Below are 134198 nucleotides of genomic sequence, written 5' to 3' on the forward strand. Positions count from 1 at the left end.
TAATATATATTCATATAATTATTTACTTTATTATTATGTAAATAATATCAAATAAGATAACAATAATATCAACAGAGAATTTTGGTAGTTTTCAACATTTTTAAACTACTTATTTTTCTTTAATTAGTTTAATTAAATTTTAATCTAAACAAACGTTCTAATCAATATAAATCATCGATTTATTCGTTTTTTCATAAAAACAATACTTAATTCATTTTTACCTTTTAATTCTCTAAATAAAGTTTAAGATGAAATGAACTATATATACCAAATTAATATTCATGTGAATCCAGATAAAGAGGAGTTATAGACCATATGTTAATTACCTTTGTTTTTGTCAAATCTTGAATGTGTTTTATTTACCAAACCATACTTGGACTAAATTATGACATAATTCTTATCTGATTTTCAAATAGTATCCGTTCAACTTCATTTTTGTTTAGTATCAATAAATTTAATTTAAATAATATTTTTATCTTTATAAAATATTTTGGTATTTATGTTGGTTAAAGTAAATTAGAATTGGATAAATGAAATAAATCTAATATATAAATATATTATAATAAAAACATAATAAAAGCGATAATATTATATTAATTTCGTGCAATTGCGCGGGTTTACGACTAGTATATTACAATTCTCGGTCAAATAAAGGTAGAGCATAATTGCTATTTCATATAGTTTAGAAGTCTTCATAAATTACAATTCTCTTTATTATATATTAATAAAATTGAAATTAAAATAAGTAGTTGTAAAAAGGTGGAAATTCATGAAAATGCTTTATTTGATAAGAATGAATGAGAGGACTCTGTTAGTCCTTTTAATTATACTAGTTTCGTATTACGTGCTATGCACGTGACTCGTAACGTAACTCGTCAATGAATATATTAGTAACTTTAATATAATTATATCAATTTTTTATTTATAATTAATATTAAATTAGTTAAGAATTTTTGTAAAAGTAAATATAATATATTCGGTTATAAAATATTTTTCTATACTGAATAATAAGATAGAAATTTAAATAATAATATATTGACCAAATATAGTATTTTAATTTTGTAGTTCAATCAAACTAAAAGATAGGTATTCCTACTAATTTGGAGACAATTTAGTTATTTTTTACATACTAAAAACTAAATTGGAGATAATTTAACTACCTATTCTAATTAGAACTTTAATTACAATAGTGATTAATTAAATAACTAATTAGTTAATGACTATAAAACCTTTATTTAGTAGTAAATTGAAAAGGATTATTCAGTAAATTTGCCTGTTCCCCCCCCATCTGTGCTTTTATATATAGTATATATAAAGGCCTAATCACTCAAAAACCCTCCACCTTTAGATTTTTTTTCAATTGCACCCCGACGTTTAAAAACTCTCTCAAAACCCTCTCACCTTTAAATTTCATTCCAATTGCACCCTGACGTAGAAAAATCCTCTCAAAATCCCCCCACCTTTAGATTGTTTTTCAATTGTATTCTAAATTGGAAATTTTTATGTTTTAATTTTAAAAAGTTATTAGATATAATTTTAGGAAGAATGAATTTTACATTATTAATAATATTAGTGTTTAATTAGAATATAGATTAAAAATAAAAGATTATTTTAAAAAAAATTTCATGTGAAAAGAGGTTAATTTAATACTTTGAGGTACAATTAAAAAAGAATCTACAGGTGGGGGAGTTTTGAGAGAATTTTTCTACGTCAAAGTGCAATTAAAAAAAAGTAAAGGTGGAGGGCTTTTGAGTGATTAAGCCTTATATAAATATATAGACTTTTGATGTTAAAAATGAAATATAACAAATGGTCTTTTTTTTACCAACAATGGGAACATACAAAATATTCCACATGATTAGTTATTAAAAGATATGAGCCAATCCAACTAAAAACCCTTGCTTTTCCTTGTCTCTATAAAATTTTTTTCTCATCTTCATCCTTTAAAGAATGGGAGGAGGTGGTTATACGGTTTCGATCGAAAATCACCTCCTCTCCGCCCATAAATATTAAATAATTTATAGATCTATTTTTTATTTCAATAAAAGCCGCTAAGTAGTTTTTCGAGATGGATCTTATCGTTTCTTAATTGAAATTTTATGATTTTTTTATTTATTTATGGTTTGTCTTTTTAGATCTATCAAGAATCTATAGCGATTGTTCGGATTTTATAGTCAATTTTTTGTAGATCTAAAATCTTGAAGGGTTATTTATCATATTTTATATTTCTTTTTTTTTTCTCTCTCTCTCTCTCTCTCTCTCTCCTCTCTCCTCCTCTTTTTCTTTCTTCTTCTTCTTCTCCTACGTTTTTTTTTTCGTCAATTTTTTTCTTCTTCTTATTTCTTTTCCATTTTTCTTTCTTCCCCGTTCCTTCGCTTTGCGACCGTTTCTTCATTACTCCACCGTCGCTGCATTGTTCATTCATATTATATTTTTTCTTTAATTCATGGTGATTATTGCAATTTTTTAACATCCAGATATAAATAAATTACTCTTGTTTTTTTTTCAATTTTAGATCTAAAAATCTGTATGAAGAAACGATAGTATGATGAAAAAAAATGATTTTCTGCACAAAAATCGATTTTCTGCAAAAAAAAACAGCATTTGATTATCATATGATTATCATAACACTGCAGAAAAAAATGATTTTTTATAAAAAAAAAAAAAAACAGTCTCTGATTATCATATGAGTATCACTGTATTATCATGTTGTTATCATAACACTGCATAAAGAAAGGTTTTCTACAAAAAAATTGATTATCATGTTGTTATAACTGTATTATCATCTCGTTATCATAATATAATCATATGATACCGAGATGATAATGTATAGTTGTACCTAAATGATAATGTTATGACGATGACATAATAATAAAATTATGATAACAGTATGATAATATGATACCTATATGGAAAAAATTTACATAAAAATTATGATAACGAGATGATAATGTGAAGAAAATAGTATGGTAATGAAGTATAATAAGGTCATATTATCATACTACTATCTTCACCTTATCATCTTATTATCATAATTTTTTTATAATTGTTTATTTCATACATGTATCATATTATCTTCATATTATCATCTCATTATATAATTTTTTTGTAATTATTTTTTTCATACAGGGATCATATTATTACACTACTATCTTTATATGATCATCTCATTATCATAATTTTTCTGTAATATTTTTACATATAGGTATCATATTATCATACAATTATCATAACTTTATTATTTTATTATCATCTGGTTATCATACTAGTGTCATGAATCTTTTTGTAATTCTATTTTCACGTACGTTATCATCCAGTTATCATAACCTTATCATAATTCATTATCATCTAATTATCATACTCCAGTGTTATGATAACGACATGATAATCAGACACTATTTTATCATAGATATTATCATATATGTACCATAAATATTATCATCTCATTATCATATGATAAAACATTATCATATGACACTATTTCTATAATTTTTTCTCCATGTAAGTATCATATTATCATACTGTTATAAAGCTTATCATTATATTATCATAAAAACATGGGTTAATTACATATAAAATCACCACCTTTACACGAAATTGCAAAAATAACACGACTTTAAAACGTGGCAATTCAGGACACCACCTTTCATTTCTTTTCAAAAACAACATGAGCACATTTTTAGTGGCATTTTTGCATACGTGGCATGACACGTGGCGCTCCCATTGGTTGTCCAAGTCAGCAAAATTTTATCTAAAAACACGCCCATGTTGTTTTTGAAAAAAAAAAAGAAAGGTGATGCCCTGAATTGACACGTTTTAAAGGTCGTGTTATTTTTGAGAATTCGTGTAAAGGTGGTGATTTTATATGTAATTAACCCTAAAAACATTATCATACTATTATCATTATCGTACATTTGTATTACCATAACCTTATCATAATCATATAATGTTATGATAACGATATTGTTGGCTAAAGGTTACCCCTAATTTTGATGATTCACAACTTTGATTAAGTACATTTAATATTCTTCTTCTTAGTGTTCTTGAGAATTGCAGAAGCTAATCTGGAAGATAGCAGAGTCAGTTTCTAATCAGAAGGCTTTGGAATTAAAGAACCCAATCCAAAAGATGAACCAAGTTGGGCCATTAGTTAATACTGAATAGGCCTTTTTGTAAGGGTATGTGGGTTTAATAAATTCCAAAGTTTGAAGCCCAAAATGTTTTACATGCATCTATAACATTCTTGTTTAAATTCTGTGTGAGGGCATTTTTGTAAAACCTGCTGACATCAGCTTGATTGTCTTGTAGTCTGCACATGCGCAGAAAAGGACAAGCTGATTGTACTGGAGAGAGAAACTATTTTTAGCAAAAATTAAATTACGGTTTTCTCACATGATTTCTTTTCCTTTACTCTTTCTAATTGTTTTTAGAAGGTTTTGACTTGTCTTATAGCCCAACAAATTTGGATAGAAAGGAATCTTTTTGAGAAAATATCTTAGGGCCATTTTGGACCATTTGTTTTATAAATAGTACATCTTCTTCTCCATCATTTTTCAAGAGAGATTTTTCTGAGAAAAACTCCTTCTAGTGAGAGAAAGCTTTTCATGCATTACTCCATCTTTTAATCACTATATTTCTGAGCTTCATTCGTTGGTGTTTCTTAAACTCAAATACCTATTAGCTTATATGTATTTTTGAGGGTTTTTATACACCGAAAAGAACAAACTGTTGTTGAAAGGTTTTGTAAACGCCTAGGTGATAAGTTTACTGGTTGTAGAGTTTCTGGATCTTGGGAAAACCAGGGGAGGGAAATCAGGCTGAAAAGGGTAGTTTTTAGTGCTGTATTTTCAAGGCTTTTGTTTCTAGCCCGGAATAGAAACTGATAGTGGAATACTCAAGGTGGGGATACCTTGGGGAGTGGATGTAAGCGGGTGCTGAACCACTATAAATCTCCGTGTCATTTATTTTTCAGCACTTTACTTATTCTTCCGATTAGCTTATACTTTGTTAGTATTAGCTTCACATTTCTGGAATATGTTAAAGTAATTTTTATTAGTGTATTTTTCGAAAAGCTCAATTCACCCCCCTCTTGAGCTGTAATAACCCGGAAATTTAAGGATTTAAAATATAGCCACGTGTCTAATATTTTATTAGACGGGAGTAGGTAAATTAAATTTAAAGATAAATTTAATTTACAAGTGTCCCTAAATTTTTATTATGGCTATAGGATTGCAAATTTAAATTTTTAGAATTTAAATTTGAATAGTTATATAGTTAACGGAGACAATATGGATTTATGAATTGGGTGCAGAATAATTCATAAGTCCCTAGCGAATATTTTTGGTACTAATATTCGCAAAATATTTTAAAAAGGTTATCGTGAAAATTTGATAAAATTTGGAAGCAGAAATTTTATCAAGCGCAGTCAATGCGGACTTAATAAATCGAAAATGATTTATTAAGAATAAAATATAAGTCGGATGGGAATAAAAATAATATTTTTATTCTTTCTATATTTTATTAGATTTTTGGTAAAATTTTCACGAAATTTGAAAATCGTTTCCGTTTAGGCTACGGACGACTAGTTTAGAAGTTGGTTTAAAGTGCATGATTGAGCTAGTACTAAAGTGCACTTTAACCAATACTATATATATACCTAATTGTTATCAAAAAGAAGGCAACAACTTCATTTCTTCATCTGAAGAAATAAAAGTGAGCTGCTTCCTTTGAAACACAGTGCGACGATTAGGGTTCCGCGCCGCTTCGTCCGTTTCTCGATTCTAACTCCATTTCTTCAACGATTACTCAAGTAATCGAGGTAGTATACCCGTATTAAATGTTTATTTTGATATATATCGATATATTTCGAATATAAACTCGTTTATAAACGGTTACCGTATCGAATCGAACGTAAACGTATTAGTTTTACGTTTCGAACGTGAATATGGATAGATTGGGATGTGTATACGTGTTAGGGGCGGAAAAATGGAGTTAAAGCACGTCGGAAAGCCCGGGAAATCAACTTTCCCGGGGCTGTGCACTCGGGTGCACGAACGTGCTTGTTGTTTATTATTTTCAGGTACCTAGCTACCGGGTCTGGTCGAGCTTCCATCCTTTTCCATCAGGGAAGCTTATTCTGTTGTTATGTAAATAACACTTTAAACTCTTAGATGCTGCAATAGTGTATATAGGTTTGATATGCCTGTAGCCACGTCATGGTTCCTCTGTCTATATACTTTGATAGGAACCTGACTTTGTCTAGCTCTAATAAGTGGCTACTCAATAGGCATATGGTGTTTTATGGTGTCCCCTACGGGTGGCCAAGCTTCGTGTCTTTGGTCTGCAAAGACACTGTGTGTAGTTTTAGCTGGCCTTACGTTTGTGTGCCTGCTGTGCATGTTTTTAAATATGTTTGATACAACGCTTTGAAAAGGAAAGTGTTCGATATATTTTATTAAACATATTGTTCGGGTGCGCGGTTTGAGACAGGGCTGCCTGCGAGGCAAGGCACGTGAGCTAAGTCCCTGTACCACCGCACCGGTTTTCAGAAATGCGCGTGGGTCAGAATAACTAGGGTTATTCAACCAGCATTTCTGAAAGCGCGATATCGCCTATATGAATATTTTCAGAATGTGTTTTCCACGTTAAACGGAAAAATGTTTTAACGGTGTTTTCTGAAAACGGGTCGTACGCGATGTACGACCTATATTTATATTTAAGAGGCGAAAAATTTATAGAGGTTTTAGGCTTGCTACGGGTTTCGGAACAACCATTCCCATTCCCTAGCGCCGGTCTCGGCTCGAGTTTCGAGGTGGAAATCGGGTCGTGACAAATGTTGGTATCAGAGCAATGTTTTAGGACTTGAATGTCTGAAGTATTGTTACTGATATATGTTAAGTAGAGGTACTAGAAGTCATAAGAGTTCCTAGTGAACTATTGCAGCAACATAGGATTCGAGTCATGTCTTGATCAGTTGTCAGTTATTGAATACATTCAGCTATAGATAGCAACTATACATGTGTGTAGTATGTATTGATGTTTTGATCAGGAACACATGAGTTGTTCTTGTGTTCGAGACACGTTACAACTGATGAAACATGTGAGATGTTTCTAAGTTGGAAACACATTACAAACATGGAGCGGAATGGTCAGAACAGATGACCAGTATTTGAGGAGAATGGTTCTGTTTGAACACAGGACAAAGCGAAGATTTCCTCTGAATTTTTGTTTGAGAAAATAGTTAGATTTTCTCTGAATTGTATGTGATTGTTATATGTTTTGCTTATATGGGTTTAATAGTTGATACATGTTATATGAAAATGTGATTTTTCTATAACTATTACATACGGTACTTACGCTGAAAATTTCATGTGTTTCAGTATGTCTGGGCCTAGTAGAGCTCATACGCATGTGGGGTCTGATCCACATAATGTACCAGGTTTGCCTGTTATACCTGATACATCTGTTCCCATAGAGGCTGTTGACTCAACATCAGCGTGTGACATGGACATATGGGAGGATGCTATTGGAGTAGAGGAATTAGAGAGAATGTTGAATGAAGACATACACAGTACTGGAAATAGCCATAGCTCTGTGTCTGAATCGACTGCTACATCAGCTTATCTGGGATTTAAGGTAAAAGAGTTCTTAGCTGAGGTGGACCATCTAAGGAGGGTTCAACAGCAAATAAGACACTCGCCAAATCAGTCGTGGGAATACGTGAGTGAGTGGGAGGTGCAAGAGAACCAAAGTTTGGATAGGTTAAGGGATTATATGGATAAGTATACTAGGGAAGACTTGAATGTGGAGGCATATACTGTTGAGTTTATGCGTTTATGCGAAGAAGTACCTGAGTTAGTTCGTGATGGTGAGGAAGTTGCAAGTAGGTACGTCAAAGGTTTAGGGCCTGAGTTCGAGGAACTTATGGCGGTAAAGTCAGATTCTGTGGCGCATCTGGCTGGGCGCGCGAAGCAGATAGAGAGTAAGTTGAGGAGGAATGATATACCCCTCCAGCCGTACTATTACACCAAACCTGAAGAACCTACTGCTACATTTCCTGGAATAGGAAATTCTGGACCCGCGAAGCACTACAACCCCTACTTTGTTCCGCGAGGGGGAAAGGATAAGGGAAAACTGAAATTCCGCGGAGGGCGAGGTAAAGGCCCGATGATTCGTGAGGCGTTTCCGTCTTCGCGATCATCGTCAGGTAATGTTTAGTTATGTGTTTAATGTTTAAGTTAGTCTGTTTATGTGTTTTCAATATTCGCGTTAGAATTAGAAAACATAAACTACAGATATAAATTATATTCTTAAACAAAAAGAAATACACATACAAGTAAACATTAAAAGATAAATGAGAAATGAGAATTGATAAGTTAAGGATGTTAGAAACGTGCATCCTTAAATAGAAATCAATAATTATTGATAAACAACCAAATGATGTGAAGTAATAATAATCCTAATGTGAGGATAAATTATTAGGATTAAGAAACTTGAAATGTTACGGAGAAGTAGTTTGAAAGAAGCTTACAAGTGAGTATTGCAGTTTTGTTTTAAAAGAATGTATTATTGTGCTCAGATGCATCATGAATGCATATTGCAACAATCACTATAGAAAAAGGAATACTTGAATTCCATATACTTATACAAAATGATTTTGTTAGGACATGCATCATGTATATTGCATATCAAAGCGAAAGTGGATTATATAGCAACTCTTTGGGGATGAGAGATGTCATCACCCTGAGCCACAATTGTACAAAAGTTTTAAAATGTGAATTGTTAGATTCACAGTTTTGAAGAGATAAATTTAAAGAAAATCCAGCTGGTACACACATATATTTGTATATGTGAGTGAATATGTGTAAATGCACATATGTTTGAAATTATTGATTTGAGAAACCATTTGTTTATAAAACAAAATTTTGTGAAATAAATTGTTGAGAAACAATTTGTTTACAAAACAAACTGTATTTGTTTTAAAATGTAAGCATACTCAAACGAAAACTCTGTAATAATGTCAAGATAGGATACAAGATAGCGAAAATAAGATGTTATGATTTTTATTGTTCATAATAAACAATAAAGATCTGGATTCTAATGTTTCATTCCGAAACATCAGAAATTATTAAGGATTGAGAAGAGTAGGAAGTAAGAATTTACATTCTTACTCTGAGTTAGACTAAGAGGTAAGTCTAGTGATGGACTTTTATGATAAATAGAAGTTCAAGAATAGATAATAGAAGATAATTGCGATTAAGATAAGAGAGAGTAGGATCTAATTAAACACAACTCGGTTAGTTTGACTTCAAGTAACTGTCGGTGAACAAAGTCATACGCATGTGTTTAATTAAAATGGATCTGAGATTGGTCTTACAGACAGAGCAGATGTCAGTAATAGACATATCTCTTGAATCCAAACGAGTGGTTAGATAAACCAAAACTCATAAGTCTGAGAGGAGTAAACCTCAGCACTTAACCAACAAATAACAACAAATCAACTAAAAGACAGATGATAAAAAAAAAAGGAAAATAATACTCAGAACCAAGTAGTTACACTACTAGTTCTGATCTGAATAAAGAGAGTCGTTGATTATGTTAACGACAGACAGACTTTGTGAAGTCGTGTCAAATAAAGTATTCATTAATAAATAATTATTAATTGTCTAATGAATACATAATATACTTAAACAGTAAAATAAACCTTGGATTAACATAAGATGGAAATGTTATCAAGGTGAGAAAGAGATAAAAATAGTGAACTAAAGGAATAAGTTTCAGATGTTATCTGAAAACTAACAAAGTGTAGTAAAACCCCATTAACTAGTAATCGAACCGTTAGATCGGTTTGATTTTGGGATAGGATAATCCCAGGACGGTTATCTAAGTTTTAACCGTTGCGATCGACGAATGAAGAGGTATATGATGCTTGAAGAGGGAGGTGATGTTGTGACACTTACGTGAATTTTGGCAGTGAGCCAAAAACGCAAGTAATCACGATAATAAGTGTAAACTTTAGTTAACTTGGAATTATCAACATAAGCTCCATATATGTATAAAAAGAATTTGAAAACTGTAGTGAGACAGTAATTTCGAAAGATAAATTCCGAGAACCGGGCCATATGACTATGAAGTCTAGGCTGACTGGTAACGGAATATACATGTAGCGTACATGTATTTTGAGTGTCGGGCCAGAAATGCGTAAAGCATGGCCGACTAAAAATTGAAAAATATTTAATAAACATTTTGTTTAAATGTGAAAATGTTTTGAAAAAAAAATGGAGCTACAGTTGATAGTCAGTTAATTAAACATGATAGTAACAGCTATAGCACAGTTATGAAAACTGTTAGCTGTGAACAAGGAAGATATGTATATGGAGAAGAAGTTAAGAAGTCTAATTAACATTGGATATCCCGAAAACTAGTAATGGAAGTATAGTTTTGCGATGATTATAAAGGAAGTTACAAGGTGCTCTATAGTGAGATAGTTAGATTATAACCACACCTACACCTACACAACCACATTTAGGCAAGAGAGAAGATCAGTTACCCAATCTGTAACAGGAAGTTACTATAGATTGAGGAGTAAATAAAAGGACATTCTATACAAGGTATAGAAACGTAAGGAAACTAAAAGATGAGTGGTTAGTTATGAAACAGTAATCATAAAACATACTAAAAGTCATCTCAATAATAAGATGAGCCATAAACAAACAACTAAGATTGAAAAGAAAAGTTAAAGAAAGAAAAATAATAAAGTAAATAAAGATGTGCGACAAAGGTGGTATACTAAGAGTGTAGTTATCAGAAACTAGCAAAGGTAACCTAGTTTTATGGTAACCCTGGAATAAGTTAAACGATATTAACTTATACCTACACACTTGGATCGCTTAGCAAGAAAGACTAGAGATTAGTCCTTGGAATGCGTTGCAAGACGCTAAGCTAAGGAGTAAAAGATACTCCATACGAGTTATAGGATCAAGAGAAGTATAAAAGTGGATAATCTGTTGCGGAATGAAAGTTCAAACAGATGATATGAACAATAACGAGGAATAGGGATATGATTGAGAATGCCAGTCAAGATGGTGCTATGCTTTCCGAAGCATGAAGTGAGATTAAGTATGAGTAAAGTTTGGATTATAAGTGAAAAGTAAGTATATGTAAATTCGAGGACGAATTTATATAAGGGGGAGAGAATGTAATAACCCGGAAATTTAAGGATTTAAAATATAGCCACGTGTCTAATATTTTATTAGACGGGAGTAGGTAAATTAAATTTAAAGATAAATTTAATTTACAAGTGTCCCTAAATTTTTATTATGGCTATAGGATTGCAAATTTAAATTTTTAGAATTTAAATTTGAATAGTTATATAGTTAACGGAGACAATATGGATTTATGAATTGGGTGCAGAATAATTCATAAGTCCCTAGCGAATATTTTTGGTACTAATATTCGCAAAATATTTTAAAAAGGTTATCGTGAAAATTTGATAAAATTTGGAAGCAGAAATTTTATCAAGCGCAGTCAATGCGGACTTAATAAATCGAAAATGATTTATTAAGAATAAAATATAAGTCGGATGGGAATAAAAATAATATTTTTATTCTTTCTATATTTTATTAGATTTTTGGTAAAATTTTCACGAAATTTGGAAATCGTTTCCGTTTAGGCTACGGACGACTAGTTTAGAAGTTGGTTTAAAGTGCATGATTGAGCTAGTACTAAAGTGCACTTTAACCAATACTATATATATACCTAATTGTTATCAAAAAGAAGGCAAGCTGCTTCCTTTGAAACACAGTGCGACGATTAGGGTTCCGCGCCGCTTCGTCCGTTTCTCGATTCTAACTCCATTTCTTCAACGATTACTCAAGTAATCGAGGTAGTATACCCGTATTAAATGTTTATTTTGATATATATCGATATATTTCGAATATAAACTCGTTTATAAACGGTTACCGTATCGAATCGAACGTAAACGTATTAGTTTTACGTTTCGAACGTGAATATGGATAGATTGGGATGTGTATACGTGTTAGGGGCGGAAAAATGGAGTTAAAGCACGTCGGAAAGCCCGGGAAATCAACTTTCCCGGGGCTGTGCACTCGGGTGCACGAACGTGCACCATTTGGTGCACGAACGTGCACCATGAGAGGGTGCACGAACGTGCACCCAAGGTGCACGAACGTGCACCATCTGGGGTGCACGAACGTGCACCAATTGTGCACGATCGTGCACTGCCCTGGGGTGCACGATCATGCACCCAAGGTGCACGATCGTGCACCGTGCCGAGACGCTGACGGATAGGGATTTGTTTTTGGGCTTTTTGCCCTAAGAACTTGACGTAGTTTCGTTGATTCGAAAACGTTTTAAAACGATAACTTGTGTTAGAAGAAATTGAAAAGGTTTTATATACTAAACCTAAAGACTTTTAAAAGGAGATTTTAAAAGTAAAATTAAACGTTTATAATGGACTTTAAAAGAGTTAAAGTCAACGTTTAAACGGTTTTGAAGATTTAGCAATCGGTTTTGCTAAATGCTTAGTATATGACCGAGAATTGTTTTGACAATTAGGTCTATACTATAAATGGTTTTCTTTAGGTATTGTGATACCTAAAATAACTTCCAGAGTGAAGTTAGAACGTTTTCTCAAAACGAGAATTTATAATATGGTTTTAAAAACAGACCATAAGTGCTATATGTTTGAATGATTATATGTTTGACCTAGATCTGGGTTTAAGGACCTAGAAGTTTTATAGGAAACATATATTGATGTGTTTTATCCTGTTTGCTTTGTGTGTTTAGTCCGACCAGCTAGCCAGCAGTCTGACCACAACCACAGGATTAAGTTCCAGACCTAGCGGTGTTTGTGAGTTCATTTGTTTACTTTTGAATATTAGTATTCAATTGTTTTTAAATCATAAATCGCACTAAGTATGAAACTTAGCCAAGGAAGATCCACTGAAACGAGCTATCTATTGGGCAACAATAGGACTGTGTGATCACCGGTGTTAATGAACTAGATGAGAGGTAAATATTATAAGCATACATATTGAGATTAGGTTTTAAGCCAGATGCTTATAAAGCGGCTTAAACCTAATGGGTAGTCCTGAGGTGGCAGTGATTTAAGTTCCGGCCCAGCAACCCAATACAGAGTCAAGATGGCTGTGATACATATGTATACAACACATCCTGTATTAAACAAGAGTTGTGCATATGCATTATATATATGATAGCACTATAACGTAATCAGGATTAGGGTTTCATTTGGATCGAGGACTGGTAATATTTTTATATACCGATATTTTGTATATATGCGATTTTGGTATTTAACTGTAAACCTATCTACTCACTCAGAAATATTTTATATTTCTGACCCCGTTGTTGTTTATTATTTTCAGGTACCTAGCTACCGGGTCTGGTCGAGCTTCCATCCTTTTCCATCAGGGAAGCTTATTCTGTTGTTATGTAAATAACACTTTAAACTCTTAGATGCTGCAATAGTGTATATAGGTTTGATATGCCTGTAGCCACGTCATGGTTCCTCTGTCTATATACTTTGATAGGAACCTGACTTTGTCTAGCTCTAATAAGTGGCTACTCAATAGGCATATGGTGTTTTATGGTGTCCCCTACGGGTGGCCAAGCTTCGTGTCTTTGGTCTGCAAAGACACTGTGTGTAGTTTTAGCTGGCCTTACGTTTGTGTGCCTGCTGTGCATGTTTTTAAATATGTTTGATACAACGCTTTGAAAAGGAAAGTGTTCGATATATTTTATTAAACATATTGTTCGGGTGCGCGGTTTGAGACAGGGCTGCCTGCGAGGCAAGGCACGTGAGCTAAGTCCCTGTACCACCGCACCGGTTTTCAGAAATGCGCGTGGGTCAGAATAACTAGGGTTATTCAACCAGCATTTCTGAAAGCGCGATATCGCCTATATGAATATTTTCAGAATGTGTTTTCCACGTTAAACGGAAAAATGTTTTAACGGTGTTTTCTGAAAACGGGTCGTACGCGATGTACGACCTATATTTATATTTAAGAGGCGAAAAATTTATAGAGGTTTTAGGCTTGCTACGGGTTTCGGAACAACCATTCCCATTCCCTAGCGCCGGTCTCGGCTCGAGTTTCGAGGTGGAAATCGGGTCGTGACATGAGCAGCCTTACAGGACCAACAATTGGTATCGGAGCAGGCTCTGCTTGCTTCTTGTTATTTTTTAGCACTTTTTCAGAGTTGATCTATGGCTACTCATGGTGGAGCTTATTTCGGTGTCTCAAGCTTACCGGAAGGAAACTCTATTACAAGGCCTCCTTTGTTCAATGGGTCTAACTATGATTATTGGAAGAATAGGATGAAGAACTTCATTCAGTCTCAAGATATTGAATGCTGGAAAATCATCCTCAACGGAGTTAATCCTCCAACTAGACTCAATGATGATGGAACTGAAGTTAGGAAGACTGAAGCTGAATACAGTGAAGCTGATTGGAGAGTTGTTCAGACTAATGCTAAGGCAATCACTATAATTCATTGCTCACTCGACATTAGTGAGTACAACCGAGTTAGAAACTGCACGACAGCAAAGCTTGTATGGGATAAGCTTCAGGTTACATATGAAGGAACGGATCAAGTAAGAGAGACGAAGGTCAATATGCTTCAAAGAGACTATGAGCTATTTCAAATGAAACCCGATGAAAGCATTTCAGAATTTAGCTCCAGGTTCTCTGATATTCTGAATGGGCTTAAGAGTCTTGGTGAAAGTTTCACGAATGAGATGTTGGTGAAGAAAATCTTGAGATCTCTCTCGGATAAATGGGAAAGTAAAGTCACGGCTATTATTGAGGCAAAAGATCTGAAGAAATATGGTTTTGATGATCTCATTGGATCTCTCATGACACATGAGATGGTCAAGTACAAAGGAAAAGAACTCTCTCAAGAAAGAAGGGAGAAATCAGATCTGGCTTTACGAATCAGCTCAAAAAGTGATGAAAACAGCTCAAATGAAGAATTAGCTTTGGTGACAAGGAAGTTCCAAAAGATGTACAGAAAAGGTGATCAAAGGTGTCGGAAGTGTAATACCCCGTAAAATTAAAGGATTAAATTATTCCACGTAAGGAATAATTTATAGGACCGGGAGAACGTAAATTAAATTTAAGGATAAATTTAATTTATAGTATCTCCGGAAATATAAAATAGTTATAGAAGTTAAAATATAAAAATTGGATATTTATATTTTAACTAACGGGAAATAAGAAATGCTTATAAATTAAAATAGGGTAATTTATAAGTCCCGTGTGAATATTTTTGGAGTCAATATTCACGAAATATTTTTAGAAAGTTACCCCTAAAATTTTATAGAATTTGGAGATAGAAATTTTATTAAGTGGGTCTAATTTAGCCCTAATAAATCTTTAATGATTTATTAAAAATAAAATATAAGTCCCGTGAGAATAAGAATTATGTTTTTATTCTAATTACGAATTATGGAATTCGTGGTTAAAATTTCATAAAATTTGGAGTTCGTTGTCCGTTTTAGTTACGGACGAATATTTAAGAATTTGGGTTAAAGTAACGCGTGAATACCTAGGGACTAGTTTGGCTTTTAGCCAAACTATATATATCAATATGAATTCAATTGAATTCATTAGCTACAGAAAACCTAAAACTTAGGTTTAGGCACAGAAAGCTTCGGCGATTGCGACGGCGACGGTAGGTTCGACGGTTTCGATCCAATTTCTCGTTTCTAACTCAAATTTCTTCGGTAATCCATTAATAATCGAAGTTATAACCGTTATTTTGAATTTGGTTATATAGAAAATGGATTATATTCGAATATATAACGGTTACCGTATCGAATCGAACGTATACGTAATGATTTTACGTTCCGATAGCGGAAATGGATAGATTGGTGTTTGTATATGTGTTTAGGATCGAAAAGTGGCGTTCTAGCACGTCGGAAAGCCCGGGAAATCGAGTTTCCCGGGGCTGTGCACGACTGGTGCACGAACGTGCACTTATAGTGCACGAACGTGCACCAGCCATGGTGCACGACCGTGCACCAAGTGCACGATCGTGCACTAGCCTGGGTGCACGAACGTGCACCCAAGGTGCACGAACGTGCACCAGGCAGCACGACCGTGCACAGGGTTGCACGATCGTGCTGCCATGGCTCGAAGGGGGGAGTGTTTTGGGGCTTTTTGCCCTAACTTTCGACGGAAGTAATCGTCGAACTATGGATGATTTAAATGGACTTTAAACCTTAAACCTGGACGTTTAAAGGATTAAAAGAACTAGGACAATTAAGGGAGTTCGATTAATTAAAACATAGAGATGTTTTAATTGGGTCCTTTATTAATCAAAGTGATTAATAGTTAGAGGCCTATGAGTTGATATCGAATATGAGTATAGAATAGATATGTTACATGTTAGTAATGTCAATAGAAAGTCTACTCTTTAGAGTTAGAATTCTTGTTTCAATTGTATTTAACAATTGTTTTCTAACTAGATCCAACGAGCAAGCAAGCTACTGGACCAGGAGAGTAGAGGGTGAACGAGAACTGTTTTGTGGATAACGGTTTTGTGAGTTCGCATATTTACTTTTGAATATTGATGCCAAAACATTTATAACTAAAAATGTGTTTGAAATTGCATTGCATAGAGTCGATTTGAAACCAATATATAGATCCACTGGAACGTGCTATCTATTGGGCAACAATAGAACTGTGTGATCACCGGTATTAATAAAACATTGCATTGCATACTAGTTGGGCTCTTTGGCCAGATGCTTGCAAAGCGGCCAAGACCTAACAGGTTATCCTGGGGAGCCAGTAATTTAATTTACGGCCCAGCAAACCTTACACAGAGATAAGATGATTGTGACAATGTGAGTTCACATTTCATCCTGTGTTAAACAAGAGAGCACGAACTGTGACATTAATCACAGTTAACCAAATGGGGTTTCTCTTAGGGTTTCATTTGGATCGGTTATTTGGCTGCACAAAGTGTGTTTACATGCGATTTCTGCTTTTATTAATATGCTTGAGTAACTATGTGAATTCACTCATATTTGACCCCCGTTGATTTCCCTTTTCACAGGTAAATGATATTTTGACGTGACAAGACTTCCAATTCTTTCTCTGGAAGTTGTAACTAAATAAAGGTCACTCTAGAGCTGCAGAGTAGTTCTAGCTCCGAACAGTAGTTCAATTGTAAATGCTTAAACTCTGATATGAAACTACTGTGAGTATCATTTTGGGACAAAGGCATGTTTTTATAAAAAGGGCTTTTGCCAGTTGTTTATAAGAAACCTGGTTTTAATAAAAGCCTTGTGATTAATTAAGTGGCATGCTTAAACCAGTTACTTGACAGGATAACTGGTTTGCACCGCTGGCATTGTTTTTGGGCAGGGTTGTGTCAAGGTGTGTGCAGTATACATGTATTACCCTGAGTCCAAAAATGCGATGGCATGGTTTTGATTACACGTTTAATTGAAGGTTTTCAAATACTTGCGAAAAGAAATTGAAACCTTTTATGTTTTCAAAACGCGAAAAGTTTTTACTGTTTTTCCTAGGCTTGCTACGGGTTTCGGAACAACCATTCCCATTCCCTAGCGCCGGTCTCGACACGAGTTTCTAAGCGGAAATCGGGTCGTGACAGGAAGAACATGAAGAATTTCATCAAAGGGAAAACAGAAAACATTATGGAGAATGTCGAAGGGTTGCGCTTTGGTTGCAATAGGTCGAGTCACTTCAAAGCTAGTTGTCCCAAGCTAAAGAGGACTACCAAAAGTGACAAGAAAAAGAAAGCCATGGTTGACACATGGAGCGAATCAGACAAATCCAATTCATGTGATGAGGATAATGCTAGTGAAAAGGCAAACCTCTGTTTGATGGTTCTAGAAAATGGTGGATCAAGTGGTCAAGCTAAAATTGACAAAACAGAAGCTGATGCATCTGACAATAAGGTAAGCATCCATAAATCTCAATATCATGATGAACTTCAAAATGCTTATAATGATATGTTTGATGAATTCACAAAGGTTTCAAAGAAATATGTTAAACTGAAATCTAAATATTCTAAAACTGTTATTTCTGAAACTAAGTTGAATGTCCCTCAAACTAATTTTCTTGAAAAAGAAAATAAAATGAAAAAAGACTTTGATCAGCAATCTGAGAGATTGTTGAAAGCTGAAACTGAGATTTCATTTCTGAAAAAGGAATTGGAAACCTCAAAAAGTCTTAGAATCATTCTCTTGCAACAAAATGATGATTTGCAAAAGAAGATTGAATTTCTTGTCAAGGACCTTTCAAGTTTTACTAAAGGTAAACATAACCTTGACATGCTTTTGGGAAATCAGCACCCTTATGGAGAAATAAGTGGTATTGAATTTTCAGGTTTCACAAAACCTAAAAAGCTTAAGGCATTTTTTGAAACAAGAATGATAAAAAATTGTCAAGCTATCTCTAAGAAAGTGTTTACTCCTTGTATGGCTCATGCTACTTGTTTTTATTGCAATACTAAGGGTCACGTGACCAAGTTCTGCAGATTTAAAAATGGAACCTCTCAATCTAAACATATCTGGGTTATCAAAGGAGCTAAAGAGAGCACTACTACTAACCCAAAAGGACCCAAATTAGTTTGGGTACCAAAATCTGCTTAGTCTTTACAGGTTTGCCTAAAGAGCAAGGATGATCATGATAAATGGTTTATGGACAGCGCTTGCCCTAGGCACAAGACAGGTGATAAATCAAAATTCACCCGTGTCAAGCTAAAATGTAAAGGATCAATTAGCTTCGGAGTCAACAGTAAGCTAAAATCTTTAGGATTGAAGATGTTGGAAGGAGCTAGTTAAAGGTATGTGATGCTTGTTTTAAAGGTAAGCATGCTAGATTTTCTTTTAAGTCTACTGGTCTAATCTTTGCTTTCGAGCCTTTAAAATTGTTGCATCTTGATCTCTTTGGACCAATAACCCCCTCTAGCTTAAGAGGGAAGTCCCATGTTCTTGTTGTTGTGAATGACTTCTCTAGGTAAACTTGGACTCGGTTCCTTGCACATAATGATGAATCATTTAAGAAGTTTGAGACCTTGTGCAAAACGTTTCATAATAAAAAAGGATACAATATGGTCTCAACCCGGGATGATCATGGAAAAGAGTTTGAAAACAAGTGCTTTGGAGAATATTGTAATGAATATGGAATATCTCATAACTTCTCAGCTCCAAGGATCCCTCAACAAAATGGTGCGGTAGAAAGGAGAAATATAACCTTGCAAGAAATGGTAAGAACAATGTCAAGTGAAGCTAATTTTCCAAAATACTTTTGGGCAGAAGCTATTACCTCCTCAAGCTATATTAAGAACAGGGCGTTGGTAATAAAAACCCACCAGCAAATGATCAACAACAAAGGAGCAAATGAACAAACGGGAGACCCAGAAGCTAATGATAATCAAGGTAACGATCTGGAAAATTAGCTCCAAGATACTGCAGATCAAGCTGATCAGTTATTTGAATCAATTCAAGGGAGTAATGATAATCTACCAAGAGAATGGAGATTCCACAAGCATCACTCTCAGGAAAATCTTCTCACTAGCCCTTCTAAGAAGATGATGACTAGGAGTGAGCTAAAGAAAATGGTTGTAAAATGTAGCTCATATGGCCTATGTTTTAAAAAGATTGAACCCAAGGACTATGAGGACACATTGAATAATGAAAATTGGCTTCTGAAAATGCAAGAGGAACTCAATCAGTTTGAGAAGAATGAAGTTTGGCATTTGGTTCCACAACCCCGAAACAAGACTATTATTGGAACTAAATTGGTGTTCAGAAACAAACTTGATGATCAAGGCAATGTTGTGAGGAACAAAAGCAAGGCTTGTGGCTAAAGGTCACAATCAAGTTGAAGGAATTGTTTTTGATGAAACTTTTGCTCTCATAGCAAGACTTGAATCGATTAGAATGCTTTTTGCCCATGCAAGTTATATGAACTTCAAGCTGTAGCAAATGGATGTCAAGAGTGTCTTTCTGAATAAGTATCTGAATGAGCAAGTCTATGTGGAACAATTGCCGGCCTTGAAGAGAATGAACACCCTGATCATATTTCAAGCTAAAAGCGGCTATGTATGAGCTAAAACAGGCGCCAAGAGCTCTGTGCGAAAGATTGAGCAACTTCATGCTCAGGAATGGTTTTACCAGGGGTAGAGTGAACAAAACTCTTTTTATCAAGAAGAAACTCAGAGACATACTCTTTGTGCAGATCTATGTTGATGACATTATTGTTTGGTTCAACCAAAATTAGCCTCTGCAAAGAGTTTTCTGATATGAAAAAAAATGAGTTTGAGATGAGCATGATGGGTGAGCTAAATTTCTTTTTGGGGCTCCAAAATAAGCAATGCCAAGATGGGATCTTCATAAATCAATCAAAGTCGAACTAATAGCAAAAGTACCTTGGGAGCATGCAAATTTCTTGGACATTCACTAATTCTTAGTTCAGCACAAAGCCAACTTCAGTAGCTCTATCAACGGCTAAAGCTGAATACATTGCGACTGAAAATTGTGTGGCTCAAATTATTGAGATGAAACAAGAGCTAGAGGATTACAACTTAAGGTACACAAAAATTCCTATCATATGTGATAACACAAGTGCTATTATTTTGATCAAGAACCTTGTCATGCATTGTAGGCTAAAGCATATTGAGATCATGCATCATTTCATTAGAGATCTTGTTCAAGCTAATAATATTGAGCTAATTTTTGTTCCTACTGAAAAACAGCTTGCATACTTTTTCACAAAGTTACTCAATGAGGGAACATTCTGTAGAATCTGAAAAAGAATAGGACTCATGTATTTAGAACAATAAATGTCATGCATTACATCGTTCTTTTATTTTTATGCATGTCTTTTTGTTTTTTGTTCAAATTAGCTTCTCCCTGGACTTTTGAAAATTGATATTGGTTTATTTGATCTTATCTTGTGCTTGATTTGCTGTTTATTTGATTCATGATTATCTGTATCTTTTGCAACCGAAATACTTGTGTACTTAATTTTTTTTTAAGATTTCAATTCGGTGCAAAACTTTATTCAAGTGTTTATCTTTCTTGCAAAAATAAAACAAGGTTAGTCTAATATGTTAACTTTCAGGTGGTATTAAAATTGATTCATGGTCAGACTCTTAATAATAAATAAGCTTTAAAGACTTTAAAACTAATTTCATGACTTTATAAGCTAAACATATTTTTTCATTTAAAGAAAAAGAAAACAACTGAAGATAATTTTTGAGTACTCTCTTTTCCTTGTGTCAGCCTTACTTGTTTTATTATACATTTTGTTGACTTGTGCATGGATCAACTTCTTACCATGACATTATGATAAGATTTTCTTTTGATTCAAACCTTGAAAACTTCCTAAAAATCCTACGCATCACATTCTCATATTCTCTCTCTAGTAACCCCAATTCAAACCCTAAATCTTCTCTGGAAATCTGAAAGCTCTCTAACAATGGTTGAAAAGAGAAGGAAGCTAGTTGAAATTAGCTCGGATGAATCAGGCTCAAAGAAGAGGAAAAATGATATATATATAAAAAAAATTAAAAAAAAAGGAAAAAGAAAAGAAAAGAGAAAGGATACCGAGAAGAGAGCAATTGAGGCTGGAAATAATAGAGATTTTTGAAGTCAAAACAAAGCCCGGTTGGGGCTAATCTTAAGCAAGAAGATGAGATCACTCAGAAAAAGACCTGAACTGAAACGTTTACATAAAAGAAGACTCGATATGAGTAAAAGAAGAACTTGTAAAAGAAAATGCATAAAGTGTTGATGAATCTACCAATGTTATTCGAGGATCAAAACTGGAGCTAATATGGAGGGCAAAAGAGCTAAAATCATACAACAGTTTGAGCTGACATTATTTCTAGTGCAACTGATTCTGCTCGACCATTAAAGGGAGTTTAAGAGATTCAGAAAGAAATAGGGGGAGGAAAGGCTAAACCAGAGGAAGAGAAAGCTGCTGATCTTGCACCTTTGACTAAAAGATTATTGAGGCTACAATCAGTGACCTTGAAGCTAATAAAACGTTTCAACCCGCTAGTCTCAATTTCTAAAAGACCAACCCATTCAAACATGAAAAATCAAACCTTTCGCACATGGAAAAGTGGGCTCTAAAGAAAAACTTGAGGTAATTAGAATTTTTTCTAAAATCTAAGAATCTTTAAGCTTATTTGGTTTTTGAACTGTTTTGCTTTTTTATCTTGATTTATTATTAGTTATGTTGACCATGGTTGATCTTTGATATCTACACCTCCCAAATTATCTCTTTTTGATGCTAGACAAAAAAGGGGAGTAGATATGGCCTGTCCTAATCTTGATTTTTTTTTGAATGCTATTCTTGATATTTTACAGGAAGCTAATTTTGCCTTCGTTTAATTATTACTCGATCTACTGCAAGTTCTCTATCTTATTCAAAATTGCTGACTGACTTTGAACATTTTATGCTTCACTTTGCTATTTATATATGTTCAAGATTATCTAATCAAGTATGCAGCAAATTGGTTCAAGAAACTGATTAAAGAAAATAAATTAGATTGGCACAAATTCAGGGGGAGCCGATTTGGCTAACAGTCAAGCTAATTTTTTAAAATTTTCTTTTATTCTGCATTTTCTGCATATTGCATTCATAGTAAGCTTTACTTATCTGGCATTACTTTTCAAAGTTTTGTCATCATCAAAAAGGGGGAGATTGTCGGCTAAAGGTTACCCCTAATTTTGATGATTCACAACTTTGATTAAGTACATTTAATATTCTGCTTCTTAGTATTCTTGAGAATTGTTGAAGCTAATCTGGAAGATAGCAAAGTCAATTTCTAATCAGAAGGCTTTGGAATTAAAGAACCCAATCCAAAAGATGAACCAAGTTGGGCCGTTAGTTAATACTGAATAGGTCTTTTTGTAAGGGTATGTGGGTTTAATAAATTTCAAAGTTTGAAGCCCAAAATGTTTTACATGCATCTATAACATTCTTGTTTAAATTCTGTTTGAGGGCATTTTTGTAAAACCTGCTGACATCAGCTTGATTGTCTTGTAGTCTGCACACGTGCAGAAAAGGACAAGCTGATTGTACTGGAGAGAGAAACTATTTTTAGCAAAAATTGAATAACGGTTTTCTCACATGACTTCTTTTCCTTTACTCTTTCTAATTGTTTCTAGAAGGTTTTGACACTTCTAATTGTTTCTAGAAGGTTTTGGCTTGTCTTGTAGCCCAACAAATTTGGATAGAAAGGAATCTTTTTGAGAAAATATCTTAGGGCCATTTTGGACCATTTGTTTTATAAATAATACATCTTCTTCTCCATCTTTTTTCAAGAGAGATTTTTCTGAGAAAAACTCCTTCTAGTGAGAGAAAGCTTTTCATGCATTACTCCATCTTTTAATCACTATATTTCTGAGCTTCATTCGTTGGTGTTTCTTAAACTCAAATACCTATTAGCTTATATGTTTTTGAGGGTTTTTATACACCGAAAAGAACAAACTGTTGTTGAAAGGTTTTATAAACGCTTAGGTGATAAGTTTACTGGTTGTAGAGTTTCTGGATCTTGGGAAAACCAGGGGAGGGAAATCAGGCTGAAAAGGGTAGTTTTTAGTGCTGTATTTTCAAGGATTTTGTTTCTAGCCAGGAATAGAAACTGATAGTGGAATACTCAAGGTGGGGATATCTTGGGGAGTGGATGTAAGCGGGTGATGAACCACTATAAATCTCTGTGTCATTTATTTTCCAGCACTTTACTTATTCTGCCGATTAGCTTATACTATGTTAGTATTAACTTCACATTTTTGGAATACGTTAAAGTAATTTTCGTTAGTGTATTTTTTGAAAAGCTCAATTCACCCCCCCCCCCCCCCTCTTGAGCAGCCTTGCAGGACCAACAAATATGTTAATATAGTGTTATTCATATGATAATCAGACACTGTTTTTTTAGTAAAAAATCAATTTTCTCTGCAGTGTTATGATACGTACATGATAATGCAGTGATGATACTCATATGATAATCAGAAGCTGTTTTTTTTTTTTGCAGAAAATCGTTTTTAATACAGATTTTTAGATTTAGAATTGGGAAAATTCAAGAGTAATTTATTTAGATATGAAAGTTAAAAAAATCGTATTAATCACCACGAGTTGAGGAAAATCGCTAAAATCAAATATGAAAAACGGCAGAGCGACGACGGGATGATGGCGGAATGACGACGGAGCGATGAATTAACGATGAAGAAGAAGAGAATAAAAATGAAGAAGAAATAAAGCAAAAGAAGAAGAAAAAAATGAAGAAAAAATGGTGGGAAAAAGAACAGAGAAGAAGAAAACTAATGGAGAAGAAAAAAAAAAGAGAGAAAAAAAGGAAAAAAGTGACAGTTGTCACTTATGAATCACTAATAATATAGTTAGAGTAAAATAATAATAATGAATAGGTATAATTATAATATAAATAGGTGTTAGAGTAAAAAAGTAAATATATTAAAATAGTGAGATATTTTCTCAATCTTTTTTCTGTTCAGGTAGGAAATCATATTATTTTCAAAAAGAGAGTATTTTTTATAATTTTCTCCTTATTTGATGCATAGTAGAAAGGGAATGAAATTCGGGTTTTTTACACAAATCCCCTAAAAGTGCTATGGTGTTTCACTTTTCCCTCACCATTTTGATTTTGGCAAAAATCTCCCCAAAAAAAATAAAAGTTTTCAAGAATCCCTCATAAACTAAAATAGACTGAATAATAGAGAAAGCTGGACAATAATGTCCTTATAGAAGAAACACGTGAACAACAAACAACAATTTCTTTTCAAATCAACTACCACAAAATTCTCTCATCTTCAACCTACTAACATTGCCGCCATTGATGAACATTTTTCGTCCTTCACCTGAGCTTTTTCGCCATTGAAAGTGAGCTTTTCATTCATTGACAGTGAGCTTTTTCGCCATTGACAGTGTACTTTTCAGCCATTGAAAATGAGCTTTTCCTTCCTTCAACTATAAAAGAATTATTACAATAGAGATAATCAATTACTCAAGAACAGGTAAGTTATATACAATTAGCTGTTGTAATTTATCAATTAGAAACATGTAAAAAATCAACATTATACAATATAATTTATGAGCTGATTATACATTTGTTGATTTTCAATTTAATTTCAAAAGGACCAAATCCTGAAATTAGTAAAATTGATATCCAAAATAAGCTTGATTTGAAGTTCTTTACGTTTTAATGTTTATTTTCAGATTCAAATAGCTTTTAATGAGCGAAGCTTTAACTGATTTTAGATAGATTTACAAATAATTTTTAAAAATCAAGTTAATTTAAGGTTATAAAGATTTCAGATCATCAAATTTTTAGATTGATTCAAAATTAATACAATGAATCTGAATTTCAATAAATCCATATTCTGAATTACATTATAAATTGTTGTACTCTTACCTCTGAATTTCAATTTCTTCAAAGAACCTAATATTTGGCTCTTTCAAAATGCATATGAATTGTTGTAGGCTTAGCTCTGTTGTTGACATGGAAGAATTCCTTCTTTCTGGTAAAGCCATGTTGTTAGGAAATAGGGATCTTTTCTTTTGAGAGGTTCAATTAACATAATCAATGTTGATTTTATTCATTCGAGGACATGAGCAACCCTCAGTCATATGCATTAAATTGTAGTGTCAAAAAAAGGTCAGTATAGTGTTATTTATTCCGTTGGAGGAAATTTTGTTTCGGCAGACGTTACGAATACGGCAATTCGGTTTGCTCGACCTTACAGCAATTCGCGAAGGTACGATTGGTGTCCATTGAAGAGAAGCTTTTTGCGTAAGTGAAGAAGAATATGAGCAATCGATCTTAATTTTGTTGTTTCAGCTGATTATAAACCTATAAATCAATTAGTTGTTTATATTAATTTTCTTCTATCTTAATTTTATCAATTTTCAGAAGTAATCTAAATTTTGCAACGAGACTAAAGACGGAGACCCGATGGTTGAGTTACTCAATGGTGTTCATACTAAAGATGGAAACCCGGTGTTCCAAAGTAATGAGAAAGAAGTGACTCTTTAAGAAGATCTAGAGGTTTATCTAATCATTGCAAACCCGAATAGAAGCAACAAGAAGATCAATCAATCAATGGGATAGATCCTATTTAGCTTTGTCGAAATTGTATCATTTATAGATGGAAGTTAAAATTGTAAGAAATGTATCAATTGTTCTATCTATGTTTTGAAATTGATGTTTCAGTGGAATTAACAAGAGTCGCTAAATTGAATTAAGATAGTTCAGTTGATATAGGTTCATATCAGGTTCACATCAGGTTGATTATCGGTTTTATGGGCTATCAAATACTTTTGACTTAAAAGAGATATTCAGTGGGTATATTACAATAAATGTCAAAATTCTCTTTATATAAAATTTCATTTAAGATTGTAAAGAGAAGTAAAATAAATTTGATTAAAAATTGAATTAAAGTAGTGCAGTTGATATAGGTTCACATCAGGTTGATTTTTGGTTTTGTAGTCTGTCAAATATATTTCACTTAAAAGAGATATTCAATTTGTGATTACACTAAATCTCAAAATTCTCTCTATATAAATATCATTCAAGATTATAAATAACAGCAAGACAATTTTTATTAAAAATTGAATTAAAATAGTTAAATTGATATCCGGTTCACATCAGGTTGATTTTCGGTTTTATAAACTGTCAAATATATTTCACTTAAAAGATATATTTCACTTAAAGGTATATTCAATTTGTGATTACACTAAATCTCAAAATTCGCTTTATATAAAAAGTCATTTAAAATTATAAAGAATAACAAGACTAATTTTATTAAAAAATGAATTAAGATAGTTCAGTTGATATGGGTTCACATTCAGTTCATATCAAGTTGATTTTTGGTTTTATAGACTGTCAAATATATTTCATTTAAAAGAGATATTCAACTTGTGATTACACTAAATCTCAAAATTCTCTCTATATAAAATGTGATTTAAGATTGTAAAGAGCTGCAAGACAAATTTTATTAAAAAATTGAATTAGAATAGTTCAGTTGATAGGTTCACATCAGGTTCACATCAGGTTTATCTTTAGTTTTATAGACTGCCAAATACATTTCAATTAAAAGAGATGTTCAATTCTAATAATAGATTATATCTCAAAATTCTCTTTATATAAAGTGTCAGATAAAATGTTAAAAGCAGTAAGAAAAAATAAATTAAAAATTGATTACATTGGGTTGATTTTTGGTTTTATAGTCTGTCAAATACATTTTACTTAAAAGAGATATTCAATTTGTATATTACACTAAATATCAAAATTCTATCTATAATAAAATGTCGTTTAAGATTCTAAAGAGAAACAGGACAAATTTTATTTAAAATTGAATTAAGGTGATTCAGTTGATATAAGTTCACATCAGGTTCACATATGGTTTATCTTTGGTTTTATAGACGGTCAAATACATTTCAATTAAAAGAGTTATTCAATTTTTATAATAGATTATATATCAAGATTCTCTCCATATAAATGTCAGAAAAGATTGTAAAGAATAGTAAGACAAATTTAATTAAAAATTGAATTAAGGTCATATTAGGTTCACATCAGGTTGATTTTCGGTTTGATATCATCTTCAAGGAAATCTCTATATCCTAGTTTAAACACAGAAAGTCCGTGATCACAGCCGCCCACACGTAGTCCAGAATGAGATTGATAAACTCTTTTAGAATGATCAGTTGAATTCACATCTTCCCTTACTTCAACAATTTTACAATTTTGCGAATATCACCCATCAAATACAACTACTCAAAATTCGCCTCAAATTATTAAAAATTCATTAAATGAACGAGTTCCATATCATCTGAAATTTTAAAACAAAATCCCCATTATTATTATAATCTTGAAGCAAAAGTAGAACATGTATAATATACATAAATTATGAAAAGGATTAAAACTTGAATCGAAAAGAGTACAAATTTAGCAGCTTATAAATCAACCAACCTCAAATGCTATGTTTTAAATCAGAATTTTCAAAAAGTAAAGTGATGTTGGTAGAGCATATGGCTATTAAACTCTGAGCAATGAATCATTGAGCCAGATGGTTATTAAAATCTGAGAAATGAATCATTGAGCCAAGGAATCAAATAATGAAAAGAAAAACAACTCTAACAAAAAGCAAAACCAAATTTTAAAAAGCAAAATCATAAAAAAAGCAACACACATATACAGAGAGAGTGAGAAAAGAGAAATGCAAATAGAATTTCAAACTATAAACTGTATTCCAAAGAATCATAATGAACAACAAGTTTAAAATAAGCCAACTAAAAACAAAGATTAAAATTAAAATAAACAAAACCCAAATGCAGAACACATCAAAAAATACTTGAAGGAAGAAGAAGAGATTGATGAGAAAATCATAAGATTTGGGATTTGAAAACAGACCAAAACCTAGGCAAACTTAGGCCAAAAAGAGGAAGAAAGAGGGAAAAGAGGTGGCAGTGTGAGTTATTTAAAGATTTTTGTCGCCAACACTGGTTTTATCTTCAACACCATACTGCCACAAACAGTGCCACAACCACCGTCATCACAGTTACATCAGTTGTTTGGGGAGAAACCATTATTTTCACAGAGGGAAATCTTTTAGTCTAGTTATACGCCTTCGATTCGTGCTTGGATAGATTCAGAAAAATCTTCAGATCTCCACCATCGCCGCATCGCGGAGCAGCGAGGGAGCGAGTCGCATCGGCGGTCCAGCTACCGACACCGAAAGTCCGGCCACCGGCAGTCCGACCGGCCATAAATAAACCAACCCGATACATTTACTCGGTGGTAGAAGTTGTGGGTGTTGGAGAAGAGAAAGTAAGGGTAAAATAGGACTAGAAATATAATGAGGTATAGATGCAAACTGATTTTAAAAAAAGAGAGATTTTTGCAAAAAAATATTTTCTGAGTCACTAACATAAACTTTTCAAATTTTGGGGTATATGGTGACATTTTCTCATGAAATTCCAAGAAAGAGAAGTGGGCTTCAAAAATAAACAACACTGAGCTTATTGCAGCTCTTGTTTTCTTTAGGGTGGGCCTGTTAGGTTCTCTTGCCACTCAAAACAGGCTTTGGTACAAGGAATCTCATGAATATACTTATGGCCCACTATACTCCAGAGTTAAGTTCAATCTTGTCTTCGCACAACTATAAAGAGGAAACTGCAGACTCTCTGATTCACTTTTTTAAAGTTTATATTTCCATGCACATATAATTTTCATATACAAGAAATTTAATTTTTTTAACAAATGTTAATTTAAAGTCACTTCTATATGAATTTGATATAAACACGCAATCATTTTTTTGTTGATGCAAAGTTAATTTTGTTTTTTTTTTACAATTATAAGAAATGAGAAAATAAAACATGACACTCTCACTTCGAATTATAATTTCTCTACGATTACATTTATGGAAGAAAAATTATTCTTCTTTTAATTTGTGACATATAAATATAAATTGTAACTTTCAAAAATAAATTTACATGAAAAAAGTTTCATAAATATAACTATAAATGATTGAAAATGGAGAAATTTGTATAAACAATTCTACTATTAGATAATTATTATTGCTTAGATTCTGAGTTGAACCAAATTTTAGTAGTTTTTAAATTAATAGTAGTTCTTAAAGTTGTATATAAACTATTTTATATATTTACATATTGGCAAACAGTTATTTTTAATATTTTAAATAATTCATAAAAAATATTTTTCTTTATAAAAGTGTTTTTCCAAATTCTAACAGCAAACACACCATCAGTCTATTTACATCCACAAATGAATTTGGCGTGAAGATTCCTCCCTTCATCATTTTCATGCATCTACAAACAACCACCGAAAAAGATTAAACGTACTTATATAATCTTTATTTAACTGGAGTCGAAGTTGTTGGCATCCACTATACATTTGGAAGGCACTATTAACAATTTTCCAATTGTAGTAATTAATAATTAAAGGATTATACTGCAAAATACAACACTTAGGCTGCATTTATGAAAAACAAATGACTTAGGTTGATGTTGTATTTGGAATTTACGTCCTAATCCTACACTTAATTAGACCCATAAACCATGATTTAATTATGAAATTAGCATGGTGTGATAACTTAGAATTTTTTGATCCTCACAACCATTACTTGTACTCAACTAAGTATCAATTAGTCTAGCTGGCTTGTGCTTGCTTGTCGGCAACAAATCACATTATCATTCATAGTCACTCGCGTGTACAATACAATAGGCCTATCTAATTATATATAACATAGTATAAATTACTAACGGATTGATGAATTGGTAAACGGCTTGATATCGCTTAAACAACCGGGTTCAAATCTTGTGAATGCAGAAAATTCCTGCTGGCAAACTCACCCACCATGCCAGATGTGCGACATGGGTCAGATCCGGATTAATCAGGGCGAAGCTCTGGAAATCGGATGAGCAACCAAAAAAATTATATAACATACTATAAATTAGCATAATTGTATTAGACTTTCATAAAAAGAGCTTTACACTAAAGTTTAAACTAATCAGCACTTAATATATCAAGATCTCTAAGAAAAATAACACATTAATTAATAATTACAATGGCCCATTGAAAATGCAAAATTACCATTGGATTTATTCAAACAGAAGACGGTATTTGAATCGAACGGCAGATGGTGCGAGTGCGAAGTAGTAGTAATCTGTACACCAACACATTATAATAGAGAGCTTACGTGGCTAAAAAGGTCAGGAAACTTCAAAGATGAGTCAAGTCTAAGGTGTGGTCTGGCGTGACAAAATTGCATGCTTTACTGACACGTAAGCCTTTTTGGTTCAGTTACAATCCCAATCACGAAACCCATGTTTATCACTTCCATCGACGGTTCTGATTAACCCATATACAAGCAGGATGTAAACGAGTCGAGATAGCTCGCGAGCTATTCGGAAAAAACGCTCAAATACTCAAAATCGACTCATATCAAATTGAAGTCGAGTTCGAGCTAATTAAATTAATTATTAAGTCAAATTCAAACTTTAAAATACTTGATTCAATAAACTCACGCACTAGTTAAATTTTAGTTAATTTATATTTTTAATACTTCATTTTTATAATAATATTTTTTTTATGTTAGAATTTAATTTTGAAATAATTAAATCGAATTGAGTTTGAGTTTTAGATTTTCAAACCAAATCCGATATGTAAAAAGTGAAACTCGATTGAATTTCAAATTGAATTTTGAGTTTCAAATTTTAGATAAGTGTTTTGACTGACCGGACTCGATACGACGTGATCACACCATTAGGATAGGAATCACCTATTCGGACAAACCAAAACTGAGAACGTCATGATTCCAAAAATAGATCAACAATTAGGATTAGATGGGCAACCAGTTAAAGGTTTTAGGAAAAGTAAAATAAAAAAAGTAGGATTGTCCGGTGAGGTGAGGTGGCTGGGCCATGTGGGTCTAACAAGGTACGTGCTGTGAGCACTATCTATATATTGTTTAACTCATACTCATAGTTTTTCACGTCTTTCAACACTCCCCTAGTAATGCTCTCATTTCATGTTTCTTCTAAATTCTAATTCATCTGGTTTTTTATCATTCGAATTTAATAGTTTATTACCATCTTCCAACTTGTAGGTTAAAACATGTGGATCAACAACAAATCACTAGCACTGTCTCTGTTTCTCGCCACCCTGCTGTTTTCTTGTGCCTCCTCTGTATCCGATGAAAAGTTGGTGAGAATTGGATTGAAGAAGAAGAAATTTGACCAAGATGATCGCTTTGCTGCTCGGCTTGAGTCTAAAAGTGCAGAGGCTATGAGAAGGTATGGCCTCCGTGGTAACCTTGAGGATACTGACATTGTTGCACTCAAGAATTATATGGATGCTCAGTACTATGGTGAGATTGGCGTCGGCACTCCTCCTCAGAAATTCACTGTCATTTTTGACACTGGTAGCTCCAATTTATGGGTGCCATCGTCCAAGTGCTACACGTCTGTGAGTGTTCTGTTTTTATTGTTCAAGTTGGTGTGTTTCAAGTGAACTTTTTTGGTTGAAAAGAGATTTAAATATGACTATGTAGGTTGCTTGTTACTTCCATTCCAAGTACAAGTCGAGCCAATCAAGCACCTACAAGAATAATGGTAGGTTTTCATCTTGGCTTGTTGATTTTATGTTTATTTTCTATGTTCAGTAGAAATATTTATCTATTGATTTATGCTCACATAAAAGTAGTATAGGAGGTTTTCACAACATTTCTTGCATAATTCCAGGCCCTTTTGATATAGTAATTTTAGTCCAGTTTGCTTCTTACTCACGTTAGATGTGTGGCTGAACAATTTGAAAATTGAAACTTGTTTGGTATGACTTAACCGTATAGGAACATCCGCTGAAATTCACTACGGCAGTGGAGCTATTGCTGGTTTCTTTAGTTCTGACAGTGTTGAAGTTGGCAGCTTGGTTGTAAAAGATCAGGTATTTTTTATTCTATCACTTCTTATTTGCATTTGACCTTTTAGTTCTCATATTGTAGCCTGTATGAACTTGGGTAAACTTTGCAGGATTTTATTGAGGCAACCAAGGAGCCTGGTGTCACATTTATGGTGGCTAAGTTCGATGGCATCTTAGGGCTTGGCTTTCAAGAAATTTCAGTTGGAAACGCTGTGCCAGTATGGTATGTGTTTTGCTATCATTTTAATTCTTCGTCTAAGTTGTTCTTGATGTTTAATTTTGCCTGCTTGTCTTACAGGTACAATATGATTAGTCAGGGGCTGATCAAGGAACCAGCATTTTCATTTTGGCTTAACCGCAAGACGGAAGAGGAGGAGGGTGGCGAGATTGTGTTTGGTGGGGTTGATCCAAGTCATTTCAAGGGCAAGCACACATATGTTCCTGTGCAACAGAAAGGATATTGGCAGGTTGGCTAGTTTTTAGTATTTTTTTTAATTGAAGTAAGAAGTGAATCTTAGTTCAAAAAATTGTTTCCTTATCTGATGTGATTATGCTTTTTTGATAGTTTAAAATGGGTGATGTTCTCATTGGTGGTAAACCAACTGGTAAGTCTTGTCTGTTAATAAGCACAAAGCTCTTCACATTAATTATGCCACACAACACATACATTAACAAATTGTCTCACTGCTATACAGAATATTGTGCTGGAGGCTGCTCGGCAATTGCAGACTCTGGAACTTCCCTGTTGGCTGGCCCAACGGTAAGAACAAATTCTTAACTCTATTCAGCTTACTAGCTAGGTTTATAAGCTAGTCACCCAACTAGTATTTACATATTTTTGCCCCTAATCAAAACCAGAACATGGCACATGGATGGTCCAGGAACTTAGAAGAAATCAAGAAATTAATATGAAATTAGATTACCATGATATTTCCTACAATTTCATAAGTTCAAAATGATCTGCCCATTCCCTTGTCTTTTGGCCCTTCTAACTGTATCACTCATGTGCATTGTGATTATAAATGTGGAGAAACCTGTGTGTTTTGTTGCTTAAGTTCCTAATGAGTAATAACCTTTTACATCTTTGTGGCTTCTGCTCTGTTTTCAATTCTGACATTCAACTTGGTATTCTCTTCTAGACTCTGACATGAGCACAACTTTGAAAATTTGAATTCTAATATTCAACCATCTGAAACTGTTCTTTGGCGTAGGTTCATTGTTATTACCAATTATGCCTAAGCTTAAAATATATTGGTTGCTTGACACTCTTCATTTGCAGACCATAATTACTTCGATAAATAAAGCTATTGGAGCCGCTGGAATAGTTAACCAGGAATGCAAGAATGTTGTTGCCCAATATGGACAAACCATCATGGATTTGCTCATAGCTCAGGTGAAAATTATGCTTATACCTATTGACATTCTTTTTATATTCCTCAAGGACCGCCTCCTCCATCACAAAACCACACACTACCAAAGAAGTTGGTAAATGATTGACAGGATGTGGGCTTCGGGTTGGCTTAATGGTTTTGCTCATATTGACAGGCTCAACCAAAGAAAATCTGTTCACAGATTGGACTGTGCACATTTGATGGAACTCGCGGAGTTAGGTCAGTCTGTAATGTAAATGTTTTAGTTACTTCTCTTTGTGCTGGTAGTAGTTTAGTTTGTTACATGTTTATTACTTTGCTTAAATAGCATGGGCATTCAGAGTGTGGTGAATGAGAGGAATGACAAGTCATCTGGTGGTGTTAATGATGCGATGTGCTCTGCGTGTGAGATGACAGTTGTTTGGATGCAGAGCCAGTTAAGGCAGAATCAAACGCAAGATTATGTATTGAACTATGTGAACGAGGTGAAATTCATACGCAGCTGACATTTAATAATTAAGCCATTGTTGTAGAACAATTGCTGAATAGACTCACATACTGATAGCATTACTATTTTCTTGCAGCTATGTGATCGAATCCCAAATCCAGTGGGACAATCAGCTGTTGATTGTGGAAGTATCTCATCAATGCCTACCATTTCCTTCACTATAGGAGGACAAGTTTTTGATCTTTCTCCAAAGGAGGTTTGTTATTTAACTTTTCATAATGATAATTATCGGGATTCAAAGAACTCATAACAAGATAAATGATGAGAAGGAAATATAGGAGTTATCATAGTTAAATATTTAAATGAAGAACAAAAAATGTGAAAACTCTTGTTTCCGTGTCTTCTTTCCTTAGTTTCATTTGCTTGAAACTATTTGTATGGATGCATTTGTGCACATGCTGGTTCATTTGCAACGTCCGGAAGATGAGATGATGGTATTAATCGACTACCATAGGATATTTGTGATTTGTCGTACCATTTGAATTTCTAAAATGGTAGTTTTAAGGGGTCCTTTACATGCTAGTCTTTTTTGTATACATACATATATATATATATATATATATATATATATATATATCTATATACACACATATATATATCTATACACACACATATATATATGTATATAAATCTGAAAGTGTAGTATAGATAAAGTTGCATCTTAATTGATCAATTGCACTTGTGGCTTTGTGAGCAGTATATACTGAAGATAGGTGAAGGTTCGCAGGCTCAGTGCATCAGTGGCTTTACCGCATTGGATGTACCTCCTCCTCGTGGACCTCTATGGTAATATACCCTTGTTCATCGTTGTCAATGATGATCCACAAGTTGTATATTCTTATAAGTTTTAACTAATTGATGTAATGTTTTCAGGATATTGGGAGATATTTTCATGGGACGGTACCACACAGTCTTCGACTATGGAAATCTGAGAGTTGGATTTGCAGAGGCAGCATAAGGGGTGTTTAAAATGCTTCATTTCTTGTAATTAATATAGTATGCATCAATGATGGAATTAGTGTTGAATTATAGTGTGTTGGCCTAAGCTTAAAATAAAATGTTTGGTTGTAAAATTAGTGTGTTGTCAATTTTATCAAATTTTAATTCGTTATAGATATGAAGTCAATCTTAATTGTCTCAAGTTTTTGATCGTTCCTCAAAGGAGGTTTGTTATATAACTTTTTGTATTGATAATTATAGGGATTTGAAGAAGTCTAGCAAAACATGCGATGAAAAAGAAAATATGTGAGTCTGTATATATATATGTAACATAAAGTGCGGCGTAGATTGAGTTGCATCTTAATTGACTGCACTTATAGCTGTGCGAGCAGTATATACTGAAGATAGGTGAAGGTTCGCAAGCTCAGTGCATCAGCGGGTTCACTGCATTGGATGTACCTCCTCCTTGCGGACCTCTTTGCCCTTATTCGTTGCTGTCAATTATCCGCAAGTCGTGTATGGTTCTAAACTGTAAGTAATGCATGTAATGTTTTCAGGATATTGGGAGATATATGGGACGGTATCACACAATTTGACTACGGAGTTCTGAGAGTTGGATTCTCAGAGGCGGCATAAGGGATGTTTAAAATGCTTCTTAATTTGTTGTCGCATGCATCAATGTGTTGTTATTTTCTCCAATAAATTTTGAATTGTAGTCATTGTATTGTAGGGTTTTTGACGGATTTGTAAGAAATTCCACATTTGTGCCTCTTTGAAAAAATATTTCAATTTAGTGTCTGGGACCACGCAATCCGCAGTCTTAAATAGCGGATTGTGTGGCAATCCGCAATCCTTGATTGTGGATTGCCCTTAAGATGTAGTTAAGGCAACTCGCAATCAAGGATTGCAGATTGCCCCTTTCCCGTGTGGTATCAGATTGCATTCTCTGTAATATGGTTTTTATTACAATTAATATGGCTTTTATTGCAATTATAGCATTAGAACCTACTATTATGGAGAGTTTCGGTCGCTGGTTCGTCTGGCTCGATAGCTCTTTATGAATTAGCAGTTCTTTTCAAGGATAATTAGCAAAATACCTAATAAAAGAAAATATTAGCATTTCTTAATCATATTTTTTCACTTGATTTTCCTACTCCAGTGTGTTTACTATTCTTCTTCTTCTTCTTCTTTCACTTCATCCAAATAAAATAACTAACAATTCAACAAATAAATTCAAAATTTTCAGCTCATAATAATTAAATAGATTGATTTTTCTAATTCTATCATCACTTTTTTAAAAATTTATTGAGTTTCAAATTTAATTTTCAATCCGCTCGAATTTTTAATTCGTAATCAAATCGCTTCATTTCACCTGGAATTCAAATCCAACGATCATAACTTTTTCCAAAACAAAGAAAACTGTAAATTTTTAATTTATTTGTTCTCATTGAAAATCTATTAAAAACGGTTTCAAACAGTTTTAAACACAGTTTCAAATGCAGTTTCAAACAATTGCTAAAGCACCTATATATTGCTATCATTTAAATAAAATTATACAACAATTTCAAACAGTTTACAAGGGTTTCAAACAGTTTTTTAAATAAAACAGCATTATGCACAATTGATGGATTTCCAGACGATTCATCTATCTAATTTTTGAGAAGCAGCACCTTAAGGAGTACCAATAGGGGTGGGCAAAAAAACCGGTCAAACCGTAAAACCGAACCGAAACCGTAAAACCGAACCGGAAAATATGGTTAACCGGTCCAAGAGTTTAGGTTTAGATTTTGATTTTTGATTTTTATGGTTAATGGTTTAGGTTTAGTTTTTGGAATTTTAAAAACCGTGGTTAACCTGTTAACCGGTTTATAAATAATATATATTTTATAAATTATACATACATTATATATATATGTTTTTAATTATTCAAATAAAATATATTTTATAATCTACACATATAAAAATTATAAACATTAAAAATATTTTAAAAATATTTTTACTTATCAATATTTTTTTATTTTAGGATAGGAGTATATATATATATATATATATATATATATGTATTGAAAGAACTTTATTTTTCTTAATAAAATATTTATATACCTAATTGAAATAGGAATAAATAAAATTTACATTTTAATAATATAATCAAATGAAAATTAAATTTTAATTATTAGACTATATTTAAAATTTTATCTATAAATTTTATTTTTTTTATATCTAATTTTTTTAATGATTACATGATTAAAAACCGCAAAACCGCAAAACCGAACCGTTTTAAATGGTTAACCGATTTAATGGTTAACCATTTAAAATTTTAGGTTTAGGTTTTTAATTTTAAAAACCGAACTACTATGAACTGGTTTACATATTACCCTCGTGGACCGGTTAACCGGTCCATGCCCACCCCTAGTACCAGACAGGTTGTTAGGGAGGTAGAGTAAGGAGAGGAGGTAGATACAAATATTGAAAAAGAGAAGCGAGAGAAGGGAGAGATAAATTTTGATGAGATTTAGTTATTTTGTTTATATTTAACCTCAATTGAGGGGCTTTATTTTTGGTTCAAAGCTACACATTTAAAGATAGAGGTACTTGAAGTAAGGATGTTTTTTTAAAAAGAAAAATGAAGCAAGTTGCGGTGCTGAATATTTGTGTTTATGCAATTAGGCACGGACAAGCCCGTGTGGCCGCCTGGCTCCTCTAGAAAGTCACCAAGGACAGTTGACCTTGTCCGTTCCGTCCTTTCCCTTTTCACTTTTTTGTTTCTCTCATATTTAGTTTTTTTTTTCAATTTTTTGGGTTAAATGAGTAGTTTAACTCCTATTTAAAATCATAAGCACATTTTTACCCTTTTTTCTAAAATCTAAAACTAAATATTAATCAATAACATAAAATAAAACTGAATATTTTTACCCTTCTTGTCACCTGTCATACTCCTTAGCATGGAAACATTTCAATTAAAAATATACAATCTTTGCATCTACGTACAAAATGTGAGACTTGGTTTTTGTTATAATGAATTCCAGCCATTTTAATTTTGATCGTGATGCTTTTTTGTTTTTCTAGATGTCGTGCCCTTATTGTGGCGGCCGTTATTTTGCGTCTTTTGGAAGTTTTATGACCTACACCTTTCAGCTTAACATTTGCAAGGTATAGAAAAATTTATTAAATTTAAAATAATAGTATTTATAAATAACTTAAATACTTATTATCTTTGTTATCATAGGATTATGGTCCTCCGTTTTTGAAATTGATGGATAGATACCAGCATAAAATAAGGTTCGCAAATAGGTCATATTTGCATCTACATAGCATGACTACTAGAACTGTATCAACAGAAAAAATGTATATGAATTATGGATTCTGGTATCAATGGGATAGGTTTGGAGCATTAGTTGTGTTTTACACAAAACAGCTTCGTTAAAAAAATAATTTTTCTCAGATTGTTAGGAATCAGGATTGTTGACGCTGAGCATCCACCATTTTGGACAGTTGATGGGTTTCCAGACGATTCATCTATCGTGTTTTTAAAAAGCAGCACCTTAAGGAGTATCGGACATGTTGTCAGGGATGTAATGTAAGGAGAGGAGGGATAGACGAATATTGAAGAAGAGCAGGGAGAGAAGGGAGAGAAATTTTTTAACGAGATCTAGTTATTTTGTTTATAATTCAACCTCAATTGAGGGGCTCTATTTTTGATTCAAAGCTACACATTTAGAGATAGAGGTACTTGAAGTAAGATATTTTTCCAAAAAATAAATGAAGCAATTCTGGTGCTGCATGTTTGTGTTTATGCTACTAGGCACGGGCGAGCCCGTGTGGCCGCCTGGCTTCTCTAGAAAGCCATCAAAGACAACTGATGTCTTTCCGTTCTGTTCCTTCCCTTTTTCATCTCTTTCCTTCATATTTTGCCCCTTTTTCATTTTTTTGGGTTAAATGAGTAGTTTAACTCCTATTTAAAATCACAAAAACATTTTTATTTTTATTTTCCAAAAATCTAAAACTAAATATTAATCAGCCATATAAAATCAAACTAAACAATTTTACCTTTCTTATCACTTGTTCGACTACTTAACGTGGAAACATTTCAATCAAACACATATAATCTTTGCATCTGAGTCAAAATGTGGGAATTAGTATGTGTTATGATGAATTTCAGCCATTTTAATTTTGATCATAATGTTTTTTTTCTAGATGTCGTGTGCTTATTGTGGCAGCCGTTATTTTTCTCCTTTTGGAAGTTTTATGACCTACACCTTTCACCTTAACCTTTGCAAGGTATAGAGAATTTTTTTAAATATAAAATAATTGTATTTATAAATTACTTAAATACTTATTATTTTTCGTTACTGTTTGATTATGATCCCCCGTTTTTCGGAATTGGTGGATAGATACCAGCACAGTAGAAGGTTCGAAAATAGATCATATTTACAGTTACATAGCATGTCTACTGGAACTGTATCAACGAAAGAGACATATATGAATTATGGATTCTGGTACCAATGGGATAGTTTTGGAGCATTAGCTGTGTTTTACAAGAAGCAGTTTCGTAAAAAATTATATTTTCTCAAATTGTTAGGAATCCAGATCGTTGATACTGAACATCCACCATTTTGGACAATTGATGGGTTTCAAACAATCAATCTATCATGTTTTTTAGAAGCAGCACCTTAAGGATTACCAGATAGGTTGTCAGGAAAGTAGAGTAAGGAGAGGAGAGAGATATAAATATTGAAGGAGAACATGGAGAGAAGGGAGAGACAAATTTTAATAAAATTGCTTCATTTTGTTTATGCTTCAGCCTCAATTGGGGGCTTTATGTTTGGTTTAAATCTACACATTTAGAGATAGAGATACTTGAACTAAGATTTAAAAAAAAAAAAATCGGAGCAATTTATGGTGTTGCATGTTTGTGTTTATGCTACTAGGCACGGGCGAGCCCATGTGACCGCCTGACTTCTCTAGAGAGTCGTCAAAGACCATTGATTTCTTTCCGTTTTGTCCCTCATCTTTTTCATTTTTTTTCTCCATATTTTGCATTTTTCAAAATTTTTTGGGTTAAATGAGTAGTGTAACTCCTATTTAAAATCATAAACTTTTACCCTTTTTTTCCAAAAATTTAAAACTAAATAATTAATCAACTGGACATTTGATCATGGTTCTGCCTTTAGCAAGTTGAGCCATGTTATATTTTCAACAAGCTAATGGGCGTTTGCGATAGAATTATTTTTAATTGTTATTCACTTGTTTTTTTCACAATTGACATTTACAGAGCTATAAATTTGGTTAACTTTTATTATTTTAGAAATACAATTTAAATTTTTAAATTTTATATTTTATGGATTTAATATAATAGTGAATCGATTTCTCAAAAAACCCGAATAATTTATTGGTTTGTGATGTTATGGGTATTTTCTATATATATGTGTGTTTTATGTTAAGAAAAATAAAAATAAAAAAATTCAAGTTTTTTTTTCTGCAGTAGTAAATATTATATTTTAATAAATATTTAATTCTTTAATGATTTCAAGTATATATAAGTGTGTGTGTATTAATTATTATAAAGTTAAGTACTAATATATAAAAAAAATGTACAAATAATCTTGATGTTGATATCGAAACGCAAATATAACCTTAATAATTGGAAAGGTATAAATTAATCTATAATTTAATGATAAAATTTAACCCCGTCTAATAGAGAAGTAAATATTATATTTTTCTTAAATTTTAGTTTTCAGATGTTAAGGTCATTTTTATATCCCGATTGGGACAATAAAAATATTCGTGCGCCTAAAAAATCAGTAGGGTCATCTTTACTCCTCCATAGCATCATCAGAATCATTTTTGTACAATTTCTCCTTTTCTTATTCAAGCAAGATCTTTAATTTTTTTAAATATATATAATAAAATATGTTCTAATCTAACAATTTTTTTTAACTAATCTCTAACTAATTTAATATAAATTTTAAATAAAAAACAATGATATAATTATAATAAATTTAATCCAACATAAAATTACATTTTCTAATCCAATAAAAAAAATTTAAAATTGATTATAAATAAAACAAAATAATCTTATTATGATAAATTTAGTCCAAATCATAAATATTTCCTAAGCCAATAAAAATCGAGTCAAATGCAAATTAAATCGCGAATTTTAGTATTTTTATAATTATATCATGAATTTTAAAATTTGACAAAATCAGTAGTCAACTTATATTTTTTAGCTAATCAGAATACTAAACTAATTTTAGTTAAAAAAAGATGATGTGGACACCATAATATAAAATCACGCTAATGTTCTTTTTATGCAAAATAAATAGGTGTTTCAATTTGCCAAAAAATAAAATTAATGACTAATTTTGCCAAATTTTAAAGTTCGTGTTGTATTTACAAAATACGTTAAAGTTTATAATTATTTTTTCAATTAACCCATAAAAATTCTAATTGATATTGATTGTAATTTTTAAATATATTAGTATAGTTATAACAAATTTAATTGATATAATATTACACCTTACTACTTTAATTGTTAATATAATCAATAGTTCTAATCCAATTCATCTTGATAATTTTTAATTCAAAAAGAAACATTTTAAGTAATTAAATATCAAGTGTACATAAAATATATTAGATGGCCAACATGAAACACATCAACCTACAAGTATAATGGTAAGTTTTTACCATTATTCTTCCATTCCCGGTACAGGTCGAGCCGATCAAGTACCTACAAGAATAATGGTAAGTTTTCATCTTGGCTTGTTGATTTTATGTTTATTTTCTGTGTTCTGTAGAAATATTTATCTATTTGGAAACTGAAACTTGTTTGGTATGACTTGACCGTGTAAGGAACATCCGCTGAAATTCAATACGGTAACGGTGCAGCTATTGCTGGTTTCTTTAGTTCTGACAGTGTCCAAGTTGGCAACTTGGTTGTAAAAGATCAGGTATTGTTTAAAGGTCAAATGTCGTAAAAAGGCCAAACCTTTTATAAAAGTTTCACAAAAGTCTTGAATTTTTAATTTTGTCGATTTTGGCCAAAAACATATTATTTGGTTTCAATTATGGCCAACTTTCAATTTTGATTTCAATTTGCCTATGTGGCGCCTACGTGGCATGCACATATATTGAAAGGTTAGGACTTTTGTGAAACCAAATAACCCATTTTTTGCTCAAAATCGACAAAATTGAAAGGTCAGGATTTTTGTGAACCCAAATAATCAGTTTTTGGCCAAAATCGATAAAATTAAAAGGTCAGGATTTTTATAAAACTTTTATGAAAGTTTTGGCCTTTTAACGACATTTGGCCTTGTTTAAACTATCACCTCTTATATGCATTTGACCTTTCAGTTCTCATATTGTAGCTTGTATGAACTCATGTTTTAATTCTTATCTCCTCGATACGTTCATTTATATATTTCCGGGTGAACTTTGCAGGAGTTTATTGAAGCAACCGACGAGTCTAGTCTGACATTAGCCAAATTTGATGGCATCTTAGGGCTTGGCTTGGAAGAACTTTCAGTTGGAAATTCTGTGCCAGTCATGTATGTGTTTTGTCATCGTTTTAGTTCTTCATCTAATTTGTTCTTGATGTTTAATTTTGGTTGCATGTCTTACAGGGACAATATGATGTATCAGAGGCTTATCAATGAACCAACAGTTTCTTTTTGGCTTAACCGCAAGACAGAAGAAGAGGAGGACGGGGGTGAGATTGTATTTGGTGGGGTTGATCCACGTCATTACAAGGGCAACCACACATATGTGTCTGTGCAACAGACAGGATATTGGCAGGTTAGCTGGTTTTTTTATTTGTTAAATCAAAGTATAGTTTATAATTATTTCCTTATGTGATTTGATTATGCTTTTTTTATAGATCGAAATGGATGATATTATGATTGGTGGTGAAGAGACTGGTAATTTTTGTCTCAATAAAAGCACAAAGCTCTTCAAACTAGTAGTCCCCCACAACACACACACACGTAAAAACACTTGGAAAGTGGACATTTGATTTTCTTAACAGTTTAGTCTCACTCCTATACAGGATATTGTGTGGACGGTTGCTCAGCAATAGTAGACTCTGGAACTTCTCTGTTGGCTGGCCCAACGGTATGAACAAATTCTAATATTCAAACCAATGAAACTTTTCTTTTTGCGTAGGTTCATTGTTATGTTACCAACCATTCTTAGGTCGGTTGCTTGACACTCTTCATTTGCAGGACATAATTACTTCCATAAATAAAGCTATTGGAGCCGCTGGAATAGTTAACCAGGAATGCAAGAATGTGGTTGCTCAATATGGACAAACCATCATAGATTTACTCCTAGCTCAGGTGAAAGTTATGCTTATACCAAGTGACATTCTTTTTTAATCCTCAAGAACCCCCTCCTCCACCACAAAGCCATACACTACCAAAGAAGTTGGTAAATTATCGAGTGGATATGTGCTTTGGGTTGGCCTAATGGCTTTGCTCATATCGACAGGCTCAGCCAAAGAAAATCTGTTCGCAGATTGGATTGTGCACATTTGACAGAATTCGTGGAGTTAGGTAAGTCTGTAATGTATTGAATTACTTCTCTCTGTGAATTTGTAACATGTTTGTTTCTCTGCTTAAATAGCATTCAGAGTGTGGTCGATGAGAGAAATGACAAGTCATCAGGCGGTGTTAATTATGCTATGTGCTCTGCGTGTGATATGACAGTTATTTGGATGCAGAGCCAATTAAGGCAGAATCAGACACAAGATCATGTATTAAACTATGTCAATGAGGTGAAACATTGGCAGAATAATCACTTACTAACTACTTGCAGCTATGTGATCGAATCCCAAACCCAGCGAGACAATTAGCTGTTGATTGTGAAAGAATCTCATCAATGCCTACAATTTCCTTCATTATAGGAGGACGAGTTTTTGAGCTTTCTTCAAAAGAGGTTTGTTAGTTAACTTTTTGTATTGATATAAATAACTGAAAGTGCGGCGTAGATTGAGTTGCATCTTCATTGAGTAATTCCACTTGTGGCTATGTGAGCAGTATATACTGAAGACAGGTTCAGGCCCGCTAGCTCAGTGCTTCAGCGGTTTTATTGCTGTGGATTCACATTCTGCTCAACCTCTTTGGTAATGTACCTTTATTCAATATTTTTAGTGATCTAGAAGTTTTGTATACCGTGGTAAGTCTTAAGTAATGGATGTAATGGTTTCAGGATATTAGGAGATATATTCATGGGACGGTACCACACAGTATTTGACTATGAAAATCTGACAGTTGGATTTGCAGAGGCAGCATAAGGGATGTTTAAAATGCTTCATTTCTTGTAATTGATGTAGTGTGCATCAATGGAACTAGTGTTGAATTATAGTGTGTTGGCCTAAATTTAAATTAAAAAGTTTGGTTGTAAAATGGAAAGATTAGGATAATACTCTATTTTCTAAAATAATTTGATTTCTTACCTCAATAAAAAAATAAATAGAGAAAATACCTTATAATTCTAATGCTTTTATTTTTTTACTCTATAGTATATTTATATTATAATTATACCTACTTTCTATTAATTTTTTACTATAATTACCTCATATGATAACTGTCATATTTTTACCTTTTTCTCTCTTTTTCTTTCTCTCTCTTCTCTCCTCTCTCTTCTTCTTCTTGTTCTTCTTCTTCTTCTTCTTCTTCTTCTTCTTCTTCTGTATTTCTTTTTTTCTTCGTCAATTTTCTTCTTCTTCTTTATTTCTTTTTTTCTTCTCTATTTTTCTTTTTTCGCCGTTCCTTCATCGCTTCGCCGCCGTTTCATCATTGCTCCACCGTCGCTGCATTATTCATTCATATTTTGTTTTTCTTTAATTTATGATGATTATTGCAATTTTTTAACATTTAGATATAAATAAATTACTCTTGAATCTTTTTTCAATTTTAGATCTAAAAATCTGCATGAAAAAACGATATTATGATGAAAAAATGATTTTCTGCACAAAAAACAATTTTTTTGCAAAAAAACAGCATCTGATTATCATATGATTATCATAACACTGCAGAAAAAAGGATTTTTTATTTAAAAAAAACAGTCTCTGATTATCATATGAGTATCACTGTATTATCATGTTGTTATTATAACACTGCATTAAGAATGATTTTCTACAAAAAATTGATTATCATGTTGTTATCACTGTATTATCATCTCGTTATCATAATATAATCATATGACACCGAGATAATAATGTATTATTGTACATAAATGATAATGTTATGACAACGACATAATAATAAAATTATGATAACAGTATGATAATATGATACCTATATGAAAAAAATCACATAAAAGTTATGATAACGAGATGATAATGTGAAGAAAATAATATGATAATGAAGTATAATAAGGTCATATTATCATACTATTATCTTCACCTTATCATCTTATTATCATAATTTTTTTTTAATTATTTTTTTCAAACATGTATCATATTATCATACTATTATCTTCACATTATCATCTCGTTATCATAATTTTTATAATTTTTTTTCATACAGGTATCATATTATCATACTGTTATCTTTACATTATAATCTCATTATCATAATTTTTCTGTAATTTTTTTACATATAGGTATCATATTATCATATTATTATTATTTTATTATCATCTGGTTATCATACCGGTGTCATGAATCTTTTTGTTATTCTATTTTCACGTACGTTATCATCTAGTTATCATAATCTTATCATAATTCATTATCATCTAATTATCATACTCCAGTGTTATGATAACAATATGATAATCAAACACTATTTTATCATACATTATCATAGATGTTATCATATATGTACCATAAATATTATCATCTCGTTATCATATGATAAAACATTATCATATGACACTATTTTTATAATTTTTTTTCCATGTAAGTATCATATGATAATGTTATGATAACGATATATGATAATATTATGATAACGATATGATAATCAAACATTTTATGCAGAATTTTTTTTCCTGCAATGTTATGATAATTACATGATAATATAGTGATACTCATATGATAATCAGAGGATGTTTTTCTATATAAAAATTATCTTTTCTGCAGTGCTATGATAATGTGATGATAATGCAATGATACTCATATGATAATCAGATGCTGTTTTGTTTGCAGAAAATCGTTTTTTGTGCAGAAAATCATTTTTTTCATCATAAAATCGTTTTTCATGCATATTTTTAGATCTAAAATTGAAAAAAAATCAAAGAGTAATTTATTTAAATCTGAAAGTTAACATAAATCGTATTAATCACCACGAATTAAGAAAAAAAAATTCTAAAATCAAATATGAAACGAACGGAGAGCGATAGTAGAATGATGGCGGAGCGGCGGCAGACTGATGGCAGAACAGCGAAGAAGAAGAAAATAAAAATGGAAAAGAAGAAGAAGAAGAAGAAGAAGAAGAAAATGGCGGGAAAAAACAAACAGAGAAGAAGGAGAAGAAGAAGAAGAAGAAAGAAAGAGAGAGAGAAAAAGTGACATTTGTCACTTAGAATAAAAAAAAACAGTTAGAGTAAAATAATAATAAAAGTTAGGCATAATTATAATATAAACCGTAACCGAGTGCACACTCGTATCGAATTCATTGTCCGACTTCGAAATTCATGCTCATATTCATATCAAACATGTATATCAAATCATTTATCATATGCAAACACACTAGACTGACTCGATATTGGTGATCACACAGCCTATTGACACTCAATAGGTAGCTAGTTTCTTCGGATCGCATACTAGAGTTTCAGCTCAAAACAATCATTCAAGTAATCAAATAATATAAATGCGATGTATAAAATTATAATATATGAAAATAACTTTTATAGACAATACACGAAAGTAAGATGCAACTCACAGAACTCGCTATCCCAAAACTGCATTATCGTCATCTAATCACGTAGGTTCCATGCATCGTTCGATCATTTAGCTACTCCAGCTAGTCGGCTCGTTAGCTTGTAGATACGTCAGTTACTTATCCAAATTACATGTACGTTTAATTCATAAACGTAAACTTAATACTAAAACCCTAAGTTATAAACTTAGGTTAGCATGATCGTATCCCAAATACGATTCTTAACTTTGATAATCTCTTAATCACATTTCATTATTAAACGTCCTAGTTTACGTTTTGAAATTCAATTGAATCTTGATTGATTACGTGACTTGAAATTGTCTGAAATCAAGTTTCTGCGTCGCGTCAGGGCCCAGAGAAGCCCATATTGAAAATCCCCATTGGCAAAGGACTGCACGTTCGTGCAGTTGCTGTGATGCACGAACGTGCAGTCCCGGGGTTCATTCCCCGGGTCATTCCTACGTGCTAACGTCTCTTAATCAATCCCGCAACGCTAAAAAACACAAGATTCAAGCTTAAAACGTCGAGATTGAATTCAAAATCGCTAAAACAATAAAACCGCTCGAAACCCTAAACCAAAACGTCAAGATCACCTTGATTTGATGCTCATAATAGATAGAGAATTGAATTCTGAACAAATCGATATGAAGAACGCGCGATTTGGACGAGAAACGGCGAAACGGCGGCGGATCGACGATGATCGTCGTTTTTCTTTCTCTGCTCATGATCCCTTTGTCACGACCCAATTTCATGGATCGCGACCGGCGCTAGGGTATGAGTATGGTTATACCAAAACCCGTAGCAAGCCTCGCGGATAACCTTAATTACAAATAAACCTGCAAGAAAACCACTGCTCGGGGGCAACCGAGACTCCAACCTAAGTCTAGCAGTTTATATAATACTTAAATAATAACTTAAATATCTGAACTACTCGGCTAGAATCCGAGACTCAAAGCATGCCTTATATAAATCAATTTCAATGTATAACATGCCAACAACGACAATAAATAGTCGGACCACTCCGACAAACCAAAGTATAAGATAATCATAAATGACATACTAGTTCTACTGCGATCTAAGAATATAAAACAGTTGACTAGCTTATTAAACAAAAGAACCTCCGAAGGAATCAAGAAATCTGAGATCGACCAACTCTCTCAAATAATTAGCCTGGAAAAATTGGGAAAACAACGGGGTCAAATATACTGAGATGAGTTCATAATGCTTTTTAGTTATATTAAGTGAGGGTGTTAATTTTTTTTTTAAAAAGGTGTTGGGTGTAAGGATTTAGCAAAAAAAGGTATTAGGTGAAAATGGTGGCTCTTTTTGTATATTTCTGTAAAATTCTCCGAAATTTAAGTGTAGAAAAAAATTAAATGCATCTATATGACAAATTTTTCAATGATTATTGTTTTTAATGAATTTGGACTTATTCGAGTCCAGTTCAAGTATTTTGAATGTCGTTCGAATTTGAGTTTGAAAATTAAAATTGAAAACTATACTCATTCAAATTTGAGCTCGAATTGGTACAACGCAACTTACATGTGTTTCTTCAGGGAAGTATCAAAGGCTAGATCATATAAGCTATAAATAACTTTTTTTTGATTAAAAAGTTATAACTAACTAATTTGAATAGAACCTATATTTATTATCCAAATAGTATAATCTTCTAGCAATATTTTGCTAATACTGTGAGTTCAATGCCTTTCACAAAGATAATTATAGAACACAATGGTTGTGCCACATCATTCGCGCAACAAACCGGTGAGACGTTAGCCATGTGCTAATATTTAATAATATAAAAATACAACAATTAAAAAAAATTCTATTGTAAATACTCATTGGTTTGTTATAAAAATGATAACCTCCTTCCACAAGCATTTTGATGATCTGAGTAATGGAGCTATTTGATGATCTGAGCAACAAGATTAACAATTTCACACCAGCAGAAAATGGAGTGGACTCGCCATTTCGGATGCAGAAAACCAGCAGGAGTTTCATTAACACGAGCAGCAGCGGGAGTTTCATTGGCATAAGCAGCTTTTCCCCATCAAACTTCATCAAACTCAGACATAACATTCCAGTAGTACATACGTTTTTTTTATAGCAGATTATGGAATTCTAAAGCTCCTCCAAGAATGCAGGTCTTCGTCTGGCAACTTCATAAAGACAGAATTGCTTCCAAATTATTCCTCTCAAACCGGAGTTTCATTAGTGAAGAAGATAATCATCGTTTGAGTTGCTTATCAGAAGTGGAAACGAGATTACATATAATTTTGTATTGCCCTCTCGTGTGGAGTTTCTGGTGCCATATCCTTCGTCGTTTGGAAGTGAACGTTTGGACTTTTCCGTTGGATATAGAAAGCTTTTATATTCAATGGATGGCTTCGGTGAAGCAGAAATATAGAGATCTTTGGGAGTTGATTTGGTTTACTAGCATATGGGAGGTTTGGAAAGCTCAGAATGAGAAGGTGTTCCACAACGAAATTACGGATTATTCAGATTTGGTGTTTGTTTGTATTCGTAAGAGTGATTTCTTACAAATATCACAACTCTTTTTTTGTTTATGATGGTAATAATGTTTATAAGAGTCTACACTTTTTTGCTAGAGATTGATCTTTTTCTAGATTTGTCGGGTTTGTAGGTTTTTTTTTTTTTTGTCTTCCACACTTTGTGGATGTGCCAATTCATTTATCATTTATCAAAAGAAAAAAAATGAAGGAACTAAATTGAATAGTAGTGTACAAAGAATGTAGAGGCCACAACTTATTCCAATCATTGCCATTTCTTGGAGTCGGTTACACCTTTCAAATGTACAATCACATGTACTCTTATCTCACGTTTCCTACTTTTAAGCAATGGCTCTCAAAACTAGGCCATTGGCCCTACTTAGGTTCAAGGTATCACATACTACAACACTTCCAAATAATGTAAACTAAAGTAATGATAGTACCAAAGTTTGGAATATCCCTTCTAACTCATTCCGTCCATTGTATAATTCCTTCCTTTTCTCAACAAAAGATGTTTACCGCACACTACGCACATTCTCACGTGGCGCCACGTGCACAGTTACAAGATTTTAACCAATCACAAGTCACTCCAAACCCCCTTTATACCTCCTTCTGCCACTTGTAACCCTCGCCTTTAGGCAGATATAATTAAAGAAACGGCCGCCGCCCATTGGCTATAAAGTGAAAGCCACCATTTTCTTGCATTAACGCCAAACACATATATACTTACCTAACTACAACAATAAAATAACTGTTTTCCTACACATATATATATATATAATAATACTCTAACACAACACTTGCATCTCTATCCAAACCTTTCTCTACCAAATATCTCTTCAAAATGATTCACAACAGCTGGAGCAGAGGCCGGATTCTCGGCCGTGGCTCCACGGCGACCGTCTCGATCGCCACAGCCCACCAGGCTGGTCTAGTTTTTGCTGTTAAATCAGCTGAGCTTTCCGAATCAGAATTCTTACAGAAGGAGCAGAGGATTCTTTCGGCAATAACTAGCTGCCCTCAAATTGTAGCATACAAAGGATTCGATGTTACCCGAGAAGACGGTAAGCTCTTTTATAATGTTTTCTTGGAATACGCGCCTGGCGGGACTCTTGCTGATGCAATTCGGGAGCATGGAGGTTGTCTTTATGAAGACATGATCAGATCATACGCTAAGAACATCTTGTTGGGACTTGAACATCTTCATTCTAATGGGATTGTACACTGTGACATTAAGACCCGTAACATTTTGGTCAGCGGTGATGGCCTAAAAATTGCTGACTTGGGTTGTGCTAGGAAAGTCAATGATGATGAGGTGTTAGCAAATGATTGGGACGCCAAGACTCCAATTGCCGGCACACCTGTCTACATGGCACCTGAGGTAGCGCGTGGCGAACACCAAAGCTTTCCTGCTGATGTGTGGGCTCTTGGTTGTACCGTTGTTGAGATGACCACTGGGAGGGCTCCGTGGTCCAATGTTTCAGATGCTATGTCCGCCCTTTACCAAATTGGGTATTCAGGTAATGTGCCGGAGATACCAAGCTCTATGTCAAAGCGAGCCAGAGACTTTATCACGCAGTGCTTGAAGAGAGAGCCGACAGAAAGGTGGTCAGCAAGTGAACTGCTAAAACACGATTTTATAACAGAGGAGCCAACCTCTGTTTCCAGTTCTAATTCTTACGTGGATACTCCCACGAGTGTATTAGATCAGGCTCTATGGGAGGACATGGAGGCAACTTTGAAAGGGACCAATTCCTTTCCGGCTGAAAGAATAAAGCAATTGACCGGAGCCACATCATCGAACTACTGGGCATTGGATGACGATTCTTGGCTCACTGTGCGAAGCAAGGATTCCCACTCAGTAGATTTTTATGAGGCTTCGATCACAGATAGTTGGTCGGAGATATTTTGGTTTAGAGGGGAACATAATTTGAATAATGTTATTCCTAATGAGCCCACAAACATTGGTGGGATAAGCACATTGTACATTACAAATAGTGGCAATTGTAAAGATAATATATGCAGATGTATTAAAATAGATGATGTCAATGACACTTGTAATTTTGTCCAGGAAAAATTGATTCATTCTATTTCAGCATTGAATTTAACAAGAAAATTAAAACCTAATTTCTCTTTAATCTCTCTCTTTTGTATGTCTTTTCTCTCCACACTTACAACAATCCATAAATCAGTATTAAACCATCATCAGCAAAACCACTTTGAACATGTTAAATAAATAGTATAAGATATAATTTGAAAACTACTATTTAATCAGGGTGTTTGCTTCTCTAAGTATTCTTCTTGCTGCCTGAACGCGATAGTCTCACGTCCAGAGATTGCAATTGGGTCCTTAGATTTTGATTCTCTTCAAGTAACCGATCATACTCGAGAAGAAACCCCTCAGATTGCTTCCTTAGTGCAACTGCATTGGTTTCTGATGCGTGTACCTCTTTTTTCTTCACTTCCAGTTCAGACTCTAGCTGCTTCAGTTTTGTTCGCACTGTGGTCATTTCTTCTTCCATGGCTTTGTTCTCCTCAGCTTTTCCATTCTCAGCATCTCGACTTTGTTTCTTTACAGCCTCCATGCTCTTCCTCCTCATGCGCAATTCCCTTATATAATGGTGTAGTCTGTCTATCATTAGTGCAAGGAAAAGCATGGCTCCTGCAAGCAGTAAATTATAGATTTACGCCCCAAAATGATTTAATACAATATACAATACGAAATATTGTTTGCATAATGCAGAAAAATATTCTCAAGAATGAGAACCAGAGCTGTCATTCAGCATATTTTACTGTAGCAGACTAACAGTTATTCCAAATTTCCAATACCAAGTGACTGATAGAAAAATACTATTTTCAGCAAGCACCCCCTAACATTTTCATTTTATTTTTCACTCCATCCACACTACTATTAACAGGAGGAAAAACAAGGTAAAAATGTAAACATTTCCCAAATATTTTTGCCAAAGCACAACTAAAACTAAAAGGTCATGTTTGGTTCAACGTAATGCAATGCCATGCAATGTAATGCATTTACTTATGTAGTAAAAAGCTACATGAGTGATTGCATTACATTCCATAACAGAGAATCAAATATGGTCAAAAAGTTTAAATATACTTAAATGAAAGTGAATTACTTGGTTCTAAACTTGACATAGCAATGGTGTTGTATAGTATAACCAACTAATTATCTACCCCTGCCTTACTTCTCTTTGCTTAATAGTCATACTCGTACAAATAAAAAAATATTAAGAGTTGAGAACATATAGCAGGGGCAAAGATAACTCAGTCCCCCTAAAGAAGATATTTGCATTCGTAGAAAATAAATCTTATGCTTGAAAATTTTCATTTTTGATTATGTGATCCATGTGTTTCTTGTTTGAAGTTGTGCACTCATCTTAAAGGCACCCAAGGGTTTATACAGTATCTAAAATTATGAATGTATGATATTTACAGAGTGGGCAAATCATACTTTCTTAGTTATGTAATTCTATAAACGGAAAATTAGAAAGTATTTACTTCTCCACATTTGAAAATTCCTTATTAATGCAGATAAGCTTTTGATCGTAATAAATGGCCTTTGACACAGAAATCAAACAGCTAGGATAAGGATCAAGATCTGTGATGGTAGTTAAAGGTACTTACTGCATTACATAAATGATATATGTTAGCTTCAAGTGCTTAGACTGCACATAAAGAAAGCTCAAATAACTAACTAGCATGCAATTGAAATCATAGTTAAATTGGTCCTAAGTCCTTCCTTGGAACAATTAGGCTCCATTTTTTCCAGGTCAATCAATCTAGAGATTCATATACAAGAATCTAAACTACCTCATTTATCATATAATATTAGATCAAACCTTGAATGAAGAGAGAAACAAATATCATAATCCAAAACAATAACATACACCAACAGCATTACCACCTCAATCAGAACCGCAAATCGACTAAAACGACATACGAAAATGGATCTAAAACTTCTTTGATCCAAAAGTTATAACCATATCATGAATGAAACAGTGATTAAACATGCCACCAATTTGACCATCTAGAAAATTAAACCCCAATTCGATCACATCCAAACACCAAACAACACAAACACACACAAAAAAAGCAAAAACCTTCCAAATCAAACACAACATTCATCACATTACCAAAATCAAGAAACTTCAACCAAAAATCAAAACAAAAACATAAATTTACCCATAAGAGTGGCTTCAAGAAGATGCTTAGCCATGAGAACCTGGTCGGTCGGATTGACCAAACCCTCATCAATCCCATGTTTCTGGATCTTCATCATGCTATAAACACTTGACATCAACACCACAAGAACCGTTCCCCCCACCGTCTTCACAACAATTGGCCCACGACCTCGCTTCACCCGATCCAAACCCATCAAAACCAGCTTCCTAAAAGGGGTCTTGAATGAAAGAACCATTATGAGACCCATCTCTGAGAAAATTACTGCATACAAAAGCTGTATCATTGTATCAGTTTCTGGATTCTGATTCTATTCTAATTTTCCAAGAGAAAAAATGTGTAAAGAATTTCAAGGATCACAACTTTTTTTTATATTAATAGAATTATGAAGAACTGCAAATATTGAAAGAAAGAGACTTTTAAAGGGAAATGGCATTTATTTTCTTGGTAGTACTAATATGACTCGACTCTTTGAATTTTATTTGGTTAAATATATAGAATGGTCCTTCATGTTTTGTTTATTGTCAATTAAAGACTTGTATATTTTATATTTGTTGAGTCTCCCCTCGCACGCCAGGGAAAAGGTATTTTCAAGCATTTTTATATTTGCTCAAGTCGTCCAGTCGGCAGATTAATTGCAAATTCTTTGTTGAATAAATTTGCTTTCATTGCCATGTGAAATGTTACTGCAAAGTTGAAAGTGTTAGAGATAGTGACCAATAACAGATTAGTATTTTTGTTGAATAGCTTCAAATATGTTTAGTTTTAATGATGAGAATGGTAAATAAATATAGAAAGTGAAGCAGAGATACATGTTGCCATAATTAGAAGAAAGTAAAATTAAAAAGCAATAATTAGCTTGGTCTTAGTTGTCTTTGAGCTATTATAACTCTGATTCTTTTATCTTAAATTGAACATGTTCATAATTTGCAGTGTGCTCAATAAGAAAATTGTACAAATTTATGGCTACCAAAGTTTAAAAAAATATACACTTAAGGTCCAAAAAAACTTTCAGAAAAACTAACCATCTTTTAGACCATGTGAGAGAATCATCTTTCAGAAAATAAGATGGTGACAGAGTCATCTATCATTTTCAGCTGGGAACATTATTAAAGGTGGTGGGAGTAACATGGTTTTTTCCCTCCCCATGATCACCATCGTATGTTTACATTTTGCCTTAAGTTGAACCCCTTTTCTTTCAGGGAATATTTTTTTCATCCTTAAATTGACTTAATTGATGTACATTAATTATCAAACTCTGCTAAGAAAATGATGTATCTGATACAGTTTGAGAAAAATACAGACCTAACCGAATAGCCGATGTTATATGTTCTGCATAGTTTGTTTTCAAGAAATTACATTCATAACATCAAAAAATTGCTCTTGGTAATATCAGTCCCAACTTTGTAAATTTCTCCTGTTTTTAGTGACTATAAGTCTCCAGCCTGCCGACCAAATCCACTTATAAAAGCAGAAAAAGAATACACAATTTGATTATAGAACAGCTCGAATTAAAAATCAGAAGATGGTTCGAATGTCTTTTCTGGTGCTACCAATTTTCATCTTTCTAATTATATTTCCAGTGTCAAATTCAGTAGAGGAAAATGTGAAACAGTCATTAGTGCAGTTCATGGAAAAACTTTCGTCAGGAAACGGGCAAAATAATCCGAATTGGGGATGGAACATGAGTTCAGACCCCTGCAAGGACATTTGGGTGGGAGTTTTATGCGATTCGCAGTTGCAAACTGTTCGTGGAATAGTCCTGGATGAGTTCAATTTCGACGGAAGTCTTGATGTCAGTTCTCTATGCATGGTAGACTCTCTTGCTGTATTGAGTCTCAGAAAAAATAAAATTTCCGGCTTAATACCTGACGAGATAGGAAACTGCAAAAGCCTAACTCACTTATATTTAACGGAGAACAGATTGTCAGGTTCAATTCCTGAGGCGATTTCAACGTTGAGTAACTTAAAACGACTTGACATTTCCAAGAATTACTTGTCTGGTAAGATTGCTAGTCTGTCAGGAATTTCAAGCCTGGCATCTTTTCTTGCACAAGAGAATCAGCTTACCGGGAAAATACCAGATTTTAACTTCGCAAACCTTCAGGAATTTAATTTATCAAACAATGGATTGACAGGTCCGATTCCTGATACACTAGCCAGGTTCTCTGCAGGCAGCTTTTATGGCAATCCTGGACTATGTGGATATCCACTGAGTGCATGTCCACCTTCAGCTGCTCCTGCTCCATCACCATGCCAGTAGCATAAGCTCCACATTTATTTAAGAATAGAATCTTTGTTATGTTATTCGCTTCTGCAGTTTTAACAATTAGCCGAGTCTTGCTTTTACTGTAAAACTTTGCTACAAAACGTAATAAAATTGACTATCAAAAATATTAGCATCATAACTGAAGGAAACCGAACTCCAGAATAAGACAGGAAGAAGAGACAGCTCAAAATTGTAGAAATTAGTCTTAAAGAGTAATTTTATTAGATTCTGTACAAATTACAGGATTAAATTATTATGAAAGAATTAGAAAAGCTTGCTAGCAAACTCTTGAGTAGCTTCATCCTCATTTCTTGAAGATGAAACAAGATTTCTTAGGTCTGAAAGGCTCCTGCCTAACTGTAAAGCAACCTTCATTTCAAGCATTTCTCCATTTTCTCTTGCTCTAACATCTCTCTCATTGATATTTGATTCTATTGTCTCTTCCATAAGCTTGAAGAAACCAGCATTGTTCCTATACATTTCAAATACCATGCCAACTTGCCCCCCATGCTCGAATACATTTACTATACTCGCCAACGCGCCACCCACAACGCCTACTGTAGCAGCCCATGGATGGCACCCGACGAAAGCTGATCCCATCGCTGCAACAAAGGTAAACAAAGGACCAGAAATAGCCATTATCTTGTTAACTTTTAAGGCTAATTCAGCTAATCTTAAGTAATCTGCCTCGTCTTTCCTCTTCAAAACCTTAACAATCGCTCTCATTTCCTTATCCACCTTGTTATTCCACCCATTTCGGTCTCCACTGTTTTTCTCTGAATGTTTCTGCTTCTTCTGTTGTGGCCACCAAACTGCCGGCTTCACAGTTTCTGGGAACTTTTCAAGCATAACACCAAGTAAGGGAAGCGGGAACGCCCTGTCTAGAGCTAAAACATTCTCTAGCGCTTCATTCACATCATCAATAGTAGGATCCCCCGTGGACAGCGTTGTTTGAATCTGCCGATGTAGATGCTTAAACAACCTCGAGGCGTTTCTTTGTTCTTCAGCAAGCTGGGATGGCTGGATCGTATTCATTATCGCCGACATAGCACCAGCTGCAAGATAGAGTAGTGTAGAGGAAATCTTGAATGGTGAAGATTGAGGTACAACACTAGCAAGTCCACACATGGTAGCAGCAGTGAGAGTCATAGTGTTAATTGAAGTTAGAAGAAGATTGTTCCAGTTATCTCTTTGCTTTCCAATATTTTCATGCATCTCAATCCTATCTGCCACAGCCTCCATCATCGCGTACAGCTTCGCGTTCACCATAGCTGCTTCACTACTTGTAGATATATTATTTTCCACTTTGGTAGCTATTTCATGAACATTTCTGGTTCTTTGTATGTCCTCCGTCAAGTAACTAGTAGAAAGCTTGGGAAGACGAAGATGAGTAGCATCAATACGAATTTTCGGTACATGTAGCATATTAGATCTATTCAGGATAGTTCCTTTACACGAACACGGACATGAAGTTAAAGTAAATGAAGAAGACTTGTTTGAAGCTAGAATTCGAGTTGCCATGTCTGGGTCGAATTTTATCGGGTAGTTTCTGGATGCAAGAGAAGAGTGATAAGTGAATTGAGTTGTGTTTGAGGCATCAAACTAGTGTGATATATAGTATAACGTTAGCCGAGTAGAATAGAACAGGTCCAAGGTGTTGAAACTCGCAATGAACTTTGATTTGAATAAACTAATTATGGCTGATAAATTATATATTCAAAACTATTTGTTGTTGGCATTTTATTCATATTGAAAATGAAATTGGTAGCATTAAACTAATTCATTTGACTTTGAAACAGGTAGCAGAACGAGTTATAGAGCAATGAAACAGAAACAGCCAAAGGAAACAAACAAGTAGAAAAATAAAATATTGGTATTTTAGAAATGGCATAATTCACGTGAAGTTTCAGAAATAATACAAAAATTGTTTGCAAATGTTGAACAACATATTTTTTAATCCAATCAAAGAAACAATTAGTTTATGGCAATATTTTACTCTAAACTGCTCCCTAACTATTTCACACTCTTTGTTCTACTATACAATAGAACGAAAAATGAGAATTTTGTATTACGTTAATTAGGTCACCAAAACCAAATTTATCCATTTTTTCTAAACTGAACCGTAATCGAAATATATGTAAACCGAATTAAAGAAATTGGATTCAGTCGGTTATTTGAGTTAACCAAATAACAAAATTTTATTATTATTAATTATTTTTAATAGAATACAAAAACTAATTTTGGTGTTTATTTTTAATTTTATATAAATGTAAAGAGCAAATTGATATCTAAAAAAAATATAAAAATAACTTCAACTTAAAAAAAAATACAGAAAACATTATATGTATACATATATACATAATTCGACCAGTTTGACTAATTTGAGAATTTCATACCAAAAATTGAATCGAGTCGAATTGAATATAATTAATTAAAAAATTTAAAACTAGTAACCTTAACCGAACTGGGTTAACCATATATTTGGTCAAAATGCTTCTGCTTAAACATGTGGAATTCATTTGTAAAAAGAAAAAAGAACATGGGGAATTCAATTTTCAGAATATATATATAATATATCACAGATTAGACAAGCCTGCAAATAATCTCAACAGCTTTTTGGCTTTGGAATGTCTAACAATAATCTGCATATCAATAAATCCAACGTTGAAATGTTTTGGATTGAGAAATTTTAATCTCTTTTTAGGAAAATAATTCTTAATGGGGAGTATGAATTTCCTAGGATTTCAAATTTAAACTCCAAAATACCTTAATGGTCAACCCACCAAACCAATTGGTGGGTTGAATATCATATGTACTCTAAATTTTAATTAAATGAATATTAACTTCCAACTTTTTTACATAAGTTTAATTTACTCAAACAAAAATAAAATCCTAATAAACTAAAAAATGTCCCAAAATAATAATCTATATTAAAAGTTTAAAAGTTCTTCTTCGCTAGTGCTATAGACTAAATGATTAGACACTCTAATGATTTTTATTGTTTTCTAATTTTAGATATTATGAAATAATTTTTTACATTATAATAACATTTTAGTTGTTTTATTTGAATTAATTAATATACTATAAAGATCATATATTACTATAATCATTCATCTAAATTTAATTATTTGTCTAAATTTATTCATTTATTTTTTGATCATCGGAAAGTGGGAGCGCTTCTGAAAAAAATTGAATCCACGACCTAATAGAATGTTGCTAAGTGTTTATACCATTTGAGCTATATCTCATTGATTAAAAGGTATTTTTGTAATGTTCACATTATCCTCTTTTTACTAACTCACTATATTACTTTCCACCCAAACATGTAAGAATTGAAAGAAACCGAACCGTTACTTTATTTTAGTTAACTTTACTTTAAAAATCCATAATTTTACTTAACTCGTTTTTTTTTTTCAAAAAACAGTGGAAATAAATCATTACATCACACAGTTTGAAACTGATATCATGGTTTCATTGTTGATCACTACATACTTCCGTTGAGCAATACAGAAAGTTCAAGGAACCTGATTCGGATCAGACATTCAATCTTTTGTCAATGCCATAGACCTCGCTCGCAGGTTCAGAAATATTCCCCTGAAGGAAGAGCAGACAAGAAAGTTTGTTTAATGAATTTTTGCAATAGAACACAATGCATACAAAGAAGAAAATTCAGAGAGATAAGCTTATATATACCAGAAACATGCTACCACCATCTGCAATATGACACGGAATTGCTGCGGTACATACTGGTGATTTATCCAGCCTACTACCGGCCAAAACTACAATTTTTCATAAATTGAAGTTTTTTTATGTCAGCAAACAGTTTAATTTTTCATGTAATAAAATTATATAAGGGAAATGAGCTATACCGTCCATGCCGTAAGCTGCACTTTCGGATAGTCCTTTTTTATTCTACTTTTCACAAGCGTCCAGGGTCTTCCTGCATTAACAACAAGCAGCTGTAAAATTCTTGTCTGTGACAAGAATACGACCTAATAGTTTATCACATCTCATGTAATTCCTATATGACATGTTTACACCTAGAACGTCTCTCCAACCTGACTACTTCTGACAATTTGCCAATTTTCAATTTTTGTCAAAACACAGAAATTCAGAAGAAAACTTGTATTAGGATCAGGCCCAGAATACTATACACAGAAACATTTTATATCTGCAGAAAGAAGTTTTCCAAGGGCTGACACAAAAAGTATGCACATGATGTTTTGAAGATTTTCGCTAGACTTGCATAGACATAAATCACAAGAATTAAGCAGCTGAATCAAGTTCGTATTAACTCACTCTCAACAATCACACCATAGTATACCATGAACAGCAAATTGTTCCAAGGAGAAGATGTCAACTGCTCTGTCACTACCTGAGAAGTTTAATGCCGCATTTTAGATCAATTTCAAATTTCAATCCACCATGGCAGCAGAATGATATGGTTTCAACAACTCATACAACAATTCAGAGGTTAGCATTATTTGACAACAAAAATCATTTTTTGAGAGAGGTTAGCAGAATATCTTATCCCTATGGCTGATAACTAACATCGAATAAGAGCACTGAAAATACGAATTTGGACAGGTATCAGCATACCTTCTTAGCAACTGTTCTAGTATCCTTCTTCCCTTTGAATATTTTATCCAGTATTATATGGAGATAATGCCCAAATGGTCCATGGTATGCACACCCGAAAAGCTGCATTAATGTAAGAAATTTTTTAGAGAGAGAATTGTGTAGCACCAAATACATACAGGCAAATCTTGGGGGAGAAACAACAGTTTCAGGCTTTCAACAGCCTCCTTAGTGGAAAAAATGGAATATGCGCTACAAATAATCAGCGAACTAGGCATATATAACTAGAGTATAACAATGACGTCCACTTTTTAAATTCCCAATCAATGAAGGTCTCATTATGAAAAATCAAAACTTTCTATTATCAACGCTGATGCATTCAAAAATTCAATTATTGATTTTTGTTTTTTCCATGCTTGCAACACCTTCATCAAGTACTATCACTAAAATACTTTGACCAATTATGTTTAATTTGGTAATTGGTAGTCTTTTATGACATTACCGGTCTACTAGCAAAGTTTCTACAGCTCGACAGCATAAATTTTGAGGATCAAAGGAGTTATAAGGAGACCCACAATTCCGGGAATGATAACTCCTTTGATCCTCACAGTTTATGTTGTCGAGCTGTGAAACTTTGCTAATATGATTTACGTTCTGGAACAAACTAACTGTGCAAACATATGTCTAAAATCCACAACTAAGCAAGTATTCAAACACGAATGAATATCATAGAGCGCGCAATCCAATTTTTGAATTAATATGAAATAATTACCACTTTGAGAAGAAGGCGTCTGAGTTGAAGTTTCTGTATGCCAGAGAGTTTCTGTGCTACAATATCACTAACAGCGGACAAGAATCCTGCTGTAATTACCTGCATTAAATCAAATTTATGATACATCAAATTCAACGAAACTTATTTAAAGGGCATAAATAATTAAATATCGATCACTCATGATCAAGATATTGACAAAAAGATTGCAACTTTGATAAATATCCTAATTCCTATTCCCAGTAAATCAAGATTACCACCCATCTTAAACTAAACCAGAAACAATCAAGAAATCAAACCGTATAACAAAGATTAGAAAAACGAATTAATAAAGAGACATACTTTAGTTCTCAAGGGATGATGCTGAAGCTGTAACAAATACTGTTGCAATCCCCTCTTTGCGATCGAACCCATCTTTGGTTTCTGCTTCTGATTCCAATTTCTCCTGACTCAGAACAAATAAAGCCTTAAACTTTATTGCCTAGCAATTTGATTCAGTCAAGCATAGCCTAATTGACTTCACAATCACATCCCATCACTCGGGTTTTTAAAACTAAACACAAAACAAAAAAAAATTATGATTCTTAATTCCGGAAAAGGAAAAAATATGAGCAGCAGGTAGAGCTATGGATTTTAAATTAATCACGTAACGTGAAAGTCGTCAATTTATGTAAATATAACACAAATTAATAATTTGTTAATTAGAATTAAATGGTATTTACTGATTGGTGTTTGCTTAAAAAACTCTTCAGAAGAAAACAATAAACTCCTTCGAGGGAGAATTGGTCAATGGGTAAGATCGGAATTATTGAGGATGAAGTAGTAATTTAGTTGGTATATTCTCGCTGGTTATGAACCTTAATAGCTCCTAAGTAGACATTAAATATTGTAAGTGACCATATTATATAGTTTCTCAAAAAAAGAAGTAAAAACTATTTGGATACTATAAATGGCTGTCTTAAATAACAAACCAGGATTCTATCCAAAGACAAACAAACAAACAAACCAAGAAATTGTCATACATAAATAGCCAACTAATAGTTCTATAAGTATAATTAATTAATTACGTGCCCATCATCAAGTCTATGTTTGTTTGTGTAATTATGCTAATGGGTTAAATATAAATTTGAAACAACTTTTTTTTACCGGATTCATACTTTAGTAATGCACTGAAACAATTAATGTTAGGAAAAAATATTATACACTCCTAATGGCTGTGTTTTTAATAATTGAAAAACAAAAGTAATTGAAAGAGAAATCCTAAAAATGAAAAGACAAAAAAAAAATAAAGTTGAGAAAAAGACGAAAAAGGATATATATGTTCATAACGTTTAACCTCATAATCATATATGCCCTCATATTTAAAAAAAATACATATATTATCGTTCCTAACGTTTTTAAATGAGTTCATTTAGACCACTAATATTTTTTCCTAAAATGGTCGTATATGCCTCTAATTATGTCAAGTGTTAAGATCGAAATGAGTTAATTTAAAAACATTAGAAGCATTTATTCACCTTTTTGAACCATAAAAACGTATATGATCCTAATTATAAAAGTTAAGTGCATATGGCCCGTATTTTTCTAAAAGAACAACAAAATATAAAAGTCTAGTTAAAATATAAATAGTTATTGATTGTCAAAATTTAGTATATGTTGATTGGTACAATATTCGACATATTTAAAAGAGTTGTATTCTTGAATTGATTTAAAAAGATTTAAAAAAATAGGAATTTAATTGACGCTTTTTAATTTAAATTAAGAATAGAAAGTCTATTTATAATGAGATTTTCATTTTTAAAATAAAAAAAATAATTATTATTGATGGTCAACATGGCTCTTAATGTCACAGCCATTCCCAAGCTCCGTCAATCGGCAAGGATGGTGGACTGCCTGCCACCTCAGCCATGTTGATCTTTTCAAACGGCCCAAACTAAAATTTTAGACAATAATCTAAGGAATAAAAATGATGTGGACAACAGCTTCAATGCAGTGACATATGTTGCAGCTCTTCGCATAGCGACTGATCATCAAAATGTTTCAATTGCTTTTACAGATAATCTATTTGCAGTTGTTTATCAGTTGTTAAAATTTATTCTGAAACGTATCGGAAAAGATTGAATTTTTTTTAATATTCTCTAATTGCTATTGTAGTTTTAAATAACGGTGGTACTTTGTGAAAGTTGTCAAATTTAAAAGATAAATTATTTATTTGGGCTTTAAAGCTTTGGCGACTAATCTCATTATGTGGTTTTTATCATATTTTGTTAGATTCGTAACTTGATAAAGATTTGGTTTGGTGTCAAGGATCGGTTCCTAAAACCGGATATTTTTTGTATACAATGTTGGACCTCAGGTTTGATCTTTACAAGAAACAATTAACAACTACATAAATTTGGGTTAGATTTTATAGACTTTTTTAAAAACTATGGGATACTCAACTAGAATTTCAATTAGAATTGATAGAGTTATATTAAAGGGTGGCTTTTTTTGCCAATTTGCTAGGATTTTGGTTGATATTAATTTAGCAAATCTATTACATTATGAGTTGTTTTTAAACTATGAGAGTAGTTTATTATTTTCTCCAATCCATAATATTTGTCGCATTTGGTCATTTCACGTAAATTAAAAAATTAATAAATATGTTTTAATTTGGATATATTTTTAATAAGGTTTTCATATTAATTACCACTAATTTTGTATTTGATTAATTCTTTTAATCTTATTAATTATTTATTGCTATGGATAAATTTGAAAAAATAGCAATTAATGTTTTTTTAAAACTCTAATGTGACATATAATATAAACCAAAAAAATAAATTCAAATGCGACAAATATTATAAACTGGGGGGAGTAGATGTTCACTTATTTTATAAAAAAACTATCATTGTTCTATAATACTTGTCAGACAATTATCTATAACTTTGCGGTTTGTAGATTGAATAAATTTGAAATTTTTCCTAAATCAGACAAGATAACAGTCCAGTTTAATAGAAACAACGTGTTTGCACCAAAATTAAAAATATGGCTAAAAGGCCATAAAAGTCCATATTCTTTTTTAAAAAGACAAAATTGGGCTAAGTTTAATTTTCAAAGGTTGATTTCTAGAGGTTGACTAATTTTGACAGAGGTTGATTTCCAAAAGTTGATTTCTAGAGGTTGACTAATTTTGACAGAGGTTGATTTCCAAAGTTTGATTTCTAGAGGTTGACTAATTTTGACCTAGAGGTTGATTTCAAAAGGTTGATTTTTAAAGGTTGATTTCCAGATGTTGAAATTTAAAAGGTCCAAGTCCATTTGCAGAAGGTTAAGCCCAAATTTAAGATGGCCATTAAATATTGAGGAAATTACACCATTTACCAAAAAAAATGAAAATAATTACAAAACTACATGTTGACTTTTTTCATTTACAAAAATATTAATAATATTTACAAAAGTATAAAAAAATAAAAAAAAATATCAAACATACGGTGTATACTATGGGTATAATGTCAGTATACTAATAAACTAACATTATATCAACATTATACCAAAATTATACCAACATTATACATACTGAGATTTTATTAATATTAAATAAAAATTTACCGAAATTACATCAAATCGTATATTAAAAATTAAACTAATAATATACCAAAATTATACCAACAGTATACCAAGAGTGAACACATCAAAATATACTGAAATTTTATTATTACATCAACATTACACCACATCGCATACTAAATATTAACCGAACAATATACTAAAATTATACCAACAATATACAAATTCTCTAGTTCATTACCAACTATAGTGAAAAATACATATAAAAAAATTATACATGTTATCAACTAGAAAATATATATAAAAATTGTATAATCAATATACCAAAAATATACTGAAATTATACCAATAATAAACCAAATATTATTTTTAAATTATCTGATTTATCGTTTTAATATTCTAAAATTATACCATAATTATACCGACATTATACAAATCGTACTTTTGTAATTAATTTTCATTTTTTGGTACTTTTGTAATTAATTTTAAATCAGTCGTATTTTTGTAAATAAAAAAAGTTTACAGGTACTTTTGTAAATACTTTTAAAATTTTAGGTACTTTTGTCATCGTCCCAAATATTGTTTTAAATGGCCCATGAGCCCAAGAAGTTTATTTTCAGAAGAACAGAAGTTAAAAAACACGTGCAGCAGAAGTAAAAGACACTATTGACAGTTCCTGAAGATGGGAAAGAACGTGTGCAGTTGGTAAATAAAGCAACAGTTTTCAAATGATGAAGCTATAAATAAGAGAAGAGCAGCCAATTTACAAGCCCCGGTCAAATCCAACAAAAACCAGCCCAAAGGCAAAAACACTCAACACTTAGCATTCTCAATTTTCTTCAATCAGTAAAGAACTTTACGATTGAACTTCTGCAATTTCTACTCAAACACTTGTATTTTCATTTCATTCAATTAGTAAACACATTTACAATTGGATTCTTTGTTTTAACATTACTTAATTGGAGTACTTGTTATAAGGTTAAACCCCAATCGCTCGTTTTAAGAAGTTAAGTTACATTTTGGAATCCGCTTCCTGGCACGCCCGCATTTCACACACTTGTTGTTACAAACGCAAAACGCCAGTAACACAACGCTCAAAATAAAAGTATGTATGATAACCACATTGAAAAGTCCACGTACATGAAAATAATAATTCATATGTCAATTTGAGCGAGGCGAATTTTTCTCTGCATGACCATTATAGTGATATAAATCTTGTTGAGGTTGTTCCAAAGGTTTCGAATGATAATCAAACCGTTTTGGATAACAATATAATAAGATTGATGTAGGTACTGTTGCTCCATTAAAATATTTAGATATTGTTGCAATTTGCATTAGTTTCTCAAAGATGGAAAAATTTAGTTAATTCATATTCTCTAAAAGATATTTCAGATATATAAATATAAATATTGATAATTGTTTCGAAGTATTTGTTTCTCATAGTTGATCAAATATGTAAGAAGAAGATTAATGGACCATAAAAAAAAAAAAAAAAAACGCACCAACTTTTTTCTAAAAGAATTTTTTTAAAAAGAATTTTCAAAAAACCAATAAAGCTTAATCTATGAAAAACGAGTAAAGAAGTGATCCCGAACAAGATAATCTAATGTTGAGATTTATTTTTAAATTATTTTTGTTTTTTGTTGGATTTTTTAATTTTAAGTTTGAAAACTCTTTTATATTTTTAATAATATTTGGCAACGAAAAATCTGATTTTCGACTCCAACCTTCTACTAAAACAAAACTCTTTATTTTCTAAGGTATTTTTTATTTTATAAAAAATTCATTTTTATAAAAAATATTATTTATTATGAAGTGTATTATTAGAGATTTCAAAATATGCTTTCTATATAAAATTGTTTTTATATTTAAATTTTTAAATTAAAACATAGTGAGTTTGATCATCATTTCTTTTATTTTCCTAAGCAAAATTTATATAAATTAGTAACAAAATTAAACACTGAAACTTTTTCTTTTAATTTTGTACTGTCCATCTTAATTTTGTAATTAGATCTAATGCATCTTAAATTTATAATATATATAAAAATTGACCTCTTTTAAAGAAATTTCTTTTAATGTATGATATATTATATTATAACATTTTAGTTGAATGTTATAAAATATTAAACAATCATTCAACTAAAATGTTATAAATTAATAAACCACAACCGAGTTTACGAAGCAACAAAATATCATCTTTGTTTTTTTTAGAGATAATGTTATAAAATGCATAAACTATACATGTTTTTTAAATGGCTTAATGGCAAAAAAAACCCAAACATTTACGACTTGTTGCAATTATATCCATACCTTTTAATTTTTGCAATAATATCCAAATTGCATTATTTTGTTGCAATAATATCCAAATTGCACTTTTTATATGAATTTTTTTAAGTTTTTTGTCATTTTTTTGGGACTTTTACTATATTATTATACATCGAAACATAATAATAGCCTAATATCTTAATTGAAAATAACAAGTTTAGCCATCAATTTGACTATTATTGCTACAAAAAATGCAATTTGGATATTATTGCAACAACAAAAATGCAATTTGGATATTATTGCAAAAATTAAAAGGTTTGGATATAATTGCAACAAATCGTAAAGGTTTGGGTTTTTTTTACCATTAGGCCTTTTTAAATTTAATCACGAATTTTAAAATATCTCAATTTTATGCATGAATTTTCATTTTTTTCTCAATTCGATATACAAGATCATAATATGATGATGTGGCTGTCAAAGATAATGTCCACGTCAACAAAATTACACCAATAGATGAATGTCACGTCATCATATGCATCAAATTGAGAAAAAAAATGAAAATTCATACATACATTTAAGATGTTTTCAAATTCGTGATCAAACTGAAAGAATATGTAAGTCATGAATTTATTTAACATCACCCTTTTTTTAAAAAAAAAATGGTCAATTCAACAAAGCTAGCATGCAGTTTTACATTAATCAGAAACCAAGTCAATAAAATTAAAGACTAGCTACTAAAAATTATCTATAAACTGCCCCATATGACTAAGAATTATTAAACAAGTTTTGATTTCTTGATGAATAAACCCTACCTTACAAAATTGCATGCTCTTAGACCAAGAATTCCGAATTTCAACTGTTTGATCCGCCCATAGGGCTGCCTTAAGACCACCTCAACTCCATTATACTCATTGGGAAACAGCCGTGAAGCTGAATTGTTTATCACGTCACCTTAACTCCATTATCACGTCACCTTAACTGAGTACGTAAAATTAACCACCCTTAATTGTTTATCACGTCAACGATTGGAAGTGAAATTTATATATTGCAACTATATGTATATCAAATTGCATGAAGTCAGAGGATTATATTATTCTCTAATTTTTCGTTTGAAAATTATGTTATACATTAAGGTTTATTATGAAAATAGAATAAGTCCAGTCAAATAACTAAGATTGGTCAACTGGATCAGGCAGTCTATATTTCAAGTTCAACATCCATGACTATTTCTCTTCAGCTATATTTCTTGTCCATTAATTGCGCTATATATAACCATTATTTGTACCATTCATCCACCATTATCAACTTCTCATCTTTTCTAATTTTGTTTAAACATCAAAACAAAGATCTCAAGAAAAAATCAGAAATCATACAAACAAAGCCCACTTTTAATTGCATGGCCTCCTTACAAACTTCAGGTTATTTGGTCTCTTCTTCTTCGTCATCTTTCTCTTCAAAAAGTTCGATAAATGCTGCAATTTCTGTCCCTAAACTTCCAAATTTTAATTTCCCACTTCCAAAAGTACCATCGAGAACTTTGGTTGATGAACTCATCTTAAAAGATGCATTTACAAAGAAAGTTGACGATGAATCTTTCATGAAATCTGTTATTACGACTAACTCTAAGGCTGCAACAGTCAAGCTTTACGCAATCTTAGAAGCTGTTGCTGATAGAGTAGAGATGCACAAAAACATCGGCGAGCAACGTGATAATTGGAATAAACTTCTTTTAAACTCCATTAACATGATAACTCTAACGGCGACTTCCATTGCCGGAGTTGCATCAGCATGTGGTGGTGCAGGTGTTCCTCATTTCGCTTTAAATCTTTCGTCAACTCTTTTGTTCACGGCAGCCACCGGGATGTTGCTTATAATGAACAAAATCCAGCCTTCACAGCTCGCAGAAGAGCAACGTAACGCCGCAAGATTGTTCAACCAGCTCTATAGAAACATAAAAACCAGACTTGCTCTTCATGATAATCATACTGAAATGGACGTGAAGGATGCGATGAACAAGGTTCTGGCTCTCGACAAAGCTTATCCGCTTCCTTTAATGGGGAAAATGATTGAGAAATTTCCTGAAAGATTTGAGCCTGCTTCTTGGTGGAAAAAACCTAACAATAAATCACCAAGAAAAAACACAAGATCACAAGGAAATATCAATGGATGGAATGAAGATCTTGAAATGGAAATGAGAGAGGTTCTTGAAGTGATAAAAACAAAAGATGTTGAAGAATATAAGAGATTAGGAAATGCTGCATTAAAGGTAAACAAGATTTTAGCCATCTCAGGTCCATTACTCACCGGCATTGCAGCTGTAGGATCTGCTTTTGCCGGTCATGGATCTTTGGCTGCTGTAATAGCAGTCACTGCGGGTGCTTTAGCTACGACGGTTAATACAGTTGAGCATGGCGGTCAGGTAGGTATGGTGGTGGAAATGTACAGAAACTGTGCTGGATTCTTCTCACTGTTGGAGGAATCTGTCGAGTCTACACTTGAAATTAGTGAACCGGAGAGAAGAGAAAATGGAGATTTATTTGAAACGAAGGTGGCTTTGAAGCTGGGAAGAAGCTTGTCGGAGCTTAGAGATCTTGCTCGAAAATCATATGCCTGTCGAATGGAAGTAACCGAAGTTGATGAATTTGCAAGCAAACTCATTTGAGTTTTGTATTTGTATTTAGTTGTGTATAACTAGACATCATTTGTTTATTCTTTAGTATATATATGATGATTCTTTGTAGGGGTTGTATATGATCATTTTACATAGATTAAATGTATATGATCAATTTTTTATTTATTTGTAAAATAGTGATAAATTTACTAATTTTTTAATTTATTTGATAGATAAATTTTATACATCTACTTAATTTCCATTTAACTTTTTAGATCAATTCAAATGCCTTTGAAATTTGATATTATACAGTAAAAAGGGTTGCACAAGCTTTTTTTTTTAATGCTTTCAGCTCAAAATACAATATTTTTAAAATAGTTAATAAAAACATACTTACATTTCACGCATATAGAATTGTTAACTATCTATTAATTGCGTATCAATTTATATTTTTGAATGTTATAATTAATAAAAACTATTTAATTCTTATTATAAATTTCAATGACTAATATGATATTAATTTATTGATTAATTTTGACTTAAGTAGTAATTTGTGCATTTAAGTTGACAATGATAGTCAATTTAAAATAAATTTTAGTTTATGGTCAATTTAAACATCAGTTTGATTTTTTTTTTTATCAATTTATTCATTTTTACACCAGATTTGGCGCGTGTTTCTCACTTTCAATAATAATTTTAAAGCTAAAATAGGATAAATTGATAAAAAAAAGGAATTAAATTGTACTAAAGCAACTATAAAATTAAAATATGTATTAATTGATCATTACTTGAAAATTGAAGGGACAAATTGGCACTTCGATTAATTTCATATAATTATAACACATGTTACGCAATTAATAGAACCGGTTACATGAGAACATTTTGTTCACTAAATATTGATTACGTCAGAAATAAATAAATATTATTCTTTTTGTCCCGTTTAAAAAGAGATTTATCCAATTTTCATATATTCTAGAAGTTTATATTGTGTAATTTATATGCCAATTTATATGAATTTTGTCTCTTTCACTTCTTATTTTTTTAAAAAAATTAACGACTATCAATCTATATATATAGATTAACAAAATTAAAATATTAATAATTTTTGAATTTATATATAAAAATCATTTGTATTTTTTTTAGAGAAAATTAGGAAAAATACTCTCTTTTTAAAAATAATATGATTTCCTACCTCAATAAGGAAAAGATAGAGAAAATACCTCACCCTTTTAACATATTTATTTTTTTACTCTAAGACATGTTTATATTATAATTATACCTAATTCTTATTGTTATTTTACTCTAATCATACTTATTCTATTCAAAATGACATCTGTCATTTTTCTCTTTCTTCTCTCTTTCTTCTTCTTCTCTCTTTCTTCTTCTTCTTCTTCTCTCTTTCTTCTTTTTCTCTGGTTCTTTTTTCTTCACCATGTTTCTTCTTCTTTTCTTCTCTATTTTTATTCTTTTCTTCTTCGTCATCCTTTCATATTTGATTTTAGCGATTTTTTCTTAATTCGTGGTGGTAAATATGATTTATTTTCATTTTCAGATCTAAATAAATTACTCTTGAATTTTTTCAACTTTAGATCTAAAAAGCTGCATAAGAAACAATGTTATGATGAAAAAAAATGATTTTATGCACAAAAAAACGATTTCTGCAAAAAAACAGCCTATGATTATCATATGAGTATCATCACTGCATTATCATGTAAGTATCATAACACTACAGAGAAAATTGATTTTTTACTAAAAAACAGTGTCTGATTATCATATGAATAACACTGTATTAACGTATCGTTATCATAACATTATATGATTATGATAAGGTTATGATAATATAAATGTACGATAATGATAATAGTATGATAATAGTTTTATGATAATATAATGATAAGCTTATAATAGTATGATAATATGATACTTACATGAAGAAAAAAAATTACAGAAATAGTGTCATATGATAATGTTTTATCATATGATAACGAGATGATAATATTTATGGTACATATATGATAATATCTATGATAATGTATGATAAAATAGTTTCTGATTATCATATCGTTATCATAACACTGGAGTATGATAATTAGATGATAATGAATTATGATAAGTTTATGATAACTGGATGATAATGTACGTGAAGATAGAGTTATAAAAAGATTCATGACACCAGTATGATAACCAGATGATAATAAAATAATAAAGTTATGATAATAATATGATAATATGATACCTATATGTAAACAAATCACATAAAAAATATGATAATGAGATGATAATGTAAAGATAATAGTATGATAATATGATACATGTATGAAAAAAATAATTATAAAAAAAATTATAATAACGAGATGATAATGTGAAGATAATAGTATGATAACATGGTACATGTATTAAAAAAATAATTACAAAAAAATTATGATAATAAGATGATAAGGTGACGATAATAATATGATAACATGACCTTATTGTACTTCATTATCATACTATTTTCTTCACATTATCATCTCGTTATCATAATTTTTATGTAATTATTTTCATATAGGTATCATATTATCATACTGTTATCATAATTTTATTATTATGTCGTTGTCATAACATTATCATTTAGGTACAATAATGCATTATCATCTCGGTATCATATGATTATAATATGATAACAACATGATAATACAGTGATAACAACATGATAATCAATTTTTTAAAATTTTTTTCTTTATGCAGTGTTATAATAACAACATGGTAATACATTGATACTCATATGATAATCAGAGACTGTTTTTTTTTTATAAAAAATTATTTTTTCTGCAGTGTTATGATAATCATATGATAATCAGAAGCTGTCTTTTGCAGAAAATCGTTTTTTGTGCAGAAAATCGTTTTTTTCATCATAATATCGTTTTTTCATGCAGATTTTTAGATCTCAAATTGAAAAAAAAAATCAAGTGTAATTTATTTATATCTGAATTTTAAAAAATCGCAATAATCACCATGAATTAAAGAAAAGTTCGCTAAATTAAAAAATAAAACAGAAGAGCAACGGTGGAGCGACGGTGGAGCGATGAAAAAACGGCGGCGGAGCAATGAAGGAACGACAGAGAAGAAAAAAAGTGGAGAAGAAAAGAAATAAAAAAGAAGAAGAAAATTGATGAAGAACAGAGAAGAAGAAAAAGAAGAAAAAAAGAAGAGAGATGAGAGAGGAGAGAGAAAGAAATATAAAAATATGACAGTTGTCATATGATAAAAGTAAAAATATATACTTGGAGTAAAAAATTAATAAAAAGTAGGTATAATCATAATATAAACATGTTTTAGAGTAAAAAAATAAAAATATTAGAATGATGAGGTATTTTCTCTATCTTTTCCTTATTGAGGTAGGAAATCAAATTATTTTAGGAAATAGAGTATTATCCTAATTTTTTCTTTTTTTTAGATGGGACGAAGTAGCGATTGTTGAGGTAGTGGAAGTAATACATAGGGCCTAGCATAATGAATAGCAGAATTAGCCCATTAAGCTAACCGATCAAATGGTGGTCTGAGTGAGGCCTGTTAGTGTTAGGTAAACCCACACCTCTCTTCTCCGATCAGTCTCCCCTCAAACTCCAAAGGCTTCGCACCTTTCTTGTAATCCTCCGTCAGGTTTGTTCTCAGTACACTTTCAGATTCACATTTTGTTTCTACCAACAAATTTATTGTAAATTTTTTTTCTATTTTTATTTTAAATTTTCCAATTTCAGCTGTTCTCGACATTAATAATCATTTTGCCTTCTAGGTTTTGTTTTAGGTTACAAGAAGCTATGTTGGCAACTGTTAGGACAAAACTTCTCTCCGGCGCTTCTTCGGTCTGTTGTTTTCAGTTTGATTTATTTGCTGTAATTGAACTCCAATTTAACCGTCTCTTATTTTCTTTGCAATAGGTACTGGAGCAGTCATTACTCAGAACTCAATGTAAACCTTATTCTGTCGCACTCAAAGAGGTAAGCTTCACACTATTATTTCTCTTCATTTTGTTTTGATATAGAGACAGGAATTGCAGTATTTTGTTTTCAAACTTAAGCATGCTACACGTTTAATGATGTTTTTTAGTTTTCATGTTCATTGCTTAGACATCTTTGTTTGGAAGAGGATCAACTCACTTGCACAATCTAGGTAATTCTGCTATGTGTGTTACCTTTACAAATTTGCTCGTTTGATTAACGTTTACTTGGACTTGTGCTCATACCCTTATTTTGTTGTGGTTTCATGTGTTACAGGATTTGCAGTTGGTTTAAAACCTTTAAGGTCAGATTTCTCTTCTAGTTGCTTTCGACAAGGTTCTTTCTTTTAAGCAAATCTCGGAAATTTGATTAGCAATTCTTATAAGATAGTTTGAAAAATATAACCAAAACTCCCGCATTTTGTGCGATGAACTTATAGGTCTTGTCTAATTTCATGGTAAACCTAACAATTTTATTTGTATTCCTTGTTCTGCGCGGAATGTATTTCATTTCTCAGAATGGATTTCCCGGGTCCTACTTTAAGCATGTCCTTTTCTTCAGATTCGTCTTACAATAGTGTAAGTGCCTTAATGTTTTATTTTATTATATTCTTTAACAGTAGCTTCCTTAATGGTTTTTTATGCTTCAAAGTATATTGCTTTCTAAAATGAACTCTGCTAATGTGGCTTTATAATCTGCAAATATTACAGGTGAAAAAGAATGTTGCAACAAGACTTCCTTTTGTTGATGCATTCCTGTTGAAAATCAAGAAGAATAAAGAACTTCTCGCTAACAGGAAAATCTGGTCACGTAGATCTGTTATTTTACCAGAATTTGTTGGTTCCAATGTACGGATTTACAATGGAAAAACGTTTGTTCGTTGTAAGATCACTGAAACAAAGGTTGGTCATAAATTTGGAGAGTTTGCTTATACGCGAAAGCGTAGACATCTCCGACAAAGTGCTGCTGCTGCTGCTGCTAAAAAGAAGGTGAAAAAGAAGGCTTGATGCATGCATGGCGAACAGAAATCCTTGTTTGGTAGACATGATCTGATTTTGCGACTTTGCTGAGGGTGAAAATGGAAGTCTCTAGCGTTCTTTTTTGTTATTGTTGTCTCTTCGGAATTAACAATGGAAAACATGGAAACAAGCCTTTTCCCTTTCATCATGATGAAAAGCGATTAGCCCTCTTAAACTGATCTTTTTGTGACTGTAATTTTAATAATGTGCAACTTCTACAATTGGATTAACGAGGATGTAAATTTTCACTGTTTTCTGTTATCTTTAAGCTTTGTTTGATTAGAATATTGCAATGGGTTATGATTGGCCTTAAAGTTAGCTATAATTCTTGCAAAGATTGTGTTCTGCTACTTTTCAGCTGGATTGTGTTAAAATCTGACTTTGTGCAGATTACACAAAGCAAAATTCCTTATTTTTCCATTTCCAATTCAACTGCATAAATGGTTATTATACATACAAATCAAAGGAGATGTGAATTTATTATATGACCATCATGATCCAAGATCTGATTTCTCCTTTATCAGGCATCTCATATTATTCATGTTTGGCAACAATCAATTTATAACTATGCAATACATGAAATTCCTGCAGACAGAAGGAAAGAGTGTTGTCATTGAAGTAAATGAGTTTGACAAGAACAAGTCAAAACAGGAACTTATCAGAAAAGCATAGAGACGAAGTACCAAAAACTTAAGTTGGCTTGTAATATTTAGTTGGCACAAAAGGCATTTTTGTGACAACTCCATCATAGGCCTTCCCTCGTACAAGGAGTTTAACTTTGGTGCCTGCTTTGTGTATTCCGGATTTCACGTATCCCATGGAAATGTTCTTCTTCAGGCATGGACTAAATCCCCCGCTTGTGACTTCTCCAATATTTTCCCCATTCTCATTCTGGATCTCACTGTGGGATCTAGGTGGAGGACCTGTAGAGGTAAATCCTACACGCCTGATTTTGGGGCCTTCTGCTAGTTGTTTGAGTATTACCTCAGCGCCGAGAAAACCACCTTCAGCCTTTCTCCTTTTCCCTATGGCCCATGTCAATCCTGCCTCTATAGGTGTTGTGTGCTGTTCCATGTCATTACCATATAAACAAAGCCCAGCTTCAAGTCGGAGACTGTCACGTGCGCCTAGCCCTGTCAGCCTTACTTTTCCTTCAGATTTTTCTAAGATTGCCTTGGCAAGATCCACCGCATGCTCTGAAGGAACTGAGATTTCAAATCCATCTTCGCCAGTGTACCTGAAGAACACAACAAAAAGACAGAAAAAATCAACTTCGACAATTCAGAATCTATGGAATATCGATATAAGAAGAGAAAATGCAGAGGAGAGTGAAGAAGTGTCAAGCTGAGTAAACAGAAGTTATAAGCTGCAAAACATTGAATCATTGGAAAAGTCAACAAAAGAGATTAAGGAACGGAACATGCATCCACAAAAGTCATAGATGCAAATTGCTACGAAATTAGTTAAGGGACGCAAATTGCTATGATAAAGGATCATACCCTGTCCTAGTGAGAAAGCAGGGTGATCCATTGATGTCTATCATATGGAATTCCCCAAAATATATCTTGCTCAGATCCTCTTTTGTCAAATGTTGAAGAACTGGGGCAGCAAGAGGACCCTGCACCACAAATAAATGTCACAAACAATAGATATCTGAATAAGGAAACAATTTTATCTCATGAATCTTGATTGCCACTTCTGAAATGTTAGTGTTCAGCTTAAAACAAAGATGCTTTAAAGAAATAAAGCTAAAACAAAGAAAATCAGGAAGTGGGAAGCATAAGGCTACTCTTTTATGTGTAATGTCTCAAAAAATGTGATAGAAATGCTTAATTTTAGATCACAGACAACTTGCACTCAACACATTGAAAATATCCATGACAAAAACTGTAATAACTTGATGGAATGTTAAATTCACCTGAAGAGCGAGAAGAGATCTCTCATCATGAATGTGCCATGAGACATCACCACCCTTTGCCTTAAATGCCTTCATGTGCTCTTCGATATGAGCCAGATCCTTATCCCTACACCCAGCATTCACAACCAAGTATAAAAGGTCATCTTTAACTTTGGTGATCACTGAATCATCAATTGCTCCTCCCTTTTCATTTGTGAAGACAGTAAGAGTGCCAGTTCCCGGTGCAAGAGCAGCAACATCAGCAATAACAAGCTTCTCGAGGAACGGAATGCAATCCTTTCCCTTGAGGCTCAGTCCACACATATGGGAAACATCAAAGAGGCTGCCATTCTGCCTACAGTTAATAGTTGAGTCCATGATAGAATCCTTGTACTGAATAGGCATGCTCCACCCAGCAAATGGAACCATCTTTCCACCATGCGCGACATGAAAGTCATAAAGAACAGTCTTTTTGAGATCAGCTTCAGAGGCAAAGAATCGACGAGCTACAGTCCTCTTATCAGCCTGCGAAAGACGGCGGTTGATAGACTGACCAAGTTGCCATAGACCTCCTCTCATCTTCTAAGAAAAACAATTCTGCTAAAAATAACAATGTCAAGGAAACTCTTGCACAACTATTACTTATCAGCAAGAATAAGCAGACACAAATTCCATTTCATGAAAAGATAATGTACACTAACTAAAGTTCAAATTGGATTCTTTTGAATTCCACCACTACTGAACTAAAATATCCACCAAGAACATAACGAAAAGCTGAAAAATTCTCATAAAAGAACAAAATGTTCAATTTCAAACAAAAAAGAGGGTTGAATAAGCCATCTAGATCTCATTATGATATTCAGCAGCAAATCAGGAATAATAAAAAATCTCATTGCAAATGAATCAAACATTCAAATAGAAAAAAGATAAAAACTTTGCAGTGTAAAGTAAATGAATAAGCCCATAAAAGAAAAGAAGACAAGCTTACGGTGGTTGGTAATGTTCAAAAGAAAGCAAATCTGAGGAGAGACCAGCAGAGCATCACTCTAGATAGAAATGGGGATAAAAAAAGTAACCACCTTTTATAATTATCGTACCATATCTATGTATTTTTAAATTTTATTTTATAAAAATAAAAGGGAAAATTTGGTGGGTGGGTAGTGTAGAAGTGGGTGGAGGAGGGATTAGTATTATTTTATCAATGACTCCAACCCCATCTCTAGTGAGTGGTGTAAGTGTAACGACAGACTCACTCTGAATGGAGCTAACTCAATCTCTTTCTGTGCATTTGATACTCTTAGTATCCAACGGTTGTCACTATTATTAACAATCCATACACTAGAAAGCCTTTGCCGATGATTCAATCTAAAGTTAAGTTCATGAAATAGGAGCCGAAGCCAATGAATCTAAAGTTAAGTTCATGAAATAGGAGCCGGAGCCAAGGACGTGTACTGCAAGTCCATATATCTAGCAAATCCGAGTTATAATGACTAGCAGTCTAGACTGTCTAGTCAACCACCCTATTTATTAAAAAGGGTGTAACCGGAATTCGAATATGTGACCATAACGTCCAGATAGTTAAAGTTTAGACCACTACATCAAATCCGCAGAGGCATATTAATAAGTCTTAACAAAATGAATTTTTTTATGTATTTTTGTTAGTTTAATAGGTAATAGAATGACAAAAGTCACAAAACTAAACTTTCAAAAAATCTAAAAAAACTCCATTTAGTGGCTCTAAGTAACCATTCAAGATTGTTTTTGTTGCCACTCGTTTTTCCATCCACTTGTTCATTTTTGGTTCTAAAATCTATTTCCCTTATTATGATGATGAGTTTTTCTTAATTCAAATCAGGTAATCTTCTTTTTCTTTTAATTGTATGATTGACTTTGTGTATGAGAAAAAACAAATCTTTTTTCTTGCAGAATAGGGGGTTGCCAAACAATCAATTTGCTTAGCTCTTCAATTAATTTCAGATCAAATTAATTTGTAAGTAGCAATCAGAAGAACTCATGTTTTATGCTGCTGGCTGGTTAGCTTGCTCTAAAATGGTGTTTATTCTTAGAATAATAGACTGATCGTATCCTTTTGTTGAAGGTAATGATCATGGTTCAACCATGGTAATGGTACATCTATATGGAGTAATTGGCAACTGCCACTGCTGTCCAGGTTTTAATGGTCTCTATGAAGCTTTTTCTTGCAAGATTGTTCATAGGCCCCTATTACGTGTTCCGCGTAATAAATTAGTTTGCAACAGTTCTCTTTCTTGGAATGAGCATAGCCAGCTTAGGACTCATCACTTATGGCAAAGAGTGGCTTCAAACAGATGGCTGGTTAGCAGTTACATCTTTTTGTCTTTCTTTTGTTGATTGAAGAATTCTATGATTAATTTTGATTCTTGCAGTGCCGATCGCATGATTCTATTTCGCCTGATGATGAGTATCGTTCATCTCGGAACATAGCTATCACTTTGTTTAGGCGATACAGGAACGTAATTGATCGTGGAGGAGGTGACAACTTAAAAGTATGTTCCATAATTCGTTCATGGTTATCAATTGTGTGGTTTCTTTGCATTGTCCTCGGAATGAATACTTTTAGATGTGTTTATCAGGAGTTCATTAGTGCTGGGGTGAATGCATATGCTCTAGGCTGCACAGATGAAGGACTGCGTAAGGAACTTCATGCCATGAAGGAATCTGGAGTTAAGATTGAAGCAATGCAGAATTTTGGAGGAAACACCAGTGTCCAATCAAAGATATTTGCTAATGAGGTTACTCACTCCTACCTATATTTAACTGCAACACTTCACATGCTTCAAATTGCCTTGCATCATTACAGTTTGCTTCCCAGTTTGAGTATTATCATGAACTATGAACAACTACAATACAGTAATGTGAAACCTCATTCTTTATATTCAATGGTGCAGATAAATGAGTGTATTTTGTGGTTGAGCATTATATTCATCACCATCTTATGTACTCCACAACCAACTATAGTTAGATGGTCATCTATACCGCCAGTGTCGAATGAAATACTGCTTCAGTGGAATGGATTTTGTGCTCTCATAGCAAATGCATATTATGTGAAGGGAATGGCATGGTAAGGTCCTTTTAGTGCTTCTATTTGATACTTAGTTCGATTTTCTTTTTTTTATATTTAAGACTCATAAAATCTTCCAGGTTCTGATTCAATAATACAGTCAGTGATAGGAATTTTTCAGCTAGGTTGTGACTCACTTGTTTTATTCATTTTGTTTGCCAAAGGCTTCCTGTGAAGACTCTGCAGCTAGAACAAATGGCCGTTGTGGGATATGCTGAGGAGCCATCCATTGTTGCCAGCCGAATGCGATTAGTATTTAGCACTCTTGAGATAGTAAGTCCACAATGGCCAAGAGTCTAGGATTTCATTTGAACTCTTGGTTTCATGGAACATTTTATATCAGTACAGCTTTTGTATTCAGTATTCAACATTGTTTATTTATATCTCGTAAAGCAAAAACGTCTGTAACTAACAAAAAATACTCATTTGTAAATGATAAATATAAAGCTCTAGTATACCACCAGAAAGAGATTTGTAAAATTTGAGATTACATTAACTTACTGTTTTTTTGCAACTTGCACTGCCAATTAGACAAATTACTCAAGCTACCATCGAGATCAAAACTGAAATTGCTTAATCTGACACTTAAATTATAACAAGTCCGGAGCAAAGCTTAGTGCTGCCAAATCTTTAAGTGTCTTCCGTGCACGCCAATAGACGGCATTTGCTGTTTCTGATGTTCCCAGCTGTACAAGTAGAAAGATTTTGTTAGTATACTGGAAACATATATATGTAACACCTGGTCTGGTAGGATGCCATCTTGAAAAGAAAAAGAAACATCAAATTTGACAGAGTAAAACATAACCTAGCTAGAGAAAAATCCCCATTTAAACTTTCATTTTGAAAGTTGATATTTAAAATCGATATTAGTACGGGGCGAGCCCTAAGACAACGGGGCATCTATTGCTCAGTAATATTCTGAAACTGTTCAGTAACACATTTAATCTTTCAAGAAATCAAGCTAGAGAAAAATGTTACCTTAATCTCCATGGCATGGTAGTCGCACCACAATCTCACATTTTGATTGTAAGTTGTAAGTGCAGATTCATATAATTTTCTGGCATTTCCGAGACAGTTAGACGCAAGGTTCTCTTCCAACTCAATGCAAGTTCTGTATAAAGCAAGACCAGGACGAGGCAGGGCAAGAAAACTGCATTGGAAACAAAGATCTCTTTAGCATAAGATAAATAATTCAAAATTTTGTTGTAAGTTTTTGTGTTGTTTTCATATATGGTGCATTATTATGGACTGTAATGAATCAACAATACCCCTTACAGCAAGAAAAGACACTACCTTGCGTAAATAGCTAATACCAAACTGAAAACACTCCCTACAAAAAACTTTTGAGCAGCCAACAATAACTTCTCGCTAACGTACCGTTTATATGTCTCCCTTGCACGTTGATATCCATCCATCTGGAGAACACAATTTATAATAGCAGAAGGGAGGGAGAAGCCATCGTCACTGCCACCATCTTTAGCTACTGAAATAAATGACATTTCAACCAGCTTGTCAAAATACTGCCTTTTCATCGCAAAATACTTGATTGCCTGCAGAATGAGATCATATTAGAACTTCTTGAACCTTCAAACGTCTCATTTAGTTGATTTTGTACTTAAACAGACATTGAAACTGATGAAGAGTACAGCAATCATTTCATCATACCAAAAAAATAATAAAGTTTAATCAAGTTATACATGGTACCTGCAAATACACTAAATGCACAATAATATGTACAATGAAACAACTTTGAGAATCTGTTCATCAAACGCCAAAAGGGAAGAGTATGGTAATTCCCATGAATTAAGAATTCTAAACAGTATTTGGAAAAAATCCTTTGAATTTGATCCATGCAAAATTGTCATTTATCCAAGTCTCACATTTTATTTTTTTAGTCACCAAGGAAATATTTTAAACAAAAAGTGATGCATGTCCTAGATATCTTCAGCAAGCATAGATTAATTTGACAAAAAAAATGACAGGCTAAAATGAAATGAGTTAAGATAGTCAGCAGCACAATCTAAAAATTTAACAGTCAAAATGGCAGGAAAATAGAGTAAAATCATACCATTATCCACAAGTCCTCAGCTTCTAATATTGGCTTTTTAGTCAACACCCTTCTAAAGAGCCCAAAGATGGATTGCAAATCAACTTCACTTGGTCCAGAAACATTATTTGTTAAATATCTAATTTCTATCGAGAACATTAAAAGCCATAATTTTACTGAATCGGACAGTTTCCCATTGCAAAAGTTTTTTGCTAGCAACCTGGCTTCTTCTAGCTTTCCTAGTTGCAAGTAAAATGAAACATATTCAAAAGCAAGATCCTCAGTCAAGCACCCCGATGCCTCCGCTTTCTCATATATTTTCAAGAGATGGGAGATATAATCTTCTGAATGAACAGGCAATCCAGAAAGCTGGTTTTCTTCTCTTTTAGGCGCAATGGCATCCATAAAAAACTTTGCATACAGGCTAAACATAGTTGGTGAGGGCACAAATTGTAGTGCCTCCTCATAAACCTACACAGCACAGAGAATCAAGGGTGACAATCAGAAAATAATCAACAAGAAGATAAAATCTGTAATACTTCTAATTCAAATTTGTTGCAAGAAAAGCATCACAGTCAGATGCCTACCACATATGAAATTTGAATGAAACAGGAAAGATAACTAACATACAACACGAAAATAAAGCTGTAAATTTCAACAACATCATTCCCAGTAATATAGTTCTACCTCAATTGCCTTTTCAAGTCGTGGTGGCATGACACCGCCTGTCAAGTCCTGTGTGCTACTAGAACTAGTCATTTCAAATCTAGCAAGCCAGTCCCAATACTCAGTATCTTTAGAAAAGTCTCTCTTCATATCATTCAAGATCTTCTCACGCAGATCTTCTGAGTGTGCCAATTCTACAGCTTCAAATATCTCAAACAACCGCTTTCTCAGGCCAAAACTCGAAGGAAGAGTCTCAACGGCTCTACTATAAATAGTTTCAAGAATTTTCAAACCCTGTTCCCGAAACAAATCGATTTTCTCCTCAATATTAACACTTGCTCCATTACCATTTCCACTTTCCTCACCAAGTGACATAAACACACCATTGTTTTCATCTTTCCATTGTTGCTCATTGGCGTCTACACTATCACGAACCAGAGTTCCTGTATCTTCTCCAAGAGCAACTTTCCTAGCTTTTAACTTGTTAAGATACGTAAGTTCCATCCGAAGATACTCTATCCAAAGATCTTCAGAGTTAGGGCAAACCCTCAACCCACTCTGCATAAGAGCTCGAGCTGCTGAAACATTTAAATTATGATCAAATTCCCAAGCTGCAGCATATATCCAAACTCCTGGAACTTTAGGGTGAAACCTAATTAATTGAGCCAGTACCTAAACAAAATGTAATCAATATTGAATAATAGTTAATAACATAAACAAAATCAGCATAAAATTATTTAAATTCTCAAGCTCTACGAAAACCTAATGAAAGAATAATCATGTGAGAAAGAAATACTTTCTTCATTCTGCCATTTCTGCGTTGTCTGCAAAACTCTAAATACTGAAACCAAAGGTCAATATCGCCTTTATATCTCGTAACAGCGAGACGATAAATATCAGCGATTTTGGAAACGCCGGCAAGATCAGAAACTGAGGTTTTCATTCTCTTGTTGCTTCCTTTATTCTCAAGATCACGAGCAATCGATTTCTTTCTTAGACGGCGGAGGGAGTCGACTTGAAGTTCGTAGTCAATGTAGGCTAAGTAATCTTGTTTCAATGGACTGGGTCTCTTCAATCTGTACTCGAATTTGCGTCTTTGCTTGACAATTTCGGATATCTCTTGATGAGTGAAAATACCGCGCTTTTCTAGGTCGTCGAGCTCGTCGACCATGCGCTCGAGACGGTACTGTACGGTGTCCGCCATTGTTTCTTAGTTCTGAGAGTAGTGTGCTGAGACTGTAAGATAGAAGTGGAAATTGAAAAATTGTTGTGGTTTAGGGTTTTAGGATGGGAGTAGAGAGGAAGACGAAGGGGAAAATGGGCCTGGTTTTAGGAGGCTCATAACCGTATGTTCATTCTTAGGTCCATTTAGAAGGTGTCAACTCATGGTAGCCATTGGTTTTCTTTTGTAAGCCCAAGGAGGAATATAATTTCTTTTTTTTTTTCCAATAAAATTATGTTTTTCTTTTATAAATAATCAATTTTTTTCAACATATAACTTTTATTTCTTTATATTAATGTTTTTATTTTTTAAATTTTTTTAAAATTAATGTTTTTATTCATTTTCGATCAGACCGCTCCCTACGTCATAGCATGAAAAAAGTTGCATTCTAAACGGCGAGTTAACTATATATTCGCATAACAAAAAAAATGCAATTGACATTTAATTTAGAAATATTTCTTAATAAATAAATATGATCACTAATAAAATAAGAGAAATAATATATTTGACCCTTCAACCACCTAAATATTATCCATCTCCATCCTCCGATTCTGAATCATATTTTTTATGCAAGATAATCTTTTTTTCAAAGTCCACATTTGACATTTAAATCATGTTTAAGTGATAAGTTTTCAAAAAAATACAGGCAAAAAATGATTTTTATGTAGAAAAATCCGGTTATCGCGTCAGCATTGTAACTGGATTTTTTTTGTTCAAATGAACAAATTAAAGTCGGTCACCAAAATACAATAAAGTGATAGTTTAAAGACCCTCGTACTCAATTAACCAAGTTTTTCATAACCAAATAAGCCAGTGTTAGGGTTTTGCTTGGGGTTAATGGTAGAAGACGGGTTATATCTTCGTAAGGAAGCTAAAATAAGAATAACAAAAAAGTGAAGCTGAATAAGCTCCAAATTGTCACCAATTCATATTTATAGTGACTAACCAAGAGTAAGTTCGAGAGAAACATCATTCATATTTAAATTCTCAGCTTTTTTCAGCTCCAATAATGACGACTCGGAAGCATTTGATTTTAGTGACAAACACATTTTGTCACTATTTCTATGTTCTAAAACCTTATGGTTTTTCTCCGGATCACCACCATTTGTTAGCGACGCCTTTTTTTGCTCCTGAAATATCAAATTAATTAGATATATAAATGTTATTTGTATTTTTCTTTAGCTATATATGTGCACGGAAATGAAAACAGGAAATTGATTTTTTTCTAAATAAAAAAACAATTGGGAGACATATTTCAATGATAAAATTATGGAGATATATTTACAAATATTGAATACAATAGAATTATATATATCAAACTTTATTTATGAAGATTGAAGAATATATATATCTTCATGTAAGTAATATTTGTTATAATTACTAATATAAACTATTTAAATATAATTAAAATTTATGATAAAAAATAATGTGGATATAGATTATATTGTTAGAAAATAAAGTTATTATTTCCGGATTGTGAATAAGTTGAATTATTAAATTTATGAATAATTAATTAAGTATTTGTAAAATAATGATAAATAACTTACTAGGGCAGTGTTGGTTTTGAGTAGATCATTGAAGATGATATAGTAAGGATTTGGCTTCTGTTCCCATTCCTTGCTTGTTACTTCTTCATTTGAGAATGATTCATCACTCACTTTTTTCCCAATATTCCAAATCTCTTGTTTTTCTCTTCTGCAATAATATATCATGTACATCCATCAGAATAATATATGTTCAATTTACTAGTTTTTGGTTGATTTTTATTCCAAATCCTGAAATGAATAAATATTCAAAAAAAACATCAACAATAAAATAATGATCTGTCGTTATCGATAAAGATTTAAGTTTGATCATCAAAATGTAATAATTTAAAAGTCGATCACCAAGATATAAAAATATAGCCATAACTTTTTTAGAAGAATTTAAAAGTGTAGTAACCTTTGTGTAGCCATGCTAGTATTTGAACTAACTCCACCATGCCCATGATTGAGTAGTGAATTGTTACAGTCTTTGCCTTTAAACTGATGGCAACACATCGAATTCAGGTGCGCGAAATAACTCGGATTCCGGTGAATAATTCCGACCGCTCTCTCATTTTTCTTTGCTGCCATAGCCGCTTCTGCACAATCACATTATACATATTAAACATAAATTAATTGATATCATATTCTAAAAGCAGTACACAGTACTGTTTCCATATAAAACTCATCACTTTGATGTGATTCTTCTTCTCAATGATAACTCTCTGACATATAAATATATGCTCAAAGAAATTACTTGAGAAATTAAGAAGACAAAGATTAAAAAGGAATGATACACATGACGACAGGTTCTTGGTTGTGTCAGTGAGTGAGAGTGTTATATTGTCAACCAGTTTTGATTTCTTTTACATGCACCACCACTTCTGGTCCATAAATGGTTAATTCCTTTTACTCTCTTTATATCTAACCATTTCTAATGTAAAATATATTCCACCACTGCCAACTTTTCTGTTCAGCACCAAAACAAATTAATGTAAAGTACCCAACTCATTAATTAATCAGATTTTGTATACCTTGTATCATTTGCTCATGCTTCATGCTTCTGTACATCTGTTCATATAAATATACCAAAACAAACTTTAAAATAAGCTCAAGAAATAACACATATTTACTACAAGAAAAGTGATTTTTATCAACGGTCTATTACATTACGGCAACACGCACAACCACTACTATTAACAACATCTCATGTTAATAAAAACCATTTTCTTGTAGTGAGTGATAAATAGATGAACATTTGTAGTTTTGCTGTAATTAAATGGGAATTAAGTTGATTAATTAGAACCTGAAGATGGCTTTTAACGTGAGATATGGTAAGCCCCTTCACATTCATAATCTGCAAAACCATCTTTGGAGTAGCTCCTACCAACAAACCCCACAGCACAAATCTTCAATAAATATGAAAATTTATTTTTTTTCTCTAAAAATGAAAATCAAGAAAAAAAAATAAGATAAAGAAAGCTTACGATCTTCTCCACCGAGCCTTTCGACAGCATGAACAAAGCACTGGTGAAGATCAGAAGTCCATCGAAGACGAGGCATTTTTGATCGAACATAAGGCCGAACCATGGGAGGTTTCAAGCTTATTTCAGGAGCTAAATCAATATGATCATCACCAACTCGTCTCCTTAAGACTCTGACATTATTATTACAAGATTTTAAAGCATCAACATGTTGATTAGGAGGGGTACTGTGATTCATTGTCTGTGTTGAAGGGGAAATTAAGAGGAAGAAAAAGAAAAAAGAGTGATACTGATGATATAAGAGAATGAAACAAAAGAGAATAAATAGTAGAGAGACTTCTGTTGTAAAGAATTGTCTTGATGTGCAGCTTTTTAGCTATCAACTTCAGTTTAGTCCTTCGGAGTTTCGATTATAAAAACGAAAATTTGGACACGGAATTTCAGACTTCTTTGGTTTCGGTTCAAAAATGCCTAAATGATTGGGTGAAAATGTAAGTTTTTTTCACTTATATTATTATTTAAATCTTCTAGTCAAAAGTTTGTGATAATTAACCTATTTGGTTATCTTTTGTCTATATGACTTATAATAAGAGAATTTCGTCTTCATGATAGTAAGATTTGAAATTAGAATTCAGCCAAAAAAACATTAATATTACACATTGTAGTAATATAATTTAGGGTCAATTGCTTTAAATATCACAAATTTTAGCATATTTTGCAAGTTTATTACGAACTTTCAATTCTGACAATATTAAAATCAACTATCGGATTTTTGAAATTTAAAACACTGAATGGCATTTTTTTCCTCAAAACATTCAATATTTTAAATTGTAAAGTTCATATATTAAATTGCCAAAATTGAAAATTTATATTAAAATCGTAAAACATGTTAAAGTTTATAATTTGTAAACTATAATTTAGTAACGAATAATGATTTCATTGATTTTATCTATGTGGTGAGAAAAGTTGCATTTGATAGAAAGTCTAAAATTTATATTAAAATTTACTTATCAAATAAAATATTAAAAAATACAAATAACTTTTTTTTATTATTTATAAGAAGGGAGATTTTCAACGCTTCGAATAAAATATTATGTTGTCCAATCACACCATTTGAGTTATACCTAATTGGTATATACATAAATACTTACAAGAATCAAAAAAAAAAAAGTAGGCTATCATAATTAAAAAATTATTACTCCAAATGTCCTTAGGAGAATTATTTCATTTTTTTTTTCATATCTAAAAATACATAAGCTAGCCACATCAAAGTTCGATTCTTGCACTGTCATAATTTCTCACTGAAAAATGATAATTACATTTTGAAAAAGAGAAAAGGACATAACATTGTATGCTATTAATTTCTTTAATTCCCGTGGATTGCTTATAACATGGATATTTATTATTTGTTGAGGTCATCCATTGGCAAGTAAGACAAAAAGCAAGGCTCTCGAGATAGCAAAAAATGGGTATGAAAACAACAATTCTGAGATCAAATTCCCACGCAAATTACATAAATCAAACGTTATAACAAAACTAACTCCAAGTGAAAAAAGAATAAAAATTAAAGAGAGTTCAGAATAAATTGAAAAATCCATACGTTCAAAAGCTTGGCAGAATATGGGAATGCACATGACCTAAGCGTTTGCATGACCTCAAGGAAACATTCCCATTAAAACCTCTTTGCCCTCTCCACTTTATCAAACGCCCACATATTTCATATATTTTTTTTGGTTGCCCGTCATCTGCTTTTCAGGTTTCGCCTGACTAATCCGGATTCGCCCGCGTCGCGCATCTAACTAGCATGGTAGATGAGTCTGTCAGCGAAAATTTTCTGCATTCACAAGACTCGAATCCGAAATTTTATTTATGTGATATCAAGTCGTTTATCACTTGAACCAATTCCCGTTGGTTCCATATACTTTCATGAAAAAAAGACAATAATATCTAGCCTTATGGTGAAAAAATCAAATTGTATTTTTCGTTACAATAATAATCAAATCGTACTTTTTGTGGAATTATTTTGAATAGTTTTGAGCTTTTTGTCATTTTTATAACTTTTAATATATTAGTATTCATCAAAAAAATAATAGTAGCCTTATTTGGTTCAGCTGTTTCTTATAGCTGATAGCTGTTAGTTGTTGCTGATAGCTGCTACAAGAAATTTAGCATATTGTGATGAAAAAATTCATCACGGTATAATCAAATTTTGTCACAAATAGCATATTGTGACAAATTATGTTTGTCACTGAGTTCGTCAAGAGATCCTCGTCTCAATAACGTTATTATGACAAAAATAATAATTTGTCATCATATATTATTATTGTGAGAAATTGTTTTTGTCATATTAAATATGTATTATGACGATTAATTATATCACATTTATTAAATTTTATCACAATTAATATTTATTTGTCATAATAAATAATCTATTTTTAGTGACAAAATTTAATTACTTGACAAATTTCTTTTATCACGATTTTAATAATGAAGAAATTTATTTTTATTTTGATAAAATTTATTTTGTCACAAATTTTTAATGCAATAAAATATATTATCATAATCATAATTTACATGGTGCTGGAAATTATTGCCAAATTTTATCAAAAGAATTTATTATAATTTTTCTTATATCTAATTCTTTATTTAAAAATAATTAGTACAATATCGTGTCACTAACGTAATATAAATTTGCACTAAATCGATAAAAAATTACAATGTTATTTCAAATACAAAAAGTACAAATAATTACTCAACAAATTTAACTACATAAAACCATAAATACAAAAATCCTGATATCCTAAAATAATCAATTATTCAAACAGATACAAAATTGTGCTTACAATAAAAAATTTAACTAAACAAAATTTAATAGAATATCTATTCTGATGTTGTTTCTTTATCAAGTCATGTGCTTCAATCTGCAATAAAAAATAAATATAAGATTAGATCTAAAAAACAATATTTATGATAAATGAATTTGCTCTCTTTAATTTAATTCAAATATTTCAATGTTGTTACCTTCGTTCAATCAGGATTCCAGATTCAAATACTCAAAATCTCAGGCCTTCGTGTTTCTAGAAATAGGATTCCGAGTTCAAATTAAGCCTCTCGATTCGACTGAACCGAGAAAAAAATGGCCAAAGCAAAAATCTATAAAAATAGAGGCATCCATCGGCATTTAAATTGATAAAAGATGTATCAGGGGAAGATATGATGGAGAGAAATCGAAAAGGATATAGGAAATGAGAGTGGTGAGATGAAAGTGGTGAGATGGCAAATAAAAAATATAAATTTAGATTAAAAATATTACGGTTAAGGATTTGAAATGAAACGTGAAAGAAAAAAAAGGAAACAAAGTAAAGTGGAGGTGTGGCTGTACGTGGGTAAAAAGAGTGGAATTAGGTTGTCAACAACTGTTAAATATTAATGGCTTTAGATGCGTTGAGAAATTTGATCTGATGATTCAAATTGATTCTATAAACATACATGGATTGACATGGATTTTAAATAATGGGTTGTGTTGTGGTTATGAAACATATACTTAAAAAACTGAACTGGGTTTAATTAATTAATTTGAGCCAATTTTTAACTGATTTAATTAAATAATGATTCAATAAGCTGACATAATATTAAATTATTAATTCTATATATAAAGTATTATTTTTAAATAAATGTGTATTTCGTAATTGTATCTTATCTAATGAATTTATTATTATTATTATTATTATTATTATTATTATTATTATTATTATTAGATCTAGATTCTGGGTGAAAATTCAAAAATTAAATCCCGTTAAATTTGAATTCGATTAACAATTACTTAATAAATCCTTATTTTAATTCTATGGTTTTTTTTCACAATATAATTTCATGATGTGATAAAATTTATTTTATCATCATAAATATTTTTATAAATATATAGTGACAATTATTTTATGAAAATACTGTCACAAAAAATGAATTTCTTTTAGAGTGACATAAATATTTGAAAAAGTTTAAATTTATCACAATATTATTTATTTTTATCTTAATTGTTGTAAAAAAAATTTGTCACGATAAATTAATATATCATGACAAAATCTATTTTATCATTACAACTATTTTTATAATATATAGTGATAAAATAATATTTGTGGCAAATACTTTGTCACAAAAAAATTAATTTTTTTTATAGTGATAATTTTTTTTGTCAAGATTTAAATTTATCACAATATATGATATTTTTATTTTAATTGCTATAAAATAAATTTTTGTCACAATTTACCTACATATCATGACGAAATTTATTTTATCATTAAATTTTTTGTCACAATATAATGAATTTCTTGTAGTGCTGTTGGCTGGTAGCTGATAGCTGATACACCATACGTGTTTGATGAGATTTGATTAGTTGTTGCTGTTTATATATAAAATAACCGTAAAGGGCATAATTTTTTATTTATTAATTTATAAATATATTATATTATATAATATTCAATAAAAGTATTAAAATTATTTTTTTATAAGAAGGAATGTTTAGTTTAAACTTATTTAGATATTTTTTTGATAAATTTATGATTTATTTTAGAAAATAATTAAGTTATAGTTTTGCTAATATAAAAAAATTATATTAGATAATTTAAAAATGATTAGAGTATTTAAAATAGTTTAAATAAATATATATATATATATATATATATATATTAAAAAATAATATATCCTAATAGGAGCAGTTTTGTCTAAGTAATTCAAAATATTGAAAAAGTTATCAGCTGTTGGTAAAAAACTCCAAAATGGAGCTTTTCAAAAAGCAGCTGTTGAAGGTTCAAAAAGCTCAAAAAAGCTTTTAGAAAATTCTCACCAAACACTTTAGTGGAATTTTTTGAAAAGTAAAAGCTAAAAACTCCATTAAAAAGCTGAACCAAATACCCACTAAAAATGACAAATCTGGCTACCGATTTGGTTATTATTGTAATAAAAAAAATTGGTTATTGCTATAAAAATTAAAAAAATTGGATTAAATTGTAGTAAATTTGAATTTTTTTTACCATTAGTCTTAATATTTCTTTTATTAGTTAATATTTGATGATGTGTTGTAATGTTTATCCACAAATGATGTGTACAATGAAAAAAGAATGTATAATTATTTCTTATTTATATTGTATATACTTTGCACGGAGGAAGACTTTCCTGCTTTGTATGAGAATTATATACCTAAGAATATGAATATTGGTGTTAATTATAGTTGTTACTTTTTTGGCATTTAAGGCCAAAACTGGCAGAAACAAATTTTGTAGCAATGTTAGCATGTGTTGGATGGCTGTGAAAGAGGTTGGAGAATGCAGAAGGCGGTTTTAAATTGGGGAATATTCTTTGGATGCATTTGCAGAAGCTTTGACAAGTGTTTTCTCATTTCGTAAGCTAATTAATTATAAACATTTAGAAAGAAAGAAAAAAAAACTAAATAATGACGTTTATTATATTGTCTGCATTCTATAGAAAGAGCTAATAATGACGTTTATTTCTCTTTGTTACAATAAATCTAATTAAATTAGTAAATTTTATTTTTTAAATCTATTGGGAAACTCAATTCTGTAGTCTTTGGATTCTACAGTTGATGTTAAACTTAAATCCATGAAGTAAGGTTTAAACGTAGCACGGAAACGGAAAACGGAAACGACACGAAATGGACACGCGGAAACGGGCATTTTTCTAAAATGAAGGAACGAAACGTGGAGAAAACGTGTAAATAATAAAAATATAAAAATATATTTATAAAATTAAAATTATAAAATACTATATATTTTAAATTTTACTTATACATTATGACAATTAATTATATAATAAATCAAATATAATTAAATGCAACAAAAATAAAAAAATAAGTTATATCGTAGATAACGTGAACAATAAAAATCATGGGTAATTGGTTCAAAATATAATTTGTTGAGAATTTTTTAGAGTTTTTACAACTTTTTTATTTTTTTATTTACAGAAACGGCCCGAAACGTTTCCTTATAAGTTTCCGAGAGTTTCTGAGAGTTTCCGGTTATCGAAGTTTCTGTGCTTCTAAGGTTTAAACTATAACAACGCTCAAATAGTATAAGCGTTAGTCAGCAAACTGTTAAGTCATGTGTTTAAATATTTCCACAAACGCTCTTGCCCCCCCCCCCCCCAATATTAAAAAAAAAATTACACTTTAGATATTGAATTGTTAAAAATTACATTAACAGTTAACCATTACTAGTTAGCAGTTAAATTTTTAAATTTTTAAATCAGTTTTAAACTACCGAACCTACAGAGACCATCTAAATCTTTCAAAACCACAAAATTTAGCTCACTTTTAATAAGTACGTTTCAATTTTAATTAAACATTTATTTTTTTTAATACTATATCTTTTTAATTTGTTTTAAGTTATAATTATTTACCACTTGTTTTATAATATTGATAAGTATTTTCAGATGAAAAATGGTAAGGTTTAGTCAGAAATGAATATATTTTAAAAAATAATATTTAAAAAATTTTGAGTGACCGGTTAAAATTGAAAAGTATTTATTGAAAATTAATTTAAATTTTTGATTTTAAAAAAATTTGTTAAAATTGATTTCATGGGAAAAGGTTTGGTATTTGAATTTGAGCAGACACTCCCTCGACTTTTGATTGCAATAATGAATTAAGACATGGAAATATGTCAAATGCATTTTCTATAATGTTTATGGATAAGATGGTCATGGGGATTTCATGTTTCTTACTTCCGTTGACATCCTCTTAAACATGATCTTTTACTTTGACTCTCATATCTTACGTTACATCACCTTATTTATAACCCCAACTTAATCATTAAACTCCTAATCCACTTTTATTTTATACTACTAATCCCTCCTTATTTAAATCCAATTTATATATTTCTGTTCTTATCAAGCTATTATGACTGATTGTGTTCATAAATATTATTTTAATTGTTGATGATCTTTTTCAATGAATTCCTATAGTTCATTTCAAATTCTACAATTTTATGTTTGCAACAAATATAAATTTAGTAACTTCGGTGTATGGCTAAAATGTTATTGTTGTCGCCAAATAATAGCCGACATGTCTTTATCCAATGGCGTCTTGACCACAAAATATGACAAAACAGCTTACTTTGTCGCTAAAATATGAACCGAAGCCACAAAAATGTCCATTATACCAAAATGAAGATGTGATATTGCGTCGCTACAGTGTACACTCTCAAGTCTTAAATAATAACGTGGTCGTTGGTTGTATTTTTTGAACGGTAATTCACATTATTATTTGGCAACACTAAATTTTATTACGGTCACTAAATCACATCGAGTGTGTTGCAGCATAAATGTGGTTACAATAATGGCAGATTGCTGCATCCCAATTACAGATAATAAAAAAACAACTCAAAGCTCAAGTTGAGCTCTTGCATTACAACAATTTCCCGCAAGGAAAAGTAACAATTAGCCCTTCTCCTCAAGCAACCATTTCTGTCACCCTCTCGTGACAAAATTTAGAAGAAATCTGTTCTAAACTAATTTAAAGAGGCCTAGTGTGACGACCTCTTGCACGACCACAAAGAAGAGCATTCCTCGGAATGGGCAACTCGTCTCTCCAAGAATTTGAAGGAGTGTAAACCCTGAGATAGAATTGCTGCCCCAGATATTGCCTTGCCCAGTTTTCGGACCGAATGTTCCACATTCCCACATTGTCCAAAGCCATGTAAACTGCAGTCCATGACTTAGGATACACCTGTATACAATCAAATCGCGTAACCAACTAAGAAATGTATCAACTACTACTCCGTGCTGTTAAGAATTGCATCATATTGATCATACCTGAGTGGTGCAACGAGCAACAGCATCTCGTAAATTATACCGTACCCTACTAGCTGGTGTCCACTGCCCTCCATCCATTCTGTTCATTTCATGGATTGTCAGCAAAATAAAATACCACGCGAAAAATGTTATAATGGTGATTGTTATTACTCTCTAATTCATTGCAGATTAAGCTTACCCCACAACAAAGAAGGAATGACCATCGATGTGCCATGATTGAACTGTGTCCTCCCAGTTTTGGAAAATAATCTCAATAAATTCATGGAAGTTAGCAGACATCACTGAGGTCTGGAGGTAAGCATTTCTCCAAGTTGGATAACTCGGCATACTTCCGAGGTTGAAAACTCCTGGAATCTTGAAGTGGTCTGCAAGTTTCAATGGGGTGTCTGGAGGAATAAACGAGACACTGTTGACAGCAAATCTCTGCTTGCGATTGATAAGAGGAGCAGAGTTCACAAAAGTGAGTGTGCGGCTGGTTTTGATCATTCCGTAGTGGTAAGATCCTTGTGGATTTGGCCTCGGACCACTTGCAGTCAAATTCCAGCTGATTTAACAGAAATTAACTCAACATATGTGAGAATAAACTCGCATAGGAGCATGTAATGACGTAATAACTTGGTAAATGGCAGTATATTTTCACGAGAAGCTTAGAAAGAGATGAGATGAGGCAGAATGTAGATCAAGTACCGTAATGATCTGGCCTGGTTAAGGGACCAATCAATCTGAGTAGTAGGTCCACCTGGGACTGGACCAGAAACTCCATTACGTGAATTACTATAGTGAAGAATGGCTGTTGTTGTAAGCACACGGGCAGTGAAGCGTGAAGAAACGACAATGTAGTAATCTTTTACTGGCTGATCAGCTGTAACCAAGACAGAATATGACTGGCCAAGATGTACATCAAGGGCAGAGTAGGTATTCTGTAGCGTATGAGATCCTTCTACCTCCACAAGTTTCATCTTGTGCCCTTCAATTCTGAAGTTAATTGATGTTGAGAGGCCCACATTTGATATCCTGAACCTATAAGTCCTCCCTGCAAATAAATGGTCAGACAGACATGATTAAAAGCTTAGGACAAATTCTGAATTCATTAACAGTGAACTACATTAACTGCTTTAAGAGATTAAATTAAAATTGAATTTAAACAAAATTAACAGCACAATTAGAATTAAGGAAGATGATTCATTAATAGAGACCTTGATCAACTGTGAACGTGTATCCATTCCATCCGCGGCCATTGATGAGAAGCCCATCGGGGAATGGAAGATCATGACCAGCATCCAAGATTCCTCTCAATTGCTATAAAATGTTAAAATAAAATAAAAACAGAAAGAGTAATTAGCACAAGTACTACTAATGCAAATTTCACAAACTTAAATGAAGATGGTAGAATATTATAATTATACTGCGATGTAAAAATGAGAGATACTCGGTAAGTACTTACATAGTGATTTCTCTTGTACCAGTCTCCAGCTAGTACAGTGAAATCGCCTGCGGGAGGAGGGAAAGGTACAGGAATACGAGGACGGCTCCATACTCTAATGCCACCAAACCCACCAGCAGCTTTGTGCATTCCAAGTGATGGAAAGTAGAAATAGCTACCAATTTGGTCCTTCACTTGGAGGACGTAGGTGAAGTTTTTTCCTGGTAAAATGGGGCAGTTTGTTCCATAGACGCCATCCTGCCATGAGTTCCTTCTCTGTTGTATGCCATTCCTATTAGAACGGATAACCCGTTATCATCAAATTCTGAAATAATTTTCTTAGATTAATCTGTTTTTTCATAGGCATAACATCATAAACATCAATGCACTTCCTCTTTGTTCATAAGTGGAAACCAAAACCATGAATTCGGATTTAAGTGTAAGAGATTATGCTGACATTTTATGTTAATAGCCAATTAGCCATCGTCAAAGGTCATCTAAAAATTTAGGAACATTCCATGTCCATAACCACACATAAATACTGAATTTGTGATCTAAAATAAATAGTAGGTGATTTCTTGATCTCTTCTTTCCTATTGGAACAAATGACCAACTCATATAAACAAAATTAGCATTATTGAAAATAAGATCTGATATAACATGGGACTAAAGTTTCAAACCATTACATTAATGCGTATCCGAAGAGTGAGACTTGGATCTCAATGTCCTAAAGGACACAGGAAATAGAAAATTAAATTAGGCCAGCAAGCTGGAAAACCAGGGTCCAGCTCAATTATTAATGAGACAAAAAACATTTAAATCTGACCTACACTCTCTCAGCCATCAATACACAGACTAAATCTAATAAATAAATGTAGGTCTCAAGATCCAGAAATAAGTCCTGAAGCAAATATATTAACCTGAGTTTTAACCATGAACAGATAAATCTAACCAACTTGGATACAAAGTGATTATCAACAAAGATGTCAGTTGTTGAAGAAAACAAAAGTGGTTGAAAAGGTAATGCTTTTGTCCCTCCCCAAGTTTACTTTTCTGTAAAAGGGAACCTGTTGTCTCAGTGACTGGTAACTATCCATGCATTCATCTATTGTAAAAGGTAGAAATTCTCATTTTGCAATCTAGAAATTAACCTCCTAATGCAGAAATGGATCAAATCTTCATGCTTTTATAGTTAAAATCCAAACTTTGAAGAGTATGTTAGATCTGGTACAAAGGATTAAAACCCAAAACTATTTCTAGTAATGTTCAGTTCCAGAATAGAAAGATCCATAGCCAAAAAAAGAAACACATTGTGTTATTTTCTTCCATTTTCTATGTTACCAAACAAAGCATGAGAGATTACTACTAGTGGGAGTAAAGTGTAAATATAATTACCAAGAGATAAGGAAAGGCTCTCGCAAGTAATTGAAAACATTGATAATGAGATTATCATTAGTAACAACATCAAGCTGTGGCCCTGGAAACTGCCCATTAATCAAGATTCCCTGCACAGCAAAAACACTTGTCAAAACTCAATAAATGCCAACATACCCACTTCAAATAAAGAAAAAAGGCATGTTCTTTAGATTCAAGAAAATCAAGAAACATTACCAAGAAAAGTAAAACCAGAGAGCACAAAAAAGAGAAGTATTGTAATGCAGAGGGTACCTGTTGCTTAACACCTAAAGGGTAGATGTCACCGTTAGTGACTTTCCACGTGAAGAATCTATAAGGATTCTCTCCATTAACAGTTTGAACAAGAAAGAAGAAGAAAATTTGAAGAGAAAGAGCTCTCATTTCTTTGCAAAGCTCACTCCTTTTCTTTTCTTATCTATCTATTTTATTTTATTTTGTTTTGTAAAGTTGTTTGGGAGCTAAGCAAGTGTCAACTGGGTTAGCTTGTGATCAAATGGGTAGAAGTTATTGAGTTAATAGGTGGAATGGAATGAGATCAAGAACCGTATGTTTTGATTGGAAGTGGGTCAGCATCAGAAGTTGACGGTGGGAATGGAGTTGGTCTTATAATGGGCAGAGGGGTAAACCAAACAAGAGCATGTGATTGATTTAGAAAGTGAATCTGTGCAGTCAACAGAGATTAGTTTCTTACATATTCACGTGCCGCTGCACAACAGAGTTACACTTATTGACTGTAGTAGTAATTAGTAGAGATGATGGAGATTATGGTTAAACAGTTTCACTAATTCTTTCTTCGACTTGATATTAACAAAACTACACAACAACCAAATAGCGGGGATAGCTCAGTTGGGAGAGCGTCAGACTGAAGATCTGAAGGTCACGTGTTCGATCCACGTTCACCGCACAAACATTTTTAGTAATTTTTTTTTTCAAACAAGATATCTGCATGCATACTTCGAAGAACATTTGAACAAAGAGTAAAAAATGAGACTAAACATGGGAAGAAACTGATAAAATTTGCGGATCATATTGAACATAGTAATGAATAATGATAAGACAACCTTGGTTCAGGATATCTATACAAAATGGGTAATTTACACAAATCCCTCAAAAGTGGCCAGATCTAATATTTTTACCTCAGCTTTTTTAATTTGGCATTAATCTCTCAATAAAATAGAAAAGTTTTCACAATTCCCTCAATATTCCAAAACCAGCTATTTAATAATAAAATAGGACCAAAATAACCTTCTATATGCAGTTTATCATATTCAACCATTACCCTTCTTTTACTGGTTACTTTTCGTCGATTGGCAATGGTTCACGGTAGTTCGGCAGGCTTTGCGGTGGTTCGCGGTGGTTCGACGAAGGTCCAACCTTAGTCATATCAAGATAATTCTGGTCGACTAAGAAGCATGTATGATGGGAGATTTGGGATTAGATCTTGAGTGCATCTTCAATAAGTTTGAGCTTTGCAGAAAATGGAAAGGAGTGAAACAATCTTTATGAAGAAGACACTGTTTGAGCTTTATATTGAAAATGGATAATCATTCTACTACATGGATTGTACGCTTTGTATAGTTTTGAAGAACTTGACAGGTATAAATAATTCTATTTTCAAAATTTGAAAAAATTGAGTGGATTCTGTTTAATTAGATGAATTAGTGCTGATGAATTAGTTCATTTGAACTCATATAAATATTGAGTGGATTCTGTTTAATTAGATGAATGTGAAACAACTTATATTTCACTGTAAAAAATGCCTACTAACATGCCTCAGGTCTTGATTTTTGTTCTCTTAGATGCAATTGCTATCAAATTACGATTTGAATTCTTGATTTTAAAGAATGAAAACACAATCATTCAAAAAATCAGAACTTTCTGACCCGGCCTTTTAATTTCGTCACTTTTAGCTTGATTTGGATAATTGCATTTCAAATATAGTCCTAGTATTGTGAACTCAAACTCCGCTTTTGTTTTTGGCATTTTGATGTTGATTTGGTTACTCTACTGCTGTTCTTGGTCATCATACTATTGTCTCGAGTCATCCTATTGTTGTTCATGTACATTTCAGTGTTGTTCTTGGTCGTCCCGCTGCTGTTCGTGGCTATTTCGCTGAAGTTCCGGGTCATCCTACTATCAACCATGTGCATTTTGCTGCTGAAAAGATACTTCGGACTGCTGTTAAAATTCCAAATTTTATTGTTGCACATTGCTCAAATTATGATTCTTCTGATAAGCTTTCGTTTCTTTGAATTTTAGTTTCTAATTTTCTGCTTTTAATTTGTTAGTTTCATCAAAAAATAAAAAAATATTTGTTTCATCTTCATTTTTTATACAGTTTTGATGTTGAATCTGCTATTTTTTATTTTGAACTAGTTGTTGTGATTCCCTCATTGCTATTCTGTTCCATTTTGGTTGGCTTGGTAAAATTTTGCAAAAAGATAATTGCCAAAGACTTTATAAGTTTAAAAATAAAAAATTTCAATTAGAATATGTTAATTTTAAATTAATTATCAATTTATTAAAAATTTATTTTAAATCAGTTTTTTTTGAGTTCACATTGAATTTACATTAGGCTCATATTGAGTTATATTAAAAACTTTTAAAAGTTTAGTTTGTTAATGTAAATTAGGCAAAATTACAAAAGCCTCCACAAGTTGTAGATGTTCCACCGACAAATTATTATAAATTGAGTTGTGTTGCGGAAGCTCAATCGATTACGCTAGCGAATCACGTATTGTGCTAAATAATTATACCGGAAAATTCCCAGGAAAGAATGGTGGGTCACGGGCGGACCACTTAAGTACCAAACTCCTTAGACAGAATTTCACACGATATAAATAACTTCACAATATATAACTCCAACTAGCCTGAGCGTTAGCTAATAAATAAACAATAAAGAGAACACCAACCTTTTAACGAGGTTCAGCCAGAAATGACCGGCTTACATCCTCGGGCACTGCCCAAAATACTCCACTAATTGTTTGTAACAAAATACAAACTCGAGAGAGAAACAACTAAGCCTTAGGAGTTGATAAGGCTTGTTGTGGGATGAGTTTCAATGGGTAGAGGAGACTCCCTTTTATAGGCTAAGGAAGTCCTCACCCTTCCACTCCTAAGCAATGTGGGATTTCTACACTATATGTATATAGCTCAACAATTACAAGTCCCTTTTCTAAACAATGTGGGACAAGTCTAAAATGAGCCATATCCAACAAATCTCCACCTTGGCGAATTTTCTCTCTACCATCTCGGACTATCTTCAATAGTACCTTCAATTACGCTTCAAAAGCGCCAACTCTCAACTGTAGCAGTCAAGTACCAATGTGGGATGATCCCACTTCAACACTCTCCCTCACGCATAGCATGACCGAGCAGAGCAACCAATCCCCCCTCACGCATCGCGTGGGCCGGGCCACATTCAAATCTCAAATATTGAGAACACTAATCAAATTCAAACAATGTTTGAACTTGACTGCTTTCACAATCTTTGTCATCATATGAGCAGGAGTTTCCATGGTCAAAATCTTCCGAAGTAGGACTCCACCTTCTTCAATAACCTCTGGCACCAAATGATATCGAACATCAATGTGCTTCGTCCTTGCATGATGAACTTGGTCCTTCTCTTCAATTTCCAATTCACCAAACAACCCATGAAGCCAAATTGCTTCCTTAACAGCTTCTGCACTTGCCATGTACTCTACCTCTATGGTAGACAAAGCAACTATTGGCTGCAAGGTAGACTTCCAACTAAACGACGCCTTTGCTAGTGTAAACACATAGCCCATAGTCGATCGCCGTTTATCAACGTAGTCCGAATCATTGTATCCAACTACATATTGACCATCTTTCTTGTCCTGCCCAAATATTAGACCAATATCCACAGTATTTAAAGTATACTGTAGAATCCAATTTTCATCTCCAGCCACCTTGAGTCCATCTGGCTGAGTCGAATTGATTTCCCCATCCAAGAATCCATGTAAAAACACTGTTTTTACGTCCAACTGAACTAGTTCCATATTCAAATGTGCTACTAAGGCCAACAAATTTCTAATGGAAGAATGTTTAACAACTCGAGAGATAGCCTCAATTCCTTCCGTCCAAACATAGCTTTTAGCTACCAACTTTGCCTTATAGCCAATATCATTCTTGTTCGGAAATCCTTCTTCATATATCCAATTACAGGGACGTAGTCCCTCCAATAATCCTTGAGTTGCAAGAACCGTCAAGAATTTTCCACCATCATGCCCCAAACGCCAATGCCAAAGACTGATTTCTTCTAGCTCATTATCATCACTAGAAGCAACTATAGCTGACCCAATAATTGCATTACCCTGATAGTAATACAAGTTATTGTTCTTCCGAATTCCTTTCATGACAACCTGTGCACCCGAGAATACCTTCATAACTCCATTTACTGTAGTCACAACAAAGCCCTTTGATTCTAGGACTCCTACAGAAATGAGCTTCTTCGTCAAACTCGGTACATAGCGAACATCTTCCAGAATCCTTATTGACCCATCATGGTTCCTCAAGTGAATTGAACCAATTCCTTTGGTCAAACAAGGATTGCCACTTGCTGTGTAAACAACTCCACCTTCTAGCTCTTTGAAGTCAACAAACAATTCCCGATTGGGACACATATGATGACAACAACCCGAATCTAGAAGCCATTCAATAGGAGTATTTACCGATGACACAACAACCAATGAAAGATCTGAATCTTCGTCGTCACACTCAGCTACATTCGAAGCAAACTCAGCTTTTTCTTTATCAGTCTTGCCTTTATTCTTCAATTTGGGACAATCCCTTTTCCAATGCCCTTTCTCTCGACAAAAGGCACATTCATCTTTCTCTGGTCGGGACTTTGATCTCCCTTCCTTCCCAATTGTTTGGCTTTTCAAACGGCCTTTAACAATCAAAGCTTCTATTGCACTACTAGTGTTTTCTTTCTTATCTTTTCTTCTCAATTCATAACTATATAATGCAGCGCAAACTTCGCTAAGAGACACACCAACCTTCCCATGAAGTAGAGTAGTTTCAAGAAACTCAAACTCTTCAGGAAGTGATCCCAACAACATCAAAGCCAAATCTTCATCATCAAACGTCACATCCAAATTCAACAAATCGGCTACTAATTGGTTGAAATTTGTGATGTGCTCATTCATAGTAGTACCTGGGAGATACGTGAACCGAAACAGTCTTTTCTTCATGTGAAGCTTATTCTGACTGTTCTTTTTCAAGAATTTCTCCTCCAATGCTTTCCACAAACTACTTGCAGATGTTTCCTTTGAAAAAGGATATCTCTGCTCTCTGGAAAGACATGACCGAATGGTACCACATGCTAAACGATTGATGCTACTCCATTCTCTCTCATCAACATCCGCTGGTTTCTCTTTTTCAATAGCGACATCTAGACCTTGCTGAAATAAAGCGTCTAGAAGCTCACTTTGCCACATGCTGAAATGTCCTGTACCATCAAAAATCTCCACCGCAATTCTTGCATTTGACATTGCCATTCTTCCCGAAGAAGAAGCTATCAACGTGGATAGACTTTTGCTTCCAGACATTTCTGCTCCAACTTTTATTTAATAGCTAACCGATATTGCCAAGGATAGAACCTTAGCTCTGATACCAATTGTTGCGGAAGCTCAATCGATTACGCTAGCGAATCACGTATTGTGCTAAATAATTATACCGGAAAATTCCCAGGAAAGAATGGTGGGTCACGGGCGGACCACTTAAGTACCAAACTCCTTAGACAGAATTTCACACGATATAAATAACTTCACAATATATAACTCCAACTAGCCTGAGCGTTAGCTAATAAATAAACAATAAAGAGAACACCAACCTTTTAACGAGGTTCAGCCAGAAATGACCGGCTTACATCCTCGGGCACTGCCCAAAATACTCCACTAATTGTTTGTAACAAAATACAAACTCGAGAGAGAAACAACTAAGCCTTAGGAGTTGATAAGGCTTGTTGTGGGATGAGTTTCAATGGGTAGAGGAGACTCCCTTTTATAGGCTAAGGAAGTCCTCACCCTTCCACTCCTAAGCAATGTGGGATTTCTACACTATATGTATATAGCTCAACAATTACAAGTCCCTTTTCTAAACAATATGGGACAAGTTTAAAATGAGCCATATCCAACAAGTTGTTTAAAATAGAAAAATTCAATTAGAATATGTTCATTTTAAAATTAGTTTTTTTTAGTTTACATTAGGTTCGTATTGGGTTTATATTAAGTTTGCACCGACTACTGCCGGAAACTTAAAAAGTTTAGTTTGTTAATATAAATTAGGCAAAATTACAAAAGCCTCCAAAAGCTGTATATTTTTCACCATTACATTATTCTAAATTATGTTGTTTAAAATAGAAAAATTCAATTAGAATATGTTCACTTTAAATTAATTATCAATTTATTGAGTTCACATTGAGTTTATATTAAGTTCATATTGGGTTTATATCAAGTTTACACCCACCATTGCGGAAAACTAAAAACGTTTAGTTTGTTAGTGTAAATTAGGCAAAATTACAAAAGCCTCCACAAGCTGTATATTTTTCACCATTACATTATTCTAAATTATGTTATTTAAAATAGAAAAATTCAATTAGAATATGTTCATTTTAAATTAATTATCAATTTATTGAGTTCACATTGAGTTTATATTAGGTTCATATTGGGTTTATATCAAGTTTACACCCACCATTGCGGAAAACTAAAAAGTTTAGTTGTTAATGTAAATTAGGCAAAATTACAAAAGCCTCCACAAGCTGTATTTTTCACCATTAAATTATTATAAATTGTGTTGTTTAAAATAGGAAATTTCAATTAGAATAGGTTCATTTTAAATTACTTATCAATTAATTAAAAATTAGTTTTTTTGAGTTAACGTTGAGTTTACATTAGGTACATATTGAGTTATATTAAATTTACACCAACTACTATATAAATATTAAAAAGTTTACTTTCAATTTACTATTAAATTTATTTACTTTAAATTTATATTAAAAGTTTACTTTTAATTTACTATTAAATTTATTTACTTTAAATTTATATTAAAAGTTGATATTAAATTTACAATAAGTTCACATTAAGTTGATATTAAGTTCAAATAAATTTGACATTAAATTTATATTAAATTTACATTAATTAAGTTCACATTAAGTTAACATTAAATTCCTCTCAAGAAAAAAAGTTGACATTAAATTTATTAAGTTCATATTAAGTTTAAACCGACCAACGCGAAAAACTTAAATAGTTTACTCTCACTTTACTATTAGTTTAGTTGTTAAATTATAAGTTTATTTTTAAATTTTTAATAAATTGTTTTGATTAGACTAAAATAATTCTAAATTTATAGTACATTGGTTTACTTTAAAATACTATTATAATTAAATTAATAATCTAAAAAAGTGGAATACATTAAGTGTAATATTTTAAAAAAAATGCATTCAACTAAAAACTGAAATTAGAAGTATCAAATTCATATTACAAAACTAAACAAAGAACTTAGAAAACTCATAACCCAAAATAACAAAAACATAGCAGAAAACTAAAAAAAATAGAGCAAGCACATTCCAATCTCAAATGTATTTCAAAGAAAAGGGCAATCCTCAGAACGCAAAATGAAACCAACTAGAAAATAACAAATTGTTGCCTTAAATCAGTTTTGCTATAAGATGTTCATTCTATCAACCAAGTTTGCAGCAAAATGGTTGCCCCTCAGTAAACAAGATTTGCTTTCTATCTTTCAAGATCTGAAATCAAAGTCTCCTTTACTCAGTATTAGAAAAAAGAAAGCAAGGCCAAAAACTGGAATTTAGAGACACAAGACCAAATCCATCTGCTCATAATTCAAACAATAATTTCCTCAGCAAACCAAAATCAAATCTGAACAAGATATCCATTTCCAAAATCGTCTGTTGCTCCAACGCCGGTGAAAGGAGGAAGACTTGCATCATTTATTGAAACCTCTACAGACAAACAACGAACATATAGATCAAAATGGAATGGAATACAAATTCGCCAACATTTTTCAATATGTTGGGCAAACAACCAGAACTTCTAGAGGCGGCAGGATCATCATCCCTTTGATTTCCTCCCTTGAGTTGTCGCTAAAATCGCTATAGCTTTTAAAAATCACCGCCGGATCGGCCTCCGATCACTAATTTTCAAGTTTTCCGGCGATGGAAGCTAGATTTCTCTAATGATAAAATTAATTGATTCCTTGAAGCTATTCACCGACTTGATTTTCTCAACCATCGCCGACCACTTCGGACAGATCAAAAACCACTGTGGTGGGAAACACCGATCTAACTGTAGAAACATATCATCTAGCCACCAAACAATCTTTTAAAGTAAGGGTAAAATAGGTCTAAAATTAAAATGAGGTACATCACAAAAACAACTTTTAAAAATTGAGAGATTTTTGCAAAAAATAAAAAGGTGGGTCACTAACATAAAGTTTTCAGTTTTTGAGTGATTTGGTGCAATTTTCTCATACAAAATTGGGAGCATAATGCTTCCCTGAAGGCTCTCAAGCCTTTACATTTCATTTGTTGTCTATACAAAAATGAACCAAAAAAACTCCCTTTTTTTCCTGTTCTTGACCCCTTTGTCCATTGCTCGAACAAAAATATAAGCATCATCGAGAAGAAATTGTTAAAAGCAAGCCATAATGGTCACTTGGCAGAACAGGGAGCTCCAACATCTTTACCTCTTTCCTCACTTTCTTCTCCTTGACATGGGATAAACCCGGTATTGCTTCCTTACCTATCATGTCAATTTTACTTATCTTGAAATCACGCAGACTGCATGCAAATCGATCAAGTCGCTTTTGCAATGTACGGTTACCCGACAGCATCTGATTAGACTTGGTATCATATGTGAATCCATTGTCCCCTGGTCGTAACTCTGTCCATGCGTCGGTCCATCCATCTGGCAAAGGAAACCCGCCGTCTGATTTGTCATCCCAGTTCATGTCGCCACAAAAGATCACATTTGGATTATTCTTAAGAAGGCTGGTAGCCTCGTTTGCCTGAACTACACGTTCCTTGCTGAACATCTGATCCCATTTAGGAGGTGCAGGGCACGGACTCTCAAGATGGCTTGTGGCAACAACAAGTGACTTGCTAGGAGGAAGTTCAAGCTCCACAATGCAGAGTTCTCGCCCCATTATAGAATTGTTAAATGGCTTAGTGCTGAAGGACTTTACTTGAAGTTTGCTTAACTGCACACCAAAATTTGCAACAACAGACAAGTGAATGACGATACATCTTAACCACATCCGCGATTGATACTTATAAGTACATTAAGTAGCAGGCGTTCACAAAATTAGCACCCAAGTAAATGGTATAATGTGCGTTTCTTTAGGTGAATAAATGGAGACTACATTTTCAATTTCCACCGCAGCCAACTGAACGGGAATGGACCTAAATACAGCGTCATGAGTGTACATGCATTACAGTTCTGAATGCAAGTGCCAAGTAGCTGAATTTGAGAAGCGAGTAAAACTAATACCGATAAATGCCATTTATACATATGATAGACAAGGTGGCTGTGAAAGACCTTAGTAATCCATCTAACTATCCTAAGAATGATGTATGCTGGTGATAAACATACCCGTCCGGCTTACTTAGTGATACAAGCTTACCTGCATGCAAAAGTACGGTCTTGAATTTGCGGCATCATTTGAAAGAGAGCAACGGTACACTTTCCACCAGCTGGATTGCCTAAATATGTCATATATGTTTGGAGTAACTTCCTGCAAGGCACAGTCAGTGAGTAAGATGGAAATCGACGACAGACAAAATGCATCCTCCATGAAAAGGAATTCCAAGACAAAACAAACCTGAAAACAAATCACATCGGGTGAATGACATTGAATAAGGTCGCCAATAGCTTTCATCCTCTTATGCAGCTCCAGATCTTCTCGAAACCAAACATTATAGCTCAAAATCTTGAATGAACTCAACGTTGCCAATGGAATGAAGTCATCTGCCACATATTACATGGTATTCAATAAAGTACGTAGATTTATTTAATGCAACAATTTGGGTCATAGATCCATTTGTCATTCCCTCATACTGACATCGCATCTTCATCTATCAATAATCTATCTATTCGTCTTGTAGAAAATGTATGTAATTTCTTATAAGTACCGGAACATAAGAACTTATATAAGCAATGCAAGTATGCACAACCGCAAGAGGCAAACGCATATACTTCCATCCAAACATTCACATCTATATGCATCTTCTTCCAAAGATAGTCGAGGGATAATGAAATTTACACTATAATGTTAAGCTAAGCTTTAGGTTGAACAACTTATCAGTAAAATGTAATGGCAACCATCTAATAAACAAGTTGATGAACATGCAATAAGCAATTCTCCATTAGCATTTGATAATCAAAAAAATGATAATCATAAAAAGGGAAATCTTTGAGGAATCAAATTATAATTCACCCTTGACAACAGTGACTGCCTTGTTGGATGCCCCAAACCCTTGAAATCCACCCAATTTGACGGAACGTTGATCATCCCCATCTGTACAAATATTAGCACACCATTAAAAAAACCTAAGTACAAACAAAACAACTTCTCTAAAGACAACCCCAATTGTATCCACTAACCATCAACATTAACAACAGCTTTATTACAGGCCTTAAGGCCACGAAAGCCACGGAATTGAAGAGAATTCTGATCAGTTTCATCCATTGATGAAGAAGAATCAGAAATCTTCCTTTTGCAAGTCCTCAAGGGCAAGAAAACAGAGCCAACAGAAGAATCCAAAGCAGTAATGTCATTCAGATCATCAAAACTAGAAAGGGAAGATAGAGAAGCCGTACTGCCACACATTTCACAGGAGGTTGTGTTCTTGTAAGGGTTTAAAAAAGTGCAGGCTTTGCATGACCATTTTGGGGTTTCTTGATTAGAAGAAAGAATTGAAGGAGGCGAAGGGGGTGATAGACAAATTTGACAAGTGGGTTTTGAAGAGGAAGAGTTATCGTTTATGAAAGTGCATTTCTTGCAAGTCCATGACATTTTTATTCTTCTTGTTTTGATGAGAAAACGTAGAGATGAAATTGAAAATAAAGCTGCCATTTTTAAACTTTTGAAGTCATCACTGCCCGCTATTGAGTTTGCATTCACTGCCCTATTGGGCTTAATGTCCAGGTTTTTGATTTTAGCCCACAAAATATTTCTTCCCTTAGTTGCGCTACTCTTGAGTTATTGGAGATGGTTACAAAATATAAAATCGACTCAAAAAGTTTTGAGTCGAGCTCGAGCTGTTCAAATTTAATCTGGAATCAAGTATGAATATTAATTGAAGAGGCTTGTGAAGTTCATGAGACTCATAAACCTAAACGAATCTAAATAAATTTCTTATATTATTTTGATTGGTCGAATTCCATGCATCAAATATGATATTTTTTATAGTTATTTGTTGAACTCGAGTTGAGCTCGAATTCGAGTAATTTGGATGTGGTTTGAGTTTCAATTCAAATAGTTCAGATATGGTTTGACCTCGAGATCTAGCTTAAAAATTTAAGAACAATCGAGTTCAAACTCAAAGTTGTATAACACACTCAAACTCTGAGCTTGGCATTACTCGAGCTCGAATCAGCTACTTACTCCTGAGTTACCAACGTCCTAATTTGCTTATTTGTTCTGTTCACTGGAAGAACATTCACTTAATTGAAGAAGTTGTCCGGTTTATTAAGCAAGGAATATCATTGGAATGTCCTAACCAAAGAACACTGCCTCTATTTCAAATAAATACTTCTACTAATAGGAAATTTACACGGTAAATAATGAATCGAACACTTAATGATAATAACAATATGTGCTAAAGAAATTGTTTTATTCTAGCACCTCAACACCTGGTTACAAAAGGAATGTATAAAAAATGGAAAGAATTACAGCCAACAGAGGGCTTAAACCCTTATCAATTATGAACATTTTACTGGTTCTGAAGATGATTAATCTTGAACTATCTGCTGAACCACTTGATTGAGTTGTATTTGCAGCAGTCCGTGTTTGATTGCTTAACTTCTTACTGCAACCAACAATGAGAGTTTTATTAGCAGCAAAACAGATGGAATTTGCTCTAGTTAAGTAATGCTTTTAGCTTTGGACTAAAAGGAATGTGAAGCTATGTTGCATGGAAACGGAAGGAACATCTGAAACGAAAAACAGCCTTAATCGATATTTTTTTGCGAGAATAGACAAAGATATAAAGTTTTGAAATTTCGATAGCGTAAACGAAAACGAAATGCTGAAATGTAGAAGTTGACAAGTTTCAGTGCAATAATTTGGCTAGAAAGAGGCAGAATCCTGTACCTTCCTGGAAAGATACAGCTACCATGACCTGCAAACAGTATCAACAAAGAGAAAAATGTACATCAGATTTTGAAAAATTAATTATGGAAGAGAAAAAAATAAATAAGGAGGACCCCCAATTGAACTTTCAGATCCACAAAGCTATAATTGAAGCTGCCTGCAAGAATTTATGTAATAAGGTCATTTTCTAAGTAGATTCCATACATGAGCATGAACTATTGGCATTGTGTTGTCTCAATGGGGCTCCACTTGAATCACTATCTAACATGAAATCATAATATTTTTACTTCAGCCACAGAAAGTTTATTCCATTCCCTTTACTACACTCCAATCACTAAAGAAAGCCATGTGCCAATGTCATGTAGGAATTACACTTCTTTGTCCTCATGAGTAACCACTGAGATCACCATGATTGAAAGAACACTGTTCTTTTTAGTGCTGTAGGATTAGGCAATCTCAAACTTTTATACTTTTAACCTATGTTGAGTGCAACATATCAGCATTTAGTTTCCAGAAACGCCGTTTCCAAAACTTTAAAACTTATATTTATAACATATTCATAGAAGATATTGCTCCGTTTTCTACATCAACATTTCCGTGCAGCATAGCTTTTAAACTTATGACCGTCAAGGAATGCACTTTAGACGCATAAAGAAATATGTAAACTATCTTGTCTTCCATTTGAATTGAGCCACAATGTATATGCCAATTTTGCACATAAACATTTACATTAAAATTCTACATTTTCTTGTAGTATAACTTAGTAGTAACTGCAGTTTCCAAAAGTTTCATGTCCATATCCTTAACTTTTCATTATAATCCAAGATAAGATTGATTAAATTTTTGGAAGATCCAGGCACTAGAACTAGTAATTAAAAAGACGAAAAGAATGCAAATGAAAGAACAAACTTACTTGGATCCGTGGTGGTGATCATGGCCACACCCTTGAAATCACAAGACCCTGCAGACTTCCCTTCCTTCTGATAATAGCTATCAAATGCATAAGAAGCATGGTTCTTCACATTGTTGGGCGAATAACAGTCCTCCCCCGGCTGAATCTCGCTACAATTAGCCCTTCCCGGTCCACATGCCCAGTCTAATGCAGCCTGCAACGTCTTTGAATCAATACCATCCATTACAATGCAATATGTCTGGTTTGTTGTATCATTAGCCAAAAAAGTCCCACTTCCATAAACATGAAGCAGATAAACCGGTGTTGAATTCCCATAGAACAGTCCCCAATTTGCTTCTGATACCGGTGGTGACCTCAAGTCCTCGTTGAACAATTCGTATATATACACATCGGAAGTTATTTCTGGATGAAAAGGAGTCCCGCTACGATCAAGAACATGCTTAATCAGATTAGAATTATACGTGTCTGCATTGTCGATAGTAGCATAAGGCTCTTTCGAATCACCCTTCGAAGGCCACCCAGTCTCCGTAACAAGAACCACAACATCAGTAACATTCAAATTCTTCATAGAAAAATAAGCAGCATCAATCATAGCATCAAGCACATTATTATAGTGCAACAAAGTATTAGGATCAACCATTTCTTTAGACGGTGTCAAAGGCTTGAACAACGAATTATCAATAGGCACCACCCCTTTATTTTGCATAAACACATAATACGGATAAAGATTCATCATCAACGGGGAGCCAGTTTTCGACAAAAACTGAAGCAGAGGAAGCATAACAGAAGTCCAACTCTGATTAAAAAAGGACTGAGAAGGAGGAAATGGATCGAGAATTATAGATGCAGCATGAGGAGTTGAAATCTTGATCTGAGTATGCAAATTTGCAGCAACTAAAGCACTATAAAGAGACTCAATAGCAGGCATAAGTAAAGGAGCAGAAGAGGGCACAGTAGTTAAAACCTCATCACCTACAGCAATTGAAGTGATTAAAGTCTGTGGATAGTATGCAACCACATTTCGATCAATCCAAGAGGCTGCTGTGGTGTTCGAGGAGCCAATTGCAAGAAGCTGATTATTAGGCACACTGATCATGACCCTAATCTTGGTTTTAGCCAAAGCTTTGAGTAAATCAGGATTAGCATCATAGAAGCGAATGTGAGTAATCTTTTGAACTTGCAGAAAAGAAACAAGCTCAGTTGCTGACAAAATATTGGACACATCTGTTCCTATATTAAGACCCACAAATGGCTCATTGTCTTGGTCTGCCTTTTGCTGCTTAATTTGTACCAATGGTGACGATTTTGCTGCAAATGTATAAAACAAAAAGATTGCTTCTTTGGCTTCTTAAAATACCAAGTTCAAGAAAGTTGAATAATTTACAGTAAATGTTACCTTGTGAGAGATTGAAAACTGCAATGGAGAGGAAAAAGATGATGTTGAATACGAGAAGGCCGAGATTAGAGTGTGCCATTATCGAAGAGAAGCTTGAGTTTTAGTTCTTTATCATCTGGTTCTGGTTCTGGTTCAGCTACAGATTCTTGCATTATCTTCTAAAATTGTAACTTTTTCAATTTTGGTTTTTAGTTGAATTTTGTTGGTGGGTTTGATTTGGTTAATTGGTTGTGTTCTTGTTGACTCAAGAGATCTAAAGAATCAACTATATGGTGTGGTGTGGCTGGTTCTTGATTTTGAAAAGCCCCTCACTTTTTTTTCTTGAGACATAAAGCCCGTCACTTTCGAGCTTCAGTGGAGTGTATAGCCCCGACAAACATACAAATTGTCGAAATTGACCTTGTGAATTGGCAAGTACAGTCGACCCTCTGATAATTAATATACATGGTGGATCAAAAATTTATTAATTATTAAAAGTATTAATTTATTGAATTTATAGAGAAAAAATTTATAAAAGATATTTTAAAGCACGTACAATAATAGGCCTAACATTAATATTATATTATAAAAAAACTAACTAAATACACTTTACAATAACTCAATTTAAAAGAAATAATTTTATATTCAATTTAAGAAATATCAATTGATATCAAACTAAAAAATAATTATTAAGAAGTTATATTAATAAAGTAAAATAATTTTTATTATTTTTAATACTAGAGATACTTTACTTATTTTAATTTGTTTATCTAATAACTTCTTTTAAAATTTCTCAAAAGATTAAAAAAGTCATAATTTGATGGTATTTTAACTTACATTTTATGAATTAAGGTTAGTATTGCCTCAAATAAATCATCAATTGTTATATATTTCTTTAAAAAAATCTCTCTAATAATTAATATTCATGTAGAATATATTTTAAATTTTATTAATTATTAAATAATAGAATTAATCATCCGACGTGGAACAAAGTTGGTTCTCTCAATTTTCTATTAATTATTAGAATTATTAATTTATATAATATTAATTATTAGAGGGTCGACTGTATACTCAAAAAGCGGCTTAAACAAATGTAAATTTGAGAGCTTTATGGTAAATTCACAACATTGACTTGGCTTCTTCTGTACCTTTGATGATATATTTCTTTAAGTCACAATCTCACAGCCTGGCATTTGCAGGTTCATAAAAGTTAAGTATTTTATCTTTTACCATTTTGGTTATGATCTCTTCATCACATTCTTTTTAGATCATTTGGGTTTATAATTTATGATCAAGTTTTGTTTTTTATGGCAATTTTAGAAAGAAAGTAATGTTTAATAGACAAATTTGGAGGATTTGAGCAGTCTGTATTTATTGAACATAATTGCATTTATTCCACTCAACTAAAGGTTAAATTATCGTTACTTTCTGCTGATCTAAAATCAAGAAATTGATTACTTTAAATAATTTGAGTCGGTGGAAAATTCACATTGAAAAATATGAATAAGATGAAAAATATTCAGAGCTGCCATTACCAATAATGTTGATTCAGTACATCAAACAAAAGACACAGGGTAGCCCAACAGCAGCAGACTTGGTCACGAGCACAACAATTACTACATCATATTCACATGTTGCTCTCTTTGTATTTAGTACTACTTTGTTTTTGAGCAAAGGGTCAACGCACCCCCCTGAACTTGAGACAGAGAGTCATTTAATCCAATTTTAACTTGTTTGAACAACTAACTCCAAAACTCTTCATTTTTGAGTCAGATAACCCAATAATTGTATTTTAAAAACGCGTAAAATACAAATCGGAGGTGAAGAATGCGAAATAGAAATTAAAAAATTTCTTAATTGTTGCGACAAAATTATTTTAAATTTATTTTTTGCAATAAAAAAATAAATTATGGGGTTATTTGATCCAAAAATGAAGAGTTTTGGGGTTAGTTGCTCAAACAAATTAAAACTGGATTAAATGATCTTATGTCACAAGTTCAGGGGGCGCATCAACCCTTTGTTCGTTTGTTTTTCCTGCTTTATTTTATTTGATTTCAGAATTTGGCATTCTTTCAACTTTCAAGTGTAAGCATAGAACTCGCATAAATTAGAGTGATTCCATGGGCTTCTGAAGGATAAGTTGATCTATGGGCTGAAGCCCGTGGCTTACTTTCATAATTAACAATTTGGCTTTTTTCAAAAATATCTCATTTTTGGAATTTCTTGTGCAAAAGAATCCCTTTTTGATGGTTTATTAGTGGATTATTGTTAACTCATTGGTAAATTAAAGGTAAAATGAGTATTTTTATAAAAATTTCAAAAATGAGGTATACAAAGTAATTTTTCTTAACAATTTGAACCAAAATTTAGGGTTAACAACAAAATTATCTCAAAAAATCACTTAATTTCCAAAAACACGCTGAGTCAAATTACTTCAATCTTATCTAAAAGAATAAAAAAAATCAAATTTTACATACTTATTTTTAATGCATATTTAATACCTCAAATGGTACATTGTTGATAATCTATTATACATCTTTGATATGGAATATACAAAACAAAAACTTTTTTGGCGTTAAATGAAAACTAATAAAAAAAGTTAGGTGCTAAATGAAAACTTTATAAAAGTTTTGAAATTTTTATACCCTTTTTTGAATTCTTCTGTAATCTTTCGTTAAAACAATTTGTTACAAAAACAGTTTGAACTTTTGCATAAGAACTAGAGCAAATTTATTTTATTGACGGACTATTAATCTGCTCAAAAGAACTATTATAGTAGTTAACAACAACCAACCGATAAACCAAAAATTAGAAGTTTCACAACTAGAGGTCATTTACATGACGACAATGCCTGAAAATTAATAGATTGAACTCTACTTCTCATTACAATGACTCTAAGAAACAAGATCAAAATTATAATCTCTAAGAAAGACTTTAAAACTTGCACGAAACGGAAGTATATATACCAACACTATACAAACGACCAAAGCTATATGTTCATACTTCCATGGCTACTATCGCTGGAAGAAGCAAACAATTAAGTTATGCTTCAAGTCGAGGCTTTGTTGCCTTGCTCTACTGAGGTGAAAGACAACTATGGACCTGTGTTTAAGTAATTCAACCATCTATCACTGATGTCTTATCCATTACCGGAGAGCATTGACGAAAGTCGTCAATGAATCTACATCCCTTTCCTCAGAGGGATACTTGATCGGCCGGGAGGAGTGTTTTGGGAAGAAAAGTATTGTAGGAAAGCTTCCTAGCTGCAATTCTTGCTTAGCAAACTCCTTTTGATCACCATCTGCCCTGAATTTGCCAACCTTCACTCCGCTCCCCGCCAATTTATCCGCCAATGCAAGGTAGGATTGCTCCATTCCCTGGCAGAATTGGCACCATGGAGCATAGAGAACAACAATCCATGCTTCTTTTCTGTTTTCCAATTTTAACAAGTTCTCAATTCCAGCCCTGCCCAAGTCGACCAAATTATCTGAGTTGAAAATGTCAGCAACTGCATCGGATCCATTAGAATGAGCAGCCCCGTTTCCGTTACCATTCAGTTTGGCAACATCGTCTTGTTTCAAATTTCCTTTATGAAGACCACATTCCTTAGCCTTAGCATCCTCCCACCACCATCTTCCTTCTCTTTCGTGTTGGCCTGGAAGCACCGGCCTTGTGCAAGGCTCGCACCCAATGGAAACATACCCTTGCAAATGTAAGGGATTCACAGGGACATCCATGGTTCGGAGCAACTTCCATACATCCTGTCCATCAACATTTGCCACTGGATTCCACTTGATCAGACTACCAGCCCCACCGTCTAACCCTTCAAAAACTGGGTCGACCTGGACAACAGGAACCTCAGACCGAGTGCCAGGGGACTGGTCTTTTCTTTGGCCAGTGATCCAAGCACGTAGTCCCTTAAGAGCCCTCCTCAAAGGTCTCACTTTCCTCACACGGCAGCACTCCTGGTGCCCGTCCTCATAGAAAGAGAAAAGACCTTTGCTCCTTACTAATGCTTGAACTTCAACAGAATCAGGAAACATGTACTCAATTTTGATGCCGTAGTGCTTCTCAACCGTATCAAAAAACCTATAAGTTTCAGGGTTCAACCTCCCAGTGTCCAGACTGAACACCCTAAAAGGTCTGCCAGTTAGCTTCGCATACTCAATCAACGCAACATCCTCAGCACCACTGAAAAACAACAAACAAGTGTTACTAAATGAAGCTCACAAATTCCAGTAGCTTGTCAATTTAAGGAAAATTAGAGTCACATATCAATACAAATGGTGTTGTTCTCATTCCACCTTCTATTTGTCTGCTAGCTAGTAAATTATGTTCTTTTAGATTTACTTATTCTGCAAAAACCAATAAGGCCAACAAATAAAACCTTTTCTCAATAGAGCCAAGCACAAATTAGGTAAAGGAACATTCTTTACAATGTAATGGCACATACGCAATTAATCTTTCAGATGTTCTTTAAAAATTTGCTAAGCCTATTTCAAAGTATTTGTACTATTAACTTTTATTTCACTTGGTCATTAATGAATAATCTAGAATTCCATCCACAAAAGGACTACATGTATACAAAATATAACTAGTTAAGGAACTACTTAAATGGAAAATATTTACTAATGACCAATTCAAATAAAAGCTAATAGTATAGGGACTTAATGATGGATTTAGCCTTAAAAATTCATATAAGCAACTGCCACTAACAATTTAAATTTCCAAAAACAACACGGAATTAAACTCAGATGAACACGGAATTAAAATATTTACCTGAAAGCAATAGCAATATCATTGCCAAATTTCTCAAGAGCTTTATCCATAATCTCCAAAGGAGATGACTTCTCAAGTTCCTTAGCCAACTGCTCAAAATCCTCCACCTCCACTGCTTTCTCCGCCACCTCTGCACAAATTTCAGTCAAACACTCGGTCAAAATAACCTCCAAATACAAGCTAAACCTCTAATTTCAAAAAAAAAATCCTCACCAGGCTCAGCAATTGTTGCAGACAGAGCCCCAATTGCATGATTCCTTTTAGGTTCCGCATTCACCGGCTTCACCGTCAAACGCCGTGAAGAAACATTAACAGCTGTCGAAATCGCCGTCGCCGTCGCCGGCCTATCCAACAATCGAAATGAACCGAATTGCGCAGCTGAAACAAAAACAAAAACATAAATCATCTGAAACTAAAGCCAAAAGAAAAAAACAAACTCATTTTCAAAATTGAAAAGCTTACATTTGAGCTCCGATGAAGGATTTGATGAACGGGAATAACTGGTGGCCGGTAATGAAGCCGGAGAAGAAGAAGAAGCAACACTGAAAGCCATCGTTGAATTTAGAATTTGAATCCTATTTCAAAATTTGAATAAAAAATGACAGTTTGATCTGAATATTTTTGTGTGTGTCAATGGGAAATGGGATGAAATGGGAGCTTCTGTTTAAATAAAGACCGAACAAATCGCAGTCTACCACATTCATTGAACCTGGACGCTATTTTGAACAGTGTGGGTTCCATGCGCTATTGCTTACGTGGACGGTTGTGATTCGTTGGATGTTTCATGGGGACTCATTGCTTTCGTCACGTGGAGTTGAGAAACGACGCCGTGTCATTGACGCCTATTTCTTCTCCGTTCTCCCGGTCAATTTTCTTTTTCTCTTAATATGCGTCACCTATTTAGATTTTTACTAGCATTAATTTTGATTTTTAATTAACGTTCTTTCTTTAGCTTAATTGTTCTATAACACACTCGAAGCCGCAGTGACGAAGCCAGCTCCAAATTTGAGATAGGGCACAATTTAGTTAATAAAAATAAAAAGATCGTATCACATAAAAGTATAATTATTAAATTTTCTAATGTAAATCTACCAAAAATAAATAAAATTAACGTATCACAAAATTTTAAAAAAAACTTATTTTTGTCAATTAAACTTGTTTGAAGAGATAACACCACTAGTAATATGAATTATTATTTTTGATGCATTGTATTTCCTCCTATTAAATTTATATTTTTTTCAAACTGTTTTTTAAGATTATCAGGTCTCTTGTTCCTATTAAATTTGGCATTTTCATCTATTAGTTTTAATAATACTCTAATGAGTTATAGTTTAAACGTTATAGGCGCCGACAACAAACTGCTAGGTCGTGGGTTCAATTTCTTTCATAAACGCTCTCCTCCCAAATTATTAAAAAAAGCTATATTAACTCATTTTTAATACAAAAATTATTTGGCTCCGATACTACTAAATTTTATATTTAAAAAAGAACCCATTTACGTTTCATGTCAAATTTAAATCTTAAAGATAGGGGAAAAAAATAAAATTTGTCATATCTAAATTTCAAATAGGTGATTTTATTTTTTTTTTAAATTTAATTGTTTAAAAAATTAGGATACAATAAATTAAAATGACTATTAAATATTAATATTATTATTAAAGTAATGAAAAGATGAAGATTACTAACTTTTTTAATAGGAATTCAGTGGATGTGCATTATGTGTGAAATTGAATGTTAAGAAGAATTGGAATACAATTACCATGTGAGTAAACATGCACGGCTAATAAAAAAAATCAAAACAATTGAGGTAGGGCCCAGGCCGTGACTGGCCCTACCTCAGATCCGTCCATGCTCGAAGGAGGGTTTTTTTGAAAAAAAAAATGGATAGAAGGATTGAAGATTTGATTTTAAGTTTGAATTATATGTTTTTTTTATTTTAATAACGCAGTTTAAATTTTGTCATTCATGCACTAACTACAATTTTTTTCAAATTCATATATGATGCTGAGCTGACACTCATTTATTGGTGTAAAATGACTTTCACCTTGGCGAATTACACCAATAGAGTCGTGACATCTCAGTACCATGTATGAATTTGAAAAAGAAAATAATAGTTCATGCATGAAAATGATAAAAATTTAAACTGCATGTGAAAAAACATGTACATCTTTTTTGACATTATTCCTATAATCAACATATAATGTGGTGAATTAATTTAAAAAATTCAAATTACTTTCTTATTGAAACAATTAATCCTAAATTATATTTAAATATGTTATACAAAATTTAAAAAATAAATCAAGTATTTTCATATTTATGATTGATTAGTGGATGAGTTATACTCTAAATAGTATAAACACCAAGCAGTAATCTACTAGGTTGTACAACAACAAAAAAGACAATTTGATTTTAGTGTTTTAGACATAGAAATGGAAGTTAAGTTAAAATAGATAACTCTTTGAGTGAGATAATGAAGTACAAATGGTGCTATTTGAAACTGAAAGATGGGATGATCTTAACCATTTGTTATACACACATAATGTTTTATGGTAATAATACCAAAGTGGTGGCTCTAGTTTTTCAATCATTCTGGACCTCAATTTCTCATGTGCATTTTATGTGTTAAACTAAAATATGAGATTTACGTGGACACAACTAATTTGGTTTTGAATGAAAATCGAGACACACAATGTCACGACAATTAAATCAACTTGCACACCATAGTTTAAATTAAAAGGTTTGAGTTCGCACGTTATTATGATTTTGAGTTCAAATTATGAATGTGCAATCTCATTAAAATTTGGTAAAATATTTACCACTTATAGTCCTAAAATGACTATAATATAAAGATCTAATATCTTAAAAACATCCGATTTTTGAACCTTTTTCAACTCTATTATGACGTTAAAAACTGCTCAATTTAATGTAATTTTGATTTTTTGTATCTTTAAGTATTAATTTGACCTTTTTTCATTTAAAAAAAGTTTGATTTTTTTTCTAGTTGACTCTTTTTGTATTAAATTGATTTTTTTCTCATTAAATTGATCGTTTTTGAAGACTTGTTTTGAATTTTTTTAAAAAAATATCAATTTAGTGCTTAAAGATACAATTGAAACGAGAAAATATGAAATATGATAAAAACTGACCAGTTTTCAACTTCGGTGTAGGTTGAAAAAGTACTAAAAGATAATCCAATGAGTATTTTTAGGCCTAGTATAAATACTTGCATGGTATTTAAAGATTGATTTAGACTAATTATATTTATATGGTCATCCAATGAGTACTTTTGATTTGTTTGCTAAAAATGACATTTTTTATATTATGCACACATTATTTTGAACTAACTATTTTACATTCAAGCTCCTAACTTAAACCTAAAACCCAAGAAACATAGTATTATTGTATATAAATGTTTCTGAAATGTAAAAACTTTCATTAATTTTGTCTAATTACAAGCAATTTTCAAAAGTTGTGAATGCATTTACGCAGTATAAAAAGGGATACATGAATGTATAATATTATTCATAAATCGTCTATAATAAATTTAAAAATCAAATTATATAAAAAAATTTAGCTAAATCAATACAATTAAATTCTTCATAACTTGTAAGAAAATGACGACAAAACAAATTTTTATTAAGAAATATTGCATTATTTCTATGCATACATTTATCATAAAAAAGATTGCAGTGCTAAAAATGACATAAACGTACCAGCTTTTTCAACAATGGTACATTTTTTCAATCACGATTATGTGATAATGTTGACTATTAAGATTTTATCCACTATTATTGTGTAACCTTGTTGAATAATAATATGTCTTGAGTACAAAAAAAACGATGATATTTGAATTAAGTCTCGGTAAATCACTATAAGGAATTCTGTATTTGGCAATAAATTCTTTTGCATCTAATTTTCTTTTGCTGCTAAAAATCTTTTTGCAGCATTAATTTTGAAATTTGCTGCCATTAGTTAAGTTATATCAGTATTTTACAGCTAATTTTGTTATCAATTAATTAAAGCAATGTTTTATTAGCAGTAACATGCTACAATTTTTTTTTGTTGCTATATATTAACAGTAACAATTTTAATACTATTAGCAGCAAAAATTTGCTGTTAATACTAGTACTTCTTGTAGTGAATCTTGACTGAATACTTCATTTGCATGATTAGGAAGGATTACGCTCAATTTAAAGATAAAATACCAAGAGAGACGAATTGAATTAAAACAAATCGAACCATGACCATAAATCAAATCATCACTATATCTATAGTATAAAACTGAACCTTCATATGAACAGTGCTTGATAATTCCTTTTATAGCCCTGATATTTTTTGTCCTTTTGCAAGATAGCTATTTATTGAAAATGTCCATTATGGAAAACTTCAGTGCTACGTGGCTGTTTTTATTGATTTTACCTTTTTATCCCTAAACATTTTTTCTATTTGAAGCTGACAGCTTTGCCCCTACTGTAAAAATAAATGTTGGTCCCACACATTAATTATTTTCTCATTTCTGTTATATCCCTATCTCTTCTTCTAACAAATAAAAATTTGCCTACCCCTATTGGAAAAGAAAAAACACTTGCACATTAGCTTTTTTTTAACGGTCCAAAACACAGCAATTTCTTAAATTAATCATTAAGTAAACATTTCTACTGAAATATGAACGTGCCACTAAATTCAACTACAATTGTTTTTAATATGCAAACACATTATAATAATAAAAAAATTTAAAATAAATTAGAAATAAATTTTTCTTACCTGACATAAAACATAATGTTTAGAAAAAAATATATTGAACATTTTTTGCTGGATTGTTGAATAAATTTTAAAGTTAAATATATAATTAACTTTTATTAATGAAAATAAACTTACTTTCATGTAGAAAGATCACCCATTAAATAAAAAAATCAATACATGATTAAAATAATAATAAAAATATTTTTTTTGTTAAATAAATAAACATATTTCTAATTAAATATTTGTAAAATAATTATTATATAATATAATAAAAATTATTTTTTAAAATTATTTTTCCGAAGCGAAGCGAGGGTTTCGTACTAGTATAGTATATTTCTTGATAGCTACAAAGGGACATTCTTATGCAAGTGGACCGACGTCCCAATCCAAAAGTGAGGTCACCACACACTTGAAATCTATCATACCAAAATAAAATATTGTCCTATTGTGTAAATCAAATATGTATAAGATCTGATTAATTAGTTTTATTTATATGTAAAATTAAAAAGAAAGATGATCTGCGGGAGAAATTGGCCCCATAACCTTGATTAAAATCAAATACTCAATCAAAGTTTCCTCAGTTTTGATTAATCCGATTGGAATTTAGACTAGTTAACCTATTAAAATATAATTTTAATAAAAAATGAAAAAAAAGTGAGATTAATAAATTAAAGTAGGATGTATTAGTGCATTGTCTCTTGGGGTTTGAAAGGGGTCAAAAGGGGAAGGCGATGCATTATTTATTAAGAAGTTGCAGCCAAAAATGGGACCCAAAGATTTGAACAATACATAGAATAGCGACTACTTACAACTTACAATTACTGTACATGGCTAACAACTCTTGAGCCGTCACTATGGTAGGTCAAAATAATTAAGAAATTAGCATTTTTTTATGATTGATAGATCAATGTTTTTGCTAATTTGGCTACATCTTTGTTTTTTTTTTAAAAATAGTCATGTTCTATTAAGCATTTTCTTTATTTATTTATTATAAGGTTACAAAAATAATTGAAAGCAAGTGAATTCTGGTTCGAATGGTTACACTCTTCAAGTGTATTTTTAAAGTTTTGATTTTAAATTTCGGTGCAACCAGTTTAAACTGATCTAACATAATATATCTCTAATATTAACAACTAACCTATATTAAATTCTATCTCTCCATGAAAAAAATATAATAATTGAAGCACCATAAATATGATATTATCATTGCTATTGATTTACCCCAAAATTAAAATAAAAAGCTTTAAAATCATCGGTTTGTTTTGAATACACATGATTATGAGTCTGAGTATCTATTTCATGGCCTTGTAGTGTAGACTAGAAGAAAGTCTCATATGACCCCGTATAAATATAGTATACAAAATCGATTTGAAGATAAATATAACGCTCGAATCAAGATCCGACTTGAACTTGTATTAGAAAGAGAGAAAAATAGAAAAAAATATTTTCTTTTTAAAAATAATATGATATTCTGTCTCACTAATGAAAAGATAGAAACCATATTTTAAATATTTTAATGTATTTATTTATTTACTGCAAGACAAGTTTTTATTATTATAATAATTCTTTTTTATTATTTTTTTACTCCTAACCACCATCTGTCACGTTTTCTTCCCTCCCCCCTTTTCTCTCTCTCTCTCTCTCTCTCTCTCTCTCTATTTTTCTCTGTTTTTTTTCTCAATTTTTTTTCTTTTATTCTTAGTTATTTCTTTGCCTCCTCTCCGGTGTCGCTCCGCCGTTTTTTCATATTTAATTTTATCAATTTTTCTTAACTCGTGATAATTTTTACGATTTATTTTAACTTCTAGACGTAAAAAAATTGACCTTGATTTTTTTTCAGTTTTTAGATCCAACAATTTGCAAAAACAAATAATTTTTAGCTAAGAAAAATGAATTTTTGCAGAAAACAGTGTATGATTATCATCCCAGTATCACTACATTGTCAATACCGCTATCATAACACTACAGGAAAAAAATTATATAGAAAATAATATTTGATTATCATGTCGTTATCATAATATTATCATACGATATTGAGATAATAATGTTATGATAATATGCTAATATATATGATAATGTTATAAAACTGTGTCTGATTATCATGTCGGTATCATTATATTATCATGTCGTTATTATAACACTACAGTATGATAACTAAATGATAATTAAGTATGATAAGATTAAGATAATTGCATGATAATATATATAAAAAAATAAATTACAGATGGATTCATGATATCAGTATAATAATGTTATGATAAACAGATGATAACAGAACAGAGTAAAATTATTATTATTTTAAATACTCAAAGTGAACATAAATTTGAAAAAAATATAAGTTATTTTTTATAATTTTTTTGTGTTAAGATAAAAAGTACAAATATTTTTATTTTGAAGATAAATACGTAAATTTCACTTAAAAAAATCATATACTCGGCCCATGAATATGTTTAGGTCTAGATGGCTTATTTTGAAGCATTAAGAAGAATGGGCTGATTATAAAAGGTAAGTGGTTGGCCACTCAATAGCCATAGGTAAAGCCCATGAAAAGCCCACCGTATTATTATTTTTTAATTAAAGATGATAATCGACTCTTTCGAATTTTATTTGTTAGTTGTTAGTTATTGAGATATGGTCCGAACCCACAATCTTTTAATATACTAAAAATGCCTTAATCATTCATGTTAGGCCCATGAAAAGCCCACCATACTGGAAATTACAAAGTCAGTCTGTAATATAATACATTAAAAAAAGACTACATAGTTTCAACTTTCAAACAAAGAAGAAACACTAAAAAAAGACTTGCATAGCAAGTCCCTCAACTTACAAATTATGACCAATTAATAGCAATTTTAATTTTATGGTTAATTTAATTCTAAACTTGGCCTTCCTTTATCAGTTTATCCTACTTTTACATTTGATTCGATTTATGCTTCTCACCCCTGACAATATTATTAAATTAAAACGAGACAAATTAATAAAACAAAATGAATACATTAATCATAAAGTTAAAATAAGTGGTATTTGAGGAGCAAATTGACACTAAAATCAAAGAAAAGGACTTAAGTGATAATTTGCCCCTCATACAAAAAGCAGATAGCATGCTTGATGTGGCATATTCTACTGTTCTCAATCGCAATTTCTGGTAAGCTCTATACTCTCTGCATCTCAATTCTTACCCAAAATTTTAAGATTGTTTAAAAATCTCCTGCTAAAATATTTAATCTCTGCTTTAAAATTTTAATTTAATTTTGAAAAACCAAACAGATCGCTAATCAATTCACAAATGGCAACTGAGACTGCAAATCCAAATGCTGCTGAGCTATTAGAATGGCCTAAGAAAGATAACCGCAGATTTCTTCATGCTGTTTATCGTGTTGGTGATCTTGATCGCACCATTAAGTACGTATTATCCTTCAATTTTGTTATTTTTTTGTACTGATTGTGTTGAATGAAATGTTTTTTTAATATTCTTGAAATTGTTAGGTTTTATACTGAATGCTTTGGGATGAAATTACTGAGGAAAAGAGATATTCCAGAGGAGAAATACGCCAATGCTTTTCTTGGATTTGGCCCTGAAGAGTCTAACTTCGTTGTGGAGCTCACTTACAGTATGATCATACTACTCTCACCTTTTATGTTTAAGGTAGCACGGACACGGAACACGCCACACGTTGATTGAATGAAATGTCCGTGCTACCTTATTTTGCTCAAAGTTTTCATTTTGGCTAAATTTAAATGTTTGATGATATTATTTTTTACGGATGATCGTAGGAGTTCCGATGTTAATCTAAGCAATTTATTTGAGAAATATTGAAATTTTGATGTCTTTTCAATTATCAATATAATGTGTGAAATTCATAACAGGAAAGATACCGAGTCTAGTTTAGATTATTGAAGGAATAGGTCTCGTAGTGATATAGCTAGTAAAAATTTCACGTATGAGACGAACGCTTCGATATTGTTTAGACTCGGCATGGTCTTATTATAGATAGGCAACTTGGTGTTATGGTGAATTTAGTTCATCCATACAAAATCTAATCTGATAAAAAAAATTGTTGCAGATTATGGAGTGACTTCATATGATATTGGAACTGGTTTTGGCCATTTTGCAATTTCAACTCAGGATGTAAGTGTCAATTTATTGTTTAAGTGATTTTTTTTCTCTGTGCTGAAAAATGAACTTATTATGGACTTTTAGGTTTACAAATTGGTCGACGAAGTTCGTGCCAAGGGTGGGGCTGTCACAAGGGAACCTGGTCCAGTCAAAGGTGGAAGCAGTGTCATTGCTTTTGTGAAAGATCCTGATGGTTATCTTTTTGAAATCATTCAAAGAGGACCAACTCCTGAGCCCCTGTGCCAAGTAATGCTTCGTGTTGGTGACTTGGATCGTTCCATCAAGTTCTATGAAAAGGTAATTTACTAATATGCAATGAACATTGTATTGGTGAACTTAAAGCATTTACTTCGTTTGTAATATGAATATAATGTTGATATCAGATGAAAATTAACAAGCATGGTCTTTCCTGTAATAATGACTTGAATCTGAATTATGAGATTAGGGTGAGGTTGTAATTTCATTACTTAAGCCTAGCCGCTAATAGAAAGCATTTAGTTTGTTTGGAAGGACTTTCAACCAGTCTAAAATCTTAACTGTTCAAAGGCTGCATATGATCTTTCGTGATAATTCATTAACATGTTTCATCTGTTTCCTCATTGTTTCGTTTGTGTAGGCCTTGGGGATGAGGCTATTGAGGAAGATTGATAGGCCTGAACACAAGGTGCAATCCCTTGGGCTTATTTTTTTTCTTATACTTAATATTTAAGGCATCTACCAGCAGCAGGGTATTGTATGAAATATAAAACGACTTCTTTGAGTGTCCTCATTTTATTAAATTCATTTTATAGTACACCTTGGCGATGATGGGCTATGCAGAAGAATATGAGACAACCGTCCTCGAGTTGACTTACAATTATGGTGTCACGGAATATACAAAGGGAAATGCCTATGCGCAGGTCACTCGAAAGCTCTTTGGCTCTTTCGACCTTGTTTGGATTTTTTTCTCTCAATCTGTACATACTTTTCTTCACAAACTAATGTGGTGTTTGCAGGTTGCTATTAGCACTGATGATGTCTACAAAAGTGGCGAGGCTCTAAACCTGGTCACGCAAGAGCTTGGTGGAAAAGTAACTCGACAACCTGGACCTATTCCTGGAATCAACACCAAAATTACTGCTTTCCTTGACCCGGATGGATGGAAAACCGTAAGTTTCCTCTAGTAGCTTGTAGGTTCTTAATATGGTTTGCATTTATCTGCGGAGCTGATATTTTTGTAAGTTAATCCAATATGGCTGCATTAGTTGCTGAAATACAGAATATTCAAAATGCAGTTCGTCCCTACAGTCAAGTTAATGGTAGTTTTTTTCCAAAAAAAATGTTACGAGTTGATCTTATTGTTTTTGATTGATTGCAGGTCCTCGTCGACAATGAAGACTTTCTTAAGGAGCTTCAAAAGCAAGACTGATGGCCAACTTAAACTGGGTTCTGGCTGGACTAGCCACCAGTTTGGTCTACTATAATATGAATAAGTTAAAGCAGCAAGGTGCCATGTTGTTAAGGTTGTTAAAATAGGTTCCATGTATTGTTCAAAATAATAATGTGTTCTTAAAAAAAAAATAGAAATATGAAAGCTTTCAAGTACTAAATTGTGCCATATTTAATTCATAGGGTAATTGTCTCTCGCTTCAAATTTCTTTTACATAACTAAAGTCATGACTATGACATTTAAGAAGGTGAACAATAAAATAAAAGTATTATTTTATTCGGTTTGACTTAAAAATAAAAAAATTATTCTCAGTTTGTTTAGGCTCGGTTTTGCAAAAAAAAATTAAATTTTTTAGTTTGGTTTGGTTCGGTCAGGTTTTAAGAATTGAAATATATTGGTTTGGTTTTGTTTAGTTTATTTTGCCCGATTTTGCGAAAATGAACATTTATACAATTTGTAGGCAATGAACAACTAATATCAATATTAATTTTTTTATCAACATGCTTTTGCGATTTATCATTATTTTTGAATTAAGTAATATTAAAATTCTCACTTAAAAAAGTTCATATTAGGGTCATCAAAGACTATATAAATTAGTGTCGTTTTACGTGTTTCACACATTTTTTTGGCCGGAAAGATATATTATCTTCATTGATAATCAACTATCATAATTTAGGCTAGAGGATTAGTACAAAAAAGCGGGAGGCTTTTTGGGCTATCGAATGAGCCACCCCATTACAATTTCTCTTAACAAAAACAAAATTAATAAATGATAGACACTGCTAATGCTTTCGCAGTCGTTCAGAACAATCTCACAATATTCGAACCCATTACCCCTATAATACTCTTAGCATCACCTTCGAAAATTGGGTTCGTCACACGAAGACGGACTACCAATTGAATGGCATCTCGAAGAGCTAAAGCCTCAATCATCATAGGGGAAGAAATATTACTGAACTTCACTGCGCATGTAATACCCCAAAATATTTAATTATCTAATTGGACCACGTGTCCAGTTTTGAGTCGCCAGAGTAGCGATATCGGAAGGATTTCCGAGAAATTAAGATAAGTATAAAATTTTAGCAGGACGGTTTTGAAAAGATTATTGCGAGGAATTTAATATTATATTTCAATTCTAAAGTTAGAATTGGAATTAGAAGGAAAAATGTTAAGAAAAGCTCGAAATAAGGTACATGGACTAAAGTGGTAATTTAGCCACTACGACTTAAAATGGAAGTTATTTCGCCAAGGTCCGCGAAATGTTTTATAGTATATGTGGTAAAAGTTTCGGGTCAATCGGAGACCTTTTAAAATTTGGACGCGGATACGTTTTGGGCTAAATTGTAACTTTTGAAAAGTTCAAGGGCCAAAACGTAAATTAGCCAAATAAATCTCGAGAATAGTAATTAAAAGATTATTGACGGGAAATAATAATTATGGATTAGTATTATTTATTTGGATATAAATAATACGTAAGTAATTGAGTTAAAAGAATAATTTAACCGTTTGGTTAAATTAGAAAGTTTAAAAGAGAATTGGTTTAAGTTAAAGAAATAAAGGATTAAAATGGACAATTAGCCAATTATGTATATATAAATTGGTAAGGAATCAGATGATTCCAGATGAAAGGGGAAGGAGCAGAAGGAAAATGGCGATCGATACGTTCCGCCGCCGTTTCGCCGTTTCTCGCTCAAATCGCAAGTTCTTTATATCGATTCGTTCAGAATTCGATTCTCTATTATCGCTAAGCTTCAAATCGAGGTAAGCTTGACGTTTTTATTATGAGAATTGATAAATAAGGGTTATTTCGTTTTAACGAATCAAACGAATCGTAATCGCGTTTCTATTGGCGTTTTTGATGATATTCGAGATGGTTATTTATGGAAATCGTGCTAGAATCGATTTTGGACGTTTAAGCACGTCGGAATTGGCCCGGGGAATGAACCCCGGAGCTGCACATCGGCAGCCGTTTGCTGCACGAACGTGCAGTACACGTTCGTGTAGCAGACTGCACGAACGTGCAGTACACGTTCGTGTAGCAGACTGCACGAACGTGTAGCACACGTTCGTGTAGCAGACTGCACGAACGTGTAGCACACGTTCGTGTAGGACACTACACGAACGTGGAGCACACGTTCGTGCAGCGTACTGCACGAACGTGCAGTACACTGCTGCACGAACGTGCAGTCCTTCGCCGAGTAAGGATTCCTGATTTGGGCTTTCTGGGCCCTGACGCGACGCGGAAACTCGATTTCAAACAATTTCAAGTCGTGTAATCAATCGTGATTCGATTGAATATCAAAACGTAAACTAGGACGTTTAAAAGAGAGGTGCGATTAAGAGAAAGTTGAGAGTCGTATTTGAGATACGATCGTGATAACCTAAGTTTATAACTTAGGGTTTTGATACTAAACCTACGTTTATGAATTTAACGTATAGGTTACCCGAATAAGTAACTGGCATGTCGGTGAAATACCAGATCGACGAGCCAGAATAGCTAAGGGATAGAACGACGCATGGAGCTTACGCTTGCGGGATTATAATAATGCAGTTTTGGATAGCGGTCACTGTGAGTGGCAACTTACTTTCGCGTATTATCATTATTAAAGTTATTTTCATATATCATGAATATAATTATCAATACGTCGCATTTATATGATTAGCTTATATAAAATGGTATGTTTGATGAATGTGATTATATGAATGCCATTATATTCATTGTTTGAATATGAGTATCTAGCATGCGATCCGAAGAAATCAACTACCTATTGGGTGTCAATAGGCTGTGTGATCACCAGTATTTGAGTCAGTCTAGCGCGTCTAGATTGTCTATGAGAATATGAGATGCGCACATGATATGAATGTGATACGCGTGAGAACTCGGTTACGGTGTAACCTGAGCCCCGTATCTAGTGGGTTGGACCCACCAGTGAGTTGGACTCACACTTGGAGATTAAGAGATTGGTCGCGGCTGACGTGGTTGAGTGTGAACACTCCCGGGTCGGACCATTTGGATCAGTTTGATTTGAATATTCCGAGTAAGATAAATTAAGAGTTTAAGATTAGGATTTCGGTCGGATCTGCTATTTATGAATATTATGTTATTTTCATAATATTGGAATAATTATGCATATGTTTGAGTATGCGATGTGTATTTTTATAATACCGATAATAAGTTGCATACTCACTCAGTATTTTCCCAAATACTGACCCCTCACTCTGATGTTTGCAGGTAGACAGAGTCGGATCAGACAAACCATCTCCATTGTGCCAGAAGTCATTGGACTTGCACAAGTATAGGTTCCTAAAGCTGCAGTAGTCAGTAGGTGTCAGTGTTAGATAAACATTTTGAATTCAAACAATATTTTTATATTGTAAACTTTAATATGATATTTTAATATCTATAAGTGCATTATCCAAAAGGGTTTTCCTGGAAATGTTTTAATACATACTATGTATTATATTTTTATTTGCGAAAAAATTATTAGTGGTTTTAGGCTTGCTACGGGTTTCGGAGCTACCACTCCCATTCCCTAGCGCCGGTCTCGGCTCAATAAATTGGGTCGTGACAATTGTGGTATCAGAGCAGTTGGTCCAGTTACCTCTGCTAACATGTGTTTGTCGGTTGAGTAACCTAGGAACTACTGCAGCTATAGAGTTGGGGTTTGTCTGATCCAAGTCGTTAGTGTGATTTGATTTGAGATAAGTATGATAAGTTGATTTATGAAATGCTTACTTGTTTCTTGTGACACGTATATATTGTTTTGATGAGACGTGCACATATGATATGCATTTCAGATGAAGATTCTGGGAGATGTATTGCCTCCTCTGAATAGAAAATAATTGTTATGATTGCGATTTGATGTTATATATACATGTGTGCTTAGCACCAGATAGCATGAGCGATGTTATTGGATTCGATCGATCGAAATTTCGGAAAGAGTGAGAAGAAGGAATGCAAAGTTGTAGAAGTTGAGGAACTTTCCAGAAGCAGAGTTTAAAGGTCTAGAGAACTTACGAAACTCGAAGTTTATAACTTTTAAAAGTTATTTGTTTCAACGATTCTAAAAGCATAATTGTGCCTAGACCCGTAATAGTCATTGATAATTGCCACGACACTGATAGAAATGCATCACTACATACATCAATACATGCATTAATAAGACATGCATCATATGCATTATGTTCAGACGAAGAGGTGAGATGTGGCAACTCTTGGGGATGAGAGATGTCATCACCCTAGTGCACAATTTTGCTAAGATTTAAATGAAATTTTTAAATGAGTCGTTTTATTTGAAAGAGTTTTCAAAGAGTTTTGTTTTTAATGTGAGTATACCTAGACCAGAACTCTGAGACGGAAGTGAGATGCTCGCGAGCAAGCTGTTATCTAGGCTATGAGGCGAATGAATACGTATAGTTATGAGAACATATGATTTATGCCTCTAGTTAATGAACTTAGCCTTGATTAGACAGACTAGTATATGACTAGGATAATAGATATGTGTTCGGATAGTAAAACATATATGATTAACAATGTGTGACATGTATGCTATGTTTTAATACTCTTGATGTTTGATTAAATCTGTGTGAGCGGAATGCTCGCAAGACTTAAATTACAATGTGTAGTCAAGAAAATCTAGGGGACGCTGATTTTCTTGAATCCTGACCACGTAAATGCTTATAGCTATGATGATATATGTGTGTAACATATACAACGCGAGTATATGTTTTAGTAAATTGCTAAGTCTACAATGAGTTAGAATACTCAGAAGACTAGCAATAAACAACGTAATCATAAAAGGTAAAAAGGAAGGAGATATTCCTAAAGTCCAACGTACGTGGACAGCGATTAGACGTGATGATTAGTAGAGATTATATTTTAAGGAATTTATCAGTATTCCTTTATATAATCGCTATACAAGGAACGAAGAGTTGCACGAACGCGTGCTGTTGTACAGCAAGTATATGAGGCGCAAGAAGAAGATCGAGATGACAAAGGTGAATGCAACCTAGTCCAATTGGCCTGCAAAGGCCAGAAATGTGATGAAGGTCAACGGGAACCCAACATGATAAAGTGGGAATGTACAGGCATCGGGAGTGCCGCAGTACCCAACGTCATTATAAATCAGTTAGCCGTAAAAACAACCGATATAAGGAATTGTGTGCCAATGATAGGACGATGGATATAAAGATAGTATCGACGTGAAGAAATGAACACCTATAGAGATTTAATGTTAGTCTACTTAAGATAAGACTAAAAGAGTTTATCGGATCAAGTGGTATGCTAGATTCTCTAAGAAAAGTAAAGTAAGATGCTCATATATATCAAGCAGATAAAGGACAAACTGTATTGCCGAATTAGGGTCTTGATGAAAGATTCCACCCATGATTAATTTTGACAAGTGATTAAGAGCAGTGATAGACCAGATAATATGAATTAAGTTTATAACCCGATTAGGAAAATTCTTTGGACTATTAGTTCTGGTAAGGATAATCGGGAAAGATCAAGGTACTTAAATCAAGAGACAAATAACAAGAACTGTAATCGGTGGATTGAGAGTTGAAACTTCCACCTTAAGATTTCGGTTATGAAGCGGAATAGTAAGTTGTGAAAAGTACAAATGTAATGGATGTATGTGAAGTGTTAGCCTTAAACTTCAAGCTAAATCAATTAAAGAGTGGTGTGATCAGTATAGAAGATTGATTATGATCCTTAAAGGATTGAGATGTGTAGATACGATCAAACTTGTTTGATATATTTCCAGAAGAAGATCCTAGGGAAGAGGACTTCAGGGAAAAAGAATTATTAGGCAAGTCCGATGTCGAGGAGTATCGGCGTGACCATTGCTAGTTCAGTTTACGGGAATATCGCAGTTTGAGGAAAAATGCAGAGATAGCCAATGATCAGGCATAGATGACCTTGAATCAGGTTAGGAAGCCAATACGCTCCTCATCATAAAGAATGCTACCAGTGGGACAGTATTCCACGGAATTCCTGTGTACGGTCTAGGGATTATCAAAGGTACATGACGTATATGATAAAGTATAAAGACGCAAAAGTAGATTATGAATAATAAGAAATTAATTAAAGTAAGCAGAGTTAAGGAAAGTACGGATAACCTGCGAATGTCGCAAGGAACTTGATAAGAGTTATTGAGAAATGAAAAAGAGAAAGTTACGTGGAAAGATGACGAGAGGATCAGATGGATTGAATTCTATGTAGTCGTCAACGCATAGAAACAAAAAGGGATAAAGATGATAGAGTCATAAAAAATGGATCCACTGACAGTTAAGACGTCAGTAAAGGTACAACAGTACAATATATAAGTAATTAAGAACGCACTACGTCGATAATTCAGGCAAAAGATTTGCGACCCATTATTTAGTTGGTGATCGACGTTTAGGGTGCTGAAATGAGAAATATCAGGAATACGAGATGCGATAGAGGTGATACCTGCATATGATTGGCTTTACAGACGACCATGATGATAGTACAAATACGATAAAATGATATATATACGATTGAAATGCACTACATCGAAAAGTTTAGACGAGGAAAGCCACAACTCTCTATTAGTGATCGATGTTGTGGATATTAAAAGTAAGTGATAAGCGATATATAAGATACGATGAAGAGGAAAGCAAGGAATACAATAGAAGATGATTAAGAAACACGATTAGAGCGTGAATAAGGAACACAAAAAGGAATACCATAGGATCATAGCATTTAGACTATTTATCCTATTGGTTAACTAAGAACAAGGAATCAAGAAAGATTACAAAGGAGTACATCTACGATATGGACAAAAATGGGAATAACAAGCGGAATACCAAGATAGTGGATAGTAATGAGAAGTAAGCTTAACGCTACATGATAGTATAAAGGAAAAGATTTGGAAGGTGTTGCGAAGACTGAATGTAAGAATTGACATAGATTTCGCATTAAGGATTAAGAAGTGTTAAAAGAG

The 134198-nt window shown here is 32.7% G+C and overlaps 18 protein-coding genes, 2 long non-coding RNA genes and 1 other non-coding gene across 25 annotated transcripts; 10 read left to right on the top strand and 11 right to left on the bottom strand.

Moving 5' to 3' along the window:
• Nucleotides 1-23225: 23225 nt before the first annotated feature.
• On the top strand, nucleotides 23226-26210 carry LOC130015334 (uncharacterized). The gene is made up of 3 exons (XR_008790407.1): nucleotides 23226-25054; nucleotides 25744-25830; nucleotides 25951-26210. It is a non-coding gene; the product is annotated as an uncharacterized LOC130015334 (long non-coding RNA).
• Nucleotides 26211-31487: 5277 nt separating this feature from the next.
• On the top strand, nucleotides 31488-35849 carry LOC126665315 (aspartic proteinase A1). Of its 2 annotated transcripts, XM_050358075.2 has the most exons (14): nucleotides 31488-31572; nucleotides 31667-32025; nucleotides 32111-32171; nucleotides 32408-32502; nucleotides 32589-32701; nucleotides 32777-32945; nucleotides 33044-33083; nucleotides 33174-33238; nucleotides 33758-33871; nucleotides 34024-34088; nucleotides 34177-34333; nucleotides 34433-34552; nucleotides 35054-35142; nucleotides 35230-35473. In XM_050358075.2, the coding sequence occupies exons 2-14, from the start codon at nucleotides 31675-31677 to the stop codon at nucleotides 35312-35314; spliced, it is 1524 nt and encodes a 507-aa protein (XP_050214032.1). In that variant the 5' UTR covers nucleotides 31488-31572; nucleotides 31667-31674; the 3' UTR covers nucleotides 35315-35473. The 2 variants fall into 2 exon arrangements, with proteins under 2 accessions (XP_050214032.1, XP_050214036.1); XM_050358079.2 differs by lacking the exons at nucleotides 31488-31572; nucleotides 35054-35142; nucleotides 35230-35473 and adding an exon at nucleotides 35688-35849.
• Nucleotides 35850-42754: 6905 nt separating this feature from the next.
• LOC130015017 (aspartic proteinase A1-like) lies at nucleotides 42755-44730 on the top strand. Its single transcript, XM_056104397.1, has 10 exons — nucleotides 42755-42839; nucleotides 42915-43086; nucleotides 43169-43208; nucleotides 43361-43401; nucleotides 43512-43625; nucleotides 43777-43841; nucleotides 43912-44062; nucleotides 44104-44223; nucleotides 44325-44410; nucleotides 44497-44730. Coding segments are annotated over exons 1-10 (876 nt in total). The 5' UTR covers nucleotides 42755-42837; the 3' UTR covers nucleotides 44582-44730.
• Nucleotides 44731-50454: 5724 nt separating this feature from the next.
• On the top strand, nucleotides 50455-51917 carry LOC126664555 (mitogen-activated protein kinase kinase kinase 18-like). Its single transcript, XM_050357000.2, has one exon. It carries the CDS (start codon nucleotides 50526-50528, stop codon nucleotides 51915-51917), a length of 1392 nt encoding a protein of 463 aa, XP_050212957.1. The 5' UTR covers nucleotides 50455-50525.
• Nucleotides 51743-54286, bottom strand: LOC126665395 (uncharacterized). The gene is made up of 2 exons (XM_050358184.2): nucleotides 53885-54286; nucleotides 51743-52343 (listed from the first exon to the last, which is right to left on the bottom strand). Exons 1-2 carry the CDS (start codon nucleotides 54165-54167, stop codon nucleotides 51970-51972), a joined length of 657 nt encoding a protein of 218 aa, XP_050214141.1. The 5' UTR covers nucleotides 54168-54286; the 3' UTR covers nucleotides 51743-51969.
• A 1111-nt stretch (nucleotides 54287-55397) lies between these two features.
• Nucleotides 55398-56289, top strand: LOC126664904 (probable inactive receptor kinase At2g26730). The gene has a single exon (XM_050357520.2). The coding sequence runs from the start codon at nucleotides 55407-55409 to the stop codon at nucleotides 56142-56144; it is 738 nt and encodes a 245-aa protein (XP_050213477.1). The 5' UTR covers nucleotides 55398-55406; the 3' UTR covers nucleotides 56145-56289.
• A 60-nt stretch (nucleotides 56290-56349) lies between these two features.
• LOC126664903 (probable F-box protein At4g22030) lies at nucleotides 56350-58423 on the bottom strand. The gene has a single exon (XM_050357519.2). The coding sequence runs from the start codon at nucleotides 57669-57671 to the stop codon at nucleotides 56415-56417; it is 1257 nt and encodes a 418-aa protein (XP_050213476.1). The 5' UTR covers nucleotides 57672-58423; the 3' UTR covers nucleotides 56350-56414.
• Nucleotides 58424-59482: 1059 nt separating this feature from the next.
• LOC126664905 (peroxisomal membrane protein PMP22) lies at nucleotides 59483-62385 on the bottom strand. 2 transcript variants are annotated; one of them, XM_050357523.2, is made up of 8 exons: nucleotides 62220-62385; nucleotides 61840-62050; nucleotides 61501-61599; nucleotides 60750-60851; nucleotides 60450-60525; nucleotides 60020-60090; nucleotides 59844-59929; nucleotides 59483-59744 (listed from the first exon to the last, which is right to left on the bottom strand). In XM_050357523.2, exons 2-8 carry the CDS (start codon nucleotides 61909-61911, stop codon nucleotides 59693-59695), a joined length of 558 nt encoding a protein of 185 aa, XP_050213480.1. In that variant the 5' UTR covers nucleotides 61912-62050; nucleotides 62220-62385; the 3' UTR covers nucleotides 59483-59692. The 2 variants fall into 2 exon arrangements, with proteins under 2 accessions (XP_050213480.1, XP_050213479.1); XM_050357522.2 differs by lacking the exon at nucleotides 62220-62385 and having other exon boundaries at nucleotides 61840-62154.
• Nucleotides 62386-68635: 6250 nt separating this feature from the next.
• LOC126665078 (probable F-box protein At4g22030) lies at nucleotides 68636-70047 on the top strand. The gene has a single exon (XM_050357777.2). It carries the CDS (start codon nucleotides 68705-68707, stop codon nucleotides 69968-69970), a length of 1266 nt encoding a protein of 421 aa, XP_050213734.1. The 5' UTR covers nucleotides 68636-68704; the 3' UTR covers nucleotides 69971-70047.
• A 3373-nt stretch (nucleotides 70048-73420) lies between these two features.
• LOC126665326 (40S ribosomal protein S19, mitochondrial-like) lies at nucleotides 73421-75179 on the top strand. 2 transcript variants are annotated; one of them, XM_050358094.2, is made up of 7 exons: nucleotides 73421-73561; nucleotides 73695-73764; nucleotides 73840-73899; nucleotides 74029-74071; nucleotides 74176-74203; nucleotides 74417-74477; nucleotides 74610-75179. In XM_050358094.2, exons 2-7 carry the CDS (start codon nucleotides 73720-73722, stop codon nucleotides 74904-74906), a joined length of 534 nt encoding a protein of 177 aa, XP_050214051.1. In that variant the 5' UTR covers nucleotides 73421-73561; nucleotides 73695-73719; the 3' UTR covers nucleotides 74907-75179. The 2 variants fall into 2 exon arrangements, with proteins under 2 accessions (XP_050214051.1, XP_050214052.1); XM_050358095.2 differs by having other exon boundaries at nucleotides 73423-73561; nucleotides 73707-73764.
• Nucleotides 75180-75412: 233 nt separating this feature from the next.
• On the bottom strand, nucleotides 75413-77953 carry LOC126665323 (aminomethyltransferase, mitochondrial). The gene is made up of 4 exons (XM_050358089.2): nucleotides 77804-77953; nucleotides 76837-77412; nucleotides 76418-76536; nucleotides 75413-76155 (listed from the first exon to the last, which is right to left on the bottom strand). The coding sequence occupies exons 2-4, from the start codon at nucleotides 77392-77394 to the stop codon at nucleotides 75609-75611; spliced, it is 1224 nt and encodes a 407-aa protein (XP_050214046.1). The 5' UTR covers nucleotides 77395-77412; nucleotides 77804-77953; the 3' UTR covers nucleotides 75413-75608.
• Nucleotides 77954-78529: 576 nt separating this feature from the next.
• On the top strand, nucleotides 78530-80395 carry LOC126665325 (uncharacterized). Of its 2 annotated transcripts, none has more exons than XM_050358090.2 (7): nucleotides 78530-78670; nucleotides 78742-78805; nucleotides 78914-79149; nucleotides 79221-79340; nucleotides 79428-79586; nucleotides 79743-79915; nucleotides 80080-80395. In XM_050358090.2, exons 3-7 carry the CDS (start codon nucleotides 78934-78936, stop codon nucleotides 80213-80215), a joined length of 804 nt encoding a protein of 267 aa, XP_050214047.1. In that variant the 5' UTR covers nucleotides 78530-78670; nucleotides 78742-78805; nucleotides 78914-78933; the 3' UTR covers nucleotides 80216-80395. The 2 variants fall into 2 exon arrangements, with proteins under 2 accessions (XP_050214047.1, XP_050214048.1); XM_050358091.2 differs by having other exon boundaries at nucleotides 78747-78805.
• Nucleotides 80349-83977, bottom strand: LOC126665322 (uncharacterized). The gene is made up of 6 exons (XM_050358088.2): nucleotides 83425-83977; nucleotides 82650-83300; nucleotides 81984-82433; nucleotides 81293-81465; nucleotides 80894-81065; nucleotides 80349-80601 (listed from the first exon to the last, which is right to left on the bottom strand). Exons 1-6 carry the CDS (start codon nucleotides 83830-83832, stop codon nucleotides 80506-80508), a joined length of 1950 nt encoding a protein of 649 aa, XP_050214045.1. The 5' UTR covers nucleotides 83833-83977; the 3' UTR covers nucleotides 80349-80505.
• Nucleotides 83978-84791: 814 nt separating this feature from the next.
• On the bottom strand, nucleotides 84792-87113 carry LOC126666194 (uncharacterized). The gene is made up of 6 exons (XM_050359193.2): nucleotides 86861-87113; nucleotides 86680-86756; nucleotides 86408-86444; nucleotides 85792-85972; nucleotides 85398-85545; nucleotides 84792-84980 (listed from the first exon to the last, which is right to left on the bottom strand). Exons 1-6 carry the CDS (start codon nucleotides 87093-87095, stop codon nucleotides 84792-84794), a joined length of 867 nt encoding a protein of 288 aa, XP_050215150.1. The 5' UTR covers nucleotides 87096-87113.
• Nucleotides 87114-89560: 2447 nt separating this feature from the next.
• On the bottom strand, nucleotides 89561-90234 carry LOC126666118 (uncharacterized). The gene is made up of 2 exons (XR_007637765.1): nucleotides 89879-90234; nucleotides 89561-89778 (listed from the first exon to the last, which is right to left on the bottom strand). It is a non-coding gene; the product is annotated as an uncharacterized LOC126666118 (long non-coding RNA).
• Nucleotides 90235-94178: 3944 nt separating this feature from the next.
• LOC126664409 (L-ascorbate oxidase homolog) lies at nucleotides 94179-98161 on the bottom strand. Its single transcript, XM_050356782.2, has 8 exons — nucleotides 97773-98161; nucleotides 97500-97609; nucleotides 96126-96396; nucleotides 95878-95980; nucleotides 95369-95714; nucleotides 94860-95225; nucleotides 94682-94760; nucleotides 94179-94595 (listed from the first exon to the last, which is right to left on the bottom strand). The coding sequence occupies exons 1-8, from the start codon at nucleotides 97899-97901 to the stop codon at nucleotides 94383-94385; spliced, it is 1617 nt and encodes a 538-aa protein (XP_050212739.1). The 5' UTR covers nucleotides 97902-98161; the 3' UTR covers nucleotides 94179-94382.
• A 190-nt stretch (nucleotides 98162-98351) lies between these two features.
• TRNAF-GAA (transfer RNA phenylalanine (anticodon GAA)) lies at nucleotides 98352-98424 on the top strand. Its single transcript has one exon. It is a non-coding gene; the product is annotated as a tRNA-Phe (tRNA).
• A 7579-nt stretch (nucleotides 98425-106003) lies between these two features.
• LOC126653770 (uncharacterized) lies at nucleotides 106004-108650 on the bottom strand. The gene is made up of 5 exons (XM_050347707.2): nucleotides 108164-108650; nucleotides 107997-108077; nucleotides 107382-107527; nucleotides 107184-107294; nucleotides 106004-106760 (listed from the first exon to the last, which is right to left on the bottom strand). The coding sequence occupies exons 1-5, from the start codon at nucleotides 108633-108635 to the stop codon at nucleotides 106176-106178; spliced, it is 1395 nt and encodes a 464-aa protein (XP_050203664.1). The 5' UTR covers nucleotides 108636-108650; the 3' UTR covers nucleotides 106004-106175.
• A 693-nt stretch (nucleotides 108651-109343) lies between these two features.
• LOC126653757 (glucan endo-1,3-beta-glucosidase 1) lies at nucleotides 109344-112547 on the bottom strand. Its single transcript, XM_050347699.2, is given in 5 exon segments — nucleotides 109344-109439; nucleotides 109442-109590; nucleotides 109875-109902; nucleotides 110788-112095; nucleotides 112184-112547. Coding segments are annotated over 5 exon segments (1596 nt in total). The 5' UTR covers nucleotides 112263-112547; the 3' UTR covers nucleotides 109344-109407.
• A 2412-nt stretch (nucleotides 112548-114959) lies between these two features.
• On the bottom strand, nucleotides 114960-117583 carry LOC126664476 (5'-adenylylsulfate reductase 3, chloroplastic-like). The gene is made up of 4 exons (XM_050356870.1): nucleotides 117404-117583; nucleotides 117155-117319; nucleotides 116942-117071; nucleotides 114960-116353 (listed from the first exon to the last, which is right to left on the bottom strand). Exons 1-4 carry the CDS (start codon nucleotides 117492-117494, stop codon nucleotides 115309-115311), a joined length of 1431 nt encoding a protein of 476 aa, XP_050212827.1. The 5' UTR covers nucleotides 117495-117583; the 3' UTR covers nucleotides 114960-115308.
• A 7149-nt stretch (nucleotides 117584-124732) lies between these two features.
• On the top strand, nucleotides 124733-127390 carry LOC126665812 (lactoylglutathione lyase GLX1). The gene is made up of 9 exons (XM_050358737.2): nucleotides 124733-124829; nucleotides 124952-125086; nucleotides 125171-125295; nucleotides 125749-125813; nucleotides 125886-126098; nucleotides 126418-126465; nucleotides 126593-126700; nucleotides 126797-126949; nucleotides 127159-127390. The coding sequence occupies exons 2-9, from the start codon at nucleotides 124971-124973 to the stop codon at nucleotides 127207-127209; spliced, it is 879 nt and encodes a 292-aa protein (XP_050214694.1). The 5' UTR covers nucleotides 124733-124829; nucleotides 124952-124970; the 3' UTR covers nucleotides 127210-127390.
• The last annotated feature ends 6808 nt before the right edge of the window (nucleotides 127391-134198 follow it).

The sequence above is a fragment of the Mercurialis annua genome, linkage group LG1-X (assembly GCF_937616625.2).
Source record: "Mercurialis annua linkage group LG1-X, ddMerAnnu1.2, whole genome shotgun sequence".
Taxonomy (NCBI): Eukaryota; Viridiplantae; Streptophyta; class Magnoliopsida; order Malpighiales; family Euphorbiaceae; genus Mercurialis; species Mercurialis annua.

Excerpts from the sequence above, each read along its gene's own strand:
- LOC126665325 (XM_050358090.2), top strand. The coding sequence starts at position 78,934 with ATGGTAATGGTACATCTATATGGAGTAATTGGCAACTGCCACTGCTGT. Across the intron at positions 79,587-79,742 it reads CAAAGATATTTGCTAATGAG|ATAAATGAGTGTATTTTGTG; the intron begins GTTACTCACTCC and ends TCAATGGTGCAG. Across the intron at positions 79,916-80,079 it reads TATGTGAAGGGAATGGCATG|GCTTCCTGTGAAGACTCTGC; the intron begins GTAAGGTCCTTT and ends TGTTTGCCAAAG.
- LOC126653770 (XM_050347707.2), bottom strand. The coding sequence starts at position 108,635 with ATGGCAGCTTTATTTTCAATTTCATCTCTACGTTTTCTCATCAAAACA. Across the intron at positions 107,295-107,381 it reads CCGATGTGATTTGTTTTCAG|GAAGTTACTCCAAACATATA; the intron begins GTTTGTTTTGTC and ends TGTGCCTTGCAG. Across the intron at positions 106,761-107,183 it reads GACCGTACTTTTGCATGCAG|TTAAGCAAACTTCAAGTAAA; the intron begins GTAAGCTTGTAT and ends TTTGGTGTGCAG.
- LOC126664905 (XM_050357523.2), bottom strand. The coding sequence starts at position 61,911 with ATGGGTTCGATCGCAAAGAGGGGATTGCAACAGTATTTGTTACAGCTT. Across the intron at positions 61,600-61,839 it reads ATCATCCCTTGAGAACTAAA|GTAATTACAGCAGGATTCTT; the intron begins GTATGTCTCTTT and ends GATTTAATGCAG. Across the intron at positions 60,091-60,449 it reads CTATGGTGTGATTGTTGAGA|GAAGACCCTGGACGCTTGTG; the intron begins GTGAGTTAATAC and ends TTGTTAATGCAG.
- LOC126665395 (XM_050358184.2), bottom strand. The coding sequence starts at position 54,167 with ATGATACAGCTTTTGTATGCAGTAATTTTCTCAGAGATGGGTCTCATA. Across the intron at positions 52,344-53,884 it reads TCTTGAAGCCACTCTTATGG|GAGCCATGCTTTTCCTTGCA; the intron begins GTAAATTTATGT and ends TACTGCTTGCAG.
- LOC126665323 (XM_050358089.2), bottom strand. The coding sequence starts at position 77,394 with ATGAGAGGAGGTCTATGGCAACTTGGTCAGTCTATCAACCGCCGTCTT. Across the intron at positions 76,537-76,836 it reads GATCTCTTCTCGCTCTTCAG|GGTCCTCTTGCTGCCCCAGT; the intron begins GTGAATTTAACA and ends TTTGTGGTGCAG. Across the intron at positions 76,156-76,417 it reads TGCTTTCTCACTAGGACAGG|GTACACTGGCGAAGATGGAT; the intron begins GTATGATCCTTT and ends TGTGTTCTTCAG.
- LOC126664476 (XM_050356870.1), bottom strand. The coding sequence starts at position 117,494 with ATGGCTTTCAGTGTTGCTTCTTCTTCTTCTCCGGCTTCATTACCGGCC. Across the intron at positions 117,320-117,403 it reads TCCTTCATCGGAGCTCAAAT|CTGCGCAATTCGGTTCATTT; the intron begins GTAAGCTTTTCA and ends TTTTTGTTTCAG. Across the intron at positions 116,354-116,941 it reads GATATTGCTATTGCTTTCAG|TGGTGCTGAGGATGTTGCGT; the intron begins GTAAATATTTTA and ends GTTGTTTTTCAG.
- LOC126665078 (XM_050357777.2), top strand. The coding sequence starts at position 68,705 with ATGGCCTCCTTACAAACTTCAGGTTATTTGGTCTCTTCTTCTTCGTCA.
- LOC130015017 (XM_056104397.1), top strand. Across the intron at positions 43,209-43,360 it reads GATTGGTGGTGAAGAGACTG|CAATAGTAGACTCTGGAACT; the intron begins GTAATTTTTGTC and ends ACGGTTGCTCAG. Across the intron at positions 43,626-43,776 it reads TAGATTTACTCCTAGCTCAG|GCTCAGCCAAAGAAAATCTG; the intron begins GTGAAAGTTATG and ends TCATATCGACAG.
- LOC126666194 (XM_050359193.2), bottom strand. The coding sequence starts at position 87,095 with ATGAATCACAGTACCCCTCCTAATCAACATGTTGATGCTTTAAAATCT. Across the intron at positions 86,757-86,860 it reads AAGGCTCGGTGGAGAAGATC|GAGCTACTCCAAAGATGGTT; the intron begins GTAAGCTTTCTT and ends GTTTGTTGGTAG. Across the intron at positions 86,445-86,679 it reads ACGTTAAAAGCCATCTTCAG|ATGTACAGAAGCATGAAGCA; the intron begins GTTCTAATTAAT and ends TTATATGAACAG.
- LOC126665326 (XM_050358094.2), top strand. The coding sequence starts at position 73,720 with ATGTTGGCAACTGTTAGGACAAAACTTCTCTCCGGCGCTTCTTCG. Across the intron at positions 73,900-74,028 it reads ATTCTGTCGCACTCAAAGAG|ACATCTTTGTTTGGAAGAGG; the intron begins GTAAGCTTCACA and ends TTCATTGCTTAG. Across the intron at positions 74,478-74,609 it reads CAGATTCGTCTTACAATAGT|GTGAAAAAGAATGTTGCAAC; the intron begins GTAAGTGCCTTA and ends CAAATATTACAG.
- LOC126664555 (XM_050357000.2), top strand. The coding sequence starts at position 50,526 with ATGATTCACAACAGCTGGAGCAGAGGCCGGATTCTCGGCCGTGGCTCC.
- LOC126665812 (XM_050358737.2), top strand. The coding sequence starts at position 124,971 with ATGGCAACTGAGACTGCAAATCCAAATGCTGCTGAGCTATTAGAATGG. Across the intron at positions 125,087-125,170 it reads GATCTTGATCGCACCATTAA|GTTTTATACTGAATGCTTTG; the intron begins GTACGTATTATC and ends TGAAATTGTTAG. Across the intron at positions 126,099-126,417 it reads CCATCAAGTTCTATGAAAAG|GCCTTGGGGATGAGGCTATT; the intron begins GTAATTTACTAA and ends TCGTTTGTGTAG.
- LOC126665315 (XM_050358075.2), top strand. The coding sequence starts at position 31,675 with ATGTGGATCAACAACAAATCACTAGCACTGTCTCTGTTTCTCGCCACC. Across the intron at positions 32,503-32,588 it reads GCTTGGTTGTAAAAGATCAG|GATTTTATTGAGGCAACCAA; the intron begins GTATTTTTTATT and ends TAAACTTTGCAG. Across the intron at positions 34,553-35,053 it reads TTGATCTTTCTCCAAAGGAG|TATATACTGAAGATAGGTGA; the intron begins GTTTGTTATTTA and ends CTTTGTGAGCAG.
- LOC126664903 (XM_050357519.2), bottom strand. The coding sequence starts at position 57,671 with ATGGCAACTCGAATTCTAGCTTCAAACAAGTCTTCTTCATTTACTTTA.
- LOC126664904 (XM_050357520.2), top strand. The coding sequence starts at position 55,407 with ATGGTTCGAATGTCTTTTCTGGTGCTACCAATTTTCATCTTTCTAATT.
- LOC126665322 (XM_050358088.2), bottom strand. The coding sequence starts at position 83,832 with ATGGCGGACACCGTACAGTACCGTCTCGAGCGCATGGTCGACGAGCTC. Across the intron at positions 82,434-82,649 it reads GACTTGAAAAGGCAATTGAG|GTTTATGAGGAGGCACTACA; the intron begins GTAGAACTATAT and ends TGTGCTGTGTAG. Across the intron at positions 81,466-81,983 it reads CTGAGGACTTGTGGATAATG|GCAATCAAGTATTTTGCGAT; the intron begins GTATGATTTTAC and ends CTCATTCTGCAG.
- LOC126664409 (XM_050356782.2), bottom strand. The coding sequence starts at position 97,901 with ATGAGAGCTCTTTCTCTTCAAATTTTCTTCTTCTTTCTTGTTCAAACT. Across the intron at positions 95,981-96,125 it reads GGTACAAGAGAAATCACTAT|CAATTGAGAGGAATCTTGGA; the intron begins GTAAGTACTTAC and ends AACATTTTATAG. Across the intron at positions 95,226-95,368 it reads AACCAGGCCAGATCATTACG|CTGGAATTTGACTGCAAGTG; the intron begins GTACTTGATCTA and ends CTGTTAAATCAG.